General features: G+C 38.6%; 7 protein-coding genes and 3 pseudogenes across 17 annotated transcripts in view; 3 read left to right on the top strand and 7 right to left on the bottom strand.

Annotated features, from left to right (window-relative positions):
- Positions 1 to 250: 250 nt before the first annotated feature.
- Positions 251 to 5,154, bottom strand: LOC148729761 (histamine H2 receptor-like). Its single transcript, XM_088761279.1, has 2 exons — positions 4,893 to 5,154; positions 251 to 2,144 (listed from the first exon to the last, which is right to left on the bottom strand). The coding sequence occupies exon 2, from the start codon at positions 2,096 to 2,098 to the stop codon at positions 989 to 991; it is 1,110 nt and encodes a 369-aa protein (XP_088617405.1). The 5' UTR covers positions 2,099 to 2,144; positions 4,893 to 5,154; the 3' UTR covers positions 251 to 988.
- A 7,227-nt stretch (positions 5,155 to 12,381) lies between these two features.
- Positions 12,382 to 19,890, top strand: LOC148729760 (low-density lipoprotein receptor-related protein 6-like). 3 transcript variants are annotated; one of them, XM_088760454.1, is made up of 7 exons: positions 12,382 to 12,588; positions 14,510 to 14,906; positions 15,761 to 16,155; positions 16,952 to 17,134; positions 17,666 to 18,778; positions 19,097 to 19,236; positions 19,350 to 19,890. In XM_088760454.1, the coding sequence occupies exons 1-5, from the start codon at positions 12,507 to 12,509 to the stop codon at positions 17,887 to 17,889; spliced, it is 1,281 nt and encodes a 426-aa protein (XP_088616580.1). In that variant the 5' UTR covers positions 12,382 to 12,506; the 3' UTR covers positions 17,890 to 18,778; positions 19,097 to 19,236; positions 19,350 to 19,890. The 3 variants fall into 3 exon arrangements, with proteins under 3 accessions (XP_088616580.1, XP_088616579.1, XP_088616578.1); XM_088760453.1 differs by lacking the exon at positions 19,097 to 19,236; XM_088760452.1 differs by having other exon boundaries at positions 19,097 to 19,890.
- Positions 19,891 to 19,944: 54 nt separating this feature from the next.
- LOC148729759 (uncharacterized) lies at positions 19,945 to 21,554 on the bottom strand. The gene is made up of 2 exons (XM_088760825.1): positions 20,960 to 21,554; positions 19,945 to 20,279 (listed from the first exon to the last, which is right to left on the bottom strand). The coding sequence occupies exons 1-2, from the start codon at positions 21,261 to 21,263 to the stop codon at positions 19,945 to 19,947; spliced, it is 639 nt and encodes a 212-aa protein (XP_088616951.1). The 5' UTR covers positions 21,264 to 21,554.
- Positions 21,389 to 26,818, bottom strand: LOC148729758 (DELTA-stichotoxin-Hmg2b pseudogene; annotated as a pseudogene).
- Positions 26,819 to 29,489: 2,671 nt separating this feature from the next.
- LOC148729757 (DELTA-stichotoxin-Hcr4a-like) lies at positions 29,490 to 55,077 on the bottom strand. 4 transcript variants are annotated; one of them, XM_088760474.1, is made up of 5 exons: positions 54,470 to 55,066; positions 40,501 to 40,620; positions 37,174 to 37,239; positions 36,640 to 36,693; positions 29,490 to 30,284 (listed from the first exon to the last, which is right to left on the bottom strand). In XM_088760474.1, exon 5 carries the CDS (start codon positions 30,189 to 30,191, stop codon positions 29,721 to 29,723), a length of 471 nt encoding a protein of 156 aa, XP_088616600.1. In that variant the 5' UTR covers positions 30,192 to 30,284; positions 36,640 to 36,693; positions 37,174 to 37,239; positions 40,501 to 40,620; positions 54,470 to 55,066; the 3' UTR covers positions 29,490 to 29,720. The 4 variants fall into 4 exon arrangements, with proteins under 4 accessions (XP_088616600.1, XP_088616601.1, XP_088616602.1 ...); XM_088760477.1 differs by lacking the exon at positions 29,490 to 30,284 and adding an exon at positions 32,259 to 35,511 and having other exon boundaries at positions 54,470 to 55,077; XM_088760475.1 differs by lacking the exon at positions 40,501 to 40,620.
- Positions 55,078 to 57,046: 1,969 nt separating this feature from the next.
- On the bottom strand, positions 57,047 to 61,366 carry LOC148729756 (DELTA-stichotoxin-She4b-like). Its single transcript, XM_088760465.1, has 5 exons — positions 61,215 to 61,366; positions 60,584 to 60,678; positions 60,027 to 60,086; positions 59,214 to 59,273; positions 57,047 to 58,547 (listed from the first exon to the last, which is right to left on the bottom strand). The coding sequence occupies exons 2-5, from the start codon at positions 60,654 to 60,656 to the stop codon at positions 57,988 to 57,990; spliced, it is 753 nt and encodes a 250-aa protein (XP_088616591.1). The 5' UTR covers positions 60,657 to 60,678; positions 61,215 to 61,366; the 3' UTR covers positions 57,047 to 57,987.
- A 9,616-nt stretch (positions 61,367 to 70,982) lies between these two features.
- LOC148729755 (DELTA-stichotoxin-She4b pseudogene) lies at positions 70,983 to 71,619 on the top strand (annotated as a pseudogene).
- A 10,599-nt stretch (positions 71,620 to 82,218) lies between these two features.
- LOC148729754 (DELTA-stichotoxin-She4b-like) lies at positions 82,219 to 85,942 on the top strand. The gene is made up of 5 exons (XM_088760467.1): positions 82,219 to 82,338; positions 82,875 to 82,969; positions 83,459 to 83,518; positions 84,138 to 84,197; positions 84,446 to 85,942. The coding sequence occupies exons 2-5, from the start codon at positions 82,897 to 82,899 to the stop codon at positions 85,003 to 85,005; spliced, it is 753 nt and encodes a 250-aa protein (XP_088616593.1). The 5' UTR covers positions 82,219 to 82,338; positions 82,875 to 82,896; the 3' UTR covers positions 85,006 to 85,942.
- Positions 85,943 to 92,292: 6,350 nt separating this feature from the next.
- On the bottom strand, positions 92,293 to 96,304 carry LOC148729753 (uncharacterized). Of its 5 annotated transcripts, XR_016001403.1 has the most exons (5): positions 95,873 to 96,304; positions 94,215 to 94,354; positions 93,824 to 93,948; positions 93,356 to 93,586; positions 92,293 to 93,034 (listed from the first exon to the last, which is right to left on the bottom strand). XR_016001403.1 is itself a non-coding variant. In XM_088760473.1 (3 exons), exons 1-3 carry the CDS (start codon positions 96,213 to 96,215, stop codon positions 93,542 to 93,544), a joined length of 528 nt encoding a protein of 175 aa, XP_088616599.1. In that variant the 5' UTR covers positions 96,216 to 96,304; the 3' UTR covers positions 93,093 to 93,541. The 5 variants fall into 5 exon arrangements, 1 of the variants encoding a protein (XP_088616599.1); XR_016001402.1 differs by having other exon boundaries at positions 93,356 to 93,948; XR_016001401.1 differs by lacking the exon at positions 93,824 to 93,948.
- Positions 96,305 to 97,034: 730 nt separating this feature from the next.
- LOC148729743 (DELTA-stichotoxin-Hcr4a pseudogene) overlaps positions 97,035 to 115,035 on the bottom strand; it is a 164,356-nt pseudogene continuing 146,355 nt past the window's right edge. The window contains exon 2 of the transcript XR_016001399.1: positions 97,035 to 101,554. The product of XR_016001399.1 is annotated as a DELTA-stichotoxin-Hcr4a pseudogene (transcript). The remainder of the gene's footprint in view (positions 101,555 to 115,035) is intronic.

Here is a 115,035-nt window from a genome sequence, read left to right as displayed (position 1 = left end):
AGAAGAACTCAAGTGAAGGATAATCTACCTGAAGTGGAAGAAGACTTTGAAACTGAAAGGAAAATAATATGATATAGCCAGAAGTCGTGTGTAGGATTTTGAAGATGAGCCCGGGAGGCTGTCTTTGACAGCTGTTTTATATGATTTTCTTCGCAGTATTGAACGTCTGTAAACATCAGATCGTAGGCGTTCGCGCGAGCACACGCAATTGTCAACGGTAGCTATAACAGATGATGACCAAATGTCGATCTTATAGAATCCAGAATTTTAATTGCGCGAGAACGCGCGGGGAAATTGCTAAACTCACGAAAGCTATTGCATGAAAACAAGTCCGGCGACCCCTTCTTTTTATTGTTCCGATATGATAATAACGTCGAAAGGAATCATCAGAAAAAAAAAAAATTAAAAATTCTACGGAAGGAAATTTGCGATGTGTGAAAATTGCCTTTGTTCTAGATTTTCTGAAATTCCGCTCCATAGAATTTTTTAAAATTCTCTCTGCACTTTCCTTTTCAAGTGCCAAAAGCAATCACTGAAAAAAGTCACGAGGTCACCGGGTTAGTTTTCGAATTATTTAAGCCACGAGCTAAAAAATACGTCTAAATAAGCCCATGCAAGCGTTGCCATGGAAACTGCTAGTGACGAAATGACACCTATTTTTGGATATAATTCAACCCCGTAAAAGTGTTCAACTGGCCTTGGTAAGTCTTTCTGTTGTAGTCTTTCAAAGTTACAAACCCTCAAAAAGATGAAAACTGGTACCAGCCACCTTAATTCTCTGTCAAGAATTTCTTTAAACTGTTTACCAAAGTTGTGAAGATCCATAAAACATGTATGCCTCATGGGTAGGGTAGTACATAGACCCAATTCCATTCCTTCAGTGACGATCGAGATACGAGGAGCTCTAGGGTTGAAAATTAGACATTCCCAAACATTCCCTTATCACCACACTCTAGTAAGGAGGGAGCATGGGGGCTCTAAGAGCCTCTTAACATACAGCTTGTCTTGTCACGTGATTGATCATTGACGATTTCGGCACTTCTAGCTCAAACGTTTTGTGCTGAAGTTGCGTTTGATGAGTCTGAGTGGAGTGGGATCCATATCTTTTTCGGGCGCTTTGCCCATGCGTATTAGCAACTTGTTTACAAAGCTTTCCGGAGGTCATTTCGCGGAGCGCTTTTTGAAAATCTGCTTTAAAAAATGTAAATAAAAGGGGATTGAATAGTGCAGAACTGACCTTTAGAAACAAAAATAAAGCGTTCATCCATTGAGGAATACTCATCTCTATTGAAAAATCCAAGTCTATGAGGAGCGTCAGGAAAAAATACGGAAACCAAGCGAGCACAAAACACAGTAACATAGCCAGGTAAACTATCAATGATCTTTTGGTGTTCACTCTTTTCTTTCGTTGCGTTGAGTTTGATGTGCTTTCCCTTAGAAAACTGGTGAGTTTCATTCTTGATTTTTTGCTTGTTTTTATGATGAAATAGATGCGAATATAAGCCAAAACTATGATGATAAGTGGCGTGAACACAAACAGTGAAATAACTGTTGTGTTATAGATGAGGTAAGCTTTAGTAAAGTCTTTCGAAGAGATGATGAACAACTGAGCAAGAGACACAGACATTGCTAAAATCCAGATGGAAATTAACACACAAGCAATTCGAGGTTTGGTAACAACGGACGTGTGTCGAAAAGGTGAGGAAATCTTGACGTATCTTTCAATGACCGCAGACGACAGATGCAGTATCGTGGAGATGGCTAGACCCCGCTGAGAGATATCCATAGCGATACAAAGCGACTGGTTCATCAAAACAATGTTACACGATAGAACGAGTGGAACAACCAGAGCACCAGAGAGAAAATCACTTGCAGCTAAACTGAAAAGAAAGAGGTTTGTTCTGGTGCGGAGGTATTTCATATTCCAGGCCAACACAAAGACGAGGCCATTTGCGATGATGATTAAACAGGCAACTAAACCAAGAAAGGAGAATATTACTTTAACGTTTGTATCGAGGGTAAACTCGTGATCACTGAATCCATCCTTTGATGAAAAGTTATGTAATGGAGAATTCGTCGTTGCCACAGGCATTTCCATGCTTAATTTTGCTGTTTTTTCCTATAGATTCTCTTTCACTTGATCCCTGCAATTTTGGAAAAAAGATAGATTAAAGAAATCTTTTTAAATGTTCTTGCTATAAAAGATGCCTTTGTGAATTTTTAACCACGCGTTTTTTTGTCCTTTTTGTTTTGTTTGTTGTTGTTGTTTTTTTGCAAGATTTTTATGCTCATTCTAGTCGGAATTGAGAGAGCTGGTGGATCGAGCGAAGGACAAAGATTTCATTTACCTAGATTTTTGATTTTTTCAAATTTTTGAAAGAATGAACCCAGCGTCTTTGTTATACAGAGTAGCAACCAACTCGATTTATATTTACACAACTAGATAAATTCAAACGTTTGAATAAACGCAATAAGTAACCTTACTTTGGCTTGATTAAACGGAGGTACATAACGATTTGACCATGTTTAAGAGAAATATAATTTTCCATGGGAAAATAGTTCATTCATTTTGACGGAAAGTAATTATCGTGTCACGTGTAATTGCATTTTGGCGACAGTCGTACAGCACGACATGTTTTGTAGATTTTTAGGTTATACCGATGTGATGATTACTGCAACTTAAAGTAAAAGCTATGTTAGCAGCATTCAAACAACAACCTCTGCACATCTTCTATGATTTATTGTTACATTTACTTTACAAGTTTGCTTGAAAACGACATAAAATATGAATTCTTATTGCCTCAAAGATCGCAGCACAACTCAAAGTTTTCCTCCCCAGAGAATATTTGTACAAGACATTTCCCCACAGAACGAGAACTAATTTCTTACCTTTATGAAAAAGTTTGTAAAATAATGCTTTGTATTTACTCGTTCTCTATCAATATTCGACCATCGGTTCGCCCTGTTGTGTTTTGTTTATTGCTGTAATTTATTGAATGGAAACCTGTTTGTTTTTACCACCAATATATATATTAAATTTATGTAATGGAAGCAATCTCTTGGGAAATACTTTTTTGGAACAACAAAATATCAATGTTGAAAGGCTCCGTTTAAACGCCGTTTCTCCGTCCGCGACATTTTGACCAAAACATGAAGTATAGTAATTATGAAGTGGAGGGTTCGCGCGGAAAGACCCCAACTACAAACAGAACGAGAACCTAATCTTGTTAACGCCTTGCTTTTGAAATGCCTCCATGAATATGCTTGATTTTGATCAAAATCCCAACAACCGAAATACCTATTTGCTCCTCCGTCAACGCCTCGTAATTTACTGTACTTGTTTTACGCGCTAGTAGACGATTACCATTTCTGAAAGAAGATAGCTCTTCGGAATAGTTATTGAAGATAGCTGAATGCAAATAACTTGAATTTTGAATCTGCTCTGAAGTTAAGTTTCTCTTTTATCATAATTTCTACCAATTCTTACCATGGATGCTGTCAAGCCAATTCTTAAAGTCCAGATATTGCACACAAGTTCTCCTTCAAATTTCAAGGGGAGTGTAATCTTTTCTCGTTAACAACGCAAAACTGCAAAAATAGCTAATTGAATAACAAGGCACTCGTCCTCTGAACTGTCATTTCAGCAAGCCGTGCACGAAACTGTTTGATTTCAAACAACGAATCCGAAGTGCGGCAGTCTCAATCAAGTTGTGAAACACATAGGAATGTGCTTCTTTCGTCTCAAAATTAATTCAGAAATTCGCTTTCTTAGCTGAAGAAGTGCTTGGCCAGAAAAACATTTTTAAGATTATCTGACGAAAGAATATCCCACGTTACTTTTGCTTGTCTCTTTGCTTCTTTTTTGCTGATATAAAGTTTTTTTTTTTAAACTATAACCGCACAAAGACCACTACTTATTATACTTACGTTGACTACAACGCCCTACATTGCGTTGCGATACTTACAGTTATGGTACTTAGAGTACTCTTACGATATAATTGATACAATTTGTGCTACTTACATTATCGTAAGTACACTACACACAAATTGATACTGCCAACAAACATACATATTAAGAGGCACACTATTTACGAAAAAAAAAAGAATTTATTCACAAAATATTAACAGTTATGAAAGACAAAAAGGCAAAATTATGAGTGAGATAGATTAGAGTGATTGCTTGAAAGGAACCCAAAGGTACAGCGTTCAGCAAACTTGACTTTCAGAGGCGTAAGATCATAACAAGGAGAACAGGATTTAATTATTCTTTCGAGCAGGCTCACATTTGAAGCCTCCCCGCAAACTGTAGAACAATTATAGAATATGAGGTATTTTGTGCCACTTCTGTTGAAATTTATTGTGTATCAGTCACGATGATATTTGCTTTTCAATTTCTACATTATACTTCAACTGTTGCGCATATTCTCTAATAGATGGAGAGATGTTCTTAACTTTGCCGGCAGCAATAGATAATGTAATAATAATATAATACTTGTAAGAAAAAGACTTATAAGAAAAGGACAAACATCTTTCCAAAAAACTTTATAAAACTCGGCAGAGAGACTTTCTGTAACAGGTGACTTGCCGGATTCCATTGATTTAACAACTTCTAGATATTCTCTTTCAGCTAAGAGACCCTCGCATTTTCCTTATCAATTTCGTTTTGTTTGTGGTGTTCACAGCCAACAAAAATCTTTCCAAATGTTCTGTTATTTTGGTACTTTGTGCAAAGATCACTATAAAAAGAGTTACACTCTCGCAAAATATCTTAGTCATTTGTAAGATTTGTTCCATCCTTTGCCTTGATCTGCACGTTCGTCTTTTGTATTGCAGTAGCGACTTTCTAGGACCAGGAAAAAAAAAAAAGAAAACATATATATTATTTTTCTCACCTTCATTATATCATCTCTATTTGGATCGAATTTCTTTGTTTTGCATTCAATAATGTTCTGTTATTCCCTGTTCTTAAACCTCAGTTGTTTAGCAATAGCTTCTTTGTTGCTGTTTATACAGCTCTCAAGTTACCTTTCAAGAGCGGCTGTATCACTTTCAATATCGGATTCATTGTTCTTCACTTTCTATGTTTTCGTCTTTGAATATTTGATTGAAGTATATCTGATTTGAAGCTTAATCATTTCCCATAACAACACTTTGTCTACAGTCTTGTCGCTTTCGGATTGGTTGACCTTTTCAAGGATTGTAGATTTAATGTTGTCACGTAATCTATTTCCACCCAAAGTGATGTTTTTAATTTACAAAGGTCTGGTCCTGTAGGATGTGTCTCGTAATTAGTAGCGATGTTGCACAAAGATTTGTCTGTTTTGTAGCCGGGAGGATGTCAGCTTTTAAAATTCATCCGGCGAGAATCACACTAACAAGGAAAAAATCTAACTAACAATGTATGTCAGGCTTGTTTTGTCTCCATGTGTATCTTCTCCTCTCTGTGTTTAGGTCCCGCCATAGATAGGTAAGATCAAGATTATCCCGAGATTTTGAATCACTTTTAAGGAGTTTCGGTGCGTCGTTAATTTCCCACCCTTTTTGTCCTTGGTGACATCCTTAACAAGATTAAAATCTCCCATAAGAATAGTTTTCTTCACACCACACGTTATCATTTGTTCACGTACATTTTGGTAGAAATATGGTCGTCTTTGTTAGCAGCATAAATATTGCAGATCATTAAGACTAGATCTTTGACTTCTCCATCAGTAATAATGTACCTTCCCTCCTTATCACATATCTGTGATAAGGCCTGAAAACCTTGAGGGTAAAGTTTTGATTGAAGTGGATACCGACATCTGCTTTCTTACTTGCAAGGTCGCTGAAAAAAGCTGTATAGGTGATAGCTATGTAGCGGTATAACTATACAGTTTATAAACCATATAGCTATATAACTATATAGCTATATAACATAGCTAGATGGCTGGTAGCTGCATAGCTGATAATAGTTGGGGTTTTTTTTTTTTGTCAGGTTGTTCACAACTTTCTCCAGCTCGGAGATCGTCCGTGGCTTGAGCTTCAACTCGAACAGCTAGAGTTTCAACAGACTTGTGAGCGAACTCGAGGCTTTTGATCAGATGCCTTTGCTTTTCTTTAATCTCGTCAATTTCTTCCATCCGCGCCTGAACCAGATCAAGTTTACAGTTATGGTGTCAGCCATATTGCGACAACCGCCGCAATATGGCAAAGTTCTTTTGATTTTTGGCGTCCATTTTTTAGATGGGTCCCTTATAGGGTCGGTTTTTAAGTTACGTACGGTTGTCAGGGTTCAATATTGCACAAGGAGAATGCAGTTGAAAAAAATTGAAAATGTGCATACTACGAAATTAGCGGTTAGAAAACAACTTTGAATTAAGTTTTGAAATTTTGCTGACTGCAAATATTCACAGAGTTCAGTAAACCTAATTTGAGACACCTGCTGAAATTTGGAATAAATCAACTGTAAATACATAATGCGATTTACTCGATGAAACACTCGCTTACGGCTTTTTCTTTCTCTCAAAAGGTGACATGCGAGTGTGTTCTATCTGTTCTATTTGAAAAATGCATATGATATAAAGAACAATTCTATGGCTGAGCGTGTATGCAAACCTCTAAGTCAACAAAGCGATCTTTAGCTTTCGTAACGTAGCTTGAACATGGTGTAATTTGTTGCACAAACGATTGATTTTTTAGTAATGTATTTTCGTTTCGGTTGCCATGGTAATGTTACGAAAGACAGACTGACCCATGAAATCTTGATGACTTCACACCATGATAGCCAATCAGAATTAAGGAAAATAAAATGAGCAAGTCCCATTATGAAGGACAGCCGTAATTAATGAGAAATGGTTCTGGCTGAATATCAACTTGAAAGATCCAGAACCGCCTAATTATGCCACTGTGATTAAAGAGGACTTGATATTGTGTTTTGACAACAATGTAACAAAATATTGGAAAACACCATAACGAAAAACAATAATGTTTCATGGGGAATAACCTTCATCAAAGATTATGATCGGGCTGGTTCCTTTTTCTGGACTAATTTTGACTTTATGGTTTAACAAAAGCATAGATTTCACTTAGAGACGAGCGCAATTGGTGCGCGAGTTAACTTATAACAAAGGTAAACTCGAATTATTCGCAAAATAAGAATATTTACTCTAAAATATCAGCTTCTATTCCATCTTTTGTCTTCATTTGAGTCAGCACTTTCCGTTGATCACAACTGTAAATAAATCAACTCAGTGACCGCGGAGAACAAGAGAAAGCAAAATTTAACTCGAAAAAAACCTAGATGTTATTATTAAAAAGGTTGTTGTGCTTGAGGTTTAAAGACTGAAAAACGACTTGAGAGACAAGCTTGAAAGTGTTAACCTATTTTTAACAAGATGACTTCATGTTTTGCTTGGAATATATATATATATATTTTTTTTGTGCGATTCATCTCAAGTTTGAGGACATGATACCCAGGGAGGCCGGCGCCGATGAGAGACAATTTAAAAATTTCACAAATCATTTCTTGAAGAAACCAGTGTTAAATAAAAAAACAAACTCAAACAAATTAGTAAAATAAACTGGATCGTGTAACTTGCAATTTTTATCAGTGGTTAACTCGACGCACATTATTTCAGTTCTTCGAATAAAAATTATAGAATAACGAAATTTCTGAAACCAAAATGGTAAATTATGCATTTCAATACTCACCGTCGACTCAAGTCTGTTGTCTGGAACGAGATTTTAAAAACCTGCAAAGCCAAATAAACTCGCCTGTCTAACTAATACCCTCTGCAATTGTAGGAAGCAGTTCAGGGTATATGCGATATTATGACTGTATTGAGATAAATTAACACGTAATTCAGTGTCAGGTTGGAGGATTTTAGCGATTAACGTCGCCTGATATTATAAATGGTGGTACAGAGCGACGTGTAACTAAGAACTGACATGTAATTCTTTTTTTATGAATTTTGAGTTCAGAGACCTAAGTGTGAAAAGCAGCTCTCTATTTCAAAGGTTTCCGAAATCAGCTGCCGATAAGGAGTTAGATCTTCGTACATGAGTTTTTTTCGGTAACAATTTCACCACAAGATGTCGGCAAACTTTTTTTTCATTTTAATTAAGTTAGATAATTTGCTACAAAACTGATGCAATAAACAAAGACATTGGCTTACAATTTGAAATTAGATCGTAAAACGGAGTGAACTTCAGATTTTTGCTGCGATATCGACACTTATTTACCTCTGATATCGACACTTATTTAAGCTCGGAATTATTATAAGCCAGGTGGTATTCGCACGGTGAAAATGAAATTTCTTAGCACCACTTATGGCTTAGGTTAAACAATAGCTTATATTCATTCCTATTAAATTATTGCCTTATCGGTTCCTACGTAGTTTATCTCCTACAAATGTTCGTACAGAACTCTTAGATTTAAGCATCCGTCAAGTTTCAAGAATAAACAAATTAAAAAAGTCAGAGATAAACTGAAGAAAAAAGGTTATATAACGGGGATGTAACTTTGTAATCAGTGGCTTAAAAATGATAGATGTAAAATTAGGTAGGTTTGAAGGATGCCAGTAGCAGCAGATTAACAAGAATTACTAACTACCTAATTGAGCGGAATGAACAAATTTTGTTAGAATCATAGAAAATTTGTAAGGCAAGCCACAAGATAGGAAAGAAAATTATGTGTTAAATACTGCAACTATTACAAAGATTGAATACAATTCGAATTACTAAAGGAATTTTATTACTAAGACCGTGGATTGGATGAATAATCAAGCTGAACATGTTGTACGTTGTACGTTAACCGGAAATTAGTTATCACTCAAACTCAGTCACCACAGTTTCTTTAGAAACTTTCACCCTTTATTTATCAGTCAAACTCGCCTATCTAAACTCGCTTGGGTGGGGAGGGTGGGGGTACTTCCTGATGATAGATTGATGGAGATGCGGGCTGGACAAAGTCGCATTGTCACGACTGGATTGAATATAACGGGTTTGTGTTTTCAGTAGGGTTTCTACAATGGTTTGGCACTTTTTTCAGGACTTTGAGGGTAAGAAAAATCTAGTAGGCAGGGATAAAAAGGAAAGATTCGCGGTTAAAAATTTGTCGCCGTATTACAAGCTGTGGTTTTAATGTCTAACAATCACTTCGCGTTATATTCCGTTCTTGACAAAGCTGGGATCACGAAAATTACATTTTCCCAAATGGGACCAAGATGGTACTTATAATTGGCCACAGAATAGACTACAATTGGTGAGGGGTTCTAGAGGGTAAGCAACACAGACCTAGCCAAACTTGGCCCAAGTACCCCCTCCCCCACCTACCGGACTCGCCTCCTATTTTATTGAAACCATTTCCCGCATTAGGTTACTTTCTCTGTCTTTCTCTGTTAACTTTAGATACCTTCATTTTCTAATTCACGATTCTTAATTTCTTATTCAACACCCTTAACCTAACAAAGATTAGAGGGCTTGATAATGACGCAGGTAAATGGAAGTTGTTTTAGTTATTGTATTCTGTAAAAGTTTTATCATAAAACCTTTACAATAGGCGAGATGTAGGGATTTGTATGGGAATAAACGGTCGCAAATTTACCTCGTTTCTCAATGCTTGTTCAGTTTGCATTAATTGAATTTTCTAGTCTGATTTAATGGAGAACTGAAAACGAGCTAAACGGCTGTAAGTCAGCACCCGGAAAACACATGAGATACAAAGAAGCTAACCCAAAGGTAAGGTAAGGTAAGTTTGTTGTCATTGAAACTTAGTTCATATTCTGAGGTTAAGAATCTGACCATGTAATCCTTTACAAATTCCTATATTTCGTCTATTGTATATCATAAACATAGTTACTATTTACGCAGAATCATCGAGCGCGCTTGAACTACCTTTGATTTAAGTATTTTTTGTTTTTGTTTTTTATTTTTTTGCGTGCATATTAAGAATGATAAATAAAGATTTTGTTCCCCAAAAGCTCTTGTGATGCCTTTCTGTCGTTTCAGTCACCGATAACCTGCGTGAAAGTTAGCATTTTCTCTTGTTTCTTCCTCTGGACAGAAGGCTCTAGTTGTCTGAAGCGTGTGTATGTCCGCTGACTAGTGACCTGTCTGACCCATTCGCTGAATACTGACCTATCCGCTGGATAACGTCATCCGCCGCTGAAACAAATTGCGCCAGATTGTGATCTCGTCGAGAAGGAGAGCCTACAAGTTATCTAAAACTTGCAGGATACAGCCGGGGAAAAATGGTGTCTCTATTAAATTGTGATTACCTCACGTTATAAAAAACGGTACGTGACCAAAAATCCCTGCGATCGTTGCCTTTTGCAGTCACGCACTCTGCCTCCTGACAATTACAATGGGGAAAATAGCAACTTGTCACGTAAGTACGTCCGACTTGAGAACGCGAACTGAGCGTGAGACAAACCCTTTAACTGAGACCTGGAATGCGGCAATTCTTCCCATAGAAGAGAGGGAGATATCATTTAGATTTAAAGGAAAGTAACAATGAAAGCTATTAAGCTTCTCAGTGCCCTCTTCAATCTAATCTTCTTTCACATGGTATCTGCATCTACATCTACGGGTAAGCATTAACTTTATCAGTTCCCAATAGAAAGTCACTGCAGCATTTGATTACGATCTACGGAAACGAGAGTTAAGGTGTAGGCACGCGGATCATTTTCAAGTGAAGCGCCCTCTGAAATCCTTTTGCTCAGGAAACCCTTACGGTTACCATCACAGCCTGATCGAAAGGAACTACTAACATTGTTCAGTGAGTATTTACGGTATGATTCTCACTTCGGCACACTGGACAGACATTCAAACAAGCTCCAAACGTGCCTTGACTTGTTCAAGGATGATATTTGTTACGTGCTCTACCCGCAGGGGGGCTTAAATGGATCAATTTGTGATGTACATTTAGAGGGTATCTTACAGTTCCTTAGTCTATGTGAGCGTAACATTAACATTATAACTTTAATACACTCAAAGTGTGTGTACATGTCGCGAAATCTGTACGAACTCAGCAAGACTGTAAACAATATTCTTTTCCAAAGCTTTACTTTGACGAACACCGCCAACGTTCCAATAATTCTCTCGTTGTAACAGCTAAAACTTTCTAACAATCTACTTTAAACCACAATCTCCTGCAGTATTCATAGTTCGCCTTGCGTAATACTAGCTAGTATTTTCCCACAATCACGAGTACATTAAAATCCCAAATCAAACTATTGTAATATGTCTATATTTAATTCTGATACCCAGCAGTACGTTTCCCCTTTCTTGTTAGGCGGAATAAACGCATGCAACTACAGCATCCCTCATACAGTAAATCAGCTAAAACTTTTATGAAATATATCCCACTCTCTAATGCAATCCTTTAAAATTTGGTGACATAGTTAATATTTACTAGGACATTTAATTAATGGCTTTACTCGTAACTAATATTTCCTGACACGTACAGGCCTACAAGTGTTTTTACTACCAAAATAACGACCATCGCCGCCCCCTGTCTGGGTACGTAAACAGTCTTTTTTTTAAGTCGCCGCGTTTCGAAGAAGAGACGTTGTTTTGGAGTCAGGAAAAATTTTTCGCACATGGGCTTTGTATCAAAGAATAACTTAAAAATATGAAACTCCTTTGGAGTTATTGTAGGGTTAAGAAACAATTTCTCGCCATCAAATCATAATAATTCAAACAAAATCAAACCAAACAAAACAAAGAAACAAATCAAAACTAAGTATATCAGAGACGATCTATGGTGTCAAAAGCGGAAGTATCAGAGATGTTTTAAAGTCGTTTAAAGTTTTAAAGTTGGATCTCATCCAAAAAAAAAAGAGCAGTATACGCACTCGTTTCGCGCCTTGAATTCTTGGATGGCTCCATGAACCCTTCTGTTATTCGTATAAAAATATTTTTTAAAGCGATATATCATAATGATGTACCGAGCTCTACGATATATTTCGCCGATTGAAACGAGATATTGCTGGACCGAAATATCGCTGCAACGAGATATCGCTGTAACGATAAATCACAGGAAAGCCCCCATATTTTGTCGATTTATCATGAAATGCGCGATATTTTTTTGTCTATATATTTCCGATATCACGGAAGAACAAAGCCCGATTACAACCTCGTTCCAAGGGTCATCTTCCCGCCTCTTGGAGCAAGAGAGGGGCGAGAAGATGAGAGACTCTGGGAACGAGGTTGAGCCCGATATTCGACGATACTCATTTGCATTACTTCTACCTTTTTACTGTAGGCTGGCTTTTAAACTCTTCGTGAAAGTTTTATGCTTAGCCTACCACGTCCCAGCTCATTGATTATCCCCCCTGACCTTTCCTATATTCCAATTATAGAAAAACAACCCCTTATCTTATTCACGAAGAACTTCCGGGTCGTAATTGCGGAAGCTCAATCTCTCCTTTTGACCTTCCAGCTACACCTTCACCGGGCATATTGCATTAACAGTCAGACTGGGTTGCACCTCAAACCAAGCAAACGATAAGAAACTTAATTCAGAAACTATGAGAGGATCTTATATACTTCTTAGTTTAGTCTTCATTTTAATAACCCCCGATGTTTTTTACAAGGAGGCTTCCTCTACAGGTAAGCGTGTAGATCACTCCTTGGTTTTATCAACTGAGTCGATGATGTAAATATTTGTCATCGTTAAAGGCTTCCAAAGCCATAGTTTCGCGCGCAAGCGCTTTGCTCTAGCGAAAGGCTAGCGCTGAAAACGTCAGCTTTAAAAACCGTTTACGGTCGCCAATTTGCATTATCAATCTAGTTGATGACGGCCAAATGATCTTTTAAGACCCCGACCCGGCGACACAGCACCACAGTTTCACTAGAAACGTAACCCCTTATGCATTTGTAGAATAATTTTCGTTCGATACTGGATAGCTCTGGATCTCGCCGGAGTTTTCCACAAACCTTGTGGATCTGTGTGTGTTGTTCGTAGAACTGATGCTGCCTTAAGTTGTTAATGGGCTCACAGGGAACACTCATTCAAATGTTCTGAATAAGACATGCAGCCAAGTAGAAACACTTTAACCTCGCCATAGCTTTTCAAACGAGAAAGATTGTCGAGGAATCCTTAACCGAAAGGTCTTTAGTCGGTCAATGAATGATTTATTTTAATAGTGCACATCAGACGGCCTCTAGATCTACAGTAATAATGTGATTTTAACATTTGGGTTACATGTTTTTATTTACTCACTCGTGTGGTTTTCAATTATGTTATATTACGAAAGTGCAAGCTAACTTCTTTCGCTTTTGCCGTTTATCGCTATTTAATTACAGCCGAAGAGCGACGAATTTCGGATGAGGATACCGTATACTATATCAAAGTCTTTCGAAAATGATAAAATCGTAATAACTCAGTGAAAACCCAAACACAAAAACCAGTGATAACTGAACATGTTTTTGTGGTTACGGTTCACTAAGTTAGTTTCCGCTGTTCAAGTTTTGCATATCGTGAATCCTTAAGCTCCCAAAATCTCATTAGCAATTCTCCTTACTCTCTGCCATACAACCCATAGGTTGCTGCTTGATATTTTTTTATATTCTCATCACTTGTATTCTTGACAATGTATTGATATTGTAAGGAGAAATTCTGTCTTGGTCGACTTTGGCGATTCCCAAACTGGCCTTAAACAGATCATGGGTAATGAGATAGAATAAATATATGAAAATCATATATTGAACTGCGGTATTTGATACGTATGATGCACGATCCTAGCAGTAGATAGCGCTATTTAAGCAATAGCGAAATTCAGACCTGAAAAAAATCAGGCCTGTTCGGGACTCGAACCACTGACCTCTGCGATACTAGTGCAGCGCTCTAACCAATTGAGCTAACAAGTGCATCATACAGATCATGGGTAATGTTGTGCAAACGTAGTCTCCGTCAAAAATAAGTTTAGAACAAGTACAATGTCATATATACTAGGTATCTCACTGCAGACAGTACTGTTTCGGCCTTCTGGGCCTCATCAGTGCAGTGCTAATGCTATTTTTTTTATTCTCTTTAGGTTTCGAAACTATGACGCCAATTGCTTGCTCTATTATTAAGAAACAAAAGAGCTCTTTTGATCTTTAAGTAAACTGGCGCCTATACGTTATGGGTTATTAGTGCTCTGAGTACCTATTAAGAAGAAGCCACCTCAGTATTATTGATAGATATTCATCGTTTGATTGCAATCGATTGATATATAGCTTGTGCATGTTTATAGCTGGCGCGGTGCGAAACAGGATTAACTTTGCCACCAATAGAGACCAGTCAACGAAAACCATGCTATCAATCAGTTTTGTCGATTATCGATGGTAAAATCGTTTAGAAAAATACAAATGATTACTCGATGTCGATTGTTATCGATTTTCATCCGGTGACCACGCGATAATAGCGGATGAGTGAACACACGAGGCAAGTTTAGATCGAGCCGCGTTCTTGAAGCGAAGCGTCCTCCTCGGTACAGTCAGATGTCAATACAAGGTTTGTTTATTGTTCATATTTCCTTTTCCATAGAACTGAAGCATCGGTGCAACGCTCCATGTCTCTTGATCGCAACTGAAGACCGCATATTGGCTTTAGATTATGTCAGGAACTCAAGTTTCACAGTCATTTCAAATCTATCACATGGTGTAGCAATAGACGTTCATTACAACCTGGGCTACATATTTTGGAGTGACGCAACAGAACGAAACATCAAGCGCTCGAATATGGACGGCACAAACATTGCAGTTATCCTTAATAATACGGACTGTGATGGATTAGCTGTGGATTGGCACTCATTGCGGTTATACTGGACCGATTTAACCAATGATACGATATCGGTATCAGACTTCGAGGGAAATAATAAGCGTATTATGTTTTCCTCAGAGCTTGATAGGCCAACAGGAATTGTTCTCGACGTACAAGAGGGGTAAATATCTAAATGTGGTAGAACCCGCTCATAATAATAACTCGGTGTGTAATACAGGGGGAAGGGAGGAGAGATGGGAGGTCTATAAAAGTCTTTTATTAAGCGCTCTAAACAACAAACGTGTTTCGTTACAATGATAAAGTTGAGATCGGACTTCAGCATTATCAGGCGCCTCTGACAGCCGCTTCAGTCCATGTAACGATCTCACCTTCTCGCTCATCCCACCCACAGTAATCACCACCTACAGAGGACATCCACCGCACAGTAATCTCGTGCGTGGGAAATTAACGTCTCCTACCCCTAACCCTGCAGGAGACGGGGCCCACGGTTTATTCGTCCTTATCCGAGAAGACTAGAATATCTATCCATTTCTTGATATTATAGAAAGATAGTAGATTCTCCTCCGTTATTTTAAGACCCTGAGTATTGGTCCGGCCGGGGCTCGAACCCTCGGCCTCCCGCACAACACAATCCGGCGCTCTAACCAATTGAGCTAACCGGGAGGCGGTTGACTTAAGTTTACTTCTTTGCAAAAACAGTTGAAATGCAATTGTTAGAGCTCTCAAAACTAACTGTAGTGGGCGAAGATCAAACTTGATGCATAAATGGAGCATGCGTGAAACTATGAGAGAAAATATCTAGTAGTAGCTTAACGCTTTGATTCCTAAGAATGATTAGCTTCTAGTTTCGCCGTACAATGTCACCCCCCGAATCACACTTTAAGGTCACGAGAAAAACGAAAATGATCACCAAGCAAAGAGAAAATTCTCATTTCCAGCACCTCCGGTAATTTATAGAGAACATATAAAATATAAATGCTGATGCTCGCTGTTATCTCTTTGTTTGATCTGCAGATTGATGTTTTGGACTGCTTGGGGAAATACTCCGAGAGTCGAGAAATCAACTTTAAACGGGACACAGCGTGTCGCTATGGTAACATCCAATATTACATGGCCAGATGGTATAACTCTTGACAGACAAAACAAGCTTGTTTTTTGGGTGGATGAACGAACAAATGCAGTAGAATCCGTTGATTACGATGGTAACAACAGGACTTTGCTTTTGCGACAACCTGGAACTCCCTTTATTGGAGTTACGTTCATTTTGTCTTACTCATACGTCATTGAGTGGGGTCGTAATTGGGTTTACAAAGTCGACGCCTCCAATGGATCAGTTGAAAGCATTTTAACATTTGGTTTCGGCCAGACTATGGGACTCGTTGCCTATGACAGCTCCCTGGTATCGCCAGGTTTGCAATATAATAATACAAGTTTATTACATCCATTTTGCAATCATTGCTCACATTTCAATCTGGTTTGATCTTCATTTTATTGCTCTCCAGCACAATTTTCCCAGCCAATGAGAAAGCTTACTGAGACTAAATAACCAATCAGCTTTCGATGCTTGTTTGAAGTAAATTTTAAAAATCGATGACTGTGATTAATTACAGTTCCTAAATAATGACAGATGGATGTAATATAGTGGTAAATAATGACAGATAGATGTAATATAGTGGTAAATATTTGAACATTGTGTCAAGCAATTGGTCTGACCTAGATTCCTTAGCGTATCCTTAGCACGTGCGTGTTCAGTCGAACACGCACTTGCTGGCTCTCTTACGGGGTGCCAACGGAGGAGTCTGGGGAGGAGTGAGGCCTGTTGGTAAGCCAGGTAACCGAGGATAAGAGTTCTTTTTCGCGGTAGTTGTTACATTTCTCTTTTCCTTAGCATTTCATTTTAAATTCTAAACATTTTAGTGGGATTAGATGCATACCAAATATGTTTATCGTACTCGTTTGTGAGCTTCTTTTGCGTTGGGTGCGACCGACTGATAAAATGTTAGATTTGTCATTTCGGCTGCATCGGTTCACAAGGATCACTAACTATTTGAAAGTAGTTAATAACGAAGCCGATAGCTATTTCTATATCAAAATGAATACATGCCGATAGAGTTTCCTTTTTGGAACAATTATGGGTTTGACGTCGCTTCTTTGGAGACATTTACCGGCAGAATAAATGGAATAAACTTTTAATTGCATTTTTAGGGTGTCCAGTGCTACCTGCACCTTTGTACGGAACAAAGCTGGGATGTCCAGGGATTGAAACAGTGAAATATGACGCAGTATGTCACTTGTCATGTGATGATGGCTATGTAAGATTTGCTGGTTCTAATTGGAGGAAATGTCAGAATGATGGCACTTGGAGTGGACAGGAGTTTGTTTGTAAAAGTGAATGTTAAAGCAAATACTTTGAATTCTCTTTCTGTCGTGAGATACATTTTTGTCTTTTTAAGGGTTTTAATCGCAGTCAACTGGGAAAGAAAAGGCGTAAATACTGCAGAGTTTTTGCTCGCGGGCGTGAATTCTCAATCTATCTTGAGATGTCTTTTTGTCTTTGTAAGGGTTTTAATCGTACTCAATTGGAAAGCCGGGAAAAGTCGTCAGAACTATAGAGTTTTTGCTCGGGGGCAGAAATATGTTTAGGCCCGACCTCAGTGTCCAAGTTGCTCGGCGAAGGTAAAAATAACTTTTAGAAGGGCGTAAAAATATTTTTTCCCGCGAACATAAACTGTAAAACCATCATCATCACTTCAATGGGGTGGCTTGAGGTATTTAAAACTAAGAAATAAGAGCAACATAGTCTGAACAATGACGCAAGCTGCGCACGAGCGGGCTTAAAGGCTGTCTCTACTTTAGCCCGCAAAAGTCGCCTCAATGCCCTACAAAGAGATAATAAGTAAAATTTATCTCTTGTTTTAGCTGTCTCCTGCCCGCTGCCAACCAGTGGTGTAATGGTAAGGTGCAACACCAGCGAAACAGAGATGTTATATGACACAGAATGCAAGTATTTTTGTAAGGAAGGATCTGAAGTGACTGGTTCAGTCGTGAGGAGATGTGACAAAAATGGAAAATGGTCTGGAAAAGACTTTTTTTGTACAGGTATAAGTGTTGTGAACCATCAGTTTCATAGAAATTCAATTTAATCGTTTTAAAGAGTATCGTTATCAAGACTTTTTTTTAATCGTATTTTTTTGTCTGCCTTTTCTATTAATGATCTGTTATTAAGGTCGTCAGTAAGTAATTCATCTTTCGCTATGACTATAAATTGCGATGGCGAATGCAACTTCGGTCAGCATCTTTTTTGTGGTTGCGCGGGTGATCAAGTACATTGACTTATCAATGTGCGAGCGCGTGAAATGCAAATGAAACGACAAACTTGGATGACGAATTGATACAAGCTCGTCAACAGTCTTTTGATGCTTAGCCTCGATTATAGATTGTAATCGTCAATCTAACATCGTGGCGGCCGATCAGGTTCATGGGCCAATCGATGTACAATCGTAAAATGTAAACGAATTGACGACCTAGGATCACGAATTGATACAGGATCGTCAACAGTCTTTTCATTCTTCCCCTCGATGTTAGATCGTGATCGTCGATGTAACATCGTGGCGGTCGATCATGTTCATGGACCAATCAATGTTCAATCGTAAAATGCGAATGAACTGACGACCTTGGATCGCGAATCGATATAAGATCGATCTTCGATATCATTTCACATTTCGCAACGATCATTGATCGCGATAGCCGATCAAGCGTCGTTGGTGCGTTCTCATGTAGCAGAATGTATGCAAATTTGTATGGACCAATTGATGGCAATTGTCACTTTCTCCGTGTTGAAGTTTCAGTAGCCATACATTTTAATTCAAGTAAAGACGCTACCTGCGGGTTCGATAACTGACCTCTTGTATATAGTAATACTTTTTTGCAAGTTTCTATCTTGAAGCCGTTATTGCGATATTGCAGCTGATTCTATTAGAAGCAGCGGAATTGAGGCTTTTGATTTAGATAAGGAAACAACTGACAACTGAGGTAAGCTTCAGGTAACGGCGGGATCGCTATAACGGAAAAAGCTGACCGTGTTCGAGGCAGAAAACCGGTTTGGGTTTCTCAGTTAGGTTGGTAAACTTCCCACTGATGAGAAATAAGTTCTCTTCTGGATATCAGAGTTTAAAAAAAATCTGACAAAAAAATTAAAAGCAAGGAATGATTTCCGAGGAAATGCAAATGATGGCTTACGTTATTATAATTACACTTCTGTTGATCTCCTTTTTTATTGCTATTGCATCGGTTGCTAACATTTTACATCAGCATATCATAATATCCATCATTGTTATTACATCTTCTTAGGGCATTTACAAGTACGGAACTAATCTCTTTTGCAAGTAACAACTTGTACTTGCCACTGACTCGTTGCTAAATAATTTAAACAACCTGTTTCCAAAGCAACAGTGAACTCATCGGGTATAAGAACAACAACATACGATTCGGTATGTAATCTGATGTGATATCGATACGTTCTTATGTAACAAGCCAACTTACATTCAAATAACGGCTGGATGAAAGCTGAGGGGTTTCATTACTTTTACCTTCATTGCCACAGTGAAACGTTTTGAAAGACGGGAGATTTACTACAAGTCTCACCAAGTGAAATTGGTCGAGTGAACGTCCAAGTCATGTTTCCATCATTAGATGTCATGATTCTAAAAAGAGGTGGAGGTGGACAGACAGAAAGCCATGATAAAGTGAAAGCTTAAAGATTTCTTGATTTTATATAGTAGCCCCTAAGAAGGAAACTCATTTGCAATTATTTTTTTTATTTTCCTTCCACTTTAAAACTGAAAAAATTCCTCTTAAGGTTTCTTCAACGCGGGTAGCAGTTCCCTTGGAAAGAAACACTTTATTGTTATTATTATTATTATAACTATTATTATTATTGTTATTACTTGCACTACTAAGCCCTACATAAGATAACATTGCATTAAATACGAACAATACTTTACATTGCTAATTTACAATACTGTAATACTATATATTAGTGACAATAATTAAATTACTTAGAACACTATGATTTATTAACAATGCACGGTTCACATGTAAAAAATAATTATTTCACATGCACTAATTAAACTTACAATACGTCATGCATGATTTATATGTTTTATGATGAAACACGTTAAGATGCTTCTTTAACAAGATCACGTGACAAACACAAACCCATGCCCCTTGTCGTTATAACAACAGCTGTTGCTTTGCTCATCACCAGAGTTATATGACCCACCTCCACCGCCACAGGAATTTGAGACGTTATCCCCACTAGCACCCCCTGAGTAGCCGCCTCCGCCTCCAGCACCCCCTCCACTACCGTACGCTCCTCCTCCTCCACCGGATCCCCCATGGGCATTATTGTTCTTTGCTCTACCTCCCTCTCCACCCTGAAGGAAACCTTTTCCACCCTCTCTTCCATTGCCGTAGCTCCCACCAAAGTTAACTGAGCTTCGGCCGCTTGTCAAAAAGCCTCCACCTCCTCCCCCTGTGGAAAAACATTGCGAAACGTAGTTAAGGACTGGTTTTTATCTCTTGGGGGGGATGTGGGGGGGGGGGGTTGAAGATTTTGATTCTGTCGCTGTAAAATATACCTTATTCCCCCATAAGGCAATGTAAAACTATCATAAACCACCCAGCTCCCTTCCCCTCCCTCCCCCCCTTACTAGCAGTTACATAACAGTCAGTTTTATATAGTTCCCCCAACGACTGATCCCACCTCCGTTTCCCCGGGGAACCATGTGACCCCCAAAAAATCCTCCATCCCCAACTAGTGATATACATTAAATAGTCGCTAGTTTCGTTTCGTCTTAGCCACGACAATGTCTGTCGTTTAGGAAAAGTAGGATAATGATACCCCATGGGGCTTATGTCTCAGAAACAGCCTACTTTTTCCTTAAGGGTTAAACCTGTATAATCATAAGCCACTAAGCTTCATCTCAAGCTAATGCTAACCCTGAAAAAAGAAAGACATCTCAAAGAATAAAGAAGAACCTATAAAGCGACTCTATTGCTTCCTAAATCTATTTCAAAATTTTTGAATAAAATTCCACTTTCACTTGAATGAATGTGATGAAGAGTCCATAAAAAAGCCGCTTCAGTAAAATAATTTGCAACTCTTCAAAATATGCATTTAGGTTGAACTAATTTACGGATTCTCAAGTTTACCTGAGTTACCATGGTCAGCGGTGTTTGCTCCGGTACCATTACTTCCTCCAGACCACGCGGGTGACCCGTTTGAATATCCTGGATTCCCTGATGTGCTTGTTGTAGCGTGACATTCTGTTTTCGAGGACTGCGGTGACTCCCTTCCTCCACCTCCCCCGGCTATAATCAGGGGGGTGTTATCTGAACGTACCACGAAACTACCACCTCCCCCTCCGGCGCTAGATGCAGCCCTATTGAGACCCCCTTCTTGGCCCACCAGGATTTTGAGGGTCTCTTCCTTTTTCAGTTGAAAAGTGCCGATCATCCGTGCTCCAAAACCGCGATATTTTCCTACGTTTGTTGTATCGTAGCCACCAGTGGCGCCCACTGCCTCGATTCTGTACCGGGTAGTGCACGGTAAACGCCACTCCTGGATTCCCGCCTTAAGTGTCACATGACCATCATGACCTTGGCCTTTGTAATAGCTGCCGATTGATGAAGGACCGTGGCGACCGCTGGCTCCAAGATTGGTAAAGTTAGCCGTAAAATCTACAGCAAAATGAAACAGGGTAAAAATCAACACATAGATTCCATCCTGACGTGCGTTTGATCAGTAATAGATCATAGATGACGTTGAAATGTGGTGAGAATGAAAAAATGGCACACAAGGCGCAGTTGAATATTTCACCGATTTTCTTTCACATTTTGACGTCGTCTGTAATCTATTGCTGTTCAGACGGACTGCAACACGTTCTCAATGGTGACGTCATCAATGGGCCCGTCTTCCAATCGATCATGAGTAAGAACCAATCAAATCGCGTGCGTAATTCAGCTTATCATATGATGCTTATTAGAGTATGATTGATTGCGCGCATGAGCACTTGATAGCTCTGCATGGAATTGCTGTTTAGGCCCACTGGTAAACGCCTTGTTAAGTAAAATATCCGATTTTTAGGCCACTAACACTGTTAAAACCGCCAACTGAGACAGGAACACTCGTTTGTTTTGAACCGGCACAAGAGATTATAACTGCCTCCCGGCTAGCTCAATTGGTTAGAGCGCTGGACTGTTGTGCGGGAATGGTAAATTGGCCACCGTAATGATTACAAAAGCTGACGTTTCGAGCGTTAGCCCTTCGTCGGAGCGAATGTTGTGTGAATGTTGTGCGGGAAGCCGAGGTCGATGGTTCGAACCCCGGCCGGACCAACACTCAAGGTCTTAAAATAACTGAGGAGCATGTGCTACCTCTCTATAATATCAAGAAATGGATAGACATTCTAGTCTTCACGGATAACGACGAATAAACCGTAGGTCCCGTCTCCTGCATCTATTAATTAGTTAATTTGGTCAGGCAGAGGACGTTCAAGAATCCACTCACGAAATTACTGTGCTGTGGTCTGGCCTGTTTACTGGGAACTGAGGGGAGGGGGCATCTTTAAATAAGTTTTCTTCGATTGTTTGTAAACTGCTGATGCAGTCCGGCCAAAGTCCCCCGAAAAGTGTTGTGATGAGCATTTGATCATATCCACATGTTAATTTGCGCAATATAAATATTAAATCATTATTATTATTATTACTATTATTATTATTATTATTATTATCGTTATTAACTGGTCATAATCTCTTGGGCGATAATAATGTAAAACGAAGTGACTTTGGACAAAATTAGTTTGCTGAAAATCTGATACTTATTTTCTTCATTCTCAGGTGTTCCCTTCCTCAGCTTAATCACAATTTAGCTGAAAGCTGATTTTCGTCTGTCAATATAATATTTTTATGAATATAAGGTGCTTCAATTCAATAGGAATATTTAAAAAAGTTACTATTAAATAACAAAAGCGCGCTTACTGTTGATTTATGAGGTACAATTCTACTATAAAGTCCTCAAAGAATAAAAAGCTTTTAAACTAGCTGACCTTTGACTGGACCTTGAAGAGAATGAGGCTGTGAGTAAAATAAAAAAAAAAAAACTATAATTAAAATCATGATTATCATTATCAAAATTTTAAGCTTTATTGTCTTAACATCGTCTTCTTTTTAAGCAGCATACAGCAATATCACGAGATTTTAAGAGTTTTTCTGTGACGAGATAAAAAAAACTACCTCCAATCCACGAAAAAGGCAAAAGATTACAAACAAATAAAATGTCTATCTAGTAAAATGAAAACAAAAAAAAAACACGAAAATGATAGTAACAAACCAAAAACGAAAAAGAGAGGCCAAGGCAGATTACAAATACTGATTATTTCAAAATTTAGCCTTGAGCCATTTCCAACCGAAAAAAAGTATTCTCCATACTTTTGCATGAAAACAAGTCCGGCGACCCATTCTTTTTATTGTTCCAATATGATAATAACGTCGAAAGGAATCATCAGAAAAAAAATTAGAAAATTCTACGGAAGGAAATTTGTGATGTGTGAAAATTGCCTTTTTTTTAGATTTTCTGAAATTCCGCAACGTAGAATTTTTTAAAAATCTTTGTGCATTTTCCTTTTCAAGTGCCAAAAGCAATCACTGAAAAAAGTCAGGGGGTCACCGGGTTAGTTTTTGAATTATTTAAGTCACAAGCTAAAAACTGCGTCTGAAGAAACCTATGAAAGCGTTGCCATGGAAACTGCTAGTGACGAAATGACACCTATTTTTGGATAACCAATTATTATATAATTCAACCCCGTAAAAGTGTTCACCTGGCCTTGGTCAGTCTTTCCGTTGTATTCTTTCAAAGTTACAAACCATAAAAAAGATGAAAACCGGTACGAGCCACCTTAATGAGCAAAAACAATCGCCCTGCACGTGCGTTTAACATTTTGGTACATTTCTTTGCCGTTCTCTGCAAAACAACAACGTGAAATAGCCAAACTTTAGGTTTTCTCAAGAACGTGAGTGCATGACGTTTAACTTTTCTTTGAATTCTTTCTCCTTACTTTAACGCCATTCGTGGTGATATAGTCCCTGAATAGTTCGCCAGCATTTTCCACGTGAAACACATTGGAATAACCTCGAAAGAGTTACAGAGACGAAAATTTAGATTTCGACACGACGTTTTCGTTGCCGTCGCAGTTGTCGTTGCTAAAGCTCCCTAATGCTTTACGGGGGGGGACAACGGCCATTTAGGCGTATTTTGAACTTTTCCATTCTTCGGAGAAAAAAAAGCGCGATAGAACTTTTTGATATAATTTTTGAAAAAGGTTCATTAAAAGGGTCTTTTAGAAAAAATAAAATGAATTACGAAATTTTGCAACTATCGGCGGATTCTCGATATTTACGGTCAGTGGCTCTTAAAGCTTTTTTTAATTGCTATCAGTGACAAAGCTTGCCTTCCGTCGTCTAATAGGGGATTACTAGTTCATCCAATACCCAATTCCCCAAACTTATACATCATAAGAATTGTATGGCAGACAGTAAGGAGAATTACTAACTAGATCTTGGGAGTCAAACTGGTGAAGAGTTTGGCATTTTCTCGTTCCCCACCTAACATATGAATACTCCATGGGAAGGTACGTAAGGGAGGCTTAAAACTCACATTCAGGATAGGATCACAGTTAGATAATTCATTTTTGTTATAGAGGGTCGGTTATTTACACGAGTTCTTACCCAAACCAGGGTTTTACGCAATCTGTTGGCCTCAGTCTTTCTCTATATAAGAGAGTTAATTTGATCAAAAAATGTCCTTCCAATGTACGCTTACGTCCCTCTCGACCCTGTTCACAAAAATAAATGTTCAGTTAAAAGGTTCAGTTAAAAGGTTCAGCCAAACTGAGGATTGTTTAGGACGCGGTTTTGTCTAACGGCTAGGCTTTGTTTAAATAATCAGACCAAAAGTTTTTGGATCCACAGATGATATCATTTCTATTCAGAATAGGATAAAATTATGTTTGTTTAATGACGATTAAGTCTAAACTGGAGTCAAAAAAAATTTGATCTGACGATCTCTAATGATCTCTAGTTTCTTGGACTTAAGCCATTGTTGGTAGATTAAATGTAACTAAGTGTCGCCATTGTCTTTGCTTTTGTTCCTTAATATAAAACCGATGATAAATATCTTATTTCTTTGGAATTCAGTTTTTTCTTAACTGTTATTTAAGCTGGAAAATCCAGACCTTACACAGCCTATGTATTAAAGGTTGACTTATCTAAAATTCATTTTATGGTGTGCATTTAGAGTGCTCTTTAAGTTCCACGATCGTTCAAATTTTTTAAGAGGAAAGGTTCTTGTATAAAACGTTCGATTTGCAAGAAGTTATTGGAATCAACAGCCTAGGGAACCTCCCCACCCTAAACACCCTTAACTCTTAATCTCCCCCCCCCCCGTCTCCCGCAAAGAAAATCTTCAACATCTCAGTCTGAACATAACTCTTTTAATGCAAAGTTGATTAAGTCGATTAAGTCAGTAGTTTGACAACAGAAGTCGACATTATATACAATCTATGAAACCTGTAAGACGCATAAAAACCTCTAAAACTATATAGAATGGGCTGTCAAGCCCAAGAGCTAATGGCGAGCATCTCTGAATAAATAAATTAATAAATATTTCATATCAAAATGATATGCAAAAGCTTATTAACTGCTCATATCAAAACGTCCTTGACTTAAACTAATCGCTAATTCATACTATAACACTGTCAAACGAACAAATGCATCATTTCGTTATAAAATCACCGCACAGCTTTGTAACAAAGGGATGTTCATTCTATCTGAACAGAGTTAATAGAGCACTTTGGATCTTTGCTAAGAAATCCCAAATAAAAACAAGTGTCTCGTGAATAAAAGGAATAATTATAAGACTTTACAAATGTGAGTTCGTAGAGATTCACTTCCAAATCTTTACCTGTAACTTACATTGGCCTGCACTTGTCATAATCCCCTTTACACTGTAACCTTCACTTATTGGTTTCTCGTGCCAGCCGTCGTCCCCTTTGAAAGGGTTATGATCGTAGTACATGTAGCACCACATATCATAGTCAGCTTCTTTCTTACCGGGGTATACCTTAGCATCCCACCAGTTTTCAAACAAATTGCGGTCGAATGGTACACTGAACATGACTGCCACGGTCTTGTTGTCATCTGGGATAAAGAAGGTAATCACGCCTACACTTCCTCTTGGTAGGCCAGTTGGTTTCGTGGCGGCATACAGAATTGCCTCCTGGCTCTCCACGAATTCGGGTAAAACATTTGAACCTGGAGAACCAGAATAAAAGTACGTATTCATAGACAGACATCTTGAACAACTTTAACCTATAATAGAGCTCTATTTTAATATTCTAACTATTTAGTATATGTGCTATCTCCTTAAGTGTATTTAACTTTCACCCATCCGTAACTGCTCTGTGGTAGTTGCCAACTCGAAAGCTTGGCTGCTTTGGCTACTACACACTCTTTCCACTGCTTTGTGTAAATTCCGGTATAGTTACATCTCTCTCCTTTTTTTTCCCCAACTTTTTCTCTTTCTCGTTGTTGTATTTTTAGTAGAATAAGTGTGAATAAAAGAATGAATGAATGAATGAATGGATCAAAGTACATGCAAGAAAAGCACGCTAACTCAACGTTGACAGTACCCAGGCTACAGAATTTATCTCTTGCTGAACTGTATATGCAACATCGAGGGAATTTTCAAGAAGTAAAGTCGTTATACCGGCATTACGCTCGATGAACCGAGTATACCGGCGTAATTCATTTGATCCTAACAGCCGCTAACTTAGCAGCAGCTTTCCTTATTGTTTCCAATTTTTTTTGTGCGCATTATTTAGAATGGTTTGTCGACTCGATGACCTCGATTAAAGTTGCTAAATGACGATTGTGAATCTTCCCTATTGATTACATATCAGCCTCAACAATCGTATTCGTACGTAAATACCTACCTTGAAAGACGGAGGACAACATACTACAACCCTCAAGTCTGTCAGAGGGTGCTTACGACGAGCACTGCGGATTTGTTTACTAATATTGTGGTCTTGCGTGTTCACGTGACAAGGCACTTGACTTTTGATTAATTCGAGTTGTAAGAAGGTTTCTGCTTAATTTCTGCCGAAGATTAGAAATATTATTCAGTGACACGCAGAAGGAACAGCATTCTGAACTTTTCTGAGCAATTAAGAAAAAAACAAGTGTTTTGCAAAGTCACCCAAGTCATCCTTCGTGGGAAACAATTGTGTTATTTTGATAAATTTCACATGACTGCAGAGTGTCCCGGGTTGGTGCGGTAATGCGTGACAGAATTTAAAAAATAATAGTAATCTTAAGCATCCCCCACGTACGACACTTGAGTATGTTGCGAGAAACTGCAATTCAATTGCTGCAGTATGATTTAGGTAAAAAGTATATGTAATCACATGGACCCGTGGGCAATTTTAACGCATGCAGAAGCCACTTAATATAACTATTACAACATAGTTCATAATAAAACTCCGAAAATGTAAACTGTGGGACAAATTGTCTCTTTCTTATTACCTTTGTCATCTCTTGAATATTTCAAAATCTTTTTTGTCACCTCAGCGGAGAGATTTTTCACAAATGTTGACTAACAGAGCGGAAATGCTTTCATTGACCCAAGTTCTTTCTTCTAATTAATATAGTCAAGCAATAAGGCAACTTTCCAGGCTGTTATGCACTTATTCATAGAATTCATAGACGCTTCACACAACTTTTTTCACAACCTAAAAAGAGAGTTGATCCTCACTGTAATAGGCTGCGGCTATTGGCGGTTAGCTCAGTTGGTTAAGGCGCCGGATTGTGATGTGCGGGAGGTCGAGGGTTCGAGCCCCGGCAAGACCAATACTCATGGTCATAAAATAACTGAGGAGAATTTGCTACCTTTCTATAATATCAAGAAATGGATAGATATTCTAGTCTTCTCTTCTGCAGGAATAGGGGTAGGAGACGTTAATTTCCCACACGCGAGATTACTGTGTGGTGGATGTCCTCCCCTGGGGTGGGAAGGGTGGGAATATCATCTGCACTGAAGAAAATGTATATTGATATCAGTGCAATATAGGTGTGTCTCACAAGGACTGGGAACTATCTCATCTAGACGATTGACAAGCTAACGCATGTTCACAGAACTTCCGCCAGTCGTATTGACAATATTTTTGTTAATAATCCCGATCAGGTTGTTGTAAGTGGCAACCTTATTACTGATGTTAGCGACGACTTCTAGCAGTTTTGTGTTCTTGCTTCGACGATAGACCGAATCAAACAAAGGCGAATCAAGAAGCGTGATTTCTCAAATTTCTGTTCTGACACTTTTAATGATGAACTTGTCACAACTAATTGGAATTCAATCATTGAGAGACCCGGTCTGGTATAAACATAGATGAGATTTTCACGTCATTCTACATAACTTTTAATAACATTGTTTATTGCATGGGTGTGTCTCACAAGGACTGGGAACTACCGAATTTACGAATTTGATTGACTGAAATCAATATCGAAAGCGGTCTAGATTTTCCCATCTAGAGCGGCATCTAGACTGGTCTAGAAAAAAAGGTACAAAGAATAAAAAAAATTGGAGTATAAGACGTAGCCATATAATGAACATCTTATTGACCGAGCTAGGTCGGTCTGTATGGGAGAATCTTACTAACCTCCCGCTCGGTTAACAAGAACTAAATAATAAGTTAATAAGGTTGCGAATGAAGTTTTGAAAATGTCGGTACCAGGTAGCCAAAAGAACGACTCCTAGAAAGAAAATGAAACTGTTTTTTAATAGCGGCTGTTGTGGCTAAAATTGCTCACAGAATTTGTCGGGTTATAAGATACAACGAACTGAAATGCACAAGAGCGAATTCCGAGTTTCTCCGCCACTTAATCTCTAAATAAATGGTTATTCCATAACAAAAATATATATCAAACAACAACAAACATATGAAACATATGTGTGAACTGCGGTTATGAGACGTATATGAGCACGATCCTTCGCAGTAAAGCACTATTTGAGCAATAGTGAAAATCAGACCTGAAAAAAATTTCAGGCCTGTACGGGATTCGAACCACTGACCTCTGCGATACTAGTGCAGCGCTCTACCAATTGAGCTAACAAGCCAACTGGGAGCAGGCCATCAAATTAATTCGATATAAACCCGTAGATTAATTCGATATAAACCCTTTATCATCTACGGGTTTATATCGAATTAATTTGATGGCCTGCTCCCAGTTGGCTTGTTAGCTCAATTGGTAGAGCGCTGCACTAGTATCGCAGAGGTCAGTGGTTCGAATCCCGTACAGGCCTGAAATTTTTTTCAGGTCTGATTTTCACTATTGCTCAAATAGTGCTTTACTGCGAAGGATCGTGCTCATATACGTCTCATAACCGCAGTTCACACATATGTTTCATATGTTTGTTGTTGTTTGATTTATCATCTACGGGTTTATATCGAATTAATTTGATGGCCTGCTCCCAGTTGGCTTGTTAGCTCAATTGGTAGAGCGCTGCACTAGTATCGCAGAGGTCAGTGGTTCGAATCCCGTACAGGCCTGAAATTTTTTTCAGGTCTGATTTTCACTATTGCTCAAATAGTGCTTTACTGCGAAGGATCGTGCTCATATACATAAAAATATATATATCACTCAAAAGCTTATAACTGACTCACACCAAAACACCCTTATTTGCTAGTTCGATCAGACCAAAACTCTATGACTCGAGCCTTTAAATGATTCAATCCTTCACATTATTGAGCAGCTTTGTAGCTAAAAATGTTAATTGTAACGTCATCAACATAACTAATTATAACGCCTTAATGCAGTTATTTCATGATTTTAAAACAAATCAAAGCAAGTTCGAATAGGTTCACTCGGAGGACTTGAAGATCTTTACTTTCATTTTACATTGGCCTCCGCTTGTCATAATCCCCTTTACACTGTAACCATCATCTAGGTGTTTCTCGTGCCAGCCGTCCTCCCCTTTGAAAGGGTTGTGATTGTAGTACGGAGAAGAATACATATCGTGGTCAGCTTCCTTCTTACCACGATAAACTTTAGCATCCCACCAGTTGCTATACAAATTGCGGTCGAATGGTACACTGAACATGACTGCCACAGTCTTGTTGTCTCTTGGGATGAAGAAGGTAAGCACCCCTACATTTTTTCTTGCTTCGCCAGTTGGTTTTGTATCGAGCAGAGCTGCCTCCTTGCTTTTCACGAATTCGGGGATCATATTTGAACCGGGTTTACCAGAACGAAAATAGGGACTCATTCCACTCCATTTGTAAGGTGTTTCATTGGCGATTCCAATGGCAATTCCTCGCTTTGTGGGTGGCATTGATTTGAAAACATCTTCCAGAACTTGTTGGCCCAACTGATCGGCTGGTATCACTAAATCTGTAATGTTGTCCTTGTTTTGAGACGCTGTGAACTAAAAAACACAAACCTCACCTTTTAAAGCAAATTAAAAAAAGTTTTAAAGATAAGGGCAGTGGCACCTAAACTAAACATGGGGTTAACGAGACTGAGTGCCAGTATGCATTTAGATACATATAAATTGTAAGGTCGGTACACCACACATACTAAACCACGCATACACACAGTCAAACTATATCACATAAACACAACTATCAGCATTATTGAGCAGAAATTGCGAAACGCGATATATCAACATCGACCTGTAACCCTATCGCTTCCTTATTGAGTCAGTGTCCATGGGATTCTATTTAAGTTTCAATTAAAAAACAGACAGGGAAGAATCCTTGATATTATCATCAATATTATTCCAAATTTTAGTCCGGAATATTAAAAATGACATGATTCAATAGTTTTTGCCTTCTGGGAGATAATTGATAATAAGTCTGTTCTTGCAGCTAATTTAAGCGCGTGAATCAAGAGAACTATCGTCTGAACTACCTGTTGAACTTTTTTCAGAAGTAAGACAGAAAAGCAGAATTAAGGCAATAGACTATTAAAATATATAAACAAGTCGGACTAGCCGTGTTTGAAACAGAAACATCACAAATTTATTCGCAAATCGTAACAAAAAGATCACTGTCTAGGATCTTGGTCGGACAGAACACCAAAAATAATCACTAAACTAATCTCGAGATCCTTAGGAACGACTCTCAAACACAAACAAGTCTGGAGACGCTTCGGAACGGTTCTCTGAAACATTCTGGTACTGAACTATAACACGATACAGTGACTATTAATGGCGGACAAGATTATTCCACAGAGTGTCAACAGGTCGCGACAACTACAAAAGTTTTTACATAATTGCCTATCGATCTTACGACTAAAATGAAAACTAGTAATAATGGAAAATTTATTTAGCAATAATTCTTATGAAATCCTCTACAGTGCAATATGTTAACAGCGTAAAAAAATGATCCAAAGTAACTCACTTTCGGCTCACATTTACTCTTTTTTTAACATCAAAGTGTCTGGAAAACAATAAATAACAGAGTCATATCTGAATAGATTCAAAATCTAATAATCTGATGAGTAAAAAAATATCTATAACTATATAGAAAAAGCGAGAGGTGAATGGCAAGTCTAGCTAGAACCATATATACAATGTTGCTAAGAAGCATTAGACAATTCTTTGAATTCGGCAGCTGCGATTTCAAGGTCACAATTGCTGTAGTCAAACGCAGCGCGGCGCTTCACACGCGACCCTCGAAGGCAAACTAGTGCCGACCGAGGGAGGGCAAAGTCTGTCCTTGCTCAGATCCAGGAAATTGTTTGCGAGTATCGTTCTCCTTTCTCGGCGGCTATCAGCTCGGCCAATCGACTGTGATATCTTATGCATTCCTTCCCCATCCCTCCCGTAGTTGTAAATACAAGCGGCGTGAAGGAGCCATGCTCAACACCCAACAATCTCCTTGAGAACAGCCGCTTCTTGTCGTTTTTATGGATGCAATGGATTTTCTGTGGTTCCTGGTCCTTGTAAGACTTGGCATTAGGGTGGCAAACCCACACATCAAATAATGCCGAGCTCTGGGGATCCCAGAAGCAACTCGCCCGAACGTCCAATCTTGCGTCTTGTGCTCTATTGGACCCTCTACTGAGCTGTTCTTCAGTGATGTTTTGAAGAACTGGCCGACCTCGACGTCGGTACACACTATACTCAAAAGGTCGGCCTCGAGGTCTCTCAACTCATTATGACATTGGATAACAAAGGCCCCTCGTTTGCAAGTCATTGCGTGGTCTACTGTGAAGTTTTCCCCACACGCACATGCCGATGGAATATCATCGAACTGCCAATCATAGCGTAACTCAACAGCATCGCGAAACTCTCTCTTGCTGAGGTTGAAACCATGTTCTTGAAGGGGAAGAACTGTTAGCCATACAGAGGAGCCTTTTTCTTTCCTTTTTCTGTTAGCCATACAGAGGAGCGCTAGTTCTAGAGCTCGCTTGGTCTTCCGTGTTTCGGCCTACCGAAACTTCACGAGAGGAGGGAAAAAATCTCAACCGACCTGTTTGACGAGATAGTCCGTAACCCCACCCATAGACTCCACAGCCTCCTCCCCCAAAGGAAGAGTTGTAGATACGCACTGAGGCGCAAAAGTGATTTCACTCTCCCCATATGCAAAACCGAGCGCTTGAAGAATAGTTTTATTTTTAGCCATATTTATAAGATGTAGATGATTTTCCTTCTTTCTTAACGACGAAGTTGTAATATTTTACACGTCCTTTTTATCATCTGTACTTGTAAATATTCCGTAATTCAGCCCATGGCTGCAAGGTGTTTATAATAAAGTATCTATCTATCGATCTCATATCTATCTATCTAACAATTAGTTTTAGATTGTCTGCAATCTCTGAAAGTTATTCAGCTTTTCCACGCGGTGAGGGATTCGTCGGGTAGTTGATGAGTCTGAGCCATGATATTTTTGACGAGAGAAGATGTCACCTGAATATACAAGGCATGTTCACGTGCCGCCTCGTGACATGGGTTGCTCAAGCCCAGGCCATCTAGGCGCACTGGTAGTGCTAGAACATTTCTATCCAGTTTGCTACACTTGCACCCTACGATTGCTGGTATAAGGACCTGGGAAATAAACTAGTAAACTAGTAGTTTCAATGTGAAAGAAGGTGCTGGCGTCAGAGCTTGAAGGAAATACTGATAATACGATTCGAAATAAACTGTATAATAGAGGTTAGTGTGGCTTTTTAAAAGAGAATTACGATTTTTCCAGCTAGTTTAGTTTTAAAGGGCTTTTGTGAAACAACAACAGAGCCACAAATTTTTTCTTGAGTTAAGGAAAGAACGTTAATTTACTCCGAATGGAAGCATTTTTGCCTTAACACCTCACTGCCGCTGAATGCACTAAGAAAAAAATTATGTCCATGAAGTAGGACTATCCCGGCACCTCCATTTGCGAATGGAGGCAGTTTTTTGGCAAAAATTATTCACATAATAGAGCAGCCAAACACATGAAAATCTCTTTTCTTCCTTAAGAGTCATCACTAAACCGTTCATGACCTTGATGGATACTTCCATGTATATTAAAAACTCATCTGGTCTATCGTGTCCTTGATTTGAAGCAGAGTGGGACGGCTGTACAAAAATATTGGTCGAAATCGATCGAGATTTCCACGTGCATTTTACGTGTGTCATCACAAACATCCCGGATATTAAAGACGCAATCGACTACAAATGTTTCCGATCTTACATCCGACAAATTTTGGCTTTTTCTCGCTATTGTAAAGAATAGGCTGCTGCCTCGCTAGGGCTCGCCAGTAAATATTTTGGAATATTGGGTGTTGTAAATCGACCATATCTCGTTTCTCCCCCTATTCCGTAGAACGCATCCAATTCACAACGGTTCCTCGCGTAAATTAACACTGCGTCACACAACGCGTGACACTTTCATGAAATTATCTTTCACTTTTCCTCGAGACTTGAGCTTGGGATGCCTGTGCTGGACGCAAAATTGATGCACGATCCATTTGGTAATATCCAAGATCCCTCCCAGGTATCAACTGCTAGGCTTACCACTTGCACAGTCTTCCCTCAATTCATAGGTCCCCATGAGGGATCGACCTGCCGCGCTGCGATGCTCAACCACTCCTTAACTAATGAGCAAGGTGTAACTGCTTCCGTCAAAGCTGAACGCTACCGCTTCCGAAAGAAGCTGCGAAATATTTTATGGTTGATAAACGCCTCCGTGATTATTTCATTTTAATTATGGCTTAACTGAAAAATTATAGCTTTTCAGGTCAGGATAAGACCCGTGTAATCAAGATCGTTTCTAAATAGAAGACAAGTTAGACCGTAATCCTCGATAAAGTAGTCAAGACCCGCGAACTTTGGTTAGTAACAATTTAATTTGTGATTACGTTAACTCGTAGATGTGATTCAAAGCGAAACCTATCTCTAGTTTTTTACTTTTCTTGGTTCCTTTAATTGCCGCGTGCTCATTGCCCAAATTGATATTATTCTTAAGCTATGATCGGATAATACTTAGGTAATTTCTTCACGTAATGATTTCAGTTGACCACTTCGATATATGAACACCTCAAAGAATAGGAAAGGAATAAAGAAAGAAAAGATCCTAAATTAGTTTGGTGTTTATCGCATGCGCGTGTATCAACACGGGAATCGAGCGCAAATTCTAACTTGAAATTAAACACTTACACAGGGTCCACTACGAAGTTCACAGATGACACTGTTGGGACCGGATCAGCAATATCGATAGCATTATGTTTTGTGAAGAATAAGAAAGATAGTAAGTTTTGAGCTCGGTAAAGAAATATATAAAGATGTTTTTCGTCCTGTAGCAATCAAGACTCTGGACACGTTGTGTAATCATTGACACCTGAGACTAATTAATGTCGTTTTCATGTAAGTTTGAACTAGGGAAGGTGGAGGGAGAAACGTTTGTTGAGTTTAAGGAAGTAGAAAATTTGACTTTGCAAATTTGTACAGAATAGCCTGTATTTCCAAGTTGGGAAATTATAGAAATAAGATCAACTCCAATCGAATAAAAGAGAGGAATGTTAAAAAGACTCGTAACTTCTTCGACACAAGAATTCCATCAGTTATTAAAATGATCGGTTAATTACCGTAATTATCTTGACTTTTTGTGCCCATGGTAGAACGCTTATTCAGCTTTGAAACAATAATTCTAATAATAATTTTGTTATTTCTATAGCGCACACGAAAAAACGACTGATTAAGCTATTTTAACATGTCCCCATATCTTCTGCTTCAAATACGTCAATTAGTATAAGAGTCAAAAATTTCAAACGGAGTTCAGTTGTTTATAGCGGAGAATGGTTCTCGAGACGCCATCAGTGATATAAAAAAAAAACTGAAATCAGATTATCAAAAAATTTTTTCGAAACGAACACACTTAAATTTGCATAAATACCGTACGTTTTCCTGAAAAATCACCTCATTATTAACCTAAACGGCGCTCTCATTGTTAGGAATGTCAAATAACTTCTTTAGATTGTCAATCAATTTCTCCTTTCCTATACCTTCTTTTATCTTAAAACTGGCCATCTTTCATTTAAGTAGCACTAATCTGACAGCACTATAGTCCTTGTGTCTTTCTTCTGAAGATAACTCAAAATATTTCGTTAAGGAGGTAGATACGACGCACAATCAAATGGGTCAACCATGCTGAATTGGTCCTGGTCTGAATCTACAGGGAAAGATAAAAGAGCCACCAGTGATAAAAGCATTACGCAAGTGCCATGATGATTTCTACTTACTCAGTAAAGACGGGTAATAATAGCGTCAAATTCTTCTTCATCTCTCTATCTTTAAGTTTATTGCAAGAGCCATAATGGGACCCCATTATGGCTCTTGGTTTATTGGCAATCGCTGACTACATATTCACTACAAGCGGGCTCGGATGATGAAAAAAATTCGTTTTAATACTGAGCTGGCAATGCTTGATCTCAAAACATTCCCTTTCCACGAAGTTCTCATCTGTTCATTTACAGAATCGTAAAACGAAAGCATGCACTTATGTATGATAATCTCAATCTCTATCGTATCAGCAATAGTTTTATGTCAGAGGTTCGTCTTTGATGAGATCTGTGGACAATTTTTCGCGAGATCACATTGGAATTAATGTAGCTACGTTCGAATCACGGTCCTGAAGTAAAAATCAGCTGAGTATAATTGGTTACAATACGGACAATTTTGAATGCTGCTGTTTAATTGGAAAGTGCAGCAGGCCTGTGAATCTTTTAAGCCTTTCTTTTTTCTTTCTCAATTATCTCCATGATAACAACAAGCCATCCAAGACGCCATTACCCGGTCTCGCATTTTCCCTTTATTTCATACTATTGGCAGGTGATATACATTTCATTTTTAAACTTTTCACAAATATCTACACCCGTAAGTAATTTCGTGAAACTAAAAAAAATTGTTTCCGTAAAAATAACTAGCGTGTCTAATATTATGTTTCAAATAACAAAAAGGAAACAATGAAATAGGCGAAAATATGAATTTGAAAAAAACAAATCAATTCCTAAATCAATATTTAGGTTTAACGTTTTATTATGGACCTCCTAGCACTTCATTCCGATTCTCGTGAGAGAGTTAATAAAACATGAACTAGTTAAAAGACCCCGCAGGCAGGAGGCAATTTCATCATGAGGTTGGCTGATGATTATTAAAAGCAGGCTTAAATTCTAAAAAAAATTATTAACACAGCCGTTTGTTGGACTGTACTTGATAAAGGAGGAACCGCTGGATTTTGAGTCTGATTAGCTCATCCCCTTGTCATACTGCCTCCCTGAGAAAGAGTGAAACTTCTTACCTCTCAAAGTGACATCGTCAAGTCTCTCTTTATCTTGGAGATCCTCTGCCTTATCTTTAATAAACATATATGATAAAAGAATTTTAGTTTGTCAAATGTCGGTTTTTTTTTTTTATCAGCTTCGATACTTAAGATTTCACAGCGGAACTCGCAGCGTCACAGCGTAGCCCCATACTTCTAAAAAATGGCAGTAAAACAAACCTATTAAGCTGAAAAAGTTGGTCGAACGACCAAAATTTGGTAGGTTATGACTGTACGTCCGTACGTACATGGCGCCACTTGTGGCATGCGCTGCTAACTGCATTGGGGGCTCGAAACTAGCTAGGGAAATGGAGATGGTAAAACGCACGCGAGAATTGCTGTTGCGTGATGTTTCCTGGAAATTCTCCCCAAAGGGTCTTCTAAACACTCCCTTAGTGTCAAGATAAGGTTATCTAATTATGGAAAAGTCATCTTTTTCTAAATTAATGTCTAACATTTCGTGATTTAAAAGTCGAATTTGTTGAATTTGCAAGCAGCTTCTTTCTTTCTTACCATTAGATGTGCTTTCATCACAATCAAGTTTTACTCCAGATACTGATGTGAATCCTTCCGCCATAACTGAAAAATAAAGAAAAAAGGATTTAAGCTTTTTAATGAAAACTTAATTTTTTGGCCTTTACAGTTTGTAATGTAAGTTCGCTTTTGCATATGAAAGATTGAAATTCCTTCAATATCCTTCCAATTCAATCTGTACCATTGTGAAGAGTAGTTTATGCCAGAGAAAGTTCTCTTTTTAACTACTACATCAAACTACAACTTTAAGCACTTCAATTTACAGATGTGAAATTAATAGCCACAATAACTTGTTTTACATTCATCGAACATGCGTGGAAAACATAAAAGTCACTTTGCAGATTGTTTTGAAATCCTGGGATTGTTCTATAAATTCAGTGTGGCCTCATATTTCACCGACTCGAAGGAGGCTGGATCAAGTCGATTTCTTTTCATGATACACTAATCGGTCTAAAAACAATAACTGAAACCTTCTTGCCCAAAAACTAGAAAGAATGGGTATAAATATTCTATATTTTGGGTATGCTTGATGCTTTTTCATTTAATTGCCATAGGTCTAAACCAAATACTTAAAACAAATAACCGTACATACTTTCGTTACGTGCCACGTCAAACTATGGCGGGAAAACATTCTTTAACTCTTTTTCAGTTGTGCTTAACGGGTCAAAATTACATTCAATCACGTAAAATAATAGCTTTAAACACTCAAGCCACCTGATCCGCCTTGTCGCCTTCACCAAAACAAACGACTTTGGAAATAGTTGTCCTTTCGATCAATAACGTTTAACTAATTTGCAGTAACTGCAGACTCCGTCAAGAGCAAGAGGAGTTTGAACTCCCCTTGCACTCGACTCAAAAAGCCCGGCATGAACTAAAGTTAAAGAGAGCTCAACTACGTCTTTCTGGGAAATTAAACTCTTTCAATGGTTTCTGATTCCTGATATGAAAAAATAAATTTTCGGTGAAAAATCGTCACGTTATGTTTTCATTCTAGCAAATGTTAATTAGGCAATGAGCCAAAGTGCGCGACTGACTTACAATACAATACAATAACCTTTATTTAACGTGGCCAACATGTTCTTAGCTAATTAGCTACTTAACAGACATGTCACGAAAAACAAAACAGATAACTAGAAATAATAATAGAAAGAGAAGATTTGCTAGCGTTCCATCGCATTCTGATAGATAGATAAATAGTTTATTTGAAAAACATTGCAACCAAAGGTTGAATTACGCATTCATTTACAATATTAAGAAATATATAAGAAATGGTAACATACTTTTAAAATATTAAAAATTAGGTAACATACAATAAGGTCAGCTCATACAATAAGGTCAGCTTATACAAAGCGTGCGCGAATGATGAAAGATAAAACTATCATGGGACCTGTTCGTACGAACCACAGGTAAATTGAAAGCGCGCTTTTTCCTTAAGTCCACTCTAGATACATTTCTGGGCGACAGGAGCTTATGCAACTTGTAACCTGGTACAAGAACGTTAGAAAAGAGCTTGTTGGCAATATTCTCGCGCCGCTCATGCAGCGAGAGAAGCCCAGCGCACGCTAGCACCTCGTCATATTCTCTTTTTATATCAATAAATAAATGATGATTCAAGTTTCACGACTATACGGGGATTTTTCGTGCGCTTTGCTACCTTTCTATAACATCAAGAAATGGTTAGATATTCTAGTCTTCTCGGATAGGGATGATAAATGGAGGTCCCGTCTCCTGCAGGGTTGGGGTAGGAGACGTTAATTTCTCACACACGAGATTACTGTGTGATGGATGTCCTCCCCTGGGGTGGGATGGGGAGTTTGTTGTGAAGGCCGTAAGTTAGAAAATTCATTGGGTTAATTACGTCACCTTCGTTAAATAAAGAATATTGTATTGTATTGTATTGTATTGTTTCTATGACGCATTCACTAAACTGAAATGCAATACTCTGCCACTGCATAATTTCCAAATTTGTTAGCCTTCAAAATATGATAAGGGTTAAAAGTTGCACGGTGACGCAGGAAAAAGTATTGCGATTAAATTTGTGCTTAATGTGCCGATATTTGAAGAGGATTGGGTCGAATATGAGATAGAATACAATCCTGGCCGAGATTTTTGTCTTTCCCTTTCATTTGGTATGTCATTCAAAATAAGCTCATTTTCGGAAGTCGCTCAAAAGTTCCAAAAAAAATAATCAATACAAAATACTTTTTTCTTTGTTTTGATGAAAATTAGACAGGGGAATATCAATTTAGAATGAATATTGTGTTACTGGTTGTTGCATCTATCTTTAGGCTGATGATGTTCAATGTACGCAGTCTCCGCAATCCAGTTTAGTACTCGTGACGACACTGAAAGTATTGTGTTACAAGATCAAACAACGACCAGATAGCAAATAGCAAGAGATTAAGGTTGCCGAATTTAAAAATACTCGACGAAACGGCAAGAGTATGCGCCATTAAAAGATAACACAACATATACAAACAAGTAAATCACGTCGCAACTTTGCATCGAAGTATCCGGACGGTCTACAAACAGCGTAAAACCGTGAGGGATAATTGGGTTAGCGCGCGGGATACCTATTCAGAACGGGGTCAGAGAGTTAGAGTCGGACGAAAACCTATTGATTTTGACATTCTCGGTGGAATTACAAGTTGAAACATAAACAGTTTGTATCAAAGAAAGAACTAAAATCAAGAATCCAGCCAAAATCTAAAACATACCGTATACTTTCATTTGAAAAATATAAATGCTCGCATTTTGATTGCCACTGTCACTGACAATTAACTCTTCTACAACCTACTTGTCTTTCTACAGCCTTATTTTACTGAGCTGCGCGCTAAAATTCAAAGCTATTTCTGATGCCTGTTTGTCTTTTCTCGGTAAGTTTTTCGGACATTTTCTGGGGAGCTATTTTTTTCTTTTCTTTAAAGAGTTTATTCAAACGTACTAACGACTGAACAGCGATTTGGAATTGACTTGTTTTGCTTTCGTCGTTTGTCACTGATGTGAAGCCGTTTGGCGGGACTAGAAATAATTTCCCATACCCACATGACACATAATAATAGAAATGTAACGAATGTTTAGCCAATCTCTCGTCTATTCGCTTCATTATTGAAGCCACCGAATCTCGTTTTTCCCTATGAATTCGATTCATGGACGGGGAAATCAAAGGGAAAATAACTTCGTCCGCGAGTTGCAAAACTGACCTCTAACTCACGTGCTCGGGAAGTGGTATGTCTTCGATCCTTGTACAGTGATTCATCATTACACTGATGACAAAACACATCCTCTCGGGAACAGAATACTCACCTAGAATACCGATAAGTAACTTGCCTTGCCGCCTGAACCAAAGGTGATGACCAAATTATTTTAAAACTGAATGTCCTCACAATCAGAACCGGGAATGGCTCAATGGGTCAAGGGTTCAATCTAAAGAAAGCGGATTCAAACCTTATAAGGAACGGAATTCGAATTCTCAAGACGACAAAAAGCGAAAAAAAATTCTAAAAATGATCAATGAGTTTTGAAATGGACAAAGAAATATCATAACGTCACGACAGGTTCTCATAGTCAACTATATTTATAAGACAGTATATAAATTTCAACCCTTAATTTTTTTAAGTGTTCTGCGTGTTTTGTTTTTTTCGCAAGCGCTTTAGCTTTTGCATTTAAAATAAGCTTCCTGTGAAGCTAAGGAACTGCAGTGACCATGCACTTTTTTGTATAAATCTTAAGAGACACATACTGACATGTAATGGATAATCTAGTATAGTTTTTATTATTCACTATTTCATCAATTATGATTCATTGTAAGTATTATTTATATAGTTAGTTGTTATATTAGTAGCGAAGAGCCACTATATGGAAGTACGCTAATAAAGGTCATTATCATTATTATTATTATCATTATTATTATTATTATTATTATTATGAATTCTGGTCTGATTTAGTCCCTTATCCTATGTCCAAGTGGTTTCGATGATTTTCCGCCGGCAGCACGTTGTATTTCACATTTTTAATTTGGTTGTGACGGATTAGCCGAAGAAACTGAAACTCAACCGCAATCCAACGAAATGTACAATCCTGAGGCTCCAACAGTTTACAAAATCTTTCAAAATTAATTTTAACTCTCATCAGCCTCGATCTGTGCGCTTTGCGCTTTGTGATCGGTCAATTCAACGGACAGTACGGCTCCATATAGATTTTATTGTAAGTTCTTTTTAGCTTTTGCCAATCTTTTTTTTTTCTACCAGGAGATTTATTCGCTATAGTCGATAGGGCCGCTCACTAAAAATTAGAATGTGCGTTTTTCTGCTAATTTTTTATTCTTATTTTCTTGGGAAAATATAATTTTTAATCCTTTGTTTTCTTCAAACTGTGTGTTCAAACGTGCTAACAACTACACAACGATCTCGTTTACTTTTGGAAGTATTTCAGTCATTTGAAGCCGTTCCGAATGAAAAGAAAATGTTAGAATACAATCATCTGTATCAGTTCGAAAATGCTATGGTCTATATTTTGAATGGAGCGCGTATTGATTCATCCTCGGAGACCCAGGGGCTGTGGGTCGATTTCAAGTTAAGGGCTGAAGAGCCTCTGGGGACATTGTCTTACAAGACTGGTTCCAAATGGTCGCAGTCGTGCAGGCATCTGATTGGTGCCAGAAAATCTTTGTTTTTTTCTGTGCAATCAGAGTGTAGTGTGCTTTGGAGTCCTTTCGTGTGTTTTAATACGGATATATAAAAGAAGCTGTTGCTCGCTATGTTTGTTTGAGCCGTGCGACAAAGCTTTGCCCGTGGTGAAAAGTTTCAGTCTCAGTACACAATGTAAGAGAAATCGATCAGATTGTCAGCGAAATCTTACCGGTAATTATACTAAATACTTTCGCAGGTATCACAAGAAAACGTGTTTAATAGTTTGCTAGGTTCGTATAAAACATAATGGTTGCAGGCATTGATATGTCGCTTTAAACGTTAAACGAGATGTAAGCTTAAATCCTTCTACCAGTGCAGATTTTTTGTATAATTTGCTGTAACTGAAACTTTTGCAATCCCGTGAAGCTATTTCGCCGCACGGGCCACGCAGGTATGCCGAGCAACTGGCGCTTACGCAGCTTCCTGTGTGCGCCAAAATCTAATCTAATCTTCGCCTGAAGATAAAAAAGAAAAGCTAAGCGTGGAAACTTTTGTTTATTAGTAGGTGGATAACCCAGTACTGAGCTAACATTTACAACTCTTTGTTTTCAACCACGTGACAAAAATTTGCTACGTCATACGCGGCCGCAATGTTGGGGGATAACTAAGCTTTCAAAATGGCTTCTTCCGAAGGCGTGCCCGATGTGAACCTTCAGTATTCGGATTAATTTGCGGATGTAGAGGGTCCTATGAATTCAAGGTACCATGAAAAAAATACCTGTTTAAGGCTTCGACCGATATGCGTTGAGGAAAAGTGATTTCTCCGAAAACATCGAGCTCCTTCTGAACGTTCAATATCCAGATATTGTGAACTACTTACAAAAACCCAAATGAAGTTGTTGTGTTCGCCAGAGTTAGTCACGGTAGTGTATTTTTTTCTGATGATCTCGGAGAGAAGCAAACTGAGAAAAATAAAGGACTCATCTTTTATCGACCTCGGCTAACAACTCTTGTTTTACTAGGTAATTTGGTTACTTCAACTAAATTGAAATTGTAAATTGGCCACCGTTAAGTGTTAAAAAGCTGACGTTTCGAGCGTTAGCTCTTTGTCAGAGCGATCTACTCGATCTTGACACGACAGCTGCAAGTTCAGAAGACATATCATTCATAGTACTCACATTAGCGAGTGATATGGCTTATTTCAAGGATGTAAATTTTGGATTTAGAATTAAGACTTTTTGCGTACTCTCACTTAGTGAATCGCTCACAGAGAGCCCGGGACATCCCACTTTGAACATGGTTTCTGGCAGAAAAAGATGGAACTGTAATTGCTTCCCATTGCTATTGCATAGCAGGGTTATGTGAAGGGTGGTCTCATGTTGGGGGAGAGCTTTTTGCTGTGGAGGCTGGTGTTAGAATTAGAGATTCTACCACATGCACACAGGAAAAGAACAAATAGTTTCTCTCTAGTCATATGAAAGAAATCCCCATTACCTATAAGTGAGATGGATTTTACCTCTGCCTGAAGGAAGCATGAATTGATGGTGGAGAAACACTGGTTAGTCCCATGGCTACTAGATCTAACCCTGGGATCTGAACAACCAGGACACCTGCCCCAACCCCAGAGGAGCGGAAAACTATTTCTAGAAGTATTTGTGGCTGTACAGTAAATCCAGCAGTCTTGTCTCTTGTCGCTCCTTTAAATGAGCAGTATACTCGTAAAGAAATTGGTAATGTACCCAAGCCCTTGCCCAATGGCTTTTTTTTTTTTAGAGAAGAGTGTTTGCAGTTAGATTACCGGTACAAAGAGTTGTTGCAGCAGTGTCAACAAATATTGCTTGAGATTACACCTGATGAGTGTGGAGCAATAGAAGCTTCAACTAGAAAGCAGTCACAACATAAAGTTTGGTACCAAATGGCAGGCAGGCAGGCAGGTCGTATTACTGCTTCCAATCTAAAAACTGCTTGCAAAACAAACACAGCTAAGCCTGCTGAGAGTCTTGTTAAGTCCATCTGCTACCCTGAAGCCCATAAGTTTTCAACTGCGGCCATGAGGTGGGGTTGTGAAAACGAGGGTAGGGCTCACAAAGCTTACCAGTCTGACAATTTCTGACCATGAGTCTTTGACAATTTCTGACAGTGGTCTCAATGTTGCTTGTCAATGGTGTACCTTAAAGCTGTGTTTTTGTCAACTTGAGAATTACTGAAGTTCTTTAATGACAGATTGTGGCTAGCCTTAACTACAGCCTTTATATGAAAAATTGTACATGAAGTACCTGGAATCAAACTGGTTGTTAGTTCACCTTGATCAAATGGTACAATGCATGGACTCTGATAAATTGGTGAGTGCATAGCACACTACGGTTTGCCTTTATCAACGAAACAATACCGGCTTCCGCAGAGTATATGCGTGGTTATCTCCCAGTTTGTGTTGTTATTATCACTATTTAGAAAACACAGCATCAATCCCACAAGTATCAGTAATTAGCTGAATCTCAAACTAAACTAGATGCGTAAGCGCTAAGTTTGGAAAATTTTTACTAAAAGGTAAACAAACAGCCTTGAAAGCTTAAACAATAATCACTTTTCAAATGCTTGCTTGTTCATACATGTAACACAACCAAATTCAAAACAACCACAGACAACACAGAGTTGTGGCACGATAAGAGGGGAAACTAAAACTGTAAAACGATCATACCGGCTTCCGCAAAGCACTTGGGCGGTGTAGTATCCAACAAAAAAAGTTTACCGTTCACACAAAATAAGGGTATTACAATCCAAACTACAGCACAAGTCTTAAAATAGTCTACATTGGCATACCTAATTACAAGTGTTGACAGCTATTTATAATGCATGTCATTGACAAGTATATGCGTAACACCTTCAACTTACACCTCAGACAGCTATGTTACAGGGATTGTAACGCGTGGTTATCCCCCAACATGGCTGACCCCGGTTTTTTAATTTATGCCAACGTCACGTGCAAACAAAGAATAAAGCAAACCCACCCTTTCCATCCACTATTGTCTTTGGTTCTGTTTTCCCCAATGAAAGCAGCATCGATTCCCGATGATCAAAAGTATTTAACTTGGTCTTCAACAATCGACAAATGAGGTGAAATGATAATGACCAAGGGAGTAGAAGAGAATCCGTGGCCTTTCGAGCTTAAGAATTTGAACACTCTAGGCACCAGTTGAAAGATTAAACTCTTTCCAAACCCCTTCGATAACTGTTTGAAAACATCTCTCCTTCCCACTATGTTCTCGATAATTAGTTTTTGTTCAGATTTCAATTAGCTAACCGGAAACACAGCTAAGCTTTCTGTAAGCGCTTGCTGGAGGTCGTCTACGAACTTAACATTCTATGCAACTTTGGCAGCATTGTGAAAGATTTTACTACAAAGCAAAGAATTAGATTTTGGCGTGCACAGAAAGCTACGTAAGCATAAGCGCCAGTTGCTCGACATACCTGCGTGGCACGTGCGACGAAATAACTTCACGAGATTGGCAAAGTTTCAGTCACAGCAAATTGTACAAAAAATCTCGAAAGATTTAAGCTTACATCTCGTTTAACGTTTAAAGCGAAATACCAACGCCTGCAACCATTGTGTTTTATACGAACCTCGCAACTTTTATATTCATTCTCTTGTGATACCCGCGAAAGAATTCAGTATAATTTAAGGTGAGATTTTTGCGGACAATCTGATCGATTTCTCTTACATTGTGTGCTGAGACTGACAATTTTCACCTCGAGCAAGGCTCCGTCGCACGGCCCAAACAACCAAAGCGAGCAACTGAGCTTCTTGTATATGTGCGTGTTAAAACACACTAAAGGACTCTAAAGCACACTTCACTCTGATTGGGCAGAAAAACACAAAGATTTTCTGCCACCAATCAGATGACAGAACGACTGCGACCGTTTGGAGCTAGTCTTGTAAGACAATGTCCCCAGGGGCTATTCTGCCCTTAACTTGAAATCGACTCACAGCCCCTGGGTCTCCGAGGATGGTGTTTATTCGGATGAAAACTCTATTTTGTTCATATTTTGTATTTCCGGCAGAGTCAACAAAATCGATCTGATAAAAACTACTAACATCGTAGCTTAGCCCAGAATCTGAGCGTTATCAGGAGTTACAAGTGTAAAAATTACCTATGTTTTCCTTATGGAGAAAAATCATTTGAATTGATAAAAGACGGAAGACAGAGGCTGGATGACATCAGAAGGATGAAAAAAAATTTTTCTAGAAAATGATCCTTGATTCTTAAAAATGCAGAAGAAAATGTTAAAGCTGGTAGTTGCGTCATGTATTCAGTTTCTCAGCTATATTTGGAAGGTGAAATTTTTTTTATTTTTTGTAAATAGAACATATAAAAGACCACAATATGAATTGAACGAAGGGTACCAGAGACCCATTGGGAACGTTACCTTTGTGCGCATGCCCGTTTCGAAATGTGGCTGATTTAAGAAAGGAGTGAGGATTAAACGTAAAGGGTTTTCAAAAGATAATTTTAAGTTTCAGTTTACTTCATTCGCCATCGGAATGGCAGGAGAAAGGAACAGAACTTTCGTTCCAATTGACACCTAACTCCTTTTGTACCCACCATCCCACCCCGGGGAGGCCATCCATCACACAGTAATCTCGTGCGTGGGAAATTAACGTCTCCTACCCCCAACCCTGCAGGAGTCGGGACCTCCATTTATTCGTCCCTATCCGAGAATACCAGAATATCTAACCATTTCTTGATGTTATATTAAGGTAGCAAATTCTTCTCAATTATTTTAAGACCTGAGTGTTGGTCCGGCCGTGGCTCGACCTCCCTCACAACAGTCCAGCGCACTATCCATTGGGCTAACTGAATCAAAACGTTCTGAATCAGTTTTGTACATCAGAATTGATCCGATTTGATATGATATTGCTGAATAGCGTATTCAATGCAGAAATACATTACTTTAGTAGACTGCAGCTTGTATCTTGCAAATGTCGGATGAGACATATCTTGCAACAGTTCCGGTGTTTTGGACATTTCTTCGAAATAACGTGACGTTTTTCCGTTTTAAGGGTACGAAAGGGTAGGAAAACCAGGCTTCGAGTATTAGAGTCACATTCTACGGTTTTGGTTTTTTGGCTTGGATTCTAAAGTCTGAGTTACAAAATTTTTCGTGCCGTCTTCTTATTATTGAGAAAATATTTTGTGTTATTAATGGTTTGTAACAGTAACTTACACGAATGATCCCCTTTGATTGATAAAGGAAAAAATTTTGTTCATTCAGCTTTCGGTGTTGCGACGGCTCTAATTTATTTTCCATAAATAGAACACAATCTCAAAGAATCATCAATCGCAGCGGAGCACCAGGAGAGCGTCGAATTAGTCTAACTGTGATTCCAAGAGAAACTTACATATAAGATATTTCTGCCATCCGTCTTTTTTTAATCTTCCTTGTGGAACATTGCTAAATATCATTTGTCAGTAATTAAAATGGTACATATGGTTTGTACACCGTTACTTTACAGCTTTGCAACTTAAAAAATTTGAAAACACTGCCTCGCCAACTTTGAGACAAAATTACTATAAAACTAAAAGACTTTCACTTCCAGATCTTTATCTGCAGTTTACATTGGCCTACGCTTGTCATAATGCCTTTTACGCGGTATCCGTCCCTTATTCGTTTTTCATGCCAGCCGTCATCCCCTCTGAAGGGTTTGTGATTTTAGTACATGTAAGACCACATATTACGGTCAGCTTCTATTCTATTGGGATAAACCTTAGCAGCCCACCAGTTTTCATACAAATTGCGATCGAATGGTACACGAAACATGACTACTACGGTCTTGTTGTCATCTGGGATGAAGAGGGTATCACGCCCGCACTTCCTCTTGGTAGGCCAGTTGGCTTCGTGGCCGTACACAGAATTGCCTTTTGGCTCTCCACGAATTCAGGTAAAACATTTGAACCAGGGGAACCAGAAAAGAAGTACGCATTCATTCCACTCTATTTATACAATGTTTTATTAGCGATGCCGATGGCAATTCCCCGATTTGTGGGTGAAATCAATTTGAAAACTTCTTCCAGAGCTTGTGGTCCTAACAGACCGGCTGGTATCATTGAAGCCATCATATACTCCATTTCCAAAGTCACTGATCCTTGAAAGAAACTAGGCCATTTTAATACTGTTTGATGGCAACTACACTGCGACTGAGTTCAATTCTGTCTTCTTAGGCAGTCGGCCACACTATAGTGTTCTAAAGGCACCAATCCAAGGGAGTTATCTTATTCTTGAAAAGAAGTTCTACTGCGTAAGTACGGGCGATTGCATGTTATAAAGAAACTATGAGTTTATCCGTTAAGCGTTATGCATGAATTGTTAAGGAAGACACGGTCTCGATTTGACCTATAATTTAAAAGTGTCGCACATCGATTGCTCCTTTAGAGACTCAACAAAGTGTAAAACGCATATTCAAGCGATACGATTCTGATATTTCATTCTCCATTTTGTTGCTGCACTTGGCTAAGATGTGCTCAAAAAGAATCATGTGCCGCTGAATGAAACAAATCGGAATTTGTGTTTGAAAGCTAAGATGTAATAACTCGAAATGCCTTCACCGTGATCATGAATTTTATTCATTTCTTTCCTTCATAATCTTTTTTTAAATGATTATTTTACAAGTTATCATTACGCAAACAAACGGAATATTCAACCGGTGAGCAACAAAAAATTACTTAAGTGCTCCGGCATAACTGCATGGCAAAGTAGAGCCCTCTTATACGGTCAGGATGATGGACATCTCTCGGCAAAATGCTTTATTTCTGCAGTATCTATATTTTAATCAAAAATAAACTTATTTATAACAAGCTTAAGTCGCATTACTTGTCTTAAAGAATTTGCAATGCGACGCCACTCAATTGCAAGTTATCAAGCTAACAAATAGGAATGCATGCATGAGCTCATTTAGGTTATTGCTAAATTAAAACATTTTGAAGTCATTGGAAAACCATTTTTTGAGATAATCAAGAAATATTGCAAATGAGACTCAATTTCATTTCATACCCCTTCCTTTTTTACGTACAAGAGGAGGTTGCACACTAAAGAAAACGGGATAGTCATGCCATAGCTAGCACCGTGACCAGCATTCGCTCAAGGTTTTTTTCAGAACACTGGGAGGCCTTTTACACTTCAGAAAATCGGAAACGGACCCCACACGACAGGAGTACGGACTACAAATGTTTGCTACTGTGAGCTAATAGAAGACCAGAAGTCCTTCAATTTTGGTAAATTTGACTAATCAAGGGAACTTAGCCAATATAAACTATTACATATCGATAACGAAGTACCAAGCGATCCTGAACGCCCTTACAAAACCCATATCTAATGCTTGCGTTATGCCGCGGCTCGAAGCACGAAAACTCTACTTTCTGGGACATAATGATGACGATTCTTTCCTATTGTTTACATTTGAGCCTCATCAAACATATTGCAGAATACTCACCTTGAAAGGTAGCGGAACACCTATCAAACTACTTCCGCTCAAAAATATCTTGGCTGCAGTGTATTGAGAATTAATCGTCTTCTCGCGGTGGTTTAAATAAGACAGATGTTAGACATAAGTGTTAGTTTAGGTGGATTTATCGTCGTTCCAGATGTATTATCTGCTGGTAGATTGAAGAGAAGTCGAACAAAACGGAAAGCATCTAATGAACCCAAAACAACATTTTTTACTACGCCTGGAGGCCGGAAGAGGGATGGAGATGTTTTTCAAGGAAAAAAGAGTCCTTAAAAACATAGACAATCTGTAAGTAAAGGGACAATTTCCATCAAAACAATGAGTTTTAATGAAACTATGCGTAAAACATTTGTTCTACATGGTTACCGACAATACAAAAAGTACTGCACAGCACAAGCACTCAAAGTGAATAACACACAATACCAACTATCACCCGAAGCTTATTATTAAGTCATATACCAGACTATCACGCAAGGGTTTGCACCTTAAAAAATTTTGCTCAAACTATAACATTCTTGACGCGAAGCATTTATAACTTCATTGTGCCAATAACAAAGTGCACGAATCTTCTTAGTTCTTACGAAGTTGGTTGATTGATTGTTACAAAACCAAACGATTAGATATCTTGTAATCAGACGGTTCAACAGCCAATTAAATCTTAGTACCAACTGTTTTTAATCAAAACTAGACAGTGAATGCTAACCACTCAAAATTGGATGTAGTTTTCTCGTGATGTTTAACGTAAAACAGAAAATGGATGAAATTTTAAAGGCACTGCTTATGAGTTCTTCACGCGGAATCGTATTTTTTAATTTTTCTATACATTTCTACATCAAAATTGACACGTCTTCGCTTTGGAAATCACGCCACGTTTTAACCGCCTCTCGGTTAGCTCAATGGATACAGCGCAGGACTGTTGTGCGGGAGGTCGAGGGTTCGAGCCCCAGCCGGACCAACGCTCAAAGTCTTAAAATAAATGAGGAGAATATGCTACCTTTCCATAACATCAAGAAATGGTTGGACATTCTAGTCTTCTCGGCTAGGGACGAATTAACGGAGGTCCCGTCTCCTGCAGGGTTAGGGGTAGGAGACGTTAATTTCCCACGCACGAGATTACTGTGTGGTGGATGTCCTCCCCTGGGGTGGGATAGGTGGGTTTACTGGGCCCACAGTAATTGGCGCAAGCTGTTGCGGTGTCCCTGCCTGTCGGCGAATCTAATAAAGTAAAATAAAAATAAAAATAAGGTATGGGTCGCACCTGGGCAAAGTTTTCAACTTTGCTGGCAAAAAAACCACAGAACATTTGAAACCGCAACCGGAAAGCAAACTTTTGGTTTCAACTATCAGGGTCGCACTAGGTGAAAAAAATGTCAGTGATGGCACTTTGAGAAACCAGACACACGTTTATCGACGTGCTATGGGGAGAGAGCAAAGAGCTGAAAATGGAAAACAAACGTTAAAAAAATGCGTCCCGTTGAAGCATTGTTAATAACGATCACGGTAATGCTTATTCTTCTTATTCAGTTAAATCGCGAGCACTTTTTTGTCTTTCGTATGATCTATGAAAGATGGGCTAACGTCTGTTTAACTGTTTTGACTGCCGCTATGATGAGCGCAAAAAATCGACGTCAGCGAAGATTACTTCGAGAGCCATATGCCTGGTCAGTTCCGCGACCAGTCGAGTCGTTTGCTGTTTACTGACAAGCGATGACATTAACCGCTGTGATAGCTTTTGTTTAGCCCTAGTTTTCCGAAATCTACCTGTCCCACCCAAGCACTACGGCGTCTTTAATGTTTTGGCCGGTTTTCAAAGTTTTTGCGAACTGGAAAAGTTAGGGTCGCATTAGGCAATGTGCCCCGATGACAGATTTTTACACCAAAGTGACAGCATTCACACCAAACTTTGCCAAGTGCGACCCATGCCTAAGACCGAAACAATCGTTCACATGCTATGGAATTTCTGCTCTCTTGTGAGTTTCGCCTTCAAACACAGTTAGACTGTTTCGAGTTCTCGAGGTGCTTCATTGCAACTAATAATAATTTTAATAATAATAATCAACTTTATTTAAAGAGGGTAAAACACATAACAGTATAAAACTGACAAACCAGTGGCCCTCTAAGGACTTTATGAGAGTCTTTCCATTTACAGAAGTGTATTCAGAGCCTTCTGCATGCTGAAGAATGAATGACTTAGTTGTTTCCGTTATTCTGTCAACAATAGGCCTGAAAAGAAGGCACGAAACTTTTCGCAGTCAGACTAGATAACTGCATTGAAAGAATTAAAAACCGCAGAATGCGATTCAAATCCTAGATGCCTAATATTTCCACATTCCGAGTTCTCCTAAAACACAGGGAAAGGTGGAGTTTAGAACACACACCAGAATCTATTTTAAGAATCTATTTTCGTTGCGAATTAGCACACTCTGCATCATAACCTATCAATATAACATTGCATTAAAAACGCTGTGTTACGATTTACAACAGATAAGTGTATTCTGGCTATCCAAAAGGTGCTGTCTCACTGACATGTTATATCGATAATAGATACGTAGGTAGCGGTAGTTTAGCTTCTGACAAACTAATTGGGGACACCAATAAAGTATGAAAACTGTAAAAACAAAGGTTACAAAAATTAATATTATGTGCTAACTAATTTTCCTACGTAAGTAAAACCGATCAGTGTTCTGACCACAGATAAATATACTGTATAGCTGACTTCAGAACATACGCCTCAATTCATACGCTATTAGTATATTTTGGCTGTCGTTACATGGTATCACTGACAAGTTTCAGTTTTATTGCTCAGTTGCTCACGAGTTGTTCATGCGTAATCGTGTTTTCTTTGCATGCTTGTCTAAATCAAAATGTACACATTCTCTCTTCCAAAATCACAGCTCACTCGTGAGTTTGGCCTGGAAGTACAGTTAGACCGTTTCGAGTCTTCGAAGTGCTCCACTGCGATTGACGACTCTTTGAGATATTGTTCTATTCAGAACCTTCTGGACGCCGAAAGATGAATACCTTAAATTAATGTTTCCACTATCAGACAAAGGAGTTCATAGGCAGCCACGCGTGTTACTATTCATAAAAAACCATTAGCATTAACCATCAGCGCTTTGATTGACATTTCTTCAAGAGGCTGTTCTTTTGACAGGGTTGAATTGAGAGCATTTTGGATGCCAGAAGTGAAATGACTTGATTGTTTCCTATATTATACAAAAGGGGTTTATTCAGGGCTGGCTGGATGCCGAAAAGGGAATGACTTAAACATTTCAGTTTCTTTCGCCGAGCTATATCGATAAGCGTATTGTGGCTGTTGAAACGTGCTGTGTCTTTGAGATCTTACACAATTTAATTAAGCACTTGCTTATGAGTTGTTCCTACGGAATTGTATTATTTTTTTTTATTTCCATGCATTTCTACATCAAAATTCACACGTCTTCGCTTTGGAAATCACGCAACGTTTCAAGACCGAAACAGTTGTTCGCATGCTATGGAAATCTGCTCTGTTGTGAGTTTCGCCTTCTAACAGAGTTAGACCGTTTCGAGTTCTCGAGGTGCTTCACTGCAATTAAGGACTCCATGAGAGTCTTTCCTATTTACAGAAGTGTATTTAAAGCCTTCTGCATACTGGAGGATGAATGATTTAATTGTTTCCGTTATCCTGTCAACAATAGGCCTGAGAAGAAGGAACGAAACTTTTCGCAGTCAGACTAGATAACTGCATTGAAAGAATAAAAACCCAAGAATGCGATTCAAATACTAGATGCCTAATATTTCCACTTTCTAGTTCTCCTAAAACACAGGGAAAGGTAGAGTTTAGAACGCACATCAGAATCTATTTTAAGAATCTATTTTCGTTGCAATTTAGCACACTCTGCATCATAACCTATCAATATAACATTGCATTAAAAACGCTGTGTTATGATTTACAACAGATAACTGTATTCTGGCTATTCAAAAGGTGCTGTTTCAGTGACATGTTATATCGATAATAGATACGTGGGTAGGTAGGTAGTTTAGCTTTAGACAAGCTAATTGGGGACACGTTTGCATTTCACATCAAAATGGATTCACCCTCGCTTCTAACAAAAGGCTGAAACATTTCATCGAATACTATAAGTAGGGGGAATCTAGTGCAAACGCTAGAGTATGTTTGTGGACAGTTTCAGTAATTATTGCATTGATTATTTGATGAGAAACATTTGAGCTTCTTTGTAAAGTCGATAATATCATATAAATGAATCATGGCTGTCGAAACGTGCTTTCTTAGTGACATGTTTGAATATTTGATTATAAAAACCAAGAGGAAACACGTAATAAAATGCACATTTATGATACTCTTCGTTGGAACTCGCTATTCCCTTACATTTCTTTAAATAAGCACAAAGACTTTTGGAAACTGAGTTAAAGAACTCAGTCTGGTTAAATTTAGATGCTGATATTTGACTTCCAGTGCTTTGTGTCCTGAGTCCTAGTCTCTGGAGAGGTTAGTAGAATAATAGAGGCTCCTCTTTTTCTTAATTTCATTCTAATAGCCTTACGTAGTCTTACGCAGTTTTGAGGGACCTTAAGCAGTCAGGCCGGAAACGCCAAGGAAGACGTCGGTTACAAAATGAATTTATACTTTTAATTAGGATTTCACTGAAAAAATGGCTGCATGTGTTTACCATCTCATACGGCGCCACAACTCAACCTCAAAATAACGTCTAAAGGTAGCGTTGAGTTCCAAATGGAAATTAAAACAACTTGCTGTCGCGATTTCCGTTGTTCAAAAGACGAAAATATTGATGATTTCACGTTGTTGTTTTGCAAAGGACGCCTATAAAATATACTAAGTTTTAAAATGCACGTACTCAGCTATTGTTCTGCCAATTAGATCTTTTGTTTTTCCACGTCCTCGTTGCGGTCGCCGTCTTGGTTTGCTTAAGGTCCCTAAAATGGCTGACACGACTTTTGGTGACAGGCGGCATGCCTATCAGTCGCAGTTAGAAAAATGTCTTTATTAATAGCATTCCAGGCCTTATGAGGTGTCTGAGCTAATTCCGAAATATCCCAAGGCATATCATTCAGAACCACCTTTGTATGGGAGTTTAGGCTCCGCTCTGCAACTCCGTAAATAATAAAGCAAATACACTCTAACCTTCAGATGGTGTTGTTTGTCATACTTTTGTTCTGTGTGTGCGATTTAAGGCCATTTCGTAGAGTTTTAGCCGAGCTCTCATCCCGCCACAGCCTGTACTAAGAAGAAGGAAACGGGAGGAAGGCATCGTCAGACCAACGGACTGACCCGCTCTCAAATATTGTTCTCGATTCTCAGAATAAACCACGTCTCCTTGCTTCGAGACTCTGCATCACGAAGGCCAGATAGTTTTCCTTCAAGTTTATGGAGAAACATTCTATAAAAGGTCTGCTGTCGAAGAATCAATCCAGCGAGAATTTCAGATGACCAGCTATTTTGAAGCCCTTCGAACCCGCGGCAGCAACTTCTGAGACCGTTATGAAAAGGTCGGCCTAGACACGAGACAAAATTTCCCCCAGGGGGCACCCCACGGTCTTACCCACTAGACTAAGTACAAATACTCAGCCACTCGGAAAAAGGAATATTTGTAAAAACGCTATTGTTAGCTTCGGCCAATATGATTGTAGAAGGAAGACGACATCGATATTCAAAATCATCGGACTGAGAGTGTTGCATTTAGATTTCATTTAGAGCTTGTCCACGCCACCAGGCAGGGAGCGATAATGCTCAAATCACCAATTTGGCTCAAACTTGGCACAAATATATCATGAGTTGACAAATGTGCGCAAATAATAGGTCAAAATATATAATTCTCTGCGAGATATGGAGTCCCCCTGGGAAAACCCCTATTTCCTGCCTTTTTTGCAAAATAAATCGACTAAGTTTACATTGCTGTTGTGACAAACAGAAAAGCTATCTTCAGATTCAATCAACTGGGTTGTGTTCTATATCTATTAGAATTCAAGAACATTGAACTGTTATAATTTTCCTATTTCATTTCGTCCGTTACCTCTCCCTGTAAGAAATTTTTTATGGGGAACACATTCCATTATCCGTACTGACGCGAAATTTACTTCTCACCAACTGCTTTTGATCTGTTTTTATCAAAATTTCGTACGCCACATCTTTGTTTATTTGCTATAAAATTACACGTAAATACGAGCAATTGCATGTCATAAAGAAAATAAGACTTTGTCCGTCAAGCACTATGCATGATTTGTTAAGAAAGACACAGTCTCAATTTGACCTTTAATTTAAAAGCGTCTCACATCGATTGCTACTCTAGAGATTAAACAAAGTATAAAGGCATATTCAACTGATATGATTTCGATATTCCATTCTCAATTTTGTTGCTGCACTTAGCTAAAGGTGTGCTGAAAAAGAATCATATGCCCCTGAATGAAGCAAACGGGAATTAGGGTTTGAAAGCTAAGATGTGCTGAATAACTCGAAATCTCTTCACTGTATTTATGAATTTTTTTTTTTCCTTCGTTATTTCTTATTTAAAATGATTATTTTACAAGTTCTCATTACGCAGACAAATGGAATCTTCAACCGGTGAGCAACAAAAGATTACCGAAGTGCTCCGGCATAACTGCGTGGCAAAGCAGAGCGCTCTTATACGGTCAGAAGAATGGATATCTCTCGGCCAAGTGCTTCATTTCTGCAGTATCTTAATGAAAGATAAACTTATTAACAACAAGCTTGAGTCACGTAACTTTTCTTCGAGAATTTGCAATACTAACAAATAGTAATGCACGCATGAGCGCATTTAGGTTCTTGCTAAAAACACATTTTGAAGTCATTTGAGAACCGTTCTTTGAGAAAATCACGAAATGTTGGAAATGAGAGTCAATTTAATTTCAAGCGAGTTCCTCAGTTACGCAGAAGAAGAAGTAGCATACTAAAGAAAACGAGATAACCATACAAAGTTTGGCTTTGAATCTCCAGTAAAATGTAAAGAACATAAGCACGAACAAGCCTCTTCTAAATTGTACGTTGCGCCACGTGGCCGGCAAACGCTCAAGGTTTTCAAAACACTAGAAGGTCTTTTACACTTCAGAAAATCGGAAACAGACCCCAGACGACAAAAGTACGGGCCACGATTGTGTGCTAGTGTGAACAAATAGAGGACCAGAAGTCCTCCTGACTAGTTGTGGTAAATTTGACGAATCAAGGGAACTTAGCCAATCCAAACTCAGTTACATATCGCTAACCAAGTACCAAGCCATCCTGAACGCCCTCACAGAACACACATCTAATGCTTGGTTTATGCCGCAGGCTCAAAGCACGAAAACTCTAGTTTCTGCGACATGATGATGACGAATCTTTCCTATTTTTTTAAATGTGAGCCTCATCAAACATATCATTGAATACTCGCCTTGAAAGGTGGCAGAACAACTTTCTAACTACTTCCGCTCAAAAATATGTGGGCTGCAGTGCATTGAGAATTAATGGTCTTCTAGCGGTGGTTTAAATAAGACAGATGTCAGAGATAACTGTTACTTTAGGTCGGTTTCTCGTCGATCCAGATGTCTTCTCTGCCTGTAGATTGAAGAGCAGTCGAACAGAACGGAAAGCATCTAACGAACCCAAAGCAACATTTTTTACTACGCCTGGAGACCGGAAGAGAGATGAAGATATTTTAAAGAAAAAAAAGTCCTTAAAAATGTAAAGAATCTGTAAGTAAAGGGACAATTTCCATCAATACAATGAGTTTTAATAAAAAAAATGCGTAAAACATGTGTTCCACAATGGTTACCAACAATATAAAAAGTATTGCACAGCACACGCGCTCAAAGCGAACAACATACAATACCGACTATCACCCGAAGCTTATAATCGAGTCATATACGTGACTATCACACAAAAGTTTGCACCTTTAAAAATTCTGCTCAAACTATAATACCCTTAACGTGAAGCATTGTAACTTGATTGTGCCAATTACAAAGTGCTTGAATCTTATCAGTTCTTATGAAGTTGATTGATTGATTGCTGTATACAAAACCAAACGATTAGATATCTTGTAATCAGACGGTTCAACAGCCAATTAAATCTTAGTACCAACTGTTTTTAATCAACATTAGCCAGTGAATGCTGACCCCTAAGAATTGCATGTAGTTTTCTCGTGATCTTCCACGTAAAACAGAAAATGGATGAAGTTTAACTTGCGAGAAGAACACGTCAGTCTATGTCAACTATATAACGAACAATTTAGCAGTACTGAATAAAAAAACCAGATACCAATACAATTGCTATAATTAACAATTAAATGAATGGATCTAAGAATAGATGGTAGACAAATTATAAAAATTCCTCAAGTTCTCCAAAAGTGTGTTTCTTGCACTCTCTTATTGACACAATGAATTTGATACTAAGAATTTACATCGTACAATTCAAGAATAATTACGTTCATAATTTTAATTAACTTTTGCGTTTCCTACTAAGCTAATTAGAAATTATAACCAGAATTGTAATCCACTAGCAATGGATGTACATTCCATATCAAAACGTTATCAAAAAATGCCTAATAGCTACGTAATCACAAAACACTGTTCTGCACACAATGAAAAAAGTGATCAAACTCTCACGCAGTTGCTACACCATGTTAGTAGAGAAAAACAAAAGTTCGTGAGAGTTCATTTGTGAAGGATATGCAATTCCATAACACTCTTTCCTGCACTGGTCATTGATCCATCCACCTGAAACCCATAACCTATATCTTTCTTATGCCAGCCGTTATCGCCTCTAAAGGGATTTCCGTAGTACATATCTTCGTACATCCGTTGACTAGCTCTCAACTCACCATGGTAAACCCTAGCATCCCACCAGTTGCTGTAAAAGTTGTAGTCGAATGGTACGCTGAACATGACTCCCACGGTCTTATGCTCAGCTGGCATGTAATAGGCGATTACAGCCACACATCCTGTAGCTACGGGGCCGTTCGTCTTCCTGGCAGTATACAGAGCCGCCTGATCTTTCTCCACGAATCGGGGTAAAAGATCATCAGATGTACCAGATCGAAAGTATGTATTGAGAGCCCTCCATTGATAAGGTGTCTCATTGGCAATGCCGATGGCAATCTTGCGTTCGATCGACCCCAACGCGTCAAGCAGGGTTTGTAGAAGTTCTTTGGTCAGCGAGGCCACTGCTATCACTGTACCAGGGTCCACTCGCTTGTTCTGGTTATGTTTCCTCGCTGAATAGAAATTATTATAGGAAACCTTAGCTTTGTAAAGATTTTTTGAGAATGTCTTAACAAGAATGTTGATATCAGAATATCTGTATATGCTGTACCTAAGTTGTGAAGGGGGCAAAGTTTAATGCTGGAATCGTTTTTTAGTTGAAATTACTTTTTGTGTTTGGTTTCTTTAGATGTTCACAAAATGTTATCCTTTTATGAAAAATTATCAACTCCTTAATGACAAGAATTAACTTGTCATTTTTTAAGCTATTAACCGTCAAACGTCACAGGACCAAAGGTTCAACCAATTACGGTCAAAACGAGCTACTCATTTACAACTGCGAACTGTCTGAGGTAACACCTCTTCTGCATCCTCCTTTCACCTCCTCTGTGGTAATTGGTATGCATTAACATTGTGCGTCCGCCAAACTTTAGTCATGTGATCAATCAGGTAATGAAACTTCACCAACGTATTGTTAAAAAACTTTTTTGCCTAGCTCGGGTGAGTTTCACTTTAGCATTAAGATACTTTATTGTTTAATAAAATATCCCTTTTACTCTGAACAGGTGCATGTAACAGTGCAAACAGAATAAGGCTGAAAAGATTGTTATCCACACTCTTTCTTTAAGGAAAATTAGCAAAACGCAACTGTATGTCGATAAATAGACGAGCAAGCTTACCCAGTTCTCGTTCAGTGTTTTCCATTTCTCCAATAGCTTTACTGGTTTCCAAGTGGGCACCTGTAAACAGAATAAGAATTTAGCGACCTTTACTCTGATCCAGGCCGTGACTGAACGGTATATCGAAACTGCTCATTGTAGCATAGATTACGAATTAAGAATTTGGAAAAATTATGTTGGATTCAGTGTTCTGCGATGCACGAAATATAAGGTTGATCCAGAGCAAAAACTGAACGAGGAAGGATACATTATCAAATTTGGTGGCCAGGTTGGCGTGTGGCACTTTATCGATCCAGCAAAAAATGGTTCCCCATGAAAATCTTTTGTCTGCAGTACGATTATCAACAAAAAACTCTTCCTACCTCGAAACTGTTACGGTTTGATATATTTAGATGAGGATTTGTGGCAGATCAAACTTAGGACGTAAAGTTGTCCGTGCAACAGTAATCAAATTCTACGGGCTTGCTTAGAAATTGTGTCAAAAACTAAGCTATTTTGGTAGAGCCAGTTGCTCCCTACGGTAGAGATTATTTAGAAATTATCAATGTGAACCAAACACTGCTTACAAGAAAACAAATTTTCAGGTGCTCAACGCCAAAATAAAACAAGATTCCAAGAGTGAGTTTGCAAGAGAGGTGTCAGAACGTGCCGGATTTATTGTTCCACTCCTGCATGAGGGTATAAATGGTTTCATTATTTAAAGACCATGGACGAACAAAGTCAAAGGCGCTGTTTAAAATAAAGTAACTCAACAAAGAATAAGAATTTAACTAAGGATCTCCACAATGGTACTGTGTGAACACATGTGCTTACCAGTCTCTCGTTTGATGTTTCCCACTTCTTCCAAATCTTCTTTAAGTTCAATGTGGGCACCTGAAAACAAATAAGGTTTCTTCTTTCTTTCTTTTTTTTTATCCAATCTCAAGTCTCACCCAAGTCCATATATAGCATAGCAAATTGGCCAAGTTTTGAAATAAGAATGATTGAACATTGATTATGTTTATTGAGGGCTGAAAGTGTTGAAAGCAACAATATTAATCTTTGTTTACTACAAAAAAGGAACAGAAAAAATTTCCGGTTGTAGCGTTACTCGTGTACACATGTACATCGATTGTCAAAAAGAAAATACATTTGAATGGAGTCGCTCGCTGGTTTGTTTAACTGTTTCTCTGATTGACTAGCATAATTCCCTTCAAGCTAAAAAGATCAAAGGTTAAAGCTCTTGTGTCAGATTGACAGAAATTCAGAAGGGCGGCAAATGAGGAGTATAGCTTCAACATCATATCAGCCGAATGTCTTCTGTAGCTTCAATTTCTTTAAAGTTTTGCGAATTGGAACTTCAAGAGCTCCTATAAAGCCTCTGTAAATACCTGATACACAGTATCCCATGAAACACACGGCAAGGATGTAAAATGACAAAAGTGCACACATCTTCATTTTCATCTTAGTTTGGTTGCAGTAAACTCTATAATAGGAACGAACAACATTAGAATGGCTTTTTCGGAGGAAACTTCAAGCGAGCAAATATAGATCAATAGCGATCAATTTCTTAAGTGATTATGTCTGTAAATAAGTGTTCTAGTCGGATTCGTTGGCAACGGTCCACAAAGGCTATAATCGGACGAGTGAAATCGGAAAGTTCAACAGCTAATGAAAATCAAGATGCAAAATATCACCAGTAAATAAGATTTAACTACCTAGTTAGCTTTGATGTACAAAACTGAAAGAAAGATCGGTTCTTCATACTATAAATGAAGAAAAAAATTCCTAGTTTGAAGACTTTACTCTTCGTGACCAAAGGTTGCCCATATACCATTGACTTATTGAGCTAAGAAAACCATACTGTTGCAAAAGTTTGAACTAAATGAAGTCCAGCTTTAAAAAAGTGAAAAAATATTGCGTAGTTTGATGCACTAGGCCCATCCTGGAAAAAGTTTGGCACAGATGCATTGAAGTGACTCCGACATCTGATAGCATGTTTGTGTCACTGAGTGAGCTTACCTTCGTTAGGTGCGAGCCTTTCTCGTGCAATCACAGTTAGACTGATCCGACCTTCTCAAGCCAAGTGCTGCGCTGCGACTAACGATTTTTCAAAAGTCTCCCCTATTTAAGGAGTTTATTCAGAAATGTCTGGACACCGAAAGATAAATGATCTGATTGTTTCCTTTGTCAGTGAAAGGAAACAATCGTTGAATGCGACGAACTAAACATAACAAGCAATTTACACCCCAGCCATGATTGATGATTATTCGAAAAATGTCTTTTTTACAGAATTGTAAGCGGAGCCTTTCGGACGCCGATAGGTGAATGACTTGAGGTCTCTGTTATCAGACAAAAGGGTTCATAGGCGGCTTCGAACTTTTAACAATAGGCCAACGAAGAAGGCACGAAACATTTTGCAATCAGACCATATAACTGCATAACTATGTATTGCAGCAAATGGAGTTAAAATCATAGAATGCGACTCAACTGCTAGTTGCTTAATTTTCCATTTTCTTGTTCTCCTTAAACGCAGAAAAATGCGGAGTCTAGTTATATGGATAATAGATAAGTGTGTTCTGGCTATCTAAAAGGCGCTCTTTTGCAATTTTATGACTCAGTGTCATGTGGATTGTTATTGATCGTGTTTTGTTTCCATCTATTTTTGGATCACAAGGGACACGCCCTCCCTTCTGACAAAGGACTGGAACATTTCGACGGATTTTGTAAGAAGGTGGAGTCTACTAAAACCACTACAATTTATTTTTGAATGGTTTCAGCACACATTGCATTGATCGCTTTACAGGAAACTTTTCAGTGTCTTTTGCCAACTTGTATCAATAATGGATCCGTGTATTCTGGGTGTCGAAATGTGCTGTCTCACTGACATGTTTTGGAATTTTATTGTTCAGTTGCTCACGAGTTGTTCATGCGTAATCGTGTTTTCTTTCCATGCTTGTCTGAATCAAAATGTCCACATTCTCTCTTCCGAGATCACAACGCATTCGTGGGTTTGGCCTGGAAGCACAGTTAGGGAATGGAACATTTCGAATCTTTGAAGTGCTCCACCTCGATTGACGACTCTTTGAGGGTATGTGTTATTTACAGAAGTGCCTTCAAAACCTCTTGGACGCCGAAAGATGAATGAACTAGTTGTTTCCACATCAGACAAAGGGATTCATAAGCAGCTATGCGTGTAACTATACATAAAAAACCGTAAACATTAACGCCGCGATTGACGATTGTTCCGGAAACTGTTCTAATTAAAGTCTATGGATGGGCTGTCTGGACACCGTAGAGAGAATGATTCAATTGTTCCCTTTCAGCAGTCGTATTAAAGTGTCAGTATTTCTGACACTTTAATAAAACTCTTGACTTATGTGAACATACCTTATCTTATCTTATCTTAATATCACTCAAAGGGGTTGATAAGCAGTTAGGCGTATATTGGGAAAAACCACTAATGCCACACAGTACTCTGTGAACAATATGAAGATGGCACGAAACATTTTAAAATTCACCCTATACAGCTCTAGCAAATAATTAAAACTATAGAATGTAACACAAATACTAGATGCTTAATTTTTCCTCTCTCTTGTTCTCTTATAAAACCCAAGAAAAGACGGAGTCTAGAACATACAACAGAATTTATCTTTTAATAGTTTTGTAGCAATTCAACACACACTGCATTTAATAGGCCAAGTTCCATTGATAACAGATAAGTGTGTTGTGGCTATCTAAAAAGGTGCTGTCCCACGGACGTGTTTTACAATTTTATTACTCAGTTAGAGGTGGATTGTTATTGACAAATCGTGTTTTGTGTCCATCTATTTTTACACCACAATGGACACGCCCTCCCTTTCGACAAGGGAATGGAACATTTCGTCGGATTTTGTAAGAAGGCGGAGTCTACTAAAACCACTAGAATTTATTTTTGAATAGTTTCAGTTAGACTGTTTCGAGTATTCGAAGTGCTCCATTGCGATTGACGAGTCTTTGAGAGTTTATTCTATATAGAACCTTCTGAACGCCGAAAGATGAATACCTTAAATGTTTCCACTATCAGACAAAGGAGTTCATAAGCAGCCATGTGTGTTACTATACATAAAAAATCCATTAACATTAACCATCAACGCTGTGATTGACGTTTCTTCAAAAAGCTGTTCTTTTTACAGGGTTGAATTGAGAGCCTTTTCGATGCCAGAAGTTAAATGAGTAAATTTTTTCCTTTATTATACAAAGGGGTTGATTCAGGGCTGTCTGGACACCGAAAAGGGAATGACTTAAACATTTCAGTTTCTTTCGCCAAGCTATATCGACAAGCGTATTGTGGCTGTTGAAACGTGCTGTGTCTTTGAAATCTTACGCAATTGAATTGATCACTTGCTTATGAGATGTTCATGTGGAGTCGTATTTTTTTTTTTATTTCTATGCATTTCTACATCAAAATTGACGCGTCTTCGCTTTGGAAATCACGCTACGTTTCGAGACCGAAACAATTGTTCGCATGTTATGGAATTTCTACTCTCTTGTGAGTCTCGCCTGCAAACACAGTTGGACTGTTTCGAGTTCTAGAGGTGCTTCACTGCAATTAAGGACTCTATGAGAGTCTTTCCCATATAGAGAAGCTCTTTCAGAGCCTTCTGCACGCTGAAGGATGAATGACTCAGTTGTTTCCGTTATTCTGTCAACAATAGGCTTAGGAAGAAGGCACGAAACATTTCGCAGTCAGACTAGGTAACTGCATTGAAAGAATTAAAAACCGCAGAATGCGATTTAAATACTAGATGCCTAGTTTTTCTACTTTCTTGTTCTCCTAAAACACAGGAAAAGGTGGAGTTTAGAACACACACCAGAGTATATTTTAAGATAGTTTCGTTGCAATCTAGTACACGCTGCATTACAATGTATGGATATAATATTGCATTGAAAACGCTATGTTATGAATTATAACAGATAAGTGTATTCTGGGTGCTGTCTGACTGACATGTTATATCGATAATAGATAAGTAGGTAGGTATTTCGAGAGGTCAAGCCAGCCACTGTTAACCAACGATGTCTAGTTTATAAATTTCAGTGTAACCTGTACGATGCAGGATATGTTGGTTACATTCGTGGCCACCTCCACGAACGCGTTGATGGACACAAACAAAAATCGTCGTCAATTTGTAAACATCTTTTTAGCGGACATAACTCGAACATACCACCTTGCCTTTCAAAACAATTTCACGTGCTTACTAGGTATTCTAACAAATTTGATCGCCTAATTAAGGAGATGCTTTTTATAAGAAAACTTAAACCATCCCTAAACGTGCAAACGGACTCGATTTGCGCAAAGGTATTCACTCGAAGAATTTGTGACCCTTAACGGTTATTATGCTAATTTGTAGAGACCATCGAAATCAAATCTTCGCATTCAACTATTCACTTTGCCTCGAGAATGGTGTCATGATGACGCCGAAACGTAGACTGTTAACATTAATATTAGCCTGCTTAAAAACATTTTCTTTCAAAAAAACCGACTAATATGTGGTAACTAATTTTCCTACATAAGAAAACCGATCAGTGTGTTCTAACAACAGATCAAAATACGGTATAGCTGATTTAAGAACATACGCCTCAATTCTTGCACTATTAGTATATTTTGGCTGTCGTTACGTGGTTTCACTGACATGTTTTACAGTTTTATCGCTCTGTTGTTCATCCGTTGTTCATTTGGAATCGTGTTTTGTTTCCATGTACATTTGCATTTCGCATCAAAATGGACTCACCCTTGCTTCCAACAAAGGACTGAAACATTTCATCGAATACTATAAGTAGCCGGGAATCTATTTGCAAACAGTAGAGTTTGTTTGTGGAAAGTTTCAGTAATTATTGCATTGATCGTTTGATGAGAAACATTTCAGCTTCTTTCGTCAAGTCGATAAGATCATAAAAATGTATCATGGCTGTCGAAACGTACGTGTCAGTGACATGTTTGGATATTTGATTACAAAAACGCAAAGCAAACACGTAATAAAATGCACAATTATGGTACTCTTTGTTGGAATTCGCTATTCCCTTACATTTCTTTAAATAAGCACAAAGACGTTTGGCAACTGAGGTAAAGAACTGGTTAAATTTAGACGCTGTTATTTGATTTCCAGTGCTATGTGTCCGGCCTTGTTTGCCTTTTTTGGTAATATTTTCTTAAATGTTCACCCCATATCTTTAGAGTCCTGGCCCGCGTCCTGGTCTCTGGAGAGACGAGTAGAATAATAGACTCTCTTCTTTTCTTAATTTCATTTTAATAGCCTTACGTACGTTGTCTTACTCAGTTCTTAGGGACCTCAAAGCAGTCAGGACGGCGACGCCAAGGAAGACGTCGGTTACAAAATGAATTTATACTTTTAATTAGAATTTCAAAAACGGCTGCAGGTGTTTACCATCTCATACGGCGCAATGACTCAACCTCAAAATAACGTCTAAAAGTAGCGTTGAGTTCCAAATGGAAACTAAAACAAATGAATAAAGGCTGATAGTTTCTAAAGAAACTGTTTGGGGCTTTTTTCAGAAAACTCTGGTTTAAGGAATTTTTCTGGCTTCCGATATTCAGATCAATCCTTTCACTGGGGGCGCAAGCTCTCTATAGGAGGACAATATCACAAAGCTTTGTATGAGAGTTTTGACTCCGCTCTGTAACTCCGAAAATAATAAAGAAAATTAACTTTAACCTTCCATTGGTTTTTTTTGTGATATTTTTGTTCTGTGGTTGCGATTTAAGGCCATTTCGTAGAATTTTAGCCGAGCTCTCATCCCACCACAGCCTCTACTAAGGAGAAGGAAACGGGAGGAAGGTTTCGTTAGACCGACGCACTGACCCGCTCTCGAATATTGCTCGATTCTCAGAATAAACCACTTCTCCTTGCTTCGAGACTCTGCATCACGAAAGCAGATAGTTTTCCTTTAAGTTTATGGAGAAACATTCTATAAAAGCTCTGCTGGCGAGGAATCAATCCAACTGGAATTTTAGATGACGAGCTATTTTAAAGCCCTTCGAACCCGCGGCAGGAACTTCTTGTGCAATTCGGAGACAGTTAGGTACCCCCATGGTCTAACATACTAGGCCAAGTACAAATACTCAGCCACTCGGGAAAAGGAATATTTTTCGTTTATTTCATTTTTTAACTTTTCAAAAATATTTACACCCATGAATAATTTTTTGAAACTGAAAAAAAATTGTCTCCCTAAAAATTACTAGCGTGTCTAATGTTTCTAATAATAAAGAGGAAACAATGAAATAGGCGAAAATATGAATTTGAGAAAAACTAATCGGCGTAAATTAATATTTAGGTTTCACGTTTTATTATGGACCTCCTACTACTTCATTCCTATTCTTGTGAGAAAGTTAATCAAATATGACTTTGTTAAAAGACCCCACAGGCAGGAAGTAATTTTATGCAGTTTGGCTAATGATGATTAAAAGCAGGCTTAAATTTTAAAAGAATAACTGACACAGCCGTTTGGATATATGAACAAAGTTGAAGTGCTAAATTGGCCATCGTAACGGTTACAAAAGCTGACGTTTCGAGCGTTGTCTTACTCAGTTCTTAGGGACCTCAAAGCAGTCAGGACGGCGACGCCAAGGAAGACGTCGGTTACAAAATGAATTTATACTTTTAATTAGAATTTCAAAAACGGCTGCATGTGTTTACCATCTCTTACGGCGCAATACCTCAACCTCAAAATAACGTCTAAAAGTAGCGTTGAGTTCCAAATGGAAATTAAAACAAATGAATAAAGGCTGATAGTTTCTAAAGAAACTGTTTGGGGCTGCGTCGGTGGGGGTAACGAAATAATTTGAATATATCAACAAAGTTGAAATGGTAAATTGGCCGCCGTTACGATTATAAAAGTTGACGTTTCGAGCTGTCGCGGTTTTCGTTGTTCAAACGAAGCAAATTTTGATGATTTCACGTTGTTGTTTTGCAAAGGAGGGCTATGAAATGTACTAAATTTTAAAATGCACGTGCTGAGCTTTTGCTCTGCCAATTAGATCTTTTGTTTTTCCACGTCCTCGTTGCAGCCGTCCTGGTTTGCTTAAGGTCCCTAAAATGGCTGACACAACGTTTGGTGACAGGCGGCATGCCTGTCTGTCTCGGTTAGAAAAATGACTTTATTAACAGCATTCCGGCCTTATGAGGTGTCTGAGCTAATTCCAAAATCTCCCAAGGCATATCATTCAGAACCACCTTGTTTTTCCGAATATTGCTGAATAATTTTTTTGATGCAAAATCGCTTCAGCGCTCAAAGTCCCAGTTTTGACAGCGTCGATGATCAAAAATTACACAAATTGCCTCGCTCGTCTTTCAGAAAACTCTGGTTTAAGGAATTTTTCTGGCTTCCGATATTCAGATCAATCCTTTCACTGGGGGCGCAAGCTCTCTATAGAAGGACAATATCACAAAGCTTTGTATGAGAGTTTTGACTCCGCTCTGTAACTCCGAAAATAATAAAGAAAATTAACTTTAACCTTCCATTGTTTTTTTTGTGATATTTTTTGTTCTGTGGTTGCGATTTAAGGCCATTTCGTAGAATTCTAGCCGAGCTCTTATCCCACCACAGCCTGTACTAAGGAGAAGGAAACGGGAGGAAGGTTTCGATAGACCGACGCACTGACCCGCTCTCGAATATTGCTCGATTCTCAGAATAAACCACTTCTCCTTGCTTCGAGACTCTGCATCACGAAAGCAGATAGTTTTCCTTTAAGTTTATGGAGAAACATTCTATAAAAGCTCTGCTGGCGAGGAATCAATCCAACTGGAATTTTAGATGACGAGCTATTTTAAAGCCCTTCGAACCCGCGGCAGGAACTTCTTGTGCAATTCGGAGACAGTTAGGTACCCCCATGGTCTAACATACTAGGCCAAGTACAAATACTCAGCCACTCGGGAAAAGGAATATTTTTCGTTTATTTCATTTTTTAACTTTTCAAAAATATTTACACCCATGAATAATTTTTTGAAACTGAAAAAAAATTGTCTCCCTAAAAATTACTAGCGTGTCTAATGTTTCTAATAATAAAGAGGAAACAATGAAATAGGCGAAAATATGAATTTGAGAAAAACTAATCGGCGTAAATTAATATTTAGGTTCCACGTTTTATTATGGACCTCCTACTACTTCATTCCTATTCTTGTGAGAAAGTTAATAAAACATGACCTTGTTAAAAGACCCCACAGGCAGGAGGTAATTTTATGCAGTTTGGCTAATAATGATTAAAAGCAGGCTTAAATTTTAAAAGAATAACTGACACAGCCGTTTGGATATATCAACAAAGTTGAAGTGGTAAATTGGCCATTGTAACGATTACAAAAGCTGACGTTTCGAGCGTTAGCCCTTCGTCGGAGCGAATGTCGTCGTTCAGGAAATTCGACAACTTTGGAATGCTGTCCCTTCCAATACGGAATAAATGATCTTTATTAATGGTTCACAGAAATTTTGCCAAAAATGCCTCTAAAGTCGAATAATATAATTCTCTGTCACGTGATTACACATGAACATAATCTAAGTAATTAAATCAGTGGTATAGGTGAAGTGCGCCCGTCTGACAGCTTTGAGTTAGAACTGTTCCGCCACCTTTCAAGGTGAAGATTTACCAGTATGTTCGATGGGGCTCAAATGTAAACAATAAGAAAGATTTATCATCCCTTTGTACCAGAAACTATGTTTTCGTGCTCTAAGCTCGGTATAAACCAAGCAGTAGATGTATGATCGATCTTTAAGGGCGATACCAAGACTACAAGATACAACTTAAGGAATAAATCACCATCTTACGCTATGCCAGCGATTAACACGGACCGTTTTAAGAATACATTTTTTAGTAGGATTATTTTTAAGTATAATGTAGTTCCCTAAATAGTGTAAATTTTCCAGTTGATTTTTTGCATTTACTTCCATTTACATATTAATCTTATTCAGAGGCATACTTATGTAAACAGCCCCCTAGTATTGTTATATTTTAATGTAACACAAGGTATGTAGTTTTATCTTTTGAGCAATAAAGACACTTATTATATATGTTCCGGATCGCTTGGCCTGCACACTTCTATATCGATATGTAATGGTTTGGATCGGCTAAGTTCCTTCGATTCATCAAATTTACCTAAACTAAAGGACGTCTGATCCTTTATTAGTTCACACTAGCAAACATTGGAGTCTTCACTCCTTTCTTGGGAGGCCCGTCTCTGATTTTCGGAAGTATAATAGACCTTTAGGTGTCGGTTTTGAAAATGCCAGTCATTTAGAATCAACATTAGATTTACTTCAAGGCATTTATTTCTAAATTGAAGAGGCTTGTTAGCGCTTAATGTTTTACGATTTACAGAATAGATTTGGTAAACACTGGAAGAAATGTTTTTACTTGGCACGTTGTAAAGTGAACAAATTTCGAAACATGTATTTAAGCTTAAAGAACTGGGCAAAGTCTGGATAATTCAAAGCAAATGATGGGTATCTTGTTCCTTCGAGTATGCAACCTCCTCGTGCATCATGTAAAAGGGGTAGAGCCTTAAGAATTGACTGCCATTTCCAGCATTTCTTGATTTTCTCAAAGAATGTTATTCAAATGACTTTGAAATGCTTTAACGTACCAAGAACCTAATTAGGTTCCAAGTGTTACTTTTGGGTTCCAAGAAATTTTCTAGCCTGATTAAAATTACTTGTGCGGCGTTACATCGCAAATTCTCAAAGAAAAGCTAAGCGACTTGTGCAATTTGCAAAAATGAAGCATTTTACAGATGTCCCCTATCCCGAACTTGTAAGAGCGCTATGTTGCTCGCTTAAAATTCCTTTGGTTAAGTAATGAGAACTAGTGAAATAATCATTCTAAAAAAGTGATGAAGAAATGAGTGAATTCATTTTTACGGTGAAAGCTTTTTGCGTTATAATATCTTGGCTTTCACATTTTAATTTCGGTTTATGTCATTCAGCCCACAACATTCTTCACGAGCGCATCGTTAAAACAAGTAAAGAAATCAAATTAAAAGCTGAACCTTCCTATGACTATCACATACAATCGTTCGTATTTACGGAGTAAAAACCTCTTTCCGAGTATAAGAGAGAGGACTCTTTAGGATTGGTGCCTTTACAACACTATGTTCTGGAGGGGAGCTGATGTAAAACCCAAGAAGACAGAACTGATCTCAGCCAAGGGCTGTCGCCATAGAACATTTTAAAATAACCTAATTTCTTGGCAGAAAAAGCCTCTATGTGGCTATTGTCGATAGCGCTGTTTATATTACCAGTAACTTAATTCAAAGGAAACCAAACGGAAGTGATATCTCAGCTAACGTTGTGTCTGTTGGTGTTTCATCTCACCAGGATCTTTAAAAGCTTTTTTCTTGACTTTCTAAAACTTCTTTGATGACTTGGAAACATTTCGTTAAGTCGCAAAAATGTTTTAATTGAGTACATCGTAAATCAAGTGCAGCAGCAGCAAAGTGGAGAATGAATTACAAAAGTTTTTATCACTTGAATATGCGGAATGCCCCATATTACAATTTCTTGAGTCTCTGAAAGGAAAATAGATCGGACTTTTCTAAGCAAGTCATGCATAGCATTATACACGGTAAAATTTCCTCTTAGCCCTGTTTATGTTATCAATAGTTCAAAAGGGGAAAACGATGCGAAAGGCTGTATCTCAAGCGATTAACTTTGTAGCTCTTGTTGTTAATTTTCATCTCATCGGGATTTTAAGAATTGTTTAAGATCTCAAAATAGTAGAAGGCTCAAGCCCCGGTAGTCCTGAATTTCACACTCAATTCCCTCTCATTACGACCGAGTCGTGTCATTTTCGTATTGAAGAAAATCTAATTAATGTTCAGTTAAATATGCTTTGAACCTGGGTTTTGTGTTATTGACTCACAGAAAAACGCGATGGATCCTGCGATAGCAGCTGATAAATTAGGCCCAAAAAATCTGGAAGATGTTTCTGAGTCAATGCCATTCACAAAGCGAGGAACTGCCGTTGGCATCGCCAATGAAACATCTCACAAGTGGAGTGCAATGAATGCATATTTCTATATTTTACCCGAGCTCGTGGAAAGCGGAGAAGCAGCGTTGTCCACTGCAACCAAACCAACTGGTCTGGCAAGAGGAAGTGTGGGTGTTATCACCTTCTAAATACCAGGAGACAAATAGACGGTAGCAGTCATGTTCAGTGTGCCATTCGACCGCAATTTGTTTGATAATTGGTGGGATGCTAAAGATTATTCCAGTAGGAAGGAAGCTAATTGTAGTATGTGGTCTGACATGTACTACAATGACGAACCTCTTAAAGGGGATAGATGATGGCTGGCATGAGAAACCAATAGGTGAAGGTTACAGTGTAAAGGGGATTATGGCAAGCGCAGGTCAATGTAGGCTGCATGTTAAGATCTGCAAGTGAACCTCTACAAACTTACAAAAATTACGAAATAACTGCGTGAAATTCGTATCACGTTTTCTTTATTTATCTACACGATTATCTCTGTTCCTTTTTGGATGAAATAGCTACGTAGTTGCATAGTTGGTGCTGCAGGATACAATTCCTCGAGGGGACTCAGATTGTTTTCATTCTTTGCCCTACGCTTGTGACCAAACGGAAGACATTTTCCTATATTTCTTTACTGAGCTCATAACCTACCATCTTTCTTCAGTATTCTTTGGCGATGCAGCGTTTTCATACAGAATGAACATTTTTGAAGTTACAAAGCTACACAATGATGTTATTAAAAATGATTCATTTAAAGGCCTTCCGTTAAACTATTTAAATTTTTGCATAGTGTCTTGATGTCAGCAAGTTATAAGCTTGCGCATGATGGCGTTTTGATATGAAATAAATGATTCAGTTGTTTACGACGCTTTGTATGTTAGTATGCAAGTGAGATGCTCGCTATGAACTTTTAGGCCATATATTTCGTGTTTTTAGCCATAGAGGTGCTATTAAAAACCAGTTTTCTTTACGAAGGACGTCCCTTGACCGACTAGTGCAGACATTTTTAAGACATTATCTCCCATCTATCCAAAACAACTCCCCGCCACCAATCACAATCTATACTGTCAATTATCAATTTTACAGCCAAACTTATTAAGAATAATGAATAAAGGATGAAAGTTTCTAAAGAAACTGTGGTGCTGCGTCGGTGGGGGTAACAAGGTAATTTGGTTTTATGGACTAAGTTGAAATTGTAAACTGGCCACTGTAAAGAATTAAAAGGCTAACGTTTCAAGCGTTAGCCCTTTGTCATTCGCTCTGACGAGTACATGAGTAATGGCAGTTGTGTTAACTGAGTTGATAATGTGAAGTGGCAACCGTAGAGTGTTTTTAAAATGACATTACGAGCGGTAGCCCCAACGCTCAAAACGTCAGCTTTTGAAACACTTTACGGTGGCCACTTCAAATTATCAATTCAGTCGATAAAACCAAATCATTACGTGGTTATTTCCACGCAAGAGTAACATACCTTGAACAAAATGGAGAAAAAAATTGAAAATATGTATTATTTGTTTATCAGTATTCTGCCGAGTGCGGAACCGAACTGCGATTTGAAAAGGCAAGATAAAAACCTTGCTACACACAAAACCTCGGTAGATACCTAAATGAATAGACTTCAACAGACTGTCACATGTCTGCAACTAAAAGCAATTGAGGCTACAGCAAGATACATGGAAATGTTGTATTCAAGATTTACTGATTGTTTTACACCAATTCAGGATTTAAGTGAAGTTTTTTTTAAAAGCTAACAAGTAGCCACAGTCAATTTTTTAACGAAAACTACCTTGCACTTGGTAACTTTGCAAAATAACAACTGTTGTGAAGTGAATTAGAAGTCGTCATATTTGAGGTTTCTTTCAGTTGAGCTTTCTGTTTTGTTAAGCCTTACCTTTTGCGCCTACGGGTTGTTTTGGTAGATTTATAGTTTTGGTCTTTTATTTTTAGCGTGTACTTAAACTAGGCTCAGCTCGCGGATTTCCTTATTGCCGTGTTAGACATTTTAATCGCTTGTTATGTTTGAGAATAACTAGTTTTATAGGTGACCGTGTTTGTGTTGGTAAAGCTGACCTTGAGTTTTACCCACACTGAAGTTCCTCTTTTCGTACGCGATTCTTGTGCGTAGCTCGACTGTTAGCGTTTAACTGGTTCCTTGGCGCTTGCTGAGTACTCCGGTTAGGGCCACCCAGTCCCCCTTTCGAAAAATGAACGGATACACTATGGACGCGGTATACTACTAAACTCTCACGGTCAGCTAACCCAAACATGTCTACGATTTCCCTACTTAATAAGTTGGTACTTCTCGCTGGAGCAGAAAGAGAAGAAGCAGCGCTATAGTAGAAGTCGACTCCTTTAGAAGAAGATTAAAAAAAGTACAGAGTCCTAGTACCTCTGGTTAATTTAGCTAAGCGAGTTGTACAACCCCTCAACAAATGTGGTGGAGGACCCGGATTTTCTTCAGAAATTTACCCGCAAATTTGGTGGATTTACCCGAAATTTGGTCAATCATTGCGATTGTGAGTGGAAATTTATATCCGTTAAAGGCTGATAGTTTCTAAAGAAACTGTTTGGGGCTGCGCCGGTGGGGGTAAAGAAATAATTTGGATATATCAACAAAGTTGAAATGGTAAATTGGCCACCGTAACGATTACAAAAGCTGACTTTTCGAGCGTTAGCCCCTCGTCGGAGCGAAAGACGATGGGCTAACGCTCGAAACGTCAGCTTTTGTAATCGTTACGGTGGCCAATTTACCATTTCAACTTTGTTGATATATCCAGATTATTTTATTTCCGTTAGCATGCCTTTCCGTTGCGAGCTAGTTTAATTTGGTAAATCTTGGTATTTCCATTTCAATAATGATCGACTTTGCGTAGAGTGTGATTCATGTTTAATATTCAAATTGATCACCTTGTCAGTTGATTATGGCTGTTATAAGTCAATTTCAAAGTTGAATCTAGACATGTGCATGGAAATTTCCATAGACCTTCCATTAACATGGTATAATGTAAGATGTTCAGCTATAATTGATCTAAACATGTGCATGGAAATTTCCATGGATTTTCCAGCAACATGGCACAAATGAAAGAATTTTTCAGTCATGATCGAGCCAGACAATTGTGCATGGAAATTTCCATGGATCTTCCATTAACATGGAAAATGTAAGAGTTGCTTAGTTAAAATTGATCTACACCTGTGCATGGAAATTTTCATGGATTTTCCAGCAACGTGGCACAAATAAACAATTTTTCAGTCATGATCGAGCCAGACAGTTGTGCATGGAAGTTTCCATAGATCTTCCTGTATGATAAAATGACGTATGTTAGATGTTCAGTTACAATCAATGAGCGACTTTCGAAAATAATCTTATTTTGAACGATAAAGAAAAAATTATCGGCCAGAATTGTATTTTATCTCATATGCGACCCAATCCTCTTCAAATAACGGTACATTAAGTTCAAATTTAATCGCAATAATTTTTCCTGTGTCACTGTGCAATTTTTAACCCTCAACATATTTTGAAGGCTAACAGATTTGGAAATTATGCAGTGGTACAGTATTGCATTTCAATTTCGCAAGATTACACGTAAGATTAATTTTCGTAAGATTACAATTTCCGCACGATTACACAGAGATACCCCCGAGAAAAATCCCCGTATCCTCGTAAAACTTGAATCATAATTTGTTTATTTATACGGAAATAGAATGCCACGGATGGTAATTTGCAAGTCAGTCACGCTTTTTAGCTCACTGCCTAATTAACATAACCTAGAATGAAAATATGACGTGACGTTTTTTCACTGAAAATTTATTTTTTCATTTCAGGAATCAGAAATCATCGAAAGAGTTTAATTTCCCATAAATACGCTGCTGAGCTTCCTTTATTTTGGTTCATGGCGTTTTGAGTCGGGTGCAAGGGGAGTTCAAACTCCTCTTGCGCTTGACGGAGTCTGCAGTTACAGCAGAATAGTTAAATGTTATTGATCGAAAGGACAATTATTTCCAAAGTCGTTTCTTTTGTGAAGGCGGCAAGGCGAATTAGGTGGGTTGAGTATTTAAAGCTATTATTTTTCGAGATTGAATGTCATTGTGACCCTTTAAGCACAAAAAAAAAGAGTTAAAGAATGTTTTCCGTCATAGTTTGACGTGGGATGTAACGAAAGTATCTACAGCTTTTTTTTTTTTTTTTTAAGTATTTGGTTTAGACCGATGGCAATTAATGCAAAAAGCATTGAGCATACCCAAAATATAGAATAAAGGCTGATAGTTTCGAAAGAAACTGTTTGGGGCTGCGTCGGTGGGAGTAACGAAATAATTTGAATATATCAACAGAGTTGAAATGGTAAATTGGCCACCGTAACGATTACAAAAGCTGACGTTTCGAGCGTTAGCCCTTCGTCGGGGCCCTTTTGCTCCGACGAAGGGCTAACGCTCGAAACGTCAGCTTTTGTAATCGTTACGGTGGCCAACTTACCGTTTCAACTTTCCAAAATATAGAACATTTATACCCATTCTTTGTAGTTTTCGGACAGAAAGGTTCCAGTTAATGTTTTTAGGCCGATCGATGTATCGTAAAAAGAAATCAGTTTGTTTCAGCCTCCATCGAGTCAGTCAAATATAAATTATGAGGCCACTCTGAATTTTAACAACCATCCCAGGGTTTCAAAACAATCTGCAAAGTGACTTCAATGTTTTACACGCACGTTCGATGGATGTAAAACAAGGCTATCGTGGCTATTTTACACCTGTATATTTAGGTGCATAAAGTTTTAGTTTGATGTAGTAGTTAGTAATAGAACTTTCTGTCTGGAATAAACTACTTTTTACAAATGATACACATTGAATTGGAAGGAAATTGTAACAATTTCAACCATTGATATGCAAAAACAAACTTAGTTACAGTCTGTAAAGGCGGAAAAATTAAGGTATCTTTAAAAGCTTAAATCATGTTTTGTTTTTCATTTTTCAGTTATGGCGAAAGGATTCACACCAGTCTGGAGTAAAACTTGATTGCGACAAAAGCACATGTAATGGTATGAAAGAAAGAAAGAAAACAAATTCAACAAATTCGACTGTTTAAATCACGGAATGTTGTACATTTTATAAAAAGGTGACTTTCCCGTGACTAGATAACCGGAGACATTTGACAGCAGCAATTCTCGCGTGCGTTTTACCATCTCCGTCTCCCTAGCTAGTTTCGAGCTCCCAATGCAGTCGGCCGCGAATACTAAAAGTAGCACCTTGTACATACGGACATACGGTCATAAGCCACCAAATTTTGGTCGTTCGACCAACTTTCTTCAGCTTGATAGGTTTCTGTTTTATTACCAGTTTTTAGAAGTATGAGGCTACACTGTGACGCAGCGAGCTCCGCTATGAAATCTTAAGTATCGAAGCTGATAAAAAAAAAACAAGATTTGAGAAACTAAAATGGCTTTATCATGTATGTTTATTGAAGATATGGGAGAGGATTTTCAAGATAAAGAAAGACTTGACGATGCCACTTTGACAGGTAAAAATTTTCGCTCTTTCTTAGGGAAGCAGCATGACCAGGTAGTGAAGAAACGAGACTCAAATCCAGCGGTTCCTAAGTCATCAAGTCCAGTCCAGCTAACGGCTGTGTCAATTATTCTTTTAAAATTTAAGCCAGCTTTTAATCATCATTAGCCAAACTGCATAAAATTACCTCCTGCCTGTGGGGTCTTTTAACAAGGTCATGTTTGATTAACTTTCTCACAAGAATAGGAATGAAGTAGTAGGAGGTCCATAAACATTAGACACGCTAGTGATTTTTACGGAGACAATTTTTTTTTCAGTTTCAAAAAATTATTCATGGGTGTAAATAGTTTTGAAAATATAAAAAAAATTAATTAAACGAAAAATATTCCTTTTTCCGAGTGGCTGAGTATTTGTACTTGGCCTAGTATGTTAGACCATGGGGGTACCTAACTGTCTCCGAATTGCATAAGAAGTTCCTGCCGCGGGTTCGAACGGCTTCAAAATAGCTGGTCATCTAAAATTCTCGCTGGATTGATTCCTCGACATCAGAGCTTTTATAGAATGTTTCTCCATTGACTTGAAGGAAAACTATCTGGCTTTCGTGATGCAGAGTCTCGAAGCAAGGAGACGTGGTTTATTCTGAGAATCGAGCAATATTCGCGAGAGGGTCAGTCCGTTGGTCTGACGAAGCCTTCCTCCGGTTTCCTTCTTCTTAGTACAGGCTGTGGTGGGATGAGAGCTCGGCTAAAATTCTATTAAATGGCCTTAAATCACAACCACAGAACAAAAATATCACAAACAACACCAATGGAAGGTTAGATTTAATTTTCTTTTTTATTACCGGAGTTACAGAGCGGAGCCAAAACTCCCATACAAAGCTTTGTGATATTGTCCTCCTGTAGAGAGCTTGCGCCCCCAGTCAAAGGATTGATCTAAATATCTGAAGCCAAAAAAATTCCTTGAATCAGAGTCTTCTGAAAGACGAGCGCGGCAATTTGCGTCATTTTTGATCATGGACGCTGTCAAAACTGGGACTTTGAGCGCTGAAGCGATTTTGCATAGAAAGATTATTCAGCAATATTTGGAAAAGCAAGGTGGTTCTGAATGAGATGCCGTGGGATATTTTGGAATTAGCTCAGACACCTCATCAGGCCTGAAATGCTATTAATTAATGGACCTTAAGCAAACCAGAACGGCGGCAACGAGGACGTCGAAAAACAAAAAATCTAATTGGGGGAACAATAGCTCAGCACGTGCATTTTAAAACTTTTCATTTGGAACTCAACGCTACTTTTAGATGTTATTTTGAGGTTGAGTTATGACGCCGTACGAGATGGTAAACACATGCAGCCGTTTTTGAAATTGTAATTAAAAGTATAAATTCAGTTTGTAACCGACGTTTTCCTTGGCGTCGCCGTCCTGACTGCTTTAAGGTCCCTAAGAACTGCTTAAGACTACGTACGTAAGGTTATTAAAATGAAATTAAGAAAAAGAAGAGCCTCTATTGTTCTACTCGCCTCTCCAGAGACTAGGACTCTAAAGATGTGTGGTGAACATTAAAGATAATATTACCAAAACAGGCAAACAAGGCCGCACACAAAGCACTGGAAGTCAAATAACAGCGTCTAAATTTTACCAGTCTTTTACCTCAGTTGCCAAAAGTCTTTGTGCTTATTTAAAGAAATGTAAGGGAATAGCGAAAACCAACAAAGAGTGCCATAATTGTGCATTTTATTACGTGTTTGCTTGGCGTTTTTGTAATCAAACATGTCACTGAGACAGCACGTTTCGACAGCCATGATACATTTTTATGATATTATCGACTTGACGAAAAAAGCTGAAATGTTTCTCATCAAACGATCAATGCAATAATTGCTGAAAATTTCCACAAACATACTCTGGTGTTTGCACTAGATTCCCCGGTACTTATAGTATTCGATGAAATGTTTCAGTCTTTTGTTGGAAGCGAGGGTGAGTCCATTTTGATGCGAAATGCAAATGTACATGGAAAAAAAACACGATTCCACATGAACAACTGATGAACAACAGAGCGATAAAACTGTAAAACATGTCAGTGAAACCACATAACGACAGCCAAAATATACTAATAGTGTAAGAATTGAGGCGTATGTTCTTAAATCAGCTATACCGTATTTTGATCTATTAGAACACACTGATCGGTTTTCTTATGTAGGAAAATTACTTACCACAGATAAGTCGATTTTTTGGTAAGAAAATTTTTATAAGCAAGCTAGTATTAATGTTAACAGCCTACGTTTCGGCGTCATCACGACACCATTCTCAAGGCAAAGTGAATAGCTGAATGCGAAGATTTTATTTCTATGGTCTCTACAAATTAGCATAATAACCGTTAAGGGTCACAAATTCTTCAAGTGAATACATTTGCGCAAATCGAGTCCGTTTGCACGGTTAGGGATGGTTTAAGTTTTCTTATAGAAGCATCTCCTTAATTAGGCGATCAAATTTCTTAGAACATTTAGTAAGCTCGTGAAATTGTTTTGAAAGACGAGGTGGTATGTTCGAGTTATGTTCGCTAAAATGATGTTTACAAATTGACAACGATTTTTTTTTGTGTGTGTCCATCAACGCGTTCGTGGAGGTGGCCCCGAATGTAACCAACATATCCTGCATCGCATAGGTTACATTGAAATTTATAAACTAGACATCGTTGGTTAACAGTGGCTGGCTTGACCTCTCGAAATACCTACCTACTTATCTATTATCGATATAACATGTCAGTCAGACAGCACCCAGAATACACTTCTCCGTTATAATTCATAACAGCGTTTTCAATGCAATATTATATCCATACATTGTAATGCAGCGTGTACTAGATTGCAACGAAACTATCTTAAAGTATATTCTGGTGTGTGTTCTAAACTCCACCTTTCCCTGTTTTTTAGGAGAACAAGAAAGTAGAAAAACTAGGCATCTAGTATTTGAATCGCATTCTGCGGTTTTTAATTCTTTCAATGTAGTTACCTAGTCTGACTGCGAAATGTTTCGTGCCTTCTTCCTAGGCCTATTGTTGACAGAATAACGGAAACAACTGAGTCATTCATCCTTCAGCGTACAGAAGGCTCTGAAAGAACTTCTGTAAATGGGAAAGACTCTCATAGAGTCCTTAATTGCAGTGAAGCACCTCTAGAACTCGAAACAGTCCAACTGTGTTTGCAGGCGAGACTCACAAGAGAGCAGAAATTCCATAGCATGCGAAGAATTGTTTCGGTCTCGAAACGTGGCGTGGTTTCCAAAGCGAAGACGTGTCAATTTTGATGTAGAAATGCATAGAAATAAAAAAAAATACAATTCCGCGTGAACAACTCATAAGCAGTGCTTAATTAAATTGCGTAAGATCTCAAAGACACAGCACGTTTCAACAGCCACAATACGCTTATCGATATAGCTTGGCGAAAGAAACTGAAATGTTTAAGTCATTCCCTTTTCGGTGTCCAGACAGCCCTGAATCAACCCCATTGTATAATAAAGGAAAAAATTTACTCATTTAACTTCTGGCATCGAAAAGGCTCTCAATTCAACCCTGTAAAAAGAACAGCTTTTTGAAGAAACGTCAATCACAGCGTTGATGGTTAATGTTAATGGATTTTTTATGTATAGTAACACACATGGCTGCTTATGAACTCCTTTGTCTGATAGTGGAAACATTTAAGGTATTCATCTTTCGGCGTTCAGAAGGTTCTATATATAATAAACTCTCAAAGACTCGTCAATCGCAATGGAGCACTTCGAATACTCGAAACAGTCTAACTGAAACTATTCAAAAATAAATTCTAGTGGTTTTAGTAGACTCCGCCTTCTTACAAAATCCGACGAAATGTTCCATTCCCTTGTCGAAAGGGAGGGCGTGTCCATTGTGGTGTCAAAATAGATGGACACAAAACACGATTTGTCAATAACAATCCACCTCTAACTGAGTAATAAAATTGCAAAACACGTCCGTGGGACAGCACCTTTTAGATAGCCACAACACACTTATCTGTTATCAATGGAACTTGGCCTATTAAATGCAGTGTGTGTTGAATTGCTACAAAACTATTAAAAGATAAATTCTGTTGTATGTTCTAGACTCCGTCTTTTCTTGGGTTTTATAAGAGAACAAGAGAGAGGAAAAATTAAGCATCTAGTATTTGAGTTGCATTCTATAGTTTTAGTTATTTTAGTTATTTCCAGTGGTTTTTCCCAAAATACGCCTGACTGCTTATCAACCCCTTTGAGTGATAATAAGATAAGATAAGGTATGTTCACATAAGTCACGAGTTTTATTAAAGTGTCAGAAATACTTTGGTACGACTGCTGAAAGGGAACAATTAAGTTATTCTCTCTTCAGTGTCCAGACAGCCCATCCATAGACTTTAATTAGAACATTTTCTGGAACAATCGTCAATCGCGGCGTTAATGTTTACGGTTTGTTATGTATAGTCACATGCATAGCTGCTTATGAATCCCTTTGTCTGATAGTGGAAACAACTAGGTCATTCATCTTTCGGCGTCCAGGAGGCTTTGAAGGCACTTCTGTGAATAACACATACTCTCAAAGAGTCGCCAATCGCAGTGGAGCACTTCAAAGATTCGAAATAGTCTAACTGTGCTTCCAGGCCAAACACACGAATGTGTTATGATTTCGGAAGAGGGAATGTGTACATTTTGATTCAGACAAGCATGGAAACAAAACACGATTACGCATGAACAACTCGTAAGCAACTGAACTATAAAATTTCAAAACATGTCAGTGACACAGCACATTTCGACAGCCAGAATACACTGATCCATTACTGATATAACTTGGCAAAAGACACTGAAAAGTTTCCTGTAAAGCGATCAATGGAATGTGTGCTGAAACTTTTAAAAAATAAATTGTAGTGGTTTTAGTAGACTCCACCTTCTTACAAAATCCGACGAAATGTTCCAGTCCTTTGTTGGAAGGGAGGGCGTGTCCATTGTGATCCAAAAATAGATGGAAACACAACACGATTTCTCAATAACAATCCACATGCAACTGAGTGATAAAATTGCAAAACAGCGCCTTTTAGATAGCCACAATACACTTATCTGTTATCCATATAACTAGACTCCGCCTTTTTCTGCGTTTAAGGAGAACAAGAAAATGGAAAATTAAGCAACTAGCATTTGAGTCGCATTCTATGATTTTAACTCCATTTGCTACAATACATAGTTATGCAGTTATATGGTCTGATTGCAAAATGTTTCGTGCCTTCTTCCTTGGCCTATTGTTAAAAGTCCGAAGCCGCCTATGAACCCTTTTGTCTGATAACAGAGACATCAAGTCATTCACCTATCGGCGTCCGAAAGGTTCCGCTTACATTTCTGTAAGAAAGACATTTTTCGAATAATCATCAATCATGGCTGGGGTTTAAATTGCTTGTTATGTTTAGTTCGTCGCATTCAACGATTGTTTCCTGTCACTGACAAAGGAAACAATCAGATCATTTATCTTTCGGCGTCCAGACATTTCTGAATAAACTCCTTAAATGGGGGAGACGTTTGAAAAGTCGTTAGTCGCAGCGCAGCACTTGGCTTGAGAAGGTCGGATCAGTCTAACTGTGATTGCACGAGAAAGGCTCGCACCTAACGAAGGTAAGCTCACTCAGTGACACAAACATGCTATCAGATGTCGGAGTCACTTCAATGCATCTGTGCCAAACTTTTTCCAGGATGGGCCTAGTGCATCAAACTACGCAATATTTTTTCACTTTTTTAAAGCTGGACTTAATTTAGTTCAAACTTTTGCAACTGTATGGTTTTCTTAGCTCTATAAGTCAATGGTATATGGGTAACCTTTGGTCACGAAGAGTAAAGTCTTCAAACTAGGAATTTTTTCCTTCATTCATAGTATGAAGAACCGATCTTTCTTTCAGTTTTGTACATCAAAGCTAACTAGTTAGTTAAATCTTATTTACTGGTGATATTTTGCATCTTGATTTTCATTAGCTGTTGAACTTTCCGATTTGACTCGTCCGATTATAGCCTTTGTGGACCGTTGCCAACGAATCCGACTAGAACACTTATTTACAGACATAATCACTTAAGAAATTGATCGCTATTGGTCTATATTTGCTCGCATGAAGTTTCCTCCAAAAAAGCCATTCTAATCTTGTTCGTTTCTATTATAGAGTTTACTGCAACCAAACTAAGATGAAAATGAAGATGTGTGCACTTTTGTCATTTTATATCATTGCCGTGTGTTTCATGGGATACTGTGTATCAGGTATTGACAAAGGCTTTATAGGAGCTCTTGAAGTTCCAATTCGCAAAACTTTAAAGAAATTGAAGCTGGAGAAGACATTTGGCTGATATGATGTAGAAGCTATACTCTTAATTTTCCGCCCTCTGAATTTCTGTCGATCTGTCACAAGACCTTTAAGCTTTGATGTTTTTAGCTTTAAGGGAATTATTCTAGTCAATCAGAGAAACAGTTAAAAAAACCAGCGAGCGACTCCATCCAATTGTATTTTCTGTGACAATCTATGTACATATGTATGTGAGTAACGCTAGAACCGGAAATTTTTTTTCGTTTCTTTTTCGTGGTAAACAACGATGGATATTGTTGCTTTCGACATTTTCAGCCCTCAATAAACATCATCAATATTCAATCATTCTTATTTCAAAATGTGGCCAATTTGCTATGCTATATATGGACTTGGATGACACTGGAGATTTGATAAAAAAAGAAAACGAAAACCTCATTTGTTTTCAGGTGCCCACATTGAATTTAAAGAAGATTTTAAAGAAATGGGAAACGTCAAACGAGACATGGGTAAGCACATGTGTTCATACTGTACCACTGTAGAGTTCCTTGGCTAAATTCGTTTCCTTTGTTAAATTAATTTATTTTAAAAAGCGCCTTTGACTTTGTTCGTTCATGGTCTTTAATAATGAAACCGTTTACACCCTCATGCAGGAATAGAACAATAAATCCGGCACATTCTGACACCTCTCTTGCAAACTTACTCTTGGAAATTTTGTTTCACTTTTGCATTGAGCAGCTGAACAATTCTTCGGTTATAGTTTGACGCAACTTCTAAGGAAGCCCGTACAATTTTGATTACTGTTGCACTGACACCCTCACGTCCTAAGTTTGATCTTCGACAAACCCTCATCTGAATAAATTAAACCGCAATAGTTTCGAGGTAGGAAGTGTTGTTGGTCTATAATCTTACTGCAAACAAAGAATTTTTATAGGGACCCATTTTTTGCTGAATTGTATTTTTTCAATATGATTACCTTCTAGTTAGGCATGCATAACGCATCAATCGAAATTACTTTTTCTACTTTACCTTGCGTTTTATGTCTTAGGGTTGTTAGGAAGGATTGATGAACTGCCACCCGCCAATCCGGCCACCCAATTTAATGATGTATCCTTACTCTGTTTACAGGTGCCCACTTCGAAACCGGCAAGCCTATCAGAGAAACGGAAAACACTAAACGAGAACTAGGTAAGCATGTTTGTCTATTTATCGACATACAGCTTCGTTTTGCTAATTTTCCTTTAAAAAAGAGTGTGCATAACAATCTTTTCAGCCTTATTCTGTTTGCACTGTTACATGCACCTCTTCAAGGTAAAAGGAATAGTTTATTAAACAATGAAGCGGCATATACAGATATTCTGATATAAACATTCTTGTTAAGACACTCTCAAAAATTCTTTCCAAAGCTAAGGTTTCCTATAATAATTTCTATTCAGCGAGGAAACATAACCAGAACAAGCGAGTGGACCCTGGTACAGTGATAGCAGTGGCCTCGCTGACCAAAGAACTTCTACAAACCCTGCTTGACGCGTTGGGGTCGATCGAACGCAAGATTGCCATCGGCATTGCCAATGAAACGCCTTATCAATGGAGGGCTCTCAATACATACTTTCGATCTGGTACATCTGATGATCTTTTGCCCCGATTCGTGGAGAAAGATCAGGCGGCTCTGTATACTGCCAGGAAGACGAACGGCCCCGTAGCTACAGGATGCGTGGCTGTAATCGCCTATTACATGCCAACTGTGCATAAGACCGTGGGAGTCATGTTCAGCGTACCATTCGACTACAACTTTTACAGCAACTGGTGGGATGCTAGGGTTTACCATGGTGAGTTGAGAGCTAGTCAACAGATGTACGAAGATATGTACTACGGAAATCCCTTTAGAGGCGATAACGGCTGGCATAAGAAAGATATAGGTTATGGGTTTCACGTGGATGGATCAATGACCAGTGCAGGAAAGAGTGTTATGGAATTGCATATCCTTAACAAATGAACTCTCACGAACTTTTGTTTTTCTATACTAACATGGTGTAGCAACTGCGTGAGAGTTTGATCACTTTTTTCATTCTGTGCACAACAGTGTTTTGTGATTACGTAGCTATTATGCATTTTTTGATAAAGTTTTCATATGGAATGTACATCCATTGCTAGTGGATTACAATTCAGGTTATAATTTCAAAATAGCTTAGTAGAAAACGCAAAAGTTAATTAAAATTACGAACGTAATTATTCTTGAATTGTGCGATGTAAATTCTTAGTATCAAATTCATTGTGTCAATAAGAGAGTGCAAGAAACACACTTTTGGTGAACTTGAGGAATTTTTATAATTCGTCTACCATCTATTCTTAGATCCATTCATTTAATTGTTAATTATAGCAATTGTATTGGTATCTGGTTTTTTTATTCAGTACAGCTAAATTGTTCGTTAGATAGTTAACATAGAAACGTTTTCTTCTCGCAAGTTAACTTCATCCATTTTCTGTTTTACGTTGAAGATCACGAGAAAACTACATGCAATTCTTAGGGGTCAGCATTCACTGGCTAGTGTTGATTAAAAACAGTTGGTACTAAGATTTAATTGGCTGTTGAACCGTCTGATTACAAGATATCTAATCGTTTGGTTTTGTATACAGCAATCAATCAATCAACTTCGTAAGAACTGATAAGATTCAAGCACTTTGTAATTGGCACAATCAAGTTACAATGCTTCACGTTAAGGGTATTATAGTTTGAGCAAAGTTTTTAAAAGTGCAAACTTTTGTGTGATAGTCACGTATATGACTCGATTATAAGCTTCGGGTGATAGTCGGTATTGTATGTTGTTCGCTTTGAGCGCGTGTGCTGTGCAGTACTTTTTATATTGTTGGTAACCATTGTGGAACAAATGTTTTACGCATTTTTTTATTAAAACTCATTGTATTGATGGAAATTGTCCCTTTACTTACATATTCTCTACATTTTTAAGGACTTTGTTTTCTTTAAAAATATCTTCATCTCTCTTCCGGCCTCCAGGGGTAGTAAAAAATGTTGCTTTGGGTTCGTCAGATGCTTTCCGTTCTGTTCGACTGCTCTTCAATCTACAGGCAGAGAAGACATCTGGATCGACAAGAAACCGACCTAAAGTAACAGTTATCTCTGACATCTGTCTTATTTAAACCACCGCTAGAAGACCATTAATTCTCAATGCACCGCAGCCAACATATTTTTGAGCGGAAGTAGTTAGAAAGTTGTTCTGCCACCTTTCAAGGCGAGTATTCAATGATATGTTTGATGAGGCTCACATTTAAAACAATAGGAAAGATTCGTCATCATCATGTCGCAGAAACTAGAGTTTTCGTGCTTTGAGCCTGCGGCATAAACCAAGCATTAGATGTGTGTTCTGTGAGGGCGTTCAGGATGGCTTGGTACTTGATTAGCGATATGTAACTGAGTTTGGATTGGCTAAGTTCCCTTGATTCGTCAAATTTACCACAACTGGTCAGGAGGACTTCTGGTCCTCTATTTGTTCACAGTAGCACACAATCGTGGCCCGTACTTCTGTCGTCTGGGGTCTGTTTCCGATTTTCTGAAATGTAAAAGGTCTTCTAGTGTTTTGAAAACCTTGAGCGTATGCCGGCCACGTGGCGCAACGTACAATTTAGAAGAGGCTTGCTCGTGCTTATGTTCTTTACAATTTACTGGAGATTTAAAGCCAAACTTTGTATGGTTATCTCGTTTTCTTTACTATGCTACTTCTTCTTGTGCGTAACTGAGGAACTGGCTTGAAATTAAATTGACTCTCATTTCCAACCTTTCGTGATTTTCTCAAAGAACGGTTCTCAAATGACTTCAAAATGTGTTTTCAGCAAGAACCTAAATGCGCTCATGCGTGCATTACTGTTTGTTAGTATTGCAAATTATCGAAGACAAGTTACGTGACTCAAGCTTGTTGTTAATAAGTTCATCTTTCATTAAGATACTGCAGAAATGAAGGACTTTGCCGAGAGAAATCCACTCTTCTGACCGTATAAGAGCGCTCTACTTTGCCACGCAGTTATGCCGGAGCACTTCGGTAATCTTTTCTTGCTCACCGGTTGAAGATTCTATTTGTCTGCGTAATGAGAACTTGTAAAATAATCATTTTAAATAAGAAATTACGGAGGAAAAAAAAATTCATAACTACAGTGAAGAGATTTCGAGTTATTTAGTACATCTTAGCTTTCAAACCCTAATTCCCGTTTGCTTCATTCAGGGGTATATGATTCTCTTTGAGCACACCTTTAGCTAAGTGCAGCAACAAAATTGAGAATGGAATATCGAAATCATATCAGTTGAATATGCCTTTACACTTTGTTGAATCTCTAGAGTAGCAATCGATGTGTGACGCTTTTAAATTAAAGGTCAAATTGAGACTGTGTCTTCTTTAACAAATCATGCAGAGTGCTTGACGGACAAAGTCATATTTTCTTTATGACATGCAATTGCTCGTATTTACGTGTAATTTTATAGCAAATAAACAAAGATGTGGCGTACGAAATTTTGATAAAAACAGATCAAAAGCGGTTGGTGAGAAGTAAATTTTGCGTCAGTATGGATAATGAAATGTGTTCCCCATAAAAATTTCTTACAGGGAAAGGTAACGGACGAAATGAAATAGGAAAATTATAACAGTTCAATGTTCTTGAAGTCTGATAGATATAGAACACAACCCATTTGAGTGAATCGGAAGATAGCTTTTCTGTTTGTCACAACAGCAATGTAAACTTAGTCAATTTATTATGCAAAAAAGGCAGGAAATAGGGGTTTTGCCAGGGGGACTCCATATCTCGCAGAGAATTATATATTTTGACCTATTATTTGCGCTCATTTGTCAACTCATAATATATTTGTGCCAAGTTTGAGCCAAATTGGTGATTTGAGCATTATCGCTGCCTGCCCGGTGGCGTGGACAAGCTCTAAATGAAATCTAAATGCAACACTCTCAGTCCGATGATTTCGAATATCGATGTTGTCTTCCTTCTACAATCATATTGGCCGAAGCTAACAATAGCATTTTTACAAATATTCCTTTTCCCGAGTGGCTGAGTATTTGTACTTAGTCTAGTGGGTAAGACCATAGGGGTGCCCCCGAGGGGAAATTTTGTCTCGTGTCTAGGCCGGCCTTTTTATAACGGCCTCAGAATTACATAAGAAGTTGCTGCCGCGGGTTCGAAGGGCTTCATAATAGCTGGTCATCTGAAATTCTCGCTGGATTGATTCCTCGACAGCAGAACTTTTATAGAATGTTTCTCCATAAACTTGAAGGAAAACTATCTGGCCTTCGTGATGCAGAGTCTCGAAGCAAGGAGACGTGGTTTATTCTGAGAATCCAGCAATATTTGAGAGCGGGTCAGTCCGTTGGTCTGACGATGTCTTCCTCCCGTTTCCTTCTTTTTAGTACAGGCTGTGGCGGGATGAGAGCTCGGCTAAAACTCTGCGAAATGGCCTCAAATTGCATCCACAGAACAAAAGTATGACAAACAACACCATCTGAAGGTTAGATTTTAATTGCTTTATAATTCACGGAGTTGCAGAGCGGAGCCTAAACTCCCATACAAAGCTTTTTGATATTGTCCTCCTTTCAGCAATATTCGGAAAAACAAGGTGGTTCTGAATGATATGCCTTGGGATATTTTGGAACACCTCATAAGGCCTGAAATGTTATTAACAAAGACATTTTTCTAACTGTGACTGATAAGCATGCCGTCTGTCACCAAAAGTTGTGTCAGCCATTTTGGGGACCTTAAGCAAACCAGGACGGCGACGGCAACGAGGACGTGGAAAAACAAAAGATCTAATTGGCACAACAATAGCTCAGCAGGTGCACTTTAAAACTTAGTACATTTCATAGGCGTCCTTTGCAAAACAACAACGTGAAATCATCAATATTTGCGTCTTTTGAACAACGGAAACCGCGACAGCAAGTTGTTTTAAATTCCATTTGGAACTCAAAGCTACGTTTAGACGTTATTTTGAGGTTGAGTTGTGGCGCCGTATGAGATGGTACGCACATGCAGCCATTTTTCAGAGAAATTCTAATTAAAAGTATAAATTCATTTTGTAACTGACGTCTTCCTTGGCGTTTCCGGCCTGACTGCTGAAGGTCCCTCAAAAATGCATAAGACTACGTAAGGCTATTAGAATGAAATTAAGAAAAAGAGAAGCCTCTATTATTCTACTAACCTCTCCAGAGACTAGGACTCAGGACACAAAGCACAGGAAGTCAAATATCAGCATCTAAATTTAACCAGACTGAGTTCTTTACCTCAGTTGCCAAAAGTCTTTGTGCTTATTTAAAGAAATGTAAGGGAAAAGCGAGTTCCAATAAAGAGTATCATAAATGTGCATTTTATTACGTGTTTCCTCTTCGTTTTTATAATCAAATATTCAAACATGTCACTAAGAAAGCACGTTTCGACAGCCATGATTCATTTATATGATATTATCGACTTTACAAAGAAGCTCAAATGTTTCTCATCAAATAATCAATGCAATAATTACTGAAACTGTCCACAAACATACTCTAGCGTTTGCACTAGATTCCCCTACTTATAGTATTTGATGAAATGTTTCAGTCTTTTGTTAGGAGCGAGGGTGAATCCATTTTGATGTGAAATGCAAACGTGTCCCCAATTAGCTTGTCTAAAGCTAAACTACCTACCTACCTACCTACGTATCTATTATCGTATATGTGAACGATCCTTCGCAGTAAAGCACTATTTGAGCAATAGTGAAAATCAGACCTGAAAAAAATTTCAGGCCTGTACGGGATTCGAACCACTGACCTCTGCGATACTAGTGCAGCGCTCTACCAATTGAGCTAACAAGCCAACTGGGAGCAGGCCATCAAATTAATTCGACATAAACCCGTAGATGATAAATCAAACAACAACAAACATATGAAACATATGTATGAACTGCGGTTATGAGACGTATATGTGAACGATCCTTCGCAGTAAAGCACTATTTGAGCAATAGTGAAAATCAGACCTGAAAAAACTTTCAGGCCTGTACGGGATTCGAACCACTGACCTCTGCGATACTAGTGCAGCGCTCTATCTATTATCTATTATCTATTATCGATATAACATGTCAGTGAAACAGCACCTTTTGAATAGTCAGAATACACTTATCTGTTGTAAATCAGAACACAGCGTTTTTAATGCAATGTTATATTGATAGGTTATGATGCAGAGTGTGCTAAATTGCAACGAAAATAGATTCTTAAAATAGATTCTGATGTGCGTTCTAAACTCTGCCTTTCCCTGTGTTTTAGGAGAACTAGAAAGTGGAAATATTAGGCATCTAGTATTTGAATCGCATTCCTGGGTTTTTATTCTTTCAATGCAGTTATCTAGTCTGACTTCGAAAAGTTTCGTGCCTTCTTCTCAGGCCTATTGTTGACAGAATAACAGAAACAATTAAATCATTCATCCTCCAGTATGCAGAAGGCTTTAAATACACTTCTGTAAATGGGAAAGACTCTCATAGAGTCCTTAATTGCAGTGAAGGACCTCGAGAACTCGAAACGGTCTAACTCTGTTAGAAGGCGAAACTTACAAGAGAGCAGAAATTCCATAGCATGCGAACAATTGTTTCGCTCTTGAAACGTGGCGTGATTTCCAAAGCGTAGACGCGTCAATTTTGATGTAGGAATGCATGGAAATAAAGAAAAATACAATTCCGTAGTAAAAAGTCATAAGCAAGTGCTTAATTAAATTGTGTAAGATCTCAAAGACACAGCACGTTTCAACAGCCACAATACGCTTATCAATATAGCTTGGCGAAAGAAACTGAAAAGTTTAAGTCACTCCCTTTTCGGCGTCCAGACAGCTGTGAATCAACCCCTTTTGTATTATAAAGGAAACAATTAAGTCATTTAATTTCCGGCATCCAAAAGGCTCTCAATTCAACCCTGTCAAAAGAACAGCCTCTTGAAGAAATGTCAATCACAGCGTTGATGGCTAATGTTCATGACTTTTTATGTATAGTAACAGGCATGGCTGCTTATGAACTCCTTTGTCTGATAGTGGAAACATTTACGGTATTCATCTTTCGGCGTCCAGAAGGTCTGAATTGAGCAATATCTCAAAGAGTCGCCAATCGCAGTGGAGCACTTCGAAGACTCGAAGCAGTCCAACTGTGCTTCCAGCCCAAACTCACGAATGTGCTGTGATTTTGGAAGAGAGATTGTGTACATTTTGATTTAGACAAGCATTGAAACAAAACACGATTACGCATGAACAACTCGTGAGCAACTGAGCAATAAAACTGGAACATGTCAGTGAAACCATGTAACGACAGCCAAAATGTACTAATAGCGTATGAATTGAGGCGTATGTTCTGAAATCATCTATACAGTATTTTTATCTGTTGTCACAACACTGATCGGTTTTCTGACGTAGGAAAATTAGTTAGCACATAATATTAATTTTTCTAACCTTTCTTTTTTCAATTTTCATACTTTATTGGTGTCCTCAATTAGTTTGTCAAAAGCTAAACTACCTACCTACCTATGTATCTATTATTGACATAACATGTCAGTGAGACAGCACTTTTTGGATTGCCAGAATACACTTATCTGTTGTAAATCAGAACACAGCGTTTTTAATGCAATGTTATATTGATAGGTTATGATGCAGAGTGTGCTAATTTGCAACGAAAATAGATTTTTGAAATAGATTCTGGTGTGTGTTCTAAACTCTACCTTTCCCTGTGTTTTAGGAGAACTAGGAAGTGGAAATATTAGGCATCTAGTGTTTGAATCGCATTCTTGGGTTTTAATTCCTTCAATGCAGTTATCTAGTCTGACTGCGAAAAGTTTCGTGCCTTCTTCTCAGGCCTTTTGTTGACAGAATAACGGAAACAACTAAGTCATTCATCCTTCAGCGTGCAGAAAGCTCTGAATACACTTCTCTAAATGGAAAGACTCTCATAAAGTCCTTAGTTGCAATGAAACCCCTCGAGAACTCCAAACAGACTAATTGTGTTTGCGGGCGAAACTCACAAGAGAGCAGAAATCCATAGCATGTGAACAATTGTTTCGGTCTTATTCTTATTTTTATTCTATTTTATTAGATTCGCTGACAGGCAGGGACACCGCAACAGCTTGTGCCAATTACTGCAGGCCCAGTAAACCCACCCATCCCACCCAAAAGGAGGACATCCACCACACAGTAATCTTGTGCGTGGGAAATTAACGTCTCCTATCCCTAACCCTGCAGGAGACGGGACCTCCATTTATTCGTCCCTAGCCGAGAAGACTACAATATCTAACCATTTCTTGATGTTATGGAAAGGTAGCAATTCTCCTCATTTATTTTAAGACCTTGAGTGTTGGTCCAGCCGGGTCTCGAACCCTCGACCTCCCGCACAACAGTCCCGCGCTCTATCTATGGAGCTAACCGGGAGGCGATTGAAACGTGGCGTGATTTCTAAAGCGAAGACGTGTCAATTTTGATGTAGAAATGTATAGAAAAATAAAAAAATACGATTCCGCGTGAACAACTCATAAGCAGTGCTTAATTAAATTGCGTAAGATCTCAAAGACACATTACGTTTCAACAGCCACAATACGCTCATCGATATAGCTTGGCGAAAGAAACTGAAATGTCTAAGTCATTCCCTGAGGGGCCGTAAGGGGGGGTCACGCGCACAGTTCACGGCAATTAAAAAACGCAAATCACGAAACACGATAATTAATTTTCGAGTTTCACGGTTCACGGAAAATAAACTTACACATGAGAAAGACTTGTCGCCTTACCCTACATATATAATATTGTTGACAGTCGTTTTAATGTATTTCAGAAAGCGCTCAACTCGTGATTGTGTCGTGATTGGTAATGTCAGATTCAGTTTCACAGCTTTGCTCTGCAGCAGACAGGCAGTCGCTTAAGATTTCAGTCTCTCGTTGAATTCTTCAATCTCTCTGACACTGTCACACTGTGCCACGTCTCCAAACTCGTTTGCAGACGCCGCTGCCTCAGGGCAATTGTCTTGAAATCTGTAATTGCAAGGTAGTATAAAAAATACACGATCCACTTGACTACTGAAGTCTTAAAGTTTTCATAACTGATATCATTCAATCTTGAAAGTTAGCAATTAGAACTGATATTATAAATGTGGATTCATCTTGTCTTGTGACTATCGGTGTAACAACAACTAAATACGTCGTTTTGCAAAAGACCTTAAGATACATCGGGAAGTAAATAGATCAGAGGATCTTTAACAAAAAAAAAGTAAAAGAAATGTTTTACTTAGGCTGATGGTGACAGATTGGTTAGTATAATATCGCAATCTTACAAATAATGTGAAAGACTCTTACATGTTGTCTAACTCTAAATCACGATCACTGTCATTTCCCACTGATATTCCTTTAGGTGAGCCGACGTTTCACATTACACTTCCATCACTTTGACTTTCTTGATCTCCTCCGCGGCTTCCACTCTTCTTCAGGAAGGCTTCCATATTTCTTTTCATTCCATCTATTGTTGCATTGTGTTTCTTGGCATTATCTTCCTCGTTTCGACGTTTTGACAAGTTGTATTAAAGTGTTCTGTAAGGCAGCAACAAAAATATGACCTCCAGTGATCTTTACTTTTTTTAAGAAAACAATTAATTTTAAACACCCGCTTTATTCTTTGACAATACAGAAGTTCTCTGGATGGTCTTCTCCAGTGGTTTTCTTTTAAAGTAAAATTGATGATGATACTTCAAAGTGAAACTTCCGAAGCTTTAAATAGAAATGTTTCTGCAGACAAGCTTGAAGGATAAAGCTCAACATTTTACGTACTTTTTTAAAGTATCGGGCTTTAGTCTGCGGAGTCCTGTCCGTTGGTACAATCTTTAATTTCTGGCAACGACCACACCTTATAGTAAATTCATTGACCGCTATGCTATTGAACATACTTTCCAGAGCTACAAACACATTGAAAGGCTAATTAACTAAATACATTAAAGACGATTTAAATAATCATCGTTATCATCATCGTCTCCATCATAGTAATAAAATGATAAAATTTTAGGAAAAATCATGATTGTTAATAATAACAAAACTTCTTAACGATTTCTTTTAGTCGCACATAGCCAAATTTAGATCATCCAACATCTTGGTCTGTCGTTCATTTCGCTCAACACTGAATTTCGTCCTGTTTTAGGCGCTTTACAAGGTGGTCGTCCTCTACCTTTGAAGCTGACCTTTTCCTTCCACCTCTTGGCTTTCGTTTGATGACTTTGCTCTTTTGCTGTTCTTCGCCACCAGCAACTGTGATATTTATCACCGGGGAATCTTTCGAAAAGACGATTTCCTTTTTAAGAACATTGACTGAAAGAAAATAATGACAATAAAATTAATTAATCAAATAATAATCTTTTGACTACGTCCTTTTTATCTTTTGTCTATCTACTTTGACATTTATATTGGTGTCATTTTTTCTGGGCAGTTTCAAACCTCGCTCCAGTCTCTTTCATAGTCCATAAAAATTAAATTTAAGTTGCGTTTAGTCGAGAAAAAAATCTGTCCGAATATTCTCTTCGTAGTCTTCCTAGGTTGTTCCTATTCTCAGGTCTTCTCATTATTGTCAACACGCCCTTTTTGCAAAGCGAGCGATCAAGGATCATCAAGAAATATCTCAGGAGGTGTGTTGAATATCGCCTCTAACGACCCTAACCGAAATCACGGCTCTCATCAATGACTCACTTTCTGTATAATTTCTGAGAAAATTGTCGATTCTTAAGCAAACTTCAAATAAAATCTGTAGGGGAGACTGAATAAAACTTTTCTAGACTTCTAGTATTGTAAGGGCCTGTTTTCATGGAGATAGGGTGACCTTCTTGAAGGGGCACCCTCTTAGAAGGGTAACCCTTGCCTATTGTATTTTCCGGCTTGGTTTACATAAGAGGTAGGGTCACCCTATCTGCTTGGTGGGGTAACCCTCCTGCGAGGGCCAACTTTTTGCCATGTAAACACTTGAGGTAGGGTCACCCTCCTAGAAGGGTCAACTTTTGTGGGTTCAGTTTACTGTTAGATTGCCGCGAAACTCTGTAATGGCTTCGCGCGCGTATAAGCCCGAGGAATATTTTCACCGTTCTGTGGTGGCCAAATTGTTTGAACAGAGTTCGAAACAGTCGGAGGACAACAGTGTCGACATTTCGAAAAAAGACATGGATGATCATGAATAGGTGGTCGACGAGAGTACCATAGAAAGCCGTTCGACTCGGAAAGATATGGAAGAAGGCTTGCCACGCAAAGAATTCACAGGGAAAACGAAAAGCGTCCTTCGCCACTGCTCTGTGCGACCAGGATTCCCCCAAATTCTCCCTCGGGAACAAAATGGCTCTCCTTCGTACATGCCTCATTCGTCGCATTGCAACATTGTACTGGGCGGCTACCTGTAGCGCCATTCGCTCTTGTCGGCGTTTCTCTATTAGGGGATACGACAGCAAGAACCCACAGCACTGAAAAACCGCAGCCAAAGAGGCAAGCGCAAGGAAAATTGAATTTACCGCCAAAATACTTCGTTTCTCCGCCATTTTGGTTGTTTTGTACTTAGCGACCGCGCAGTTATCTCCCTCGTTGCCAAACTCAATAACCGCGATAGTCCTGGGGACAAGACTTTGCATGTAAAAGGGGCTATCTTTTGCCCCTTCTAGATGGGTGACCCTCCTAAGGGAGTCACCCTATCTCCATGTAAACAGGCCCTAAGAGATGTAAGAAATTTAACGCGGGTTAAAACAATTAACACGAAAGTATGGATATCAGATACCTTTCACACGTGACTTTCAAGTAACACGTGTCATAAATTACGATCTCTTATCAAATTTTCATGATGAAAACGCTAACCTTGTAAAACTGCAGAATCGACAAAAAGCGGCCTTTTCATGTTCCACTGCGCTTGTGTATTGATTGAGAAAGCTTTACTGCCTTCTGCGCCTTTGGCTAGTCTGCACAGCTCAAGATCAATAGACGACCCTATTCCCCGCTTCTCAGCTTCGGCCTTGAGGCCCGCGTGTTCAACAATATGCCTTTTCAGGGCATCAAGGGAATTATGTTCTCTTTTCAGGGGAATTCTGATCCTTTCCTTTCCCCCAAGAAAACTGAAAGATCCAGGAGATTTGGGATCAACGAAGTAGACAACCCCTTCTAAAGCAGGAAACGGCTCTTCGCTAACTTCGCTCTTCGACATTGTGGGTCGTGAGAAATGAAGACAAGACGTCAGACAATGAATAATCTGAAGACCTGATCGTTGGTGTCAAAGGTCGCATCAGCTTTATTTTTGGACAGAGTTGCCTTTAAAGCCCACGCGTGGGTTTTGGGAATCCTCGTCGCCACTGAAGCGTATTCAACGAGGGAAAAGGTTTCAATATATTTACAACTCACGAGCACATGGCATTGCTTGACAACCTCACAACAAACGTAGGGGGAGACTGCAACCAATACTACTCATTCTCTACAAATACACCACAGAATGGTACACTGAACATTACTGCCACGGTCTTGTTGTCAAGATGAAATAAACAATTTTTTTTTTTTTTTTTAAAAATCGAGTTTCCAGATGGGATTTGAACCCACGACCCTCCGTGATCTAGTCAGATGCTCTAACCACTGAGCTACAGGAGACTCTATGGTGAGCAAGGGTCAATTAGTGGGTATTGACTGGAACCGCATCACGCGGCTACACAGCCAAACATCATGAGAATAAAAGGCTTACCGAAGTTCACAACACAACATTTTATTGGGCAACTTTAACTTATCGTAGACAGACATCTTGAACAACTTTAACCTATAATAGAGCTCTATTTTAATATTCTAACTATCTAGTATATGTGCTATCTCCTTAAGTGTATTTAACTTTCACCCATCCGTAACTGCTCTGTGGTAGTGGCCAACTCGAAAGCTTGGCTCTTTTGGCTACTACACACTCTTTCCACTGCTTTGCAAATTCAGGTATGGTTAGAACTCTCTTCTTTGTAGTTAAAAATGTTAATTGAAACGTCATCAACATAACTAATTATAACGCCTTAATGCAGTTATTTCATGATTTTAAAACAAATCCAAGCAAGTTCGAATAGGTTTACTCGGAGGACTTGAAGATCTTTACTTTCATTTTACATTGGCCTCCGCTTGTCATAATCCCCTTTACACTGTAACCATCATCTAGGTGTTTCTCATGCCAGCCGTCCTCCCCTTTGAAAGGGTTGTGATTGTAGTACGCAGAAGAATACATATCGTGGTCAGCTTCCTTCTTACCACTATAAACTTTAGCATCCCACCAGTTGCTATACAAATTGCGGTCGAATGGTACACTGAACATGACTGCCACAGTCTTGTTGTCTCTTGGGATGAAGAAGGTAAGCACCCCTACATTTTCTCTTGCTTCGCCAGTTGGTTTTGTATCGGGCAGAGCTGCCTCCTTGCTTTTCACGAATTCGGGGATCATATTTGAACCGGGTTTAATGAACGAAAATAGGGACTCATTCCACTCCATTTGTAAGGTGTTTCATTGGCGATTCCAATGGCAATTCCTCGCTTTGTGGGTGGCATTGATTTGAAAACATCTTCCAGAACTTGTTGGCCCTACTGATCTGCTGGTATCACTAAATCTGTCATGTTGTCCTTGTTTTGAGACGCTGTGAACTAAAAAACACAAACCTCACCTTTTAAAGCAAATTAAAAAAGAGTTTTAAAGATAAGGGCAGTGGCACCTAAACTAAACATGGGGTTAACGAGACTGAGTGCCAGTATGCATTTAGATACATATAAACTGTAAGGTCGGTACACCACACATACTAAACCACACATACACACAGTCAAACTATATCACATAAACACAACTATTAGCATTATTGAGCAGAAATTGCGAAACACGATATATCAATATCGACCTGTAACCCTATCGCTTCCTTAATGAGTCAGTGTCCATGGGATTCTATCTAAGTTTCAATTAAAAAACAGACAGGGAAGAATCCTTGATATTTTCATCAATATTATTCCAAATTTTAGTCCAGAATATTAAAAATGACATGATTCAATAGTTTTTGCCTTCTGGGAGATAATTGATAATAAGTCTGTTCTTGCAGCTAATTTAAGCGCGTGAATCAAGAGAACTATCGCCTGAACTACCTGTTGAACTTTTTTGAAGTAAGACAGAAAAGCAGAATTAAGGCAGTAGACTATTAAAATATATAAACAAGTCGGACTAGCCGTGTTTGAAACAGAAAAATCACAAATTTTTTGGAAAATCGTAACAAAAAGATTACTGTCTAGGATCTTGGTCGGACAGAACACCAAAAATAATCACTAAACTAATCTCGAGATCCTTAGGAACGACTCTCAAACACAAACAGGTCTCGAGATCCGTCGGAACGGTTCTCTGAAACATTCTGGTACTGAACTATAACACGATACAGTGACTATTAATGGCGGACAAGATTATTCGACAGAGGGTCAACAGGTCGCGACAACTACAAAAGTTTTTACGTAATTGCCTACCGATCTTACGACTAAAATGAAAACTAGTAATAATAGAAAATTTATTTAGCAATAATTCTTATGAAATCCTCTACCGCGCAAAGTGTTAACAGCGTAAAAAAATGATCCAAAATAACTCACTTTCGGCTCGCATTTACTCTTTTTTTAACATCAAAGTGTCTGGAAAACAATAAATAACAGAGTCATATCTGAATAGATTCAAAATCTAATAATCTGATAAGTAAAAAAATATCTAAAACTATATAGAAAAAGCGAAAGGTGAATGGCAAGTCTAGCTAGAACCATATATACAAGGTTGCTAAGAAGCATTAGACAATGTCAATGGCATCTTTGAATTCGGCAGCTGCGATTTCAAGATCACAATTGCTGTAGTCAAACGCAGCGCGGCGCTTCACACGCGACCCTCGAAGGCAAACTAGGGCCGACCGAGGGAGGGCAAAGTCTGTCCTTGCTCAGATCCAGGAAATTGTTTGCGAGTATCGTTCTCCTTTCTCGGCGGCTATCAGCTCGGCCAATCGACTGTGATATCTTATGCATTCCTTCCCCATCCCTCCCGTAGTTGTAAATACAAGCGGCGTGAAAGAGCCATGCTCAACACCCAAAAATCTCCTTGAGAACAGCCGCTTCTTGTCGTTTTTATGGATGCGATAAATTTTCCGTGGTTCCTGGTCCTTGTAAGACTTGGCATTAGGGCGGCAAACCCACACATCAAATAATGCCGAGCTCTGGGGATCCCAGAAGCCACGCGCCCGAGCGTCCAATCTTGCGTCTTGTGCTCTATTGGACCCTCTACTGAGCTGTTCTTCAGTGATGTTTTGAAGAACTGGCCGACCTCGACATCGGTACACACTATACTCAAAAGGTCGGCCTCGAGGTCTCTCAACTCATTATGACATTGGATAACAAAGGCCCCTCGTTTGCAAATCATTGCGTGGTCTACTGTGAAGTCTTCCCCACACGCACATGCCGATGGAATGTTATCAATTTTTTTTTTTTCGGGGGACTTATTTAATCACTTTCACCAGAGTATGGTGAGGGTCGCACAACAGAGCGAGGCTCCAAATTAAGTGCGCCCAATATCCCACCCATCCCACCCCAGGGGAGGACATCCATCACACAGTAATCTCGTGTGTGGGAAATTAACGTCTCGTACCCCAACCCTGCAGGAGACGGGACCTCCATTTAGTCGTCCCTATCCGAGAAGACTAGAATATCTAACCATTTCTTGATGTTATAGAAAGGCAGCAAATTCTTCTCAATTATTTTAAGACCCTGAGTGTTGGTCCGGCCGGGGCTCGAACCCTCGACCTCCCGCACAACAGTCCAGCGCTCTATCCATTGAGCTAACCGGGAGGCGGTCAGCGAACTGCCAATCATAGCGTAACTCAACAGCATCGCGAAACTCTCTCTTGCTGAGGTCGAAACCATGTTATTGAAGGGGAAGAACTGTGAGCCATACAGAGGAGCCTTTTTCTTGCGCTAGTTCTAGAGCTCGCTTGGTCTTCCGTGTAACAATTAGTTTTAGATTGTCTGCACTCTCTGAAAGTTATTCAGCTTTTCCACGCGGTGAGGGACTCGTCTGGTAGTTGAAGAGTCTGAGCCATGATATGTTTGACGAGAGAAGATGTCACCCGAATATATGAGGCATGTTCACGTGCCGCCTCGTGACATGGGTTGCTCAAGCCCAGGCCATCTAGGTGCACTGGTAGTGCTAGAACATCTCTATCCAGTTTGCTACACTTGCACCCTACGATTGCTGGTATAGGGACCTGGGAAATAAACCAGTAAACTAGTAGTTTCAATGTGAAAGAAGGTGCTGGCGTCAGAGCTTGAAGGAAATACTGATAGTACGATTCGAAATAAACTGTATACTAGAGGTTAGTGTGGCTTTTTAAAAGAGAATTACGATTTTTCCAGCTTGTTTAGTTTTAAAGGGCTTTTGTGAAACAACAACAGAGCCACAAATTTTTTCTTGAGTTAAGGAAAGAACGTTAATTTACTCCGAATGGAAGCATTTTTGCCTAACACCTCACTGCCGCTGAATGCACTAAGAAAAAAATTATCTCCATGAAGTAGGACTATCTCGGCACCTCCATTTGTGAATGGAGGCAGTTTTTTGACAAAAATTATTCACGTAATAGAGCAGCCAAACACATGAAAATCTCTTGTCTTCCTTAAGAGTCATCACTAATCCGTTCATGACCTTGATGGATACTTCCATGTATATTAAAAACTCATCTCGTCTATCGTGTCCTTGATTTGAAGCAGAGTGGGACGGCTGTACAAAAATATTGGTCGAAATCGATCGAGATTTCCACGTGCATTTTACGTGTGTCATCACAAACATCCCGGATATTAAAAACGCAATCGACTACAAATGTTTCCGATCTTACATCCGACAAATTTTGGCTTTTTCTCGCTATTGCAAAGAATAGGCTGCTGCCTCGCTAGGGCTCGCCAGTAAATATTTTGAAATATATGGTGTTGTAAATCGACCATATCTCGTTCCTCCCCCTATCCTTGGGTTTCACCCACGTGACCAATACCTTAGCAACGGTTACTATCCGCCATCTTGGTGTCCCTCGAGCGTAAACAAACCGTATCTAACGAAGAGTTTATGTGAGAAAGAAGGGATGGTTTTATGCATTATTGTTGGCTGTTCGAGCAAAAGTGGAAAGCATAAAGACTAAGGATTTTTTCGTATAATAATTTGATAATTTTATTATTTCTATAGCGCAAAATTCATTATATATATGATCAAATGCGCTATACCTAAGATCATCACAAATCAAGGGGAATAACAGGAGGAACTAGAAGTTGTTGTATGGTTCGAGGCTTGCGGCTGTTGTAGATCCTCGATTTTTTGGTCGAGCTTTTCTTTGAGCTTCTTAGCCGATGAGAAATCGATGTCTTTAGCCCTCGCATACGGCACTTCATTGACTTATGTCGGCAAAATCCATGAGCATTTTACCTGAGTGCAAGTAAGCTTGGGGTGTCACGAAAACTCACACCCCGAAAACTCAGACCTCAGACCTCGAACCCCGAAAACTCAGACTCCTCGAAAATTCAAGAGATAAACTCGACTCATGATCACTCCTGGTAATCCCGCGTGTATTTTGACCTTTTGGGTCTTGATCCAACTGAAGCAGCAAAAGCAAGGCCGCAAGTTGCACGTTTCGCAAAATCGTCCGATGGTTGAGTATTAAAACATTTTTGAGTGACACAAGACTTCATTTAGCTTAGATTTCCTCCATTTTTTCCGTTAATTTTGAACTTTTCATTCACAGTTAACAGGATCAAATGCGCTCGCTCCAACACCAAAGTATTAAAATGTGGCGTGATTTTGACGAGCCGAAAGGGACGTTTGTTTACCTTTTTGTACTTCGTCGCACAGATCCTTGTTGTCGTTCTGTTAAAATTCTTAAATATTTCGCGATAATAATGGATACAAACAGAGACTCGGCCCACCAGTCCCAAAACGAAGACAATTTTGCGACCCTTGGGCTAGAGTTCTTAAATGAGGCAGAAAGAGAAAAACAACGCGAAAGAAGACTCGGCATCAGCGCCGTCACGATTCGCTTCACTGAAGAATCACTCTTGATATTGTTGTCCGTCTTTCGCGTCGGATTTGTTGCATTATTCCACCGGTTATATTATAAAAAAAAATTGGTTCATGCTTTATGCTATGCACTATCGAATTATGGAGCCCTTCGGAAGCTTGGATAACACTTCGAGGGACCTGAGTTTTCGGTGTCTGAGTTTTCGTGACACCCAGCGAGCTTGCCATGAATTCTAGTAGTTGCCTCTAACATAAACAAAACACTCGCGATAAGTGAGCATGACTCAGCCAGTCCAGCTTTGCATCCCAAGCAATGGGCTGACAAAATAGTCTCATCGTTTTCGGAAATGACCCAAATGTTCACTAAAGGATCATTCATATGCTGTGATTGCCAAACTCGTGCTCTCACGGCATACCTGTCGGTGATTACTTTGCCTACAACTGAGGTTACAAATCCCGACACCATTTGATTAAACGCCTCTAGACTCTTGAACGCCTTGAACTGCTTTTTGGTGTAGAAGCTGGTCTCAAGAACGAGGTAACTCAGCAAGTCCGACGCTTCCACAGGAGGCAAGCATTTTGGACTGAGCTTCTCGGCTGGTAGGCTTGCAGGGTCAACCCTAATGACCGAGATCTTTTGCAAACATCTTTCCTTCCAACTCTCTAAGCTTTCGGCATACTCAGAGAGCACTGGGATACCTTAAGATGAATGCCAGATACTTTCATCGCTTTTTTCTTTCTCGATATTCATGTAGTTGGCGAAATAATACGGCGATAAGAGAGAGGGCTTCACCATAGAAATTGACTAATTATTCATAAATTTGACACCCGAGGGACACCAACATGGCGGACACTAACTTCAGCAAAGCTTGTGACGTCACCTGAAACCCAACCATTCAGTAGAACGCATCCAATTCACAACGGTTCCTCGCGTAAATTAACACTGCGTCACACAACGCGTGACACTTCCATGAAATTATCTTTCACTTTTCCTCGAGACTTGAGCTTGGGATGCCTGTGCTGGACGCAAATTTGATGCACGATCCATTTGGTAATATCCAAGATCCCTCCCAGGTATCAACTGCTAGGCTTACCACTTGCACAGTCTTCCCTCAATTCATAGGTCCCCATGAGGAATCGACCTTCCGCGCTGCGATGCTCAACCACTCCTTAACTAATGACCAAGGTGTAACTACTTCCGTCAAAGCTGAACGCTACCGCTTCCGAAAGAAGCTGCGAAATATTTTATGGTTGATAACCGCCTCCGTGATTATTTCATTTTAATTATGGCTTAACTGAAAAATTATAGCTCTTCAGGTCAGGATAAGACCCGTGTAATCAAGATCGTTTCTAAATAGAAGACAAGTTAGACCGTAATCCTCGATAAAGTAGTCAAGACCCGCGAACTTTGGTTAGTAACAATTTAATTTGTGATTACGTCAACTCGTAGATGAGATTCAAAGCGAAACCTATCTCTAGTTTTTTACTTTTCTTGGTTCCTTTAATTGCCGCGTGCTCGTTGCCCAAATTAATATTATTCTTAAAGCTAGGATCGGATAATACTTATGTAATTTCTTCACGTAATGATTTCAGTTGAACACTTCGATATATGAACACCTCAAAGAATAGGAAAGGAATAAAGAAAGAAAAGATCCTAAATTGGTTTGGTGTTTATCGCATTCCCGTGTATCAACACGGGAATCGAGCGCAAATTTTAACTTGAAATTAAACACTTACACAAGGTCCACTACGAAGTTCACAGATGACACTGTTAGGATCAGCAATATCGATAGCATTATGTTTTGTGAAGAATGAGAAAGATAGTAAGTTTTGAACTCGGTAAAGAAATATAGAAAGATGTTTTTCGTCCTGTAGCGAGCAAGACTCTGGACACGTTGTGTTTTCATTGACACCTGAGGCTAATTAATGTTGTTTTCATGTAAATTTGAACAAGGGGAGGTGGAGGGAGAAACGTTTGTTGAGTTTAAGGAAGAAGAAAATTTGACTTTGCAAATTTGTACAGAATAACCTGTATTTCCAGGTTGGGAAATTATAGAAATAAGATCAACTCCAATCGAATAAAAGAGAGCAATGTTAAAAGGGTGGATGAAGACTCGTAACTTCTTCGACACAAGAATTCTATCAGTTATCAAAATGATCGGTTAATTACCGTAATTATCTTTACTTTTTGTGCCCATGGTAGAACGCTTATTCAGCTTTGAAACAATAATTTTAATAATAATTTTTTTATTTCTATAGCGCACCAAAAAACAACTGATTAAGCAATTTTGACATGTCTCCATATCTTACTGCTTGAAATACTTCAATTAGTATAACAGTCAAAAATTTCAAACGGAGTTCAGTTGTTTATAGCGGAGAATGGTTCTCGAGACGCCATCAGTGATATAAAAACAACTGAAATCAGATTATCAAAAATTTTTTTCGAAACGAACACACTTAAATTTGCATAAATACCGTACGTTTTCCTGAAAAATCACCTCATTATTAACCAAAACGGCGCTCTCATTGTTAGGAATGTCAAATAACTTCTTCAGATTGTCAATCAATTTCTCCTTTCCTATACCTTCTTTTATCTTAAAACTGGCCATCTTTCATTTAAGTAGCACTAATCTGACAGCACTATAGTCCTTGTGTCTTTGTTCTGAAGATAACTCAAAATATTTCGTTAAGGAGGTAGATACGACGCACAATCAAATGGGTCAACCATGCTGAATTGGTCCTGGTCTGAATCTACAGGGAAAGATAAAAGAGCCACCAGTGATAAAAGCATTACGCAAGTGCCATGATGATTTCTACTTACTCAGTAAAGACGGGTAATAATAGCGTCAAATTCATCTTCATCTCTCTATCTTTAAGTTTATTGCAAGAGCCATAATGGGACCCCATTATGGCTCTTGGTTTATTGGCAATCGCTGACTACATATTCACTACAAGCGAGCTCGGATGATGAAAAAAATTCGTTTTAATACTGAGCTGGCAATGCTTGATCTCAAAACATTCCCTTTCCACGAAGTTCTCATCTGTTCATTTACAGAATCGTAAAACGAAAGCATGCACTTATGTATGATAATCTCAATCTTTAACGTATCAGCAATAGTTTTATGTCAGAGCTTCGTCTTTGATGAGATCTGTGGACAATTTTTCGCGAGATCACATTGGAATTATTGTAGCTACGTTCGAATCACCGTCCTGAAGTAAAAATCAGCTGAGTATAATTGGTTACAATACGGACAATTTTGAATGCTGCTGTTTAATTGGAAAGTGCAGCAGACCTGTGAATCTTTTAAGCCTTTCTTTTTTCTTTCTCAATTATCTCCATGATAACAACAAGCCATCCAGGACGCCATTACCCGGTCTCGCATTTTCCATTTATTTCATACTATTGGCAGGTGATATACATTTCATTTTTAAACTTTTCACAAATATCTACACCCGTAAATAATTTCTTGAAACTAAAAAAAAATTGTTTCCGTAAAAATAACTAGCGTGTCTAATATTATGTTTCAAATAACAAAAAGGAAACAATGAAATAGGCGAAAATATGAATTTGAAAAAAACAAATCAATTCCTAAATCAATATTTAGGTTTAACGTTTTATTATGGACCTCCTAGCACTTCATTCCGATTCTCGTGAGAGAGTTAATAAAACATGAACTAGTTAAAAGACCCCGCAGGCAGGAGGCAATTTCATCATGAGGTTGGCTGATGATTATTAAAAGCAGGCTTAAATTCTAAAAAAATTATTAACACAGCCGTTTGTTGGACTGTACTTGATAAAGGAGGAACCGCTGGATTTTGAGTCTGATTAGCTCATCCCCTTGTCATACTGCCTCCCTGAGAAAGAGTGAAACTTCTTACCTCTCAAAGTGACATCGGCAAGTCTCTCTTTATCTTGGAGATCCTCTGCCTTATCTTTAATAAACATATATGATAAAAGAATTTTAGTTTGTCAAATGTCGGTTTTTTTTTTTATCAGCTTCGATACTTAAGATTTCACAGCGGAACTCGCAGCGTCACAGCGTAGCCCCATACTTCTAAAAAATGGCAGTAAAACAAACCTATTAAGCTGAAAAAGTTGGTCGAACGACCAAAATTTGGTAGGTTATGACTGTACGTCCGTACGTACATGGCGCCACTTGTGGCATGCGCTGCTAACTGCATTGGGGGCTCGAAACTAGCTAGGGAAATGGAGATGGTAAAACGCACGCGAGAATTGTTGTTGCGTGATGTTTCCTGGAAATTCTCCCCAAAGGGTCCTCTAAACACTCCCTTAGTGTCAAGATAAGGTTATCTAATTATGGAAAAGTCATCTTTTTCTAAATTAATGTCTAACATTTCGTGATTTAAAAGTCGAATTTGTTGAATTTGCAAGCAGCTTCTATCTTTCTTACCATTAGATGTGCTTTCATCCCAATCAAGTTTTACTCCAGATACTGATGTGAATCCTTCCGCCATAACTGAAAAATAAAGAAAAAAGGATTTAAGCTTTTTTATGAAAACTTAATTTTTTGGCCTTTACAGTTTGTAATGTAAGTTCGCTTTTGCATATGAATGATTGAAATTCCTTCAATATCCTTCCAATTCAATCTGTACCATTGTGAAAAGTAGTTTATGCCAGAGAAAGTTCTCTTTTTAACTACTACATCAAACTACAACTTTAAGCACTTCAATTTACAGATGTGAAATTAATAGCCACAATAACTTGTTTTACATTCATCGAACATGCGTGGAAAACATAAAAGTCACTTTGCAGATTGTTTTGAAATCCTGGGATTGTTCTATAAATTCAGTGTGACCTCATATTTCACCGACTCGAAGGAGGCTGGATCAAGTCGATTTCTTTTCATGATACACTAATCGGTCTAAAAACAATAACTGAAACCTTCTTGCCCAAAAACTAGAAAGAATGGGTATAAATATTCTATATTTTGGGTATGCTTGATGCTTTTTCATTTAATTGCCATAGGTCTAAACCAAATACTTAAAAAAAATAACCGTACATACTTTCGTTACGTGCCACGTCAAACTATGGCGGGAAAACATTCTTTAACTCTTTTTCAGTTGTGCTTAACGGGTCAAAATTACACTCAATCACGTAAAATAATAGCTTTAAACACTCAAGCCACCTGATCCGCCTTATCGCCTTCACCAAAACAAACGACTTTGGAAATAGTTGTCCTTTCGATCAATAACGTTTAACTAATCTGCAGTAACTGCAGACTCCGTCAAGAGCAAGAGCAGTTTGAACTCCCCTTGCACTCGACTCAAAAAGCCCGGCATGAACTAAAATTAAAGAGAGCTCAACGACGTCTTTCTGGGAAATTAAACTCTTTCAATGGTTTCTGATTCCTGAAATGAAAAAATAAATTTTCGGTGAAAAATCGTCACGTTATGTTTTCATTCTAGCAAATGTTAATTAGGCAATGAGCCAAAGTGCGCGACTGACTTACAATACAATACAATAACCTTTATTTAACGTGGCCAAAATGTTCTTAGCTAATTAGCTACTTAACAGACATGTCACGAAAAACAAAACAGATAAACTAGAAATCATAATAGAAAGAGAAGATTTGCAAGCGTTCCATCGCATTCTGATAGATAGATAGATAGTTTATTTGAAAAACAATGCAACCAAAGGTTGAATTACGCATTCATTTACAATATTAAGAAATATATAAGAAATGGTAACATACTTTTAAAATATTAAAAATTAGGTAACATACAATAAGGTCAGCTCATACAATAAGGTCAGCTTATACAAAGCGTGCGCGAATGATGAAAGATAAAACTATCATGGGACCTGTTCGTACGAACCACAGGTAAATTGAAAGCGCGCTTTTTCCTTAAGTCCACTCTAGATACATTCCTGGGCGACAGGAGCTTATGCAACTTGTAACCTGGTACAAGAACGTTAGAAAAGAGCTTGTTGGCAATATTCTCGCGCCGCTCATGAAGCGAGATAAGCCCAGCGCACGCTAGCACCTCGTCATATTCTCTTTTTATATCAATAAATAAATGATGATTCAAGTTTCACGAGTATACGGGGATTTTTCGTGCGCTTTGCTACCTTTCTATAACATCAAGAAATGGTTAGATATTCTAGTCTTCTCGGATAGGGATGAATAAATGGAGGTCCCGTCTCCTGCAGGGTTGGGGTAGGAGACGTTAATTTCTCACACACGAGATTACTGTGTGATGGATGTCCTCCCCTGGGGTGGGATGGGGGGTTTGTTGTGAAGGCCGTAAGTTAGAAAATTCATTGCGTTAATTACGTCACCTTCGTTAAATAAAGAATATTGTATTGTATTGTATTGTATTGTATTGTTTCTATGACGCATTCACTAAACTGAAATGCAATACTCTGCCACTGCATAATTTCCAAATTTGTTAGCCTTCAAAATATGATAAGGGTTAAAAGTTGCACGGTGACGCAGGAAAAAGTATTGCGATTAACTTTGAGCTTAATGTGCCGATATTTGAAGAGGATTGGGTCGAATATGAGATAGAATACAATCCTGGCCGAGATTTTTGTCTTTCCCTTTCATTTGGTATGTCATTCAAAATAAGCTCATTTTCGGAAGTCGCTCAAAAGTTCCAAAAAAAATAATCAATACAAAATACTTTTTTCTTTGTTTTGATGAAAATTAAACAGGGGAATATCAATTTAGAATGAATATTGTGTTACTGGTTGTTGCATCTATCTTTAGGCTGATGATGTTCAATGTACGCAGTCTCCACAATCCAGTTTAGTACTCGTGACGACACTGAAATTATAGTGTTACAAGATCAAACAACGACCAGATAGCAAATAGCAAGAGATTAAGGTTGCCCAATTTAAAAATACTCGACGAAACGGCAAGAGTATGCGCCATTAAAAGATAACACAACATATACAAACAAGTAAATCAGGTCGCAACTTTGCATCGAAGTATCCGGACGGTCTACAAACAGCGTAAAACCGTAAGGGATAATTAGGTTAGCGCGCGGGATACCTATTCAGAACGGGGTCAGAGAGTTAGAGTCGGACAAAAACCTATTGATTTTGACATTCTCGGTGGAATTGCAAGTTAAAACATAAACAGTTTGTATCAAAGAAAGAACTAAAATCAAGAATCCAGCCAAAATCTAAGACATACCGTATACTTTCATTTGAAAAATATATATGCTCGCATTTTGATTGCCACTGTCACTGAAAATTAACTCTTCTACAACCTACTTGTCTTTCTACAGCCTTATTTTACTGAGCTGCGCGCTAAAATTCAAAGCTGTTTCTGATGCCTGTTTGTCTTTTCTCGGTAAGTTTTACGGACATTTTCTTGGGAGCTATTTTTTTCTTTTCTTTAAAGAGTTTATTCAAACGTACTAACGACTGAACAGCGATTTGGAATTGACTTGTTTTGCTTTCGTCGTTTGTCACTGATATGAAGCCGTTTGGCGGGACTAGAAATAATTTCCCATACCCACATGACACATAATAATAGAAATGTAACGAATGTTTAGCCAATCTCTCGTCTATTCGCTTCATTATTGAAGCCACCGAATCTCGTTTTTCCCTATGAATTCGATTCATGGACGGGGAAATCAAAGGGAAAATAACTTCGTCCGCGACTTGCAAAACTGACCTCTAACTCATGTGCTCGGGAAGTGGTATGTCTTCGAACCTTGTACAGTGATTCATCATTACACTGATGACAAAACACATCCTCTCGGGAACAGAATACTCACCTAGAATACCGATAAGTAACTTGCCTTGCCGCCTGAACCAAAGGTGATGACCAAATTATTTTAAAACTGAATGTCCTCACAATCAGAACCGGGAATGGCTCAATGGCTGAAGGGTTCAATCTAAAGAAAGCGGATTCAAACCTTATAAGGAACGGAATTCGAATTCTCAAGACGACAAAAAGCGAAAAGAAATTCTTCTAAAAATGATCAATGAGTTTTGAAATGGACAAAGAAATATCATAACGTCACGCCAGGTTCTCATAGTCAACTATATTTATAAGACAGTATATAAATTTCAACCCTTAATTTTTTTAAGTGTTCTGCGTGTTTTGTTTTGTTTTTGTTTTGTTTTTTTTCGCAAGCGCTTTAGCTTTTGCATTTAAAATAAGCTTCCTGTGAAGCTAAGGAATTGCAGTGACCATGCACTTTTTTGTATAAATCTTAAGAGACACATACTGACATGTAATGGATAATCTAGTATAGTTTTTATTATTCACTATTTTATCAATTATGATTCATTGTAAGTATTATTTATATAGTTAGTTCTTATATTAGTAGCGAAGAGCCACTATATGGAAGTATGCTAATAAAGGTCATTATCATTATTATTATTATTATTATTATTATTATTATTATTATTATTATGAATTCTGGTCTGATTTAGTCCCTTATCCTATGTCCAAGTGGTTTCCATGATTTTCCGCCGGCAGCACGTTGTATTTCACATTTTTAATTTGGATGTGACGGATTAGCCGAAGAAACTGAAACTCAACCGCAATCCAACGAAATGTACAATCCTGAGGCTCCAACAGTTTACAAAATCTTTCAAAATTAATTTTAACTCTCATCAGCCTCGATCTGTGCGCTTTGCGCTTTGTGATCGGTCAATTCAACGGACAGTACGGCTCCATATAGATTTTATTGTAAGTTCTTTTTAGTTTTTGCCAATCTTTTTTTTTTCTACCAGGAGATTTATTCGCTATAGTCGATAGGGCCGCTCACTAAAAATTAGAATGTGCGTTTTTCTGCTAATTTTTTATTCTTATTTTCTTGGGAAAATATAATTTTTAATCCTTTGTTTTCTTCAAACTGTGTGTTCAAACGTGCTAACAACTACACAACGATCTCGTTTACTTTTGGACGTATTTCAGTCATTTGAAGCCGTTCCGAATGAAAAGAAAATGTTAGAATACAATCATCTGTATCAGTTCGAAAATGCTATGGTCTATATTTTGAATGGAGCGCGTATTGATTCATCCTCGGAGACCCAGGGGCTGAGTCGATTTCAAGTTAAGGGCAGAAGAGCCTCTGGGGACATTGTCTTACAAGACTGGTTCCAAATGGTCGCAGTCGTGCAGGCATCTGATTGGGGCCAGAAAATCTTTGTTTTTTTCTGTGCAATCAGAGTGTAGTGTGCTTTGGAGTCCTTTCGTGTGTTTTAATACGGATATATAAAAGAAGCTGTTGCTCGCTATGTTTGTTTGAGCCGTGCGACAAAGCTTTGCCCGTGGTGAAAAGTTTCAGTCTCAGTACACAATGTAAGAGAAATCGATCAGATTGTCAGCGAAATCTTACTGGTAATTATACTAAATACTTTCGCAGGTATCACAAGAAAACGTGTTTAATAGTTTGCTAGGTTCGTATAATACATAATGGTTGCAGGCATTGATATGTCACTTTAAACGTTAAACGAGATGTAAGCTTAAATCTTTCTACCAGTGCAGATTTTTTGTATAATTTGCTGTAACTGAAACTTTTGCAATCCCGTGAAGCCATTTCGTCGGACGGGCCACGCAGGTATGCCGAGCAACTGGCGCTTACGCAGCTTCCTGTGCGCGCCAAAACCTAATCTAATCTTCGCCTGAAGAAAAAAAAGAAAAGCTAAGCGTGGAAACTTTTGTTTATTAGAAGGTGGATAACCCAGTACTGAGCTGACATTTATAATTCTTTTTTTTCAACCACGTGACAAAAATTTGCTACGTCATACGCGGCCGCAATGTTGTGGGATAACTAAGCTTTCAAAATGGCTTCTTCCGAAGGCGTGCCCGATGTGAACCTTCAGTATTCGGATTAATTTTCGGATGTAGATGGTCCTATGAAGTCAAGGTACCACGAAAAAATACCTGTTTAAGGCTTCGACCGATATGCGTTGAGGAAAAGTGATTTCTCCGAAAACATCGAGCTCCTTCTGAACGTTCAATATCCAGATATTGTGAACTACTTACAAAAACCCAAATGAAGTTGTTGTGTTCGCCAGAGTTAGTCACGGTAGTGTATTTTTTTCTGATGATCTCGGAGAGAAGCAAACTGAGAAAAATAAAGGACTCATCTTTTATCGACCTCGGCTAACAACTCTTGTTTTACTAGGTAATTTGGTTACTTCAACTAAATTGAAATTGTAAATTGGCCACCGCTAAGAGTTAAAAAGCTGACGTTTCGAGCGTTAGCCCTTTGTCAGAGCGATCTACTCGATCTTGAAACGACAGCTACAAGTTCAGAAGACATATCACTCATAGTACTCACACTAGCGAGTGATATGGCATATTTCAAGGATGTAAATTTTGGATTTAGAATTAAGACTTTTTGCGTACTCTCACTTAGTGAATCGCTCACAGAGAGCCCGGGACATCCCACTTTGAACATGGTTTCTGGCAGAAAAATATGGAACTGTAATTGCTTCCCATTGCTATTGCATAGCAGGGTTATGTGAAGGGTGGTCTCATGTTGGGGGAGAGATTTTTACTGCGGAAGCTGGTGTTAGAATTAGAGATTCTACCACATGCACACAAGAAAAGAACAAATAGTTTCTCTCTAGTCATATGAAAGAAATCCCCATTACCTATAAGTGAGATGGATTTTACCTCTGCCTGATGGAAGCATAAAATGATGGTGGAGAAACACTGGTAAGTCCTACGGCTACTAGATCTAACCCTGGGATCTGAACAACCAGGACACCTGCCCCAACCCCAGAGGAGCAGAAAACTATTTTTAGAAGTATTTGTGGCTGTACAGTAAATCCAGCAGTCTTGTCTCTTGTCGCACCTTTAAATGAGCAGTATACTTGTAAAGAAATTGGTAATGTACCCAAGCCCTTGCCCAATAGCTTTTTTTTTTAGAGAAGAGTGTTTGCAGTTAGATTACCGGTACAAAGAGTTGTTGCAGCAGTGTCAACAAATATTGCTTGAGATTACACCTGATGAGTGTGGAGCAATAGAAGCTTCAACTAGAAAGCAGTCACAATATAAAGTTTGGTACCAAATGGCAGGCAGGCAGGTCGTATTACTGCTTCCAATCTAAAAACTGCTTGCAAAACAAACACAGCTAAGCCTGCTATGAGTCTTGTTAGGTCCATATGCTACCCTGAAGCCCATAAGTTTTCAACTGCGGCCATGAGGTGGGGTTGTGAAAACGAGGGTAGGGCTCACAAAGCTTACCAGTCTGACAATTTCTGACCATGAGTCTTTGACAATTTCTGACAGTGGTCTCAATGTTGCTTGTCAATGGTGTACCTTAAAGCTGTGTTTTTTTCAACTTGAGAATTACTAAAGTTCTTTAATGACAGATTGTGGCTAGCCTTAACTACAGCCTTTATATGAAAAATTGTACATGAAGTACCTGGAATCAAACTGGTTGTAAGTTCACCTCGATCAAATGGTACAATGCTTGGACTCTGATAAATTGGTGAGTGCATAGCACACTATGGTTTGCCTTTATCAACGAAACAATACCGGCTTCCGCAAAGTATATGCGTGGTTATCCCCCAGTTTGTGTTGTTATTATCACTATTTAGAAAACACAGCATCAATCCCACAAGTATCAGTAATTAGCTGAATCTCAAACTAAACTATATGCGTATGCGCTAAGTTTGGAAAATTTTTATTACAAAATAAACATACAGCCTTGAAAGCTTAAACAATAATCACTTTTCAAGTGCTTGCTTGTTCATACCTGTAACACAACCAAATTCAAAACAACCACAGACAACACAGAGTTGTGGCATGATAAGAGGGGAAACTAAAACTGTAAAACGATCATACCGGCTTCCGCAAAGCACTTGGGCGGTGTAGTATCCAAACAAAAAAAGTTTACCGTTCACACAAAATAAAGGTATTACAATCCAAACTACAGCACAAGTCTTAAAATAGTCTACATTGGCATACCTAATTACAAGTGTTGACAGCTATTTATAATGCATGACATTGACAAGTATATGCGTAACACCTTCAACTTACACCTCAGACAGCTATGTTACAGGGATTGTAACGCGTGGTTATCCCCCAACATGGCTGACCCCGGTTTTTTAATTTATGCCAACGTCACGTGCAAACAAAGAATAAAGCAAACCCGCCCTTTCCATCCACTATTGTCTTTGGTTCTGCTTTCCCCAATGAAAGCAGCATCGATTCCCAATGATCAAAAGTATTTAACTTGGTCTTCAACAATCGACAAATGAGGTGAAATGACAATGACCAAGGGAGTAGAAGAGAATCCGTGGCCTTTCGAGCTCAAGAATTTGAACACTCTAGGCAGCAGTTGAAAGATTCAACTCTTTCCAAACCCCTTCGGTAACTGTTTGAAAACATCTCTCCTTCCCACTATGTTCTCGATAATTAGTTTTTGTTCAGATTTCAATTAGCTAACCAGAAACACAGCTAAGCTTTCTGTAAGCGCTTGCTGGAGGTCGTCTACGAACTTAACGTTCTCTGCAACTTTAGCAGCATTGTGAAAGATTTTACTACAAAGCAAATAATTAGATTTTGGCGTGCACAGAAAGCTACGTAAGTATAAGCGCCAGTTGCTCAACATACCTGCGTGGCACGTGCGACGAAATAACTTCACGAGATTGGCAAAGTTTCAGTCACAGCAAATTGTACAAAAAATCTAGAAAGATGTAAGCTTACATCTCGTTTAACGTTTAAAGCGACATACCAACGCCTGCAACCATTGTGTTTTATACGAACCTCGCAACTTTTATACACGTTCTCTTGTGATACCCGCGAAAGTATTCAGTATAATTTAAGGTGAGATTTTTGCGGACAATCTGATCGATTTCTCTTACATTGTGTGCTGAGACTGACACTTTTCACCTCGAGCAAGGCTCCGTTGCACGGCCCAAACAACCAAAGCGAGCAACTGAGCTTCTTGTATATGTGCGTTTTAAAACACACGAAAGGACTCTAAAGCACACTTCACTCTGATTGGGCAGAAA

Source organism: Stylophora pistillata, chromosome 5, assembly GCF_964205215.1.
Source record: "Stylophora pistillata chromosome 5, jaStyPist1.2, whole genome shotgun sequence".
NCBI lineage: Eukaryota > Metazoa > Cnidaria > Anthozoa > Scleractinia > Pocilloporidae > Stylophora > Stylophora pistillata.
Note: the sequence above shows the minus strand (reverse complement) of the source record. Positions and strands in the feature narration are given on the sequence as shown.

Excerpts from the sequence above, each read along its gene's own strand:
- LOC148729754 (XM_088760467.1), top strand. The coding sequence starts at position 82,897 with ATGAAAATGAAGATGTGTGCACTTTTGTCATTTTATATCATTGCCGTG. Across the intron at positions 82,970-83,458 it reads CATGGGATACTGTGTATCAG|GTGCCCACATTGAATTTAAA; the intron begins GTATTGACAAAG and ends ATTTGTTTTCAG. Across the intron at positions 83,519-84,137 it reads AAACGTCAAACGAGACATGG|GTGCCCACTTCGAAACCGGC; the intron begins GTAAGCACATGT and ends CTCTGTTTACAG.
- LOC148729756 (XM_088760465.1), bottom strand. The coding sequence starts at position 60,656 with ATGAAAATGAAGATGTGTGCACTTTTGTCATTTTACATCCTTGCCGTG. Across the intron at positions 60,087-60,583 it reads CATGGGATACTGTGTATCAG|GTGCCCACATTGAACTTAAA; the intron begins GTATTTACAGAG and ends ATTTGTTTTCAG. Across the intron at positions 58,548-59,213 it reads AAACACTGAACGAGAACTGG|CGAGGAAACATAACCAGAAC; the intron begins GTAAGCTTGCTC and ends ATTTCTATTCAG.
- LOC148729753 (XM_088760473.1), bottom strand. The coding sequence starts at position 96,215 with ATGTCGAAGAGCGAAGTTAGCGAAGAGCCGTTTCCTGCTTTAGAAGGG. Across the intron at positions 94,355-95,872 it reads CGATTCTGCAGTTTTACAAG|TCAATGTTCTTAAAAAGGAA; the intron begins GTTAGCGTTTTC and ends ATTTTCTTTCAG. Across the intron at positions 93,587-94,214 it reads GGAAAAGGTCAGCTTCAAAG|AACACTTTAATACAACTTGT; the intron begins GTAGAGGACGAC and ends GCTGCCTTACAG.
- LOC148729759 (XM_088760825.1), bottom strand. The coding sequence starts at position 21,263 with ATGATCGGCACTTTTCAACTGAAAAAGGAAGAGACCCTCAAAATCCTG. Across the intron at positions 20,280-20,959 it reads CGCTGACCATGGTAACTCAG|GGGGAGGAGGTGGAGGCTTT; the intron begins GTAAACTTGAGA and ends GTTTTTCCACAG.
- LOC148729757 (XM_088760474.1), bottom strand. The coding sequence starts at position 30,191 with ATGCCACCCACAAAGCGAGGAATTGCCATTGGAATCGCCAATGAAACA.
- LOC148729760 (XM_088760453.1), top strand. The coding sequence starts at position 12,507 with ATGAGAGGATCTTATATACTTCTTAGTTTAGTCTTCATTTTAATAACC. Across the intron at positions 12,589-14,509 it reads CAAGGAGGCTTCCTCTACAG|AACTGAAGCATCGGTGCAAC; the intron begins GTAAGCGTGTAG and ends CCTTTTCCATAG. Across the intron at positions 17,135-17,665 it reads ACAGGAGTTTGTTTGTAAAA|CTGTCTCCTGCCCGCTGCCA; the intron begins GTGAATGTTAAA and ends CTCTTGTTTTAG.
- LOC148729761 (XM_088761279.1), bottom strand. The coding sequence starts at position 2,098 with ATGGAAATGCCTGTGGCAACGACGAATTCTCCATTACATAACTTTTCA.